We start from the raw sequence: 144,179 nt of genomic DNA on the forward strand, positions 1-144,179 counted from the left end.
CTTATCTGTAACAAAATGCTGCACTATAATAGGCTCTGTTCGGTCACAGACTTGCTAAGAAACTGGCAGTTCAAGGACCATTCTAAACCACAGCCATCCAGCTTCATTGCTCATTTGCCAACGTTGCCCTGTTCCCAGTGTTGGTCTCTTTCCATATGCTGCTTAGAGAGGCTTTGCCAAGATAATGATGAGCTTTTAATTTAATGATCAGCAAGGCTCCCTGTGCAAGTTCGGAAATTCTTGGCCTCGCTAGTTTAACTTTACTGCCCAGCATTGCGTTGGGTACAGGCAGACCTTCTGACCTCATCCTAGATCAGTCGATACGAGTCTGGAAGGTCTTGCTTTCTAAATATTTTATGGAATTCTTTTAAGGCATAGGATGTGCCATATCGAGAGATAAACCAGAGAATCCCGACATTTGTTGTATGTAATTATGGGACCGCTGTGTTTAAACTGTATTTACGATATGTTGTATTTATCAAGTTCTCGTGTCTAAGGAAAAAATTACTTTTATGTGTTACTGCTTCTGCAGAAAATTTAACCAACAGAACAAGGGCATTGCTATTCTGTTGGAAATGCACCAGAGTAGCACACACGGAGGCTTGGGGGCCAGTGCAACACACTGATTATGATTTCACTGAGCCAGTCTCCTTCCTGGAGGGGTTTTCTTATGCTCATCGCATCTCTGCAATCATCTTGGCTTTGCACCAGTTTCTTAACTCTCTAAAAGATGAGGGACTCTTTTATACTGAGTGTCTGAAGACAAAACAACAAAACAAAACAACAGAAACAACTGTAAAGTTGCAGCAGACCTCCTCAGTGTGTTTGATTCATGAAAGGAACTCCATAATGCCTGCACTCAGCATGGGAAGCCACCCTGACAGAGTGATAACGAGGTCTGTCATTTAATGCACTGGACGCTGATGCATATCGCCGTACTCCCACCCAGAAACCCAGGCTGTTTTCCTCTTCTTTCTAGAGAAGGGTACTATGAGGCCATTGGAGCAGTAGAAAACAAGACGACTTAAAGGAGCCACTTAGGCATCGTTGCCCCCATGACCCCTTCCAGAGAAAACTGAAAGGGGGGACCATACAGACTCCCCAAAATCCTTAGCTTCCCCAACACTAAATTTAAAGGAATTAGATAAAAGGGTTTACATCAAAGAAGGTTAAGTGTGGAAGGGGATTTGTGTATGAAGATGATGGATACTGCTGTTTGGTCCCTAGGCCATGGACACACCCAGACTTTCACTCCTTGCTGACTAGTGGGCCTGCCCGAGCATCAGCAGAACCATTTTCTGGTCCAATAGTTGTATCTTCTCCCCTTACTTTCTGCTCTTCCTGTTTTTACTTAAATATACATTCAAGGAGAAGCATTCCTATTTTAAACGACTGCCCTGTTTAAACCATCCATCACCCCATCTAAAAGGGGTAAAGGCATCCTAGCAACTACTTGTCCCTGTAGGCAGCTTTATATTTCCTCTACAATCCATCAGACTTCTGTGACATTATTATCTTCCCTGTCCTTAGAATGTGTGCTTTTCACGGTTCTGGAGATGGATCCCAGGGAACCAAGCATTTAAGGCACAAGCTTTACACCGAGTCACACCGCCACCCTAATAGATTCTTTTAGGAAAATAGAGACATTTATTTGTTGTTTTTTCTTCCCTGACTTTCTCCTTCTCTGTGCCCATAACCACACCCTCTTATATCTCCAGCATCTAGAACTGGATCTAACAACCAAGGAGCATTCAACAATAATCCCTGGAAAAATAAATGTGTAAGTCTTACCTAAGAACACAACTAGGTAAAATGTAGTTACCTACAGCCAATTCTTCCACTTCTCCTCCTCCTCCTCCTCCTCCTCCTCCTTCTTCTTCTTCTTTTCTCCTCCTCCTTCCTCTCTCCCTACCTCCTTCCCTCCCTCCCTCTTTTCTTCCTCTTCTCTCTTTATCCTGTTCCCTTTTCTATGTTTAATGTCTCACTGGAGTAACTATGTATGCAATGTATTGCACATATTTAAGTTGTACATTTGCCTATCTTCTCATGGGTGATACATGTGATATTTTACCCCAATGAAGATATTGTCTTTTTGATATTTCTCTGTCCATTTTCAATTATTGACCTTCCACAGGTACCGATTTTTCACTAGAAGAATCATATGGTATGTTTTTATTTTACTCCAGACTTCCTTTCACTAGGCATAATAATTTGAGATTTTATTAAGTGTAATTGTTTGTTGGTGGCCTAGCTCTTTGGTGAGTTACAGCCCAGTGTGAAGATATTGTCACGTATTCTTTACTCATCAGCCAACAGGCATTTGTTTTGATTTTAGCTTTTGCCTCTTATAAAGATGTGATAAAAAGAAAATAACATAAAAACCTACCTGTGTACAAAAAGCTCCAGTGTCCCTTCAGCAAAAACTAGGCAACTGAATGACTAGATTATGTGACAAATCTAAGCTCAAAACACTCTCAAGAAATTGTCAGTTTTCCAATGTGATGTATCACTTTTCTGTCCTATCAGGAGCTCATGAATCAGTTCAGCTGCTCCAAACCTTCAGCACTGAGCAGCCTTTCTGATTTCCACTATTCTAATGGACATAGGTGGTTAGCTTCCAGTGATTTTAATTTGCAATTTTCTAGCAACTAATGTATTAAGCATCTTTTTGTGTGCATTTGTCTTTAATATGTCTTATTTCATAAAGTAACTGTTGGATAATTTTTGCTCATTTCTACCATGTTGTTGTCCTATATTTTAATAAGTATATAGTCTGGACCACCACGGGATTCACTTTTATGCTTTTGTCAAAAATAATTTACATATGAACCTATTTTGAGTTTCTCTTCTCCATCTATTGATGATGTGTTTCTTTCCTTTAATTAACTGTTAATATCATGAGTTTTGCTTGTTAACTTGAAAGTCAGTGACCTTTATTTTCCTTTATATTAGTAATGTTTTGCTTTTTCCAGCTTGAAGTCTAATCAACAAATTTAAAGTGTGTATATATACATATACATATATATATCAAAGTATATACCATAACATTTTGACATACATAAACAATTATAATTATCACTACCAAGTAAATAAAAATATGCATCACTCCATGTTCATGTATATTTTGAGGATTTAGGAATGTCTTTCAGTAGATTTGCCGTTTCTCAGATATCTGGAATCTAATTGTTTTGGAAATTAGAGTTCTCTGTACCAACTGTACTAGATATAAAGAAAAGTCTGACCTTTTCCTTTCTCACATGTCAGCCTCTTCTATTTCTTTTCCTGTTATCTCTCCTTCTAGCCAGTGCTACAGTATTGAAGATTAGTAGCTCCAGCAGGCATCTTTGCCTGTCTGCCCTGTTGCTCGATGTTAGTCTTTCCTTATTAAACAGATGAGCTGAAAGGTTGGCATGGATGCCCTTTATCACAATGTCAAAGTCCTTTTGATTCTGTTTTTTTAAGAATTTTTATCAAAAACGAGTGAATTTATTCAAGTACTTTTATTCATTTTCAAAATCAATCACATTTTCTACATTTTTGTTGTATTGGTGCATTCTACTAGCAGGTTTTCTAAAGATAAACTAATCTCACATGTTTAGAATACATTATAGCTTCCCAGGATGCTGCTGCTACTTTTAAAACTCACCTTAGCTTTTAACTTAGTTCCTTATAATGGAAGGCAGACAAAGAAGAAAACACACACAAATTTATTTCAAGTTTACATACTATAGATATCTTCAGAAGGATCAAGACACGAAGAAGTGGATACAGTTCTGAGTTTTGGGGTAGATTTGATGATAAAGTAGATAGGAAGTAACCTGTTTGCTCATATCTTTTTGGTATCCTATGTCTTCATACAGGTCATTTCTTTCTTCTTCCTATAAGGACAGCACTCCCCAAATGAGGGTGGCATTGATAAATATCAGAAAAACCCTTGCTGGGTTTTGTTACTTGCTTCAGAGTATAAAGGCGGGACATAAGAGTGATGTCCTGTTTCTGCTATTTTCTCCCAGTATCCTCTTCATCCACCCACTCCCACCCCACCTGATCCCTCCTGTTCCCATCTTCACCTGCCCCCCTTGGCAGTCTACTCATGAGATATATTGTACTTCCCCTGCCCAGGGAGCTCTAAACACGGCTAGAAAAAGAGAAGAAAAAAAAAGAAAGAAAAGTCAGTAAAATTATTCCTAATGATGCTAATGCTGCTCAGCTACATCTGTAACCAGAGCCTAGCATAATCATCACCAGAGATGCTTCACCTCACAACTGAAAGGAGCAGGTGCAGAGACCCACAGCCACGGAACTTGGGAAATCGTGCAGAAGAGGGTGAGGAAGGATTGTAGGAGTCAGAGAAGGGCACCAGGATAACACAGTCCAAAGAATCAACTAAGTAGGGATCCCAGAGGCTCACAGAGACTGAACTGACAATCAGGGGCCCTGTATGGCTCTGACTTGTGTCCTCTGCAACAATGTAATGGTTGTGTAGTGCTTCGGGCCTCAAGATAACGCAGTGGGAGTTCAGCATATCCTTCAGGGGTCAACTCATCAGAGATGCGTATCTCATGGGGGACACCTCGTTTAGCAAGGCGATGGAAAATGTCAGCAGAGATGCACACCTCACAAACCTTATTTGCAACATGATAAGGAATACTGCCTTCTGAATGTGTTAAGATGTCTCTATGTAGACTTGTATGAAGAGCTCTTTCCCTCCAATTACAGCTTGGAAATCCATCCCACAGTGCTACAGTGTGTTAACCTTGTATTGGGCACAATCTTCCCTATATGTTAGTATTATGGATGACTACCCCCAGAGTATATGACTCTAGCAAGAAAGTAATCACAGTCAATGCCCTTGTTCTCTCAACCAGGTCTTTGTACAAACTTAGAAGTCCACCCTCCTGCAGACTTCCTTGGCAGACACTTGGTCAGTGTTAGAGTCCAGGTAAAGAGACCTCTATTGAGACGTTCACAGATGCCCAAAGATAAGAATTATGGCGTGTCTGTAGCTGTTGAGTCATAGCTCTCAGAGAGATAGAGAACAAGAGCGCCCTGCACTCACTCTACCAGCAGATAGGGAAGTACTGTCCAAAGCTAACCTCTCATTAACCTTAAAGCAACTGCTTAACTCCTTGTACTTACTTTTACCTTGGTCTGTTGAAGCAAGAAGTTTATTGCTTGTATTTTACCGTCAGAGATAGCATAGAATGTAATTCTTAGAGCAAAAAGTTTCCTTTCAGTCAGCTAACATCTGGAGAAAGTGCTAACACCAAATACCACATGCTTCCTTTGTTTATTTACCATTGTTGCCTAGTCACCCTAAACTCCCTCTGCTAGCTGGAGAAGAGCTGCACACTGAGGGAAAAGATGATTCTTGCCTTGCACCTGGTTTTCCCTGATTATAATCTCTAACTCGTTTACCTAGTAAGGTTTAAGATAACAGCGAAAGCACACACATTCCCTTCATAGATTTCCCAAATAATTTAGTCTTTTGTTCCCTTAATTAACCTCCTTTCCCTTTAAGAAGTTCCCGGAGGCTTCAACTACCCCCACCATGAGCCATACAGTACGGCTGACAGTAAATGCTTTGTGTAAAACTTTTATGTGTTTCTTGACCTTGAAAGATTCCAGCCTTGCACCTGGTAAGGGCTGGAGAATTGCCGTTTGTAAGTGTATACAGTTGGAAACTTTTGCAGTACCACAGAATAAAGAGCACTTATAATGAAGGGCATTGGCCTGTCTGTGTAAAGTATTATAGAAATCTTTTACTTCCAATTCGCCCCTAAAAAGAAGTCCACCTTTGGGACCCTGGGTAGGGGCTGGAGCCAGTCTCATAGCCCCTACAGTATAACTTGGGCTTCTTGAGGGACTCCTAACAGTGGGAGTAGGGGCTGTCTCTCACTCTTTATCCTGTTCTTGGGACCCTTTTCCTCTGACTGAGTTGCTTCATCTAGCTTTTAACATGAGCAGATGTGCTTACTCTTATTATAAATTTGATATGCCACGCTTGATTTACATATCTGGGAGACTTGTTTCTGAGGGGAAATGAGTGGATCTGGGGGAGAAAAGGGATTGGAAGAGGGAGTAGAAGGAGAGGAAGGAAGGGAAACTTCAATATATTGCATGAAAGAAGAATTAAAAGAAAAGCTTCTGCGGCATTTCCAGAACTGCAGTACCTGGAAGGGTTTATAAATCCACCGCTTTACCTCACCTTCCACGCCTTTAAATACTTAGCGGATAATACTTATATTTCATATGGTACACGGACAGACGGGAAGCATCTTTCCTGGGAGGACAACCAAAGGCCTAAGGGAAAGTCTTCTTTCAAGTGACTGTACTGGCTGATACTATGTCAGCTTGACACAAGCTAGAGTCATCAAAGCGGGGGGAGCCTCAACGGAGAACATGCCTCCATGAGATCCGGCTGTAAGGCATTTTCTTAATTAGTGATGAATGCAGGAGGGCCCAGCATATTGTGGGTGGTGTGAGAAAAAAGCGGGCTGAGGAAGCCATGAGGAGCAAGGCAGTAAGCAGCACCCTTCCGTGCCCTCTGCATCAGCTCCTGCCCCCACATTCCTGCCCTGTTTGAGTTCCTGTCCTGACTTCCTTCAGCAATGTGAAAGTGTAATCTGAATAAACCCTTTCCTCCCCAAGTTGTTTTGGTCACGGTGTTTTATCATAGAAGTGTTAACCCTAGCTAAGACAATGACCCAGTCTCTCTCTTCACTCAACTGAAGTATTGTCTGCTCTCCTGGACGTCAGTATTTCCACAGTTAAGAGTTTAACTCACAGCACTCAGCAGACTCACCTTACATGAAGGCATTCATCAGAACTTGAGCACACTATAACATTACAGCTCATGAATTATGATTATGGCTGTAGACAGCAACCATCATCCATAGGACTGTACTATTTATTTACATTACTATGGAGATATGTGGTGACCACACTGTGTTCTACCCTTCTGCCTAATAATTTCAGATAACATTGATACCAAGAAGAAAATAAGCAACTAAGCAAAATGCACCACTTGCATTTTTATCCTTGGAGTTCTCCTCTAGGAATAGAACTTCTGAAGAACAATGACCTTCTAAGGTAGTACAAGACAACCAGGCCACCGTGATTCTGAAATTCAGGGGCCACCATTGGCTGTCAGATGAGTCCAGAAGAATCCACTCCATTCTCTTCTCATAAATCAGTAGAGATAAATTCTTGCAATAATGATGGGTCAGGAGATGAGATTATGTTATAGTAAGATATTTTTACCTAAAGACCAAATTAAAACATATCATCTATTCATATACATTTACACACTTCCTTTCACGTAGACATGTAAAAAACCACTATCAAAGCTCAAATCCCTTTAACAAAATATCTAAGGATACAAATTCAGATTTTATTTTAATTTGTTAAGTGTAAAGCAGAATTCTTCTTCCATCATAGGAAAGCACCTGATTTCATGTCCTTTTAAGTTAAATTTTTAGGTGAAGGTTTCTTCTCTCCAGTAGACATCTGTTGAATTGCCTGGAATATCACCTTCCTATAATCTTATTGATATGTATAATAAGTTATATTTACATAAACACTGGCATGGTGTCATTTTAACTTCAGAGCTGAAGCTGCATTTGAAGGAATAAATAAGATCTGCAGAGTCCTTCTCTAGCGGAGCTCCATCCAGCCTGTTCACTTCCGTAGCCTGACCAACATCAGATAGGGAGAGGCACCTTCAGGCTTCAGTTCACTGCAGAAAAGACAACATACATTACCAGAGTGGAACAAGGCATAATCTAGTAAGACAATGATTACCCCTACCTCAACTGCCACCATACTGTGAAATCTGAACACACACACACACACACACACACAGAGAGAGAGAGAGAGAGAGAGAGAGAGAGAGAGAATCATTAATGTAACTATTGTAATGGATTCCCCATGGGAGAGAGTGAAACCACATTGGGAAGCCATTTATCATTGGCAATTTCAGCTAGGTTGGATGGGGCAAGAATGAGGAGTAAGAGGAAGCAGAGTTAGTTAGCCTTTCCACACAGTGGAACTATGCAATAGAGTAAATCGAGAAGGAGAGATCTCACATATCTGTTCCTGAAGTATGTTGCAGTTCTGTGGAGCCTGAACCTTCTCCCTTACAGTGTGAGTCTAGTATTTAAAACTATACATGTATGTGCTTATGTATATATGCACACAGCTACATATGTATTCATGTGTTTTGTTTTGCAATATGGACCCTTAACTCGAGTGGATCACCTCTTGTATTCAGCACAAGGGACATCTCTTATGCTTTAATGTCTCAGGGGTTAAAAATCTTACATGTATGTAGTGAGATATAGAATTTAAGTAAGTCTTGGAAGAAATACAATTAATTTGTCCAGGCAAGTTTTAAATGTTATCTCCCTCAAATTAGAATTCCATTTTATATTGGAAAATCCAGGTTTAACTTACCAAACCATACTGCAATTCCATTCTTTAGCAGCTAGCCAACTCTATTTTGAAGATGAAGATCAGACCTTATGCCCTTAACACTGTAATTTCTGTTCTTAAAAGACACAGAATGTCCAGTGTCAACATTTCAAATAGGAGATTTCTCTTCATTGACTTTTTCTAAGCCATAGAAAGAAAACAAACTCTTTAAAAGTATCATCTTAAAATCAGGTAGTAGTGGTGCTCACCTATAATCCCAGCATGTGGAAGACAGAGGCAGAAAGATCTCTGGGAGTTCGAGGCCAGTTTGATCTATAGAGTGAGTTTCAGGAGTCAGGACTGCTACAGAGAGAAACCCTGTCTCCATAAATCAGAGAGAGAGAGAGAGAGAGAGAGAGAGAGAGAGAGAGAGAATATAATATTTAACTGTTAATTAATTGTAGCTAAAAGCCACCACCAAAGACCACTCTCTCCAGCAAACCTCTGTATCACACCACCAGACCAGACAGGGTCTAAGTCACTTGACTATGGCATAAAGCTCACTAAGTTCTAGGAAACAGTTATACAAGGCAGGGACCAGAACACTGAGCATCTTCCCTTCTCCAGGAAAGCTGAGTCCCCTTTGAGTGCCTCTAGGGCTTAATTTTTTTCTTTTTAGAAGTTGCAATGCTAGTGACCAACAAGCTTGAGGATTTAGCACCTGGAGATCCAAGGGGACTTGATTCAAAGCGGCTTCATCTCTACTCTCTAATTATGTACATCATTAGCAAACTACATCTTTGTCGCTAGGAGTCTTAAAGAGAGAGACGAATCTGTCTGAATTCCTAGACTAATGCTAATCATAGCGAGCCTGATTTTCCACCTCAGGCCCTGTGCCCAAGAGTCTAAGAAAATGAGACTCTTCCCTGCAGGGACCAGACAGTGAAATTCAAAAGCGGCCAGAACAGGAAGTTTTTAATCACTTTTTAAACGATTTGTGTAATTACAGGCTATGCTTTCTCTTAAGTGAGCATTCCCTAAAGTTTATGGAAATGAGGTTCTAGCCCAGATTCAAATTCTGAATCAGTCAACAACAATAAACATCACATACAAAGAAATGAGTCTGGCTTTCAGTATCATTTTGATTGCTTCCTTGGGTCATCATCACTGCTTGAAACCATCCATTTGTAGCTGGTAGTTGCTGAAGTTAGATGTTCTTAGCAGTGCAGAAAATAAAATGAAATAGGAGGACCCAGTGGTTTCCCGGGACTATTTACAATCTATTTGATTGAGAGCTGACAAGAAAATTTTAGTAAGTACTAAGAACTAGTGATTAAAACATCCACTAAGGACAGAGCAGCTGAGGAAGAAGGAGAATGGAGGAAAATGATGTGTAATATTTGTAAAGAAAAGTGCTGAAATTAAGGTTGGCCTTGGTTTAAGGCTGAGAAGAGGCGGGGAAAGATGCACAATGCATGCACTTAGTAAGTGTTAATATATCCAACCTCAAGTAGGCAGTAGTGGATAAAACAATCAATTCAGAGCAATAGATAATGTGGTGGTTAATCCTCAACATGAACCTGATGCGTTTAGGGGAACTTAGGAGATGGACTTCTGAAGATGTCTTTCACGGCATTTCCAGACCTGACATAGCGGGGAAGATGGGGCAAAAGGGAGAATGATCTTACCTTGTAGAGACAGCCTTAGAAACTGGTGCCTTAGGAGTCTCCATCCAATTTGCCACCTTGGTTTTAAGTTCCTTATTCTAAAATTGGAAGGCAAAAGGTACAGAGCTCAGACAGCAAATCCACATCTAGCCTACATTGTCAATCCTTCCACTCGACTCCCCACTGGCCTAATACCTACAGAATATTTTTTTGTGGTTATTTTATCAGAACCAAGGAAAACAATGTTAAATACTGCTTAAAAAATCACATAATGTGCCAAGGGACTAAACCCTGAGATTCATCCTTTGAACTGGTTGAGTTTACAGAGATTCCGTCTCATAGGCAAATGAAAATAATCTTAGTGGTACACATGATACTGATGACATAATTATCCTTTTGAAGTAACCACTTGATTACAAATCCTGTAAAAACAGGTATTATTACATAATTATATAATTCTGAGAGATACAACCCGTGACAGCAAGTAAAAGGAGATGGTGCTACCACTTATATTTTACAGTACAGTCAGCCACCACCTATGTGTCGCCATTTAGCTACTTAGCTTCTTTATATCTAATTTTGTCATCTACATAACAGATTCCTGAAGCACGATTAATCAAAATTCAGGGAGAGAAATTGGGGTTCAATCCAAAGATTCAAAAGCAAAGCAGCCAACTAATGGCTCTTCCCTCGACCTCAGTTCAAAATGGCGATCCTGCTTCCAGGAATCTCAGAAAGAGACTGTGACTGAGAGTTGTCCCCTCCCATCTTATACTTAACAAACCTCTCTAATTCTGGGATTAAAGGCATGCACCACCTGGTTTCTATGGCAACTAATGTAACTCTGGAATTAAAGGTGTGTGTTACCACTGCTTGGCTGTAAGGCTGACCAGTGTGGCTGTTTTACTTTCCTGATCCCCAAGCAAGCTTTATTTATTAAAATACAATTAATGTGACACTGCAGATTCTATAAGAGCATTTTCTTCCCATATTTGAGATGAGGTAAAGGTATATAAATTACTCATTCAGTCTCCATCACAGGTGTTGACTTATAGACAGCTAGTTATTATACTAGTCTACTTAGTATTTTTATCATGAAAAGTTGAAGTTCTGCTATATGACCCATCTTTCAGGGTGCATTTTTCTATCTATTTTTTACATGCTAAGAGAATAACTGCAGAGAATTACTCCCAGTGAGACTGACAGGTGATGGTATAATCATTTCACATATCTGGAAAATGAAACTTTAAAAAGTGAAAGATCATCACCCATGTTGAGTTGCCAGTTGGCTGAAATGACAGGTCAGAGGTCATTAAACCTGTGGGGACCCAAAAATGTGAGCCCATTTTCACCTTGTCTGATGGTCAGAGAGTTGGAGGTTGTTCTAAGTGACTGACAAGCATCCCAACTCGGGATGTGATTGTTTGATTCTCTTAACATTAAAATAGCTCATACAAGAAGGTTCATGCCATCCTGACAGGTGGCCAGGATATACAAATGTACTTCTGCCCCTTCTTTTGAAACTGTGAGGTAACCTGGGGAGTGGCTGCCTTCAGAAAATGTGGTCTAGAGCGGCTACATTGCTTAGACAACAGCATGTTAATGATCTGATGTCTCAAAGTGTTAGAGCAATTGACTGTTTCAGTTGTCCTTTGTATCATGTTAATAAAGTCTTTTGTTACATTCTCTCTCTGTTTAATTGGTTATAAAAGCTATGGAAAAATAAACACAGGCAGCTTCAGTATTCACTGGAATGCCCTCATGGTACTTTATGTGGTTTCTGTTCTTATTAATTTTCATGTGTCTTTGTATTCTTTACTCATATTTTTAAATTCTCACAACCCTATCCTGGTAACAGGTAATTTTGTTGAGGCCGGTCCATGACATAAACCCAAGGTTTTCTAAATCATGCACATCTACAGAAATGAGCTCTATACAGGGAAATATTGCCTTCCAAGATGCCATATGCCATTAATCAACAAACCTATTGTGATGTATGGATTACCACTTTTCCAGCTATTGGTCACTAGTATAATACAGACCCTACTCCCCCAAAAAACATTGCAGATATTGCCATTGCTCCTGGTTATGCTCAGAACTTGGTGGTAAGATCCTATTTCTGAAGACACCACACACTTGAGTAATAGAACTCTAACTAATCTAACTGATTAGGGAAATCTAACTAATACTGATGTGGACGCTTCATCCCTACTAGCTAGTTTTCATGTGCTGGAAGGTGCTCTGTACTCTACTGAGGAAGAAAACAAATCAAGAGATTTTCCTTGTTATGAACCCTGGAAGCTACAACAACTGTCTTGATAAAATATGCTCATCAGTACACTAATGGCATGAATGTTACCAAAACAACCAACCACCATCTGATTGGATTTAAAGTCCACTTAACAAGACAAAACTCATACCTAGTATTGTTGACTAAGCCAAGAATCCATGAATCAGTAAGTCCCAAATGAAAATGCGTTTTTATTAGTTAACTAAATGAACGTAGCTTAAACTTCTCCATATTTGTCATTATATTCATAAATAAGCACATCTCTCAATCATCATCAAATAATCTTGTTTTTGCAATAGATGGTGATTAACAGAGACTCATTACTGGTCACAGAGTAGAAAATAAGAGACTGTGGAGTGCTCAACCTTAAATGACAAATCTACCTCACACCTTTTTCCTCTGTGGCTCAGGAAACATCATAAAAAGAGTTGTAGAAAAACTGTAAGATCCAGAAGTAGTGGAGGACTGATATGTGACATGATTTTCTAGACACAACAGGGACACTGTACATATGAACTCACAGTTACCATGACTGTATGCACAAGACCTACATAAGAACAACCCAACCAAATTCCCAACATAGATATGAGAGTGGCTCATGAAGTCCCACTTCCAGATGAGGAGCTATTGATCACTGGTTCCTGCTGGGAGAGAGATACTAACAGTTTTCTTTAGGGATGTGACTCCTATATCTTGCTCATGCTTCTATTGATGATCCTATAGCCATCCTGACAGCATTCAGTGGGTTAAAAAAAATGAAGTTGATAAAAAATAGTGGTAGGAGGTATTGGAAGAGTTAGAAGGGAGAGAGGGAGAGTGTCTTTAATCAGAATACATCACATGCATGTATGAAATATTCAAATGATTTTAAAGCATCTGGGACTTACACATAGATAGGTGAAGTGACGATAGAAGAGGCTGTTCTTTTCAAGTCATATGATTACGTTTAAAGAAATATTCTTAGGACATATTGATTCAGAAATGCTACGACTTTGGAAAAAGCCAACACCAAAATATAAAATTTTGAAAAACAGACATTAGATTTTGATAGAAATCTATCAGGAAAAATTTTTTTGAATATCTAGCATATAAGACTTTTGTCTTATATGTATTGTATATACATTATTTTTCTTCCTTTGGCTTAGTCAACTCTAGAAAACATGTGTACTGTGTTTTAAAAAATTCTGTATAATATATAAAACAAATTATAGAAAATTAATAAACATATTATTTATCAACAGAGTGAAACTAAATAAACTCAAACTGGCAAAGTACCAGCTTTGGGTAAACCTTTGGTAATATATGCAGCCCTCATATCCAACTCCGGTCTGTGGGCAGGCTGTTTGACTCCACAGCTCATTTTCTTTTCCCTGCAAGGTATTATTTTTCTGCATGACCACAAGAATTAGCCCAGACTCTTGATTTTGCAAGTAAATAACCAATGATTACAAGAGGTAGAGACATTTAAGGGTGTCTGAAAGGAGTCCAGGTAAAGTAAAAATGTAACTAGGAAAAAAATCAGCAATCAACTGCGTTAGCCATTAAGCCTCATACCCCACCCACTCCAGCAATCTAGTATCTGTAACATGTACACACTAAGTCAGTACCAGGGGGATATGAAGAAACCAAAGAAAGCTTTTGTTGATGGAAGATTCTGTTCTACCCGGTCTCTCAGCCATTCAGTCCCAAAGAAACATACAGAGGTCTACATTAATCATAAACTGGTTGGCCTATTAGCTTAGGCTTCTTATTAACTAATTCTTACATCTTAAATTAGTCCATTATTCTTGTTTATGTTAGCCACATGGCTTGGTACCTTTTATTAGCAAGGCATTCTCATCTTGTTTCCTCTGTGTTTGGCTTCCTCTATGACGACTGCAGACTGACTCTTTCCTCTTCCCAGAATTCTCCTGTTCTAGCATTGAAAATTTCTCTTTCTTTTTTTAAATTAATTTTATTGAGCTATACATTTTTCTCTGATCCCCTCCTTTTCTCTCCCTTCCCCTTCAACCCTCTCCCATAATCCCCATGCTCCCAATTTACTCAGGAGATCTTATATTTTTCTACTTTCTATGTTGATTAGATTTATGTATGTCTCTCTTAGGATCCTCATTGTTGTCTAGGTTCTCTGGATTGTGATTTGCAGGCTGGTTTTCTTTGCTTTATGCTTAAAAACCACTTATGGGTGAGTATATATGATAATTGTCTTTCTGGGCCTGGGTTACATCACTCAGTATGATGTTTTCAGCCCCTTTGGATATCAGTATGGTGATTTCTCAGAAATCAAGACACAGAAATACCACCTTTGGGTATATACCCAAAGGATGCTCAATCATAACACAAGAACATGTACTCAACTATGTTCATAGCAGCATTATTTGTCATAGCCAGAACCTGGAAACAAATGTCCCTCAACCAAAGAATGGATTCAGAATATGTGGTACATTTATACAATGGAGTACTACACAGCAGAAAAAAATAATGACATCTTGAAAATTTCTCTTTCAATATGTAGGATGCATATTATCATTGAAGTGATAGTAGAAATAAAATAAGATAAGAACCATTTAATAGATGTCATAAAACAATAAGCAACTGATGATTATAGAAAAGATGTAAACTAAATCAGAGTGACCAGAATAGTTTAGGGCATTTTCATACACATAAAGATTGAACCTGAATCTTAAAGACAAGGTGAAACAGGCAAAGTAAAAAAGGGAAAATCCCATGACTGTGGTTCCTACCAAATAAGCCTGGGGTCATCAACGTCACCTGGGAACTTGTGGACTTAATAAAGCCTCCATCTCCCGACACCTGAGATCAGAACCCATGTGCCTGGTGATGACTATGATAAAACTCGGCAGGTCCTTTTAAGGGTCTATCAACTCTGAGAAGTAGTGGGCTGAGAAAATGCATCACTGTCTCCAGCATGTATTAGACCTGTGAGAACTTTAAGATGGACGATAGAACTGACATCACTATACAGTATTCCATTGTAATCTCAAGAGTTAAGAATATACATCTCATCCAGAAGATATACTTCCGTTAAGACAAACTGATAATAAACATCGTGTTTCTCTTAGGAGACAAATCCAATGCATGCACACAATGAGTGTAGGCTCATATCTTAGGCCAAGTATGTGACTGAGGAAAGTCTCCACGATCAGTACTCAGTCCATGATGATGTAGTTGAAAACTCAGTGTCACATTGACAACTTTGATTGGAGTAAGAATATACTGTGATTGGACAATTATGCAGAAGCTGATGAGACGACACTGTCTACAGAGTTTATAAAGTTGGTAGGTTTGGAAGTGTTATTGTCTTAGAAAGGGACCAAACTTTTTGTGACAGAATCAGCCAGTGCTGTTCAGTTTCATAGTCAGTGGCAGGCTTATCATTAAAGTGCTAGCTGGTCCACTCTTGGTATGTCTTGTCCAGATTAGGAGCTGTGCCGAGAAGAAAGTACTGGGAATAAGCTTGGAGCTATCTCACCATAGCTCCTCACTCACTAATCTCCTCAAACATCTCCTGCTCAGAGAAGCCTTCTCTGCCCTGTTCCTCCTGCACTTACTTATACTGTCCTAGCATTTCTTGAAGCACTTAGCACTCCTGAAGATCATTTGTTTTTTTGCTAGGTTCTCAACTGCAATGTAAACTAGTTGAAGCTCAGGAAAGCCTGACCCAACAGTGGTGCTCTCCTGCACAGAAATACACAAAATGTTTTGTTGAATGAATGAATTAAGTGAATGTAGATGAACTGGCCGTGTATGTGTCTGGCATGGCCTAAATCTTGAATTCCACCCCAAGCAGATTATAAACCTTAGACAGGCCTACAGTCTCAACACTCAGGAAGAACTGGTGGCAGGAATATAAGAAATTCAAGGTTGTTCTTGGCTGTGTAGTAAATTCAAGGCCAGTTCATTAATAAGTCTTGGGTTTTTAAAGTTCCAAGGGAAGGAGTATACTACTGGCAAGAAAAACATCTATCTACTCAATAAAATAAATTGGAGACCACAGGGACACTCACTAGATGGTTCCAAGCCTTGTTTATAAATGAAAAACCAAAACAAACAAAAAAACCAAACTGCCTGGGGTCAGCTATACTCAGAGAATCCAGAGAAACACTGAAGGGTATTATCATATCATTCTGAAGAGTCTGTAGCCAGCTCACATGCTTCCAGGAGGGCAGCACAGGTCTGATTATGTCCCCACTAACTGGAGTGTCAACAATCCCTGACTGAACCTGGAATATAAAGGCAGAAGGACATGGAGAGAGACACACTTTCCTGGTTCTACTACTGGACCTCAAAGACAACTAAATCACTGCACAGCATCTAGGAAAGATTATAAACTCATTGGATAACAAAATTCTTCCTTGGAGGGATTCCACCTTTTGAGGCTTTCCTGTGCTTCCTGTGAGGTGGATGGAATCTACCATGAAGAGCCAGGAAGAGGTTTACAGGAGAGAGAATGAGTGAGTTGCAAGAAAAACGTGTCTCATCATAGGAAATTAAAATATGCTGCTTCTTTTTTTTTGACTTTTCAAGTCTTTACAAAAACATTTAATTTTAAAATGCTCATCCATGATGAACTATTAAGTTAAAACTAGCAAAAGTAGAATGTAATACAACTGCAAAATTACTTTGCTAAAGTTTCTAAAAAGTCAATTCTTTATATAACTGCCGAGTGGGAAGCTCTTCATTTTACAGTCATGGAGAATCTTCTGCTGTGAAGGAAAACCAACTCACACCACTTTTCCAACCAACGCCCAAGAAAAGCCTCTCATTTTACACTGAGTTTGAAAAACATTCAAAGGCATGATAGGTTCAGAGACTTTGAGATGTAGTTAATCTCGGAGGCAAGGCTGGGAAGCCAGAGTGGATATAAATGAAGAAAAATATAAGGAAGAGGACATCACAGACCAGAAAAAAGTGTGAGAACCAGGAGTCAAGAAGCCTCACTGTCTGACTCGAGAAAATTTACACAAGGGCAGCCCTGATCACACCTCTTGAACTAGAGTTCAAGATCATCACCTGTTTTGCCAGTACAGTGAGTATCCAGGGTGAAATGTGACTGAACTTTTAACCTTTATTTAATATCTAAAACTAATAATGAAAATTTAACACATGTGTTCAATAATAAGTTAGTTACAATGTAATTGTTATTGAAAGTAAGCTATACTTTCTCAAGCATAGCAGATGCATATATGCCGATAAAGAGACTGAAGACACACATTCATAGATACCAGGGTACATGTACAGACATTCAGACACAGTCAAATGCAATGACATAGAAACACATTCAAAGTCACACAAGCACATAACCATTCTCAAGTGTATGCACATGTGATAATGTATCATTTACATGCAGGCGCACACTTATGTATACATACCCAGGCAGTACTAACACTGAAACATACAGTACAGATTCTCTTCTTACCTGAGTTTCAAGTATGTTGACTTTTTCTTTCAAATTTTCAATTTTTTCGTCTTGTTCCTTTAAAGTACTTTTTAATCCCTCCATCTAAGAAACAGGAAGCATAATTGGGAAATCTTGTCAGGCCACGGGGAATTCGGTTACACAAATCAAGAATGACGCAGCTTTATATGACTAGATGATGTTCATAGAATCAAAAAGATGCGATCCTGCAGCATGGGCAGAGCCAACAGGCCACTTAAGACCACAAGCCAAACTGCCACTCAGGGGGGTCACTACCAATAGTGCCCCCTCCATTTTCAACTATGGGAGAAACCTACCTACAGAAAACCCAACGGGAGCCTAGGTGGGGAAAGGCTGCAGTGAATAACATTTGCCTCATCCTGCAGAAGAACTCGCTGCGGAGCAGAGTGAGGCTATTTCCTGCTTTAAAACACCCCCTAGAACTGCTTATTAGGGTACAAAGATGTAGCAGTCACATCTGGTTGTAGCTGGAACCCCAGCTACCCGGAATGCTGAGGCAGGAGGATTCCAAATTCAAGGCCAGCCTGGGCTGTATAGCAATTCCCAAACTACCTTGGTCAATTAATCAATTCATTTTACACTATCTCAAATTCAGCGTCAAATAGGGCTGTTGCTACAGCTCAGGGTTAGAGCATTTAGCTAGCATATGCCAGGCGTAGTCAATCTCTAATCCTGAAAATAAATAGCCCACACAATCCAGACCTGATTACTTAAGAAAGGTTTAAACATCCTAATGTACAACGTCTCCCACTTAACAGTGAGCAACATCTGACTTAAAACCTTTATGCTTGTACAAAAATTCCTAAAATATCTAAACGAGCAGCTAAGCATAGTTTCTCAGACTCTCTTCTGGAACCTGACAGGTGTTGACATTATAGGCAAGAGAAGCTGCGGAGCCAGGTTGCCTGAGAAACTGAAAGGCTATGTCGGGGGAAGGCGAGTCTCGGGACTCAGCTTGCCAAACTGCCCAGGTGTGGTCTTGGCTTGTGGTAAACCTGCCATCTACCTGCGAAAGGCCCTTGTTACCCTGACCTCCTGGATGATGTTGCGCAGGTTCTGATGCTGGGAGTGAATCACGAACTGCAGGTGACAGATCTGCTCCTGGAGGGTGGAAATCTCTGCTTGAAGATCCTGGCAGCTGAGGATGCACAGAGAGGAGGAAGGAGTGAAGGAATTTTTGCTATACCGGCCTCCCCTCCTGCTGTTGAGCCTTGAGCAGTTAAGGTCCCAGGGATCCAGGTACACACAAGAAACCTGAGGAAGGATAGCCCTGTGCTCCGCTTGTATACGAAATTGAATGAGATGTGCATTAGGGTCAAAAGCTGCTTCTGGGTAGGGAAATGACTCCGAGGCTGGAAGCCTAAGGACCTGAGTTTGGATTCCCTGAGTTCACCTAGAGCTGGGTATGGCAGCCAACATGTACAACCCCAGTCTTTCCACAGCAGCGTGGGAGGCGGAGACTCACAAACAGCTGGAAGATCAAGAGGACAGCTTGCTTGGCATGCAGAGAGGGGGACAAGAGGCCCTGTTTCTGGAACACAGTCCTTTAAAGAACCCAGTTCCCAGCAGAAACAGAGACTTTGGTCTTTGCCTTAGGGAGAGGCAGCAAGAAACAACAGCAATTAAATGTATAGTCTATCTGTTTTTCCATTCCATGTTCATGGGCAGAAGTATTGGGAAGGAAGGAAGTGAATGTCTGCTCTTAGCGGGAATGTTTGTGCTCCTGAGATTGGAACAGACCAGACTGTGAACTCTCAGTCTCCAGACATTGCCTGTCTCATCATTTCTAAAGTTCATGTGTGTCCCACTAGCATACATCACCGTCAGATTTTAGTTTTTTCTGGGCTTCCACCTGAGCAACTCCTTTACCAGGGCAAAGGAGGCTCGGGTGGAGATTTCATGACACCCGGAGAAGGACTCACACACCAAAGGAATAAGTGGGGAAATCAGACCCCCACCAAGGACTGTGGATGCTGGAGATCTTCAAACAGTTCAAACAGAATGAGAGGAGCCCAAACCCAGGGAGTCGGCAATCCGTGAATTTCAAGGAGACTGGGACCAGGCAAGCAGGGCAGCTGAGACATTGTAGGGGGATGCACAGCTCCCTGGGAGGAAGAGTTGGTGAAGAGATCTGGGGATGGGAGGATGAGGAGTCTCAGTACAGGACAGCCACAGAAAGCACAGTTCTGGATATGAGGAGCAAAAGAAATTAGTGTTAAAATTTAAAAAAATCCTCCAATGAAAAAGGAAAAAGAAGAAAAAAAAAGGAGTAACAATGGCCTAGCTAATGGTTAGACTTGGGTTCCCTCTGAGCAGAAGGGAGCCAGAAGTCTGGGCGCTTTGTTGAGACAAAGGGCTTTACTACGTATGTGTGTGGTTAGATTTTATAAACTTGACCCAAGGTAGGATCATATGTGCAAAAATAAGGAAACTGATGAAGCGCCTCCCTCAGATTGGCCTGTAGGCAAGCCTGTGGGTCTTTTCTTGATAAACAATTGATATGGGAGGAGGCTAGGACTGTGCCATCAGTAACAGGTCGTCCTAAGTTAGAGGAGAAAGCAGGCTGGGCAAGTCATGAAGAGCAAGCCAGTAAGCAGCATGCCTCCATGGCTTTTCCTCTTTGTCACACAGGGGAGTAAGAAAACTCGTCTCAGAGGCCATCAGAAGTTTTCAGAAATGAAAGAACAGGTATCAATGCCCTCCATGGCAACATGCAAGGCTCTGCTTTGTATGGGAATACTGAAACCAAACCACTGTGGCATCTTCTGAGACAAACCACTACACACTTCAGAGTGCAGAGGTTGTCCTTGAGGATCTTCTAGAAGGATTCCATTCGTGCAAAGGTGGTTACTCTGTAAGCTGCAAAATATCTTATCCAAGATGACAGCAGCAACAATGTCTTACTTTTAAGAAAGTAACTCTGCTCTTTTCTGTATTTTCCTTATATCTATCTAACCTCAGACTAAGAAAAACATCTCATATTTGTGGTGCATTTACCAGGCTTTTAGTGCTTCAACTTAAGAGTTCCACTTATATTGATTTCCTTCTGGCTGTCACCCAGTAATGTGAACGATGGTTCCTCATACAGCTCAGCAAAGGTAAGAAGGAAGACAGGGGTTTGAGATGTCTTCTGCCTGGAAATGCGGTAAGACTGGATGTTCAGTTCCTTTCTAGAAACATAGAGCACGCGCTTTACCCCAAGAAATTCCCAAAGCTTCCTCAAAGCTACTTTTGAGAATTCCGTATGCACTGCTCATACACAGCAGATTAAAATGAAAGATTAGGTTGCTTAGAAATCAGACAAGACACCTCTTATTGTCTTAAACAAACAAACAGAAAGGAAACCCTCAAACTCAGACTACCTGGACTCTGAAAGGAAGGAACACTGTGTAAGGCCATAGTTCAGTTACATAAGAAAGATCTTTACATCTAAGAGCAAAGAGGGGAGAGAAGGAAGGAGAAAAGGGAGGAAAAGAGAAAGGCCAAAAATAAACTTGACTAGAGACAATCTGTAAGTGTTGCCATGGCCTATCTGCTCTCTGTCTGTATGTCCTTCTTTACCAAGACAGACAGTGACACACAGCTACCATACGTCTGCTCCCTTGGGTTCTATGCTTATTCACAGGGAGGAAGAAAGGAAAAATAACAGATTAATATGACAGATTATTCAAATATGTGAGTGCAACTTGAAGTTCAGCCTGTCTCTGGCCATTGCCATAAGTGCCCAAGAATGCATAGTTACCAGCTGGCCAGAAAGCACAAAGTATAACAACAGACAGTACAAGATAGATAGCGTAAGAAAGGAATGAGAAATAGGGCGAAGTCAGAAGATAAAGGAGTAAGGATGTCTGTGACTATATGATAGTACAAAGGACAATGAAAATTTGTCTCCTGGATGCTCATAATAGTGCCTAATAACCTAGAGACCGAAGTCCTTGATGGTTGAAGTCTGAAGCTGAAATAGGGTTATGTGTAATCTTGAACTCAGAACACACCAGGACTAGAGTGAGTTTAGAATCAAAAGGAAAGGGAGAATCTAGGGAAATGTGATATGGGTCAGGACCTGACATTCCAGCAGCACAGCTGCTGCAGCGACCAGAAGCTGTCCTGCCTCCTGAGTAGAGACTAAGACATAACAGGTAGCAAATGACGAATGTAGCCAAGCCACCCCAGCAAACTAAGGCTGCTTTCCATACTATTCTTTTTGTTTTCTATGGAGTTTGAAGAGTGGCAGGCTCTAAGAGTTTCATCTGATGACTAGCCAGACTGATGTAGGTGGTGGATGGGACACTTTCTCAGAGATGAAAGCATAGAGGATAAAGATGTGCCAGCAACTTTGAGTGAGTAGAGAAGTGGCAGACTCAGGCTTCAGAAGCATGAACTCTCCAAGTGGGTCTCCCGGACCTTCCTGTACTCCGGCCCCTGATCCCTCATAGATAGGAAATGGGACGCACGTCTATTAATCCTAGAAATTTGACATCCTTTCTTCCTGCATCTGCCCTACTCTCTCTATTTCCTCTAGAAGTATAAGTCCCACCTGCCTACAGTCCAGCACAGCCACGAACAGGAAAGCTACCAGACACTGTTATTTTTTTTAGGAGGTAGATTTTCAAACCTTTTCGAATGTGCGTCATTAGACTTGAGCTGCAGCAGCTTGCTTTCCAAACACGATTTTCTCTCTAGGAGTGTTTTCTTTTCCTAGGAGAAAACAAGATACAGCTTTTGTTTGTGTGTATGTGTGTGTGTGCTTGCAAACTGTTCACAATAGCTGTGTCTCGTGATGCTGGAAATATAGTCTGCGCCTCAGAGCTCCTCTCATCTGAGCAATTACAAGGTGTCACCGAGAAGCCTGGCCAGGCAATGCTCTTTGTGTTTTAAAAGCAAATCAGAGCCATGTCGTGAGTACTGTTCCAGATGGGCATGGTGGTGAATGTGGTTAATCCTCACACTTTGGAGGTAGAGGCAGGAGGATCCAGTGTTCAGGACCGGCTGCGGTGCAGCATTGCAAGTTCAAGATCAACCCGGGCTGCACGAAATCATGTTTCAAAATAAATGTCTTCATGATTCCCTCCTTTAGCCTGAATGACAAAGCCTGCTCTTTCTCCAGCCCACGGCCAAAATGGAGCCCTTGCAGCACCACCTCGACCACCCACCTTGCCTGTGCCATCTGGAGGAAGAAGCCTTTATGGCCTCGCCCAACGGGAATTCCCTTACTGTAGCACCTGCCTCTTGAGCACCTTAGGAGAGCGGTTGGTACCCAAGGAAACCCTGCACACACGGTGATGTGTCCACCGGCTCTAACAGCATCTGCCACTGTGTAGGAACCAGGTAAATAGACGCTTAATGAGGGATCAAGGCCACAAATGCTGAAGCTGCTTCCTAATGAGGAACCAGGAGAAACTCTAAGACTGTGAAGGAATATCTTTTAAATTAGGGTGATTTAATTATTAAACCCAACTGCTCATCTCATGGGAAACATGACAACTTCAGGAAAGGCCGGGCTTGGGTAAGCAAAGTTTGTGCTGCCAGTTAGAGCCAAGTTGGGGGAACCAGGAAAGGCTGAAATGAGGAAGAAATGGCACTGACAACATGGGCAGTCCTAACTGGAAATGTCTCAAAACATGCACAACACTGTTCAAGATTACTGCCTGCCACAACATGTGAATGGACAGACACCTCCCAAGGCAGTGCCACACAGCCGAAACCAGGAAGCTCCTGCCATACACTGATCTGGTTTTGAAACTTTGTCCAGGGTTTTTTAACCTCTCTGGACTTCATCAGTGTAAAGAAACATTAACCAAAATTTGAAATAAATGTAAACTGTAGCATGAAGATTTAGTGGGACACTATTCACTAACGGGATCCAACAATTACTTAACAGTTCCAGACAATTTGCTTGTTTTACTTTTTTATTGGTTAGAACCCAATTCTCTGAAGTCTCATGTTAAATTTTAGATTTTTGTTTCATTTTGTTTTATTTTTGAGACCAGGACTCTTATAGTATATGGACTAACTCTGAAATCACACTGTAGCCAAAAACTGGCTTTAAACTCATGATCCCCTTGCCTTGGTCTCCCTGGTGTTGAATGACAGGTGGAATCTTCCATATCAGATTTAAGCTAGATTGCTATCAGATAGAAAAGATAATCCTAAAAGTTATAGTTTAATTGTCTTAAGGGATATTAATTAGATACACCTAGAGTGGGAACACAGCCCTGTATTTTGTCCAACAATGTGCCACCCACCCAATACTTATAAATACTTTATCAAATTAATTTTACTATCATACTGGTTCCCAAATTAGCGATAAATTATGTTTAAAATGTATTCTTTATCTGTTTGTATGAGCCATATTTTTAACTTTATGAATATCCGTAAAATGAAGTTAAGATGGAATAAACGGTGCAGACCATATGTGTGGGATGAGAATCCTTCTTGCTCCCCTGGCGGAGAGCTGGACTTCAATACACAGGAATTTAAAGGTACCGATTACTTTATATCCCGTGTGAGTTGCTACTTTTAATTATGCTGACTTATTTCGATTATTTTCTTCGAGCAATTTTGCCCCACAGAAATGATTCCACATTAACCTTTTCTGTGTTAGCCTTAAGCATCTCCAAATAATTCCTGGGAGACAGCAGAAGCACCTTGAAGCTGATGTTGGTGTCTTCTTGCTCAAGGAAACACTGCCACAGACCACACACTATGAATATGTGGGGTGCAGAGAACATGTAAAGGTTCTCTTGGTTAACGGATGCTTACAGCCTGGGTCAGAGACAGGGCAGCTAAGAAGAATGTGTTCTACCCTAGCCAGGGTTCCTGCATATGCCACGGCTCCTTCATGAACTCCTCCTGGGCAATGCACGAAACTGCACTTGCCTAGCACATGCTTCTTTTCCATACACCACCTCACTGTGGGCATCTGCTCCGTCTCTGAGGGTTTAGGATCTCCCTTCACTGTTGATCAAAGTGGACTGACATGTTATGACATGTGAAGTGTTACCACATGAATGTCTTAATAACCCAGAATATAGTCTTTCGAAAAATAATTGCATTTTTATTTACTTATTGTCTGTGTGTCTGTATCACAGAGTGCATGCGGATGCCAGAGGACAGACTCAGGTCGGCATGCCTGGCGGTGGGCTCCTTTACCTACTCAGCCATTTGACTGGCCCCAGAACATAATTCTTTATCCAACATTAGAAAACAGGTGGACGTAATAGGAAGGCTTCTAAACAGAAACGGGAGATTCTGGAATGGTTTCTTGTTTGCTCCGGCCTCATTGATTAAACCACGGTGAGGAAATAGCGGGTCTCCCAAGTGCCTTTGAGCCCTTAGATTCTAGTGGGGCCAAATCAATGACACGCGCAAACAAATGTGAACCAACAGAATCGCACTGCTGGCAAAAGGAACATATGCCGTGCTAAAATGCTCTTACAGGGCGTTTCTGCTAGTTTCTTGCTGTGTGTTCGGAATTCATTCTCACCGCATTCCTGATTAAAGTGGGACAGATGGCGGAGGTTTTAAGTAATGTCTTCATTACCAGACCTCGCAGCACTAATGGCTATTTCCTGGAGCAAGGCCTTGCTCAAGTGAGTCGCAAATGAACCCTTCTCGGGGAGCAGCCAATGCCGGGGCAGTATTTATCAGCCTTTCTGAGGAGGTGGACTTTTCATCTTGACTTCCATCTTGAACTTGCATCTGCCCCCATTAATACAGAAGGCTCGGCGCACTCTCCTTAATCCCGATGTGCATTCCCCACCCAAGAAACGTCCATACAGCCCGCTCTCTCGTTATCTGCGGAGCCCAAGAAGGCATTGCCAAGCTTCGCTGATTATTTGATTTACTTCCACACTTGTTTGGAAAAGATGAAATAATATTGAGCTAAGTGTGTTTTAAAACAACAGCCTTGTACGTTGCTCCTCTATTCTATCCCCACTCACCTCCTCTAACCAGAGAGACTCCAACAGACCCTACTTTAGCTATTCCTCAACAGATTTGATATTATAAATTTTAGGAGGTTATCTCGTGGCTTTGCTTAGCATGACATCCTATCTATCTACTGTAGCACAGACCTCTACAAGAGACTCGCAGCTACGGGCCAATGTCAGTACTCCTGGACCCACTGCCCTACCTTATATGGGCTTTCAGCTTCTCCACTGGACCCTTAGGAGAATTAAAAGCAGGAGAACTGGAAAGTTCTTTACGCTCAGCATAATCCAGCTATATACCTTGTAATCATCATAAACGATGATTATTTTCAGTTCGCTCACAAATATCAGCCTATCTCCTGTGCCTGGCTGCGTGCATCACAGCGCAGATGCTCAGTATCTTGAAATAACAGTAGAATAAACACACCCAGGAGTCTGACAAGAGCCCGTGTCTAGTACCGTAACTCTCGGAATTGCTCACAAAGGGAGCTTTCTTCCGCTGTTCTTTTCTTAGGTTTCAGGCACCCACGGGTGACCACTAACCTCACTCTGGGTTTTAGAGATGTTGATCACAATTCTATTCTCCCATTTCAAGTTGGTTAATCAGTTGTTTGGCTCCATAATTCTAGGTGCTTTAGAGAACTCGATACAAATATACACTGAGCTTTCTTAGTTCCTCAAACAATTTACAGCAGTATAAAATATTCTGACACCATCAGACCCTCAACAAATACTACAGCTTTTCCATAAATCATAAACTGGAATGCTGGGGTAAGCAAACTGCCAAGGGTGATTTGGGGATTCTGGGAACAACAACAATAGCCCGAGGCATAATAAAGATGAAGGTGAATGCTATTATTCTTAGGTCCTGTTATGTTTGTGTTCATGGCTCTGATCTCCTCACACAACCTTCACGTGGACTATAGATCTAAGAGTCACAGTGTTATCAAATTGTACAACATTGGGAAACCTGCATAGTACTGAAAGGTTATACCCAGTAAATGAAAGTTCCCTACTGACAAAGGCCTTGGAAAACTCAAACAAGTAGATATTGATTAGATAAGGGGCCAATCCAGTAATGCAATGAGAGAGAAGGATGAAGAAGACATAATTTACTAGAAGCCTAAGATTATACTCTTATCCACTCTCAGTTTAGTTTTTCAGATGCCCATTTGTATGGCAAGTAAACGATTATATTTCTTATTTTATCTGAATTCAGAATAGGAAAGCACATACTTAAATTTATGTCATTTATGTTGGTATTTGGAGTGCTAACCACTGGAAGCTATTCCGTGAGACTTTCACAGTTTTGCTTACCACTGTTTTTCCCTAAATAGACCTTTTGGGAGTTCTAATGTCCAGAGGTTTTTTATCCCATATTTTGTAGCCATTTTTTCTTATAAACGCCAAGCAGCCATGGGATGCTAAAAATAAAAATGTAAGAAAATAAAAATAAAAAAGAATATTCTACTGACTTGAATGTATCAAGATTTATTAAACTCTAATTTATTGATTTGTTATGATTCTAATAAATGTTAGATTACAGGGATCCACTCTGTTATTGCTCCTAACAAGACTGCTCTGTGACCTAACCCATTATTTCATTCATAGACCACCGAATACGCACATTGACTACAAGGAGAAATCAGGCCAGCCGATTGCTACTGAGCAGGTCACATGAAATGTCTAAGGGGAAAAGCAGAATTGTGTAGCACTGTGCACACACCCACGCACCTAGGAAGATTTCCAACCACGTCATTCTACACCCCCTGATACGACACTGTCGGGAGGAAACGTCTTTGCTTTTCCGGGGACTTACGTTTTCCATCCTCTGTACGCGGTTCTCCAGTCCTATGATTTGAACGTGTTTTTCTTCAAGTTTTTCTGAAAGTTGACTCAGATTTTCAGTACGTTGCTTTAACATCTGCTCTTTTTCGAGATTGTTGATCTGTGGTCAGAAAAACGAAGAGCTGTTTGCGAGACTTTTGCTTTACTTTTTATCTCTTACAAAATATAACAACATCTCATTTATCCAGTTAAAAGTGTGTTCTTTCTTACCAGAAAAATGTTCTAAAAGCAGGGTAATTACCCCACTGTATCCCAAGGTTGCTTGTTAAATTGTAGCTGGGGGTAAAGGTCAGTCACAGGGGAGAAGTGTCCTCCTTAGGGAGGGGACTTAGGCAATTTCCACCTGTAGTACACATGCATGTACGTGTGCGTATATAAAACAGAGCTCAAAAACGGCTCAGTAAAAAAATGAGTATGTATCTGCCCTTGAGAATACCAGGCATGCCTTCTCGACAGGTCACTCAGGTTAGGGCTGAGCCCCTGATGGAAGGACTCATATACCTGTTCCTGTAGGTAGCACTAAGCACACAGTGCATCACCAGGACACTTATGGCTGGGTGGGGCTGACTTCTCCAGCTCATGAACCGCAGCCGGGGCTAGTACCTGAAGTAAATGTTTACTCTCCTCATGCCTCTTCTTCATGTCTTCAGAATGTGTTTGGTAGTTGTCAAATAATCTCTGGGCCACGTTCCTCAGAGCTGCGGCTCCTGCTTCTCGGGAAGCTTCCAGCTAGGAAAAATAAAAGTCACCCTGCATGTTTTGACATCACAAAATAAAAAGAGTTAAAAGGAGAATGGTTTTACGGTCAGCTAAAAGCAGTCCCTGATTACAATTTGCAGCCATACAGATCATCTGTGGGGGAGAAGTGTTGAGGAAGAGAGAAGTGTCACATCTAGAAGTCTCTGGGAGGGATTGACCATGGCTGTGCATCTGCCATGGTGAGGCCAGACCTGAGTACTGGGCACACCAGAGCCCTGTGTAGCTAGGAGGCACACAGTCAGCACACAGAGGTGCAATGCTTTTATCGTCGACGTTTATTACGTACTAACAAATGTTGCACTGTGAAATTGTGGAACAAGGTTGGAGTAGTCAAAACAATGCAGTACAAACGCTGATCTTTCAAGGATACACCTAAGGAAACGATCAAAGGGTGGCTACTGAGATTTACATCCCACGGTAATCATTGTGAGGCTATAAGTAAAACAAACCCTGAAGGGGAAAGACAAAGCACTCAATAATAGATTAATTAAACAATTAAGGAGATATTTCATAACACAGGTTGATTTGGTTGTTTGGATTTGGGGGCATGTGACCATGTACCCATGTGTACACATGTGTGGGTGCACAGTTCATAGATACATAGGGAGATCAGAGGTTAACCTTGGAGATCCTTCCTCAGGTAGGTGTCAATCTTGCCTTTTTCTTTTTCTTAAAATGGAGTTTCACGGTAGGCCCTGAAACTCTCAGATTAGGCTAGGATATGTGGTCAGCAATCCAAGGGATCCTCCTGCCTCCACCCCCTGAGCAGTGGGATTGTAAACACTACCTCCATGTATAGCTTCCTGGGTTGGTGCTCAGCTCTGACTCAGGCACTCTTGTTTGTAGAGCAAGCTCTTAGCTGATTAAGGTATCTCCCTAGCTCAAATATTTCTTAAAGATGCAAAATCATCTTGAAATGCATAATGGTAAAAAACATCTAGCCTGAGATCTGTTCCCTTAATAAGTGGCGTATTACACATTCTAGCACTGTTAGTTATAGATATGATATCACACAGGAAATTTCCAGAGATTCCTACTTTTCCACAGCTGAAATTTTACACCCATGGACCTTCAAAAGATTTCTTTAATACTAAAAGTAGTCTCCAAAACAAAACAGTGGGATTTAATTCTCACAATATTCCAACATGTTAGCCATGTGTTTGAATGCTGTAGGCTCATGGGTGTGAGTTGGTGTCTCGTAACCAATATAGACCTATGAATGCTAACTGCTTATGAGCGCCAACCAGTTGTACCTTGATCTTTAACACCTCGTTTTCTCTGTTCATTTCTAGAAGCTGCTGGTCTTTTCTTCTCATGTTTTCCATGAGCAAATCCAAAGAGGTGGGATCTGTTGAGGACTCTGAGCCATTCTGAAGGCTTCCAGATTGCTGAAAAAAAGAAACATAGAACTCAGAAGGAGCTGAGATCTACATCTGGCCCCATAGGCGACAGAAGGAGACTGTGTGCCACACTGGGCATAGCCTGAGCATAAGAGACTTCAAAGCCTGTCCCCACAGTGACACACTTCCTCCAGGGAGGCCACCCCATCCTCGACGAACATTAGCAAGAATGATTATCATTCACTACATAAATCAAAGAGGATTCAGACAAGCAAAAATAACACTTTGAATCTTAAATTTTGATGGTTAATTCTAGACAATTGAACCAGCTTCTATATCTATTCCAATTTAAAGAATCTTGAAAGAACACCCTCTATGCCTTTTTATTTTCAACAGCTTTAAATATATTATTAAAAGTATTATATATACCAAACAATAACTATGACATTGGATTAATTAAAATCATACCTATAAATACATTTTGGTTAAACAGTATTGGACCTGCTAACATTCAATGTTAACGGTGTTTTCTTGCCTTAACTTCATATTAAATTTCTTTTTTTAATTTAAAAAGAAAACAAACAATCTTTCTTTCATTTTACATACCAATCCCAGTTCCCACTCCCTCCCCTCCTCCCCTTCTCTCCACCTACCCGCCTCATCCACTCCTCAGAGAGGGTAAGGCACATTGCTTCGAGGAAAGTCCAAGGCCCTCCCTACTATATCTAGGCTGAGCAAGGTATCCATCGAAAGAGAATGGGTTCCTAAAAAGTCAGTACATGCAGGAGGAATAAATCCTGGTGCCACTGCCAATGGCTGGCCCTGCAGTGTGTTGAATTTCTAATCAGAGATGCCAGACTATGATGTGGGAGTTCCCTCTGTGTGCAGTGATTTCCATTAACGAATAAAGAAACTACCTTGGCCTGTTGATAGGGCAGAACTTAGGTAGGCAGACAAGATGGAAATGAATGCTAGGAGGAAGAAGGGTGGAGGGAGAGACGCCATGGATCCTCCTCCAGAGTAAGATATGTGGAAATTTTACCCGGTAAGCCACAGCCTCGTGGTGATACACAGATTAACAGAAATGGGTTAAATAAAGATGTAAGAATTTGGAATAAGCAGCTAGAGCTAATGGGCCAAGCAGTGATTTAATTAATACAGTTTCAGTGTGGTTATTTTGGGTGTAAGCTAGCCAGGCGTCCTGAAAGAACAAGAGGGCCCTCTCCACCTACAAGACTAGAATTCCACCGCAGTGTAATCCTGTGCAAAGCCAGGCTCCCTGAAAATACACCTGGAACATAAATCTACAGAGACTCATGGGCACATGAAGGTGATGAGGAAACTAGAGAACACCCCAGCCCAGCAGTTTCACAGATGTGGAAACTGAGGCGCGGGGTCCATGCTTATGCAAGTTAAGTACAAGAGCTCATGACACAGTTTCTTAACTATCATCTGCACTGTCCGCTCGCCCACCTTATCTCATGGCAGAGACAGACACTATCATGTAACTCCACGTCCCCTGTGGTTTTGATAGCAGCGTCTACTTGCTAAGCACCTATTATGTACCATGTCATTAAAGTTACATACACTTCTATGCCTGGGTTCTGCAGAGAGAAGTGAGCATTATGCTCCCTTATAGAAGTGAGGAAATGTAAAATTAGAGTTTCACAAATTCCAGAGTTCTAGTTTGATTTTTTTACTGTTGGGGGATAAGTCACACTGGTCAAAAGCAACTTGGGAGAAGGAAGAATTTATTTTTATAAACTTCCAGGTCCATCATTGAGGGAAGTCATTGAAGGGTCCAGTGTGGGAGCTTGAAACCGTAGGGAACAGCACATGCTGGCTCATTCACACACCCAAGCAGAGCTAGCTTGCTCCTACAATCCAGCGGCACCTGCCCAGCAATTGGTTCCGGTTACCCTGGCCTGGGACTTGCTACATCAATTAACAACCAAGGCAATCCCATATTAGCTAAATCTGACCAGGGCAATCCTCTGGTTGACGTTTCTGTCTCAAGTTGGTAGCTAAAGTTAACTAGGACACCAAAGTTACATCTACATAGATGACCTTGGGACCAGATTTAGAGTCTAAGATGACTCAATAACCAAATTTATAATTTATCCACTATGATAAATGATCTATAGTCCTGAAATAAAAAACTATGAGCTGGCAGTAATGGCACACACCTTTAATCCCACACTTGTGAAGCAGAGGCAGGAGGATCTCAGTGAGTTTGAGGCCAGTCTGGTCTACAGAGAAAGTTCCAAGACAGACAGTGCTACACAGTCAAACCCTGCCTCAAAAAAAAAACCAAACAAATAAACAACAAAATAAACAAAATGAAAAAATTAAGAAAACAAAATCAAAAAATTAAGCACATAGCATATGCACAGTTACATCCTCAGCCTGTCCTCCCTCTTTTATTCCCCCCTCTCTCTCTTCCTCCCTCCCCTCCCTCCCCTCCGTTCTCTCTCTCTCTTTCTTTCTTCCTTCCTTCCTTCCTTCCTTCCTTCCTTCCTTTCTTTCTTTCTTTCTTTCTTTCCTTCTTTCTTTCCTTTAGGTCCAGACCACAGATAAAGGTGTGCATATCTTCCCTGACCATATATGGATATAAATGATTGACAGCTCGACCCTGATAAATGGTAGATGATTGGCTGTGGTTGATGTTTGCGAATGATTCCATCAATGCTCTCATAGGCATCGGCTGATGGAAAGAAGCCTGCAGATTCTGAGTCGGGAGGTCTGGGTGGAGGCCTAGTCAGCGCAAATCTCGTAAGTTTATGGAGACGCTGCTGCCAGGCCAGCAGTCCACACTTTACACATTAGTAAGCCCCTATATCATGGAAACACCATTCTCTATCTATTAATCCAGAGTTACTCCTAGCAAGACCAGCCAAAAAGTCCACTTCAATGTTTCTATAGCCATTGGCCATTTTTTAGTTTCCATGGCCCAGGGACAACACTGGACAGTTACTCTTTCCACCTACCCTCAGGGAGTCCATCCTCTATGGCTTTTCCTCCTAATTCTCCACTATCTACTTCAACCTCTGTGATGGTTTTTCTTCCAAAGGCCCAAGTTTGCGAAGTCCCTGACTACACCCTTAGGTCATCTGTCATATCTATGGACACTAACTTGTTTTCTAATCCTCTCCACCTTCAAACATTATTTATTCTGGAGATAAAGTCTTACTGTATCAATCAGGCAGGCCTTGCACTCTTGTCCTCCTGCTCAAGGGCCAAACTCTGCTCTAGTTTCAATACTTTGCCATAACTCCACAATTCTGTATATTGTGGCCTGTCTCACATAATAGAATGCATCCAATCCAGTTCTGTGCTCTCAAATCTAGGGTCATGTGCACCCACCAATAGGGTTCTACAAGACAATTTGACTTGGCAAAATGATTTTTTAATTTTATTATTTAATTTTCTGTCACACCTCAATATCACCCCCTTTTTGCTCAGCTTTGGAGCAATTAATTAAGAGAATCTTTAGCACTAGCCATGTTATATTAGAAGCTGAGGGTGGCATAGGGGGACTGTACTTATGTAGCACATACCACCTTCTCATGTGATGTGTGACCACGGTTTATAGTCAGTAATGCTAATGAGATAAATGCTCTTGGCTCTGATGGTATTTAATTTGGTACAGTATGAGTTAATAGAGGTTTGTCCAAACTTAACTACACAAAGATGCTACTGAAATTAGAGCGTGGTGCCTAAGTTTATTGATGAACAAAGCCATCCCTCAATTCAAACAGTCAGTTGCTGTGTCCCATGAAGGAGACTTGTAAGCTTACACCTTCATCCCTGAAAAGTGTTGCTACCATGTATTCCCCTTGGTCCAGTGTCTTCCCATACACTTTATAATTATGTCCTTTTCGCAGTATTCCAGCAGGTCTGGCCATTCTGTTCTGATTCTTCTAATGGCCTCCCTCGTTAACATGTCGTACATATAAGCATTAATATCTTAGAGGTTAGACATGGGTGAAAGATTTATCACTCAACTTCAGAGAGGAATAGTGGGAAGAAAAGTCGATGGGTAAAAATCTATATGGCTTTATGCTAATTTTCTGAAAGAATGTAAGGAATGAGTCTTGGTGCATTTATTACCTCTGCATCTTGTTTGCTATTCGCATGGCCTTGTCCTGCTTCATCTTTAAACATGTGATTTCGAATCTTTTCCAGGGTAGTTCGAATCTGGATTAAAAAAAATAGTTAAGTTTTTTATAAGCCATTTAATTCCAAGTGCGTTTTAATTTCTCTGTACCAGGGCATCTAATTTACATATATATCCTGATGTCAGATTTAGCCTCCAACCTAAACTATGTTTAGGTTACTATTATTTAGATCAATGAAAAGAGGTGTTTGGGATTTATATCTCCTTTTCAGTTAAACCTAAAATATGACAAACTAATATTATATGTACTACAAAATAATTTAGCAATTAGTACTTAAAAACTGTGTATTTTGTTCACTTTTATCTATAATTTAGTACTAATTTAGTGTTTTGTAATTACTATAAGACAATTACTACTTAGGAATCACTACAAAATAATTACTACATAGTAATTACTACAAAATGATTACTATAATAGTAATTACCACAAAATAATTGCTATTAAATAATTACTACCAAAAATCCCTAAGACATGATCGTACAAATTTATGCATAAAATCTGAGTGCCAGTCTTGCTGACCTGTGGAATTACTAGACAGTCCAAGGTAATTTAATTAGCTGTTCTGAACAAATTACAAACTACCAATGTCAGAATTTTCCCATCTGTTATAACAAGCAGCTTATGTGACTATCCCTTGTCACTCCTTTTCATGGTGGATTTTCTGAAGTCATATTTTTAATGCAGTCACTTGCAGAGGGGTCACCAGCACTAGCTAGTGGAGCTGTGTACAGGAGCAAGGTGAGGGAAGAGAGAGAGCATCAGCAGGAAGCATAAACTTCTACTTGGGAGGCAGCATCCTCATTCAGGAAACCACCAGGGAAGGCTATAAAACAGCAGGAAATCCAGCAGAGACCGGTGGGGTGGGAATTAAATGCTGATGGCTGTTCTGAACCATCCTGGCCATTATTCAGTTCTACTGAGTGGAGAAAATCGGCTTACTTCCCGTGGAGGCATGGGTTTATATTCTAGAGAAAAATGGCTAGCCCTGTTGAATCCAAGCAGTCGAGTATCCGACGTCAAGTGAGGTCGCCCCTTTCCACATGTTACATGACTGAGGACACAAAACCCACTGGTCCATACTGGTGACCATCATAAATAACCACATTCCGCAGGTGACGGCTCGGGCCCGCATACCTTTCTCACATACTCTGTTTCTTCAAGAATGTGAGCTGACGAAGATGCACACAAGACAGAGTCGTCCTCTGTCTTACGCCTTGGGGGAACTTCTGTGGTCACTGTTACAGTTGTCATTGTGGATTCTGGCTTTAGGAAAACATAAGTCAGCTCAGCAACACGACATAAAGGAGTTTCGCCATAATCAAAGTCTTGATATCAAATGTTTAGTATCATCATAGACTGCAAAAATCTCATGAGTGGGGCCCTGTTTCATTCACTTTATGATATAGCATAATATAAGTGCTTATGAAATGTCTGTGGAACCAGAAATACAGTTAAAATCAAACTGTGTGCGCATATCCTGAAGAACCTTGATTAAAGCTGTTTATCAAAAGACCCTCAGAGAAAAAAATCCAAACAGTATTGGTAAATAGATTGCTGTTATGTAATGTTCTTTTGATGTATGACTCAATTTAAAAATATGGTACAGAATGAATATACAATATCACATTTTCTTTTCTTTTTTTTTTAAGGTGACTAATGTGAATGAAGACAAATATTGACTCATAACTTTGATAAAGTAGGTTACAGACCAGCCTGGGTTCCAGAGTGAGATCCTGACTTCACACACATGAACACACACATACATATACACACAAACACACACGAACATACACAGACAAAAAGACCCACATGAACATACACACACACACAAGAATATGAATACAATCACAAACAAGGAAGGAGGAGAAGACACAGTGACTGGGTTTTAATAGAGTAACAGTCACATTCCTGGTGGACAGGCTGTGCTGTCTGGATACCATGTCCTCCTGAGGAAAAGCTGAATCCTCTTGGGTACTTCAGGTTAAAGATACACAATCCATAAAACTAAGTATGACATGTGATCAAATACTATTTGAATGAAGGATGGTAGTCGTCCTAAATGACTGTAATGACCTGAATAATATCAAAAGTCCTAAATCCTTGAGCTTATAGCAGGTAAGAACTCACTACTGCCATGGCCTTTGTGGTCTCCCCCATCCCTCCCAGCCCCCGCAGGCTGATGAGCCAACAACTAGATGGAAATGGGACAAAGGCAGAAGAAAGAAAAAGACATAGCAAGCACATGTCACATCAAAAATACATTGACTCCATTTTTCAGCAGCTAAATAGTTAATGATGGGAAGCTTTTATGGTATGTCAGCTAATAAAATCAAAGGAATCAAGAGGCGTAGAAAACCACATTTCTAAATGCTATCAAGGAAATGGTTCTAAAAGAATTCTCAAGCACAGCTAAGGACCCTGGGTAAAAAAATCTAATGAGGAACATTAAGGCTTGAGGGGCTTCAATCCTGGCATCCTTGTAACTAAGTCTGCTACAGATTAGGTCTTGGGGCTGGGAGGTGGCTCAGTGTTGAGAACACTTGCTACTCTGAAGAGGATCTAGATAATTTACTCACAACAGCAGCTTACAATACCTACAACTTCAGTTCCAGGAGATCTGACACCCTCTTCTGGTCTTTCCAGGCATCTGCATACATGTGCTCTCCAGGCACACAGGCACATACACACACATAAAATAAAATTTTTTAAAAAATTAAATTTTTTTAAAGAGTCTTAAAAGATAAATAACCAAATACAATGGATGAATCTTGTTTGAATCCTGCCTTAAACACACTAGGCATATGCAGTTTTTGTTTTGTTTTTAGATTGACTGGAAAAAGCCAATAGTGGAGAATTCTTATCACACTCAGAGAAGTAGCTCATTTGGTAAAGTGCTTACCTTACAAACAGAGGAACTGAAATCAACCCCACTGAATCCAAGGGAAAAAGCCAGGCATGGTGGCACTCACTTGGAACTCCGACATTCCAAAGCTAAGAAATAAGCAAAGCCCTCAAACTCATTGGCAGCCAAACCAGCCTATTTGATCAGTGTTGGCCCAAAGGGGGAAAAAAATCTGTCTCAATAAATAAATAAAAATGTAGGAAATACCTGAGAACTAACAACAGAGCCTGTCTTCTGTCCTCCACATACATGTATACACATGCACACAACCATGCACCTGCACAAATATGAACAGGCCCACACATGTGTACACACACACATACACAAAGAACCCTTTATGCTTCTAAACTTAAGGGAATTAAGACATCCTTTTAGAAAATCATGTCTGTTAGTGACCCTTGCTGGGATTTTGTGGGTAAAATGATGACATCAGGACCTACTGTGGAGGAATAAACATTAAAGATGGAGAAGATGGAGTTTAGAGAAAGATCACATTCATGTCTTATTCAAAAGTTTGGCAAACTATAGATGACTTGAATCGACAATGTTCTTCACGGTTAGCGTGTTCAAACACTTGGCACTCAGCTGTTGGTAGCGATTTGGAAGTTTACAGAACCTTTCCATGTCTTCTGGCTGGAGGAGGCGGGTCACTGAAAGGCTCCAGCCTTTCAGGACTCCAGTCAGGCCTTGCTCCTGCTCTGGTGCTCCACCTTCTGGTCTGGCCTCTAAGAGAGAAACTCTGCCTCAGAGGCTCACTACAGAGCCACCCTTCCAAAAGTCTGGGACAAGGTAAATCCACCCTCCTTAACTTGGGTCTCAGGCACTTTGTCACAGACCTGAGAAAACTAACTAATAAAAAGCAAGCTACAATTAAAATCTGTGTGTAGAATCTGAGTATAGAATTATTAAAACTTCTCTACTGATTAGGAAGTTAAGACTCCCATAGTGATGCCAATTTACCCAAGATCACAATAAAACTAAGAGAGAGACAAAACTCAAACCCTAGTTTTTTTCCTCCCAAGTATAAGGGCATTTCCATCCCGTTTTTCCCAAGAAAGAAACATCAAAATGCTTAAATCTAGCAAGGACCCATGCTGCTAAAAGGCAGAGAAGATTTTTATATTGGCCCGCACCACCTTGAAGTAAGATTGTCTCCAGGGAAGCCACAAAGCCCTGAGTTTATCCTTTAATCTCCAATGAAATTGACAGGGCATGCCAAGAATTTTCCATTTTATTGTAAATCCTCTCCAAAGGCAGCAACGGTTCTCTTTTGTTTCAGCAGAACTTAGTTTGGCAGCAACACCCCACAAGTCTGCTGTGTGGAACGACACGGACACGGAGGTTCTTCCCTCTCCTGGGCCTCTGAAGTCGCTTCTAGGATTAGGGACTTGGTCCACAACAACATTTGAATGCTCCAAGCAAAACAAAACCCCTTAGAGACAATAAGCAATGTGTTCAGAAACTTGAAGAAGGTCAGCAATCTGTACTTTGGCCTTCCGTCTGGTGCCCCTCTGCTTGCACAGCTGGTAAGTTAAGATTATTCTTATATTTTTAATGATCCCAAATAATTCAAAAGTATATCACTTCATAAAATGTGAAATGTATGTGAAGTTGGAATTGGTGATCACTAAATTAAAAAAAAATATGTGGCTTGAATCTGAAACACACCCAAGTTCATGTTCTGTGCACCTGCTCCTCGGGCTGGTGGGCCTGATTGGGGGAGACTATGAAAGCTTTGGACACTGAGGTATACCTGGCAGAAGTGGGTGGATAGAAGCAAATCTTTTTTTTTTTTTTTTTTGGTTTTTCGAGGCAGAGTTTCACTGTAGTTTTTTTAGAGCCTGTCCTGGAACTAGCTCTTGTAGACCATGCTTACCTTGAACTCACAGAGATCCACCTGCCTCTGCCTCCTGAGTGCTGGGACTAAAGGTGTGCACCACCACCACCCAGCTAGAAGCGAATCTTTAAAGGTTATTAACCACCCCTTTTCCTACTCCCTCTCTCTCTGCTTCTTGGTCTGCCATGTTGTCACCAGCCTCCACTCGCCACTCCTGCTGCTCTATGTTCCCACCAGGATGTACTGAATTCTTTCGGAAACCAGTCAAAATGGACTTTTCTGCCCTTACATTGTCTATGGTCACAGTGATACTAAAGTAACTAACAGCTTCCACATATGAAGTTTTGCTGTAATGCAGCTGGGGCTGTTGGCCCTCACAGAGTCTCTGATACTTTGGCCCTACAACAGCACAGGTGGGCATTACCACAGAAGCAGTACACAGCAAGCAAAACTAAAATATTTACTATCTGTTCATTTCCAGAAACAAAAAAGAAGTCTGTTGATGCTGGCATCATGGGAGGGCAGGGAATAGGGGTTGTGGCAGTAGGCAATTGGATGCAAGCAAAGCCACCACCAGCTTGGGCTGAGCTCTTTTTGCCACTGAAGCTCGGGTCTCCACAACCTTATGAGTTACTTTCATTTTCCGTTTTCATATGGGCTGCACTGTGTGCTTGGGATGCATTGTGTGCTTGGGATGCATTGTGTGCTTGGGATGCACTGTGTGCATGGGATGCATTGTGTGCTTGGGATGCACTGTGTGCTTGGGATGCACTGTGTGCTTGGGATGCACTGTGTGCTTGGGATGCATTGTGTGCTTGGGATGCACTGTGTGCTTGGGAGGCATTGTGTGTATGCATTACATCACTAAACTAGAGTCACCAGGAAAAAAAAAGCCCCTGCTTTCTTCATCTTTCCTAATCTCACAATCGCATTGGGCCCATGTCAGAGACCCCAAAATCTATTTTCTTCTCTGCTTTCATTCCTGATAACAATGACATCTTCTCCTTAATCCCGGATAAGTGGTCCTCAGTGATGTTGCCCCCAAAACACCAACCTCCTTACTTATTACTTGTAAAAGTTACATAAAAATTTAGTCTGAATTTATATATAGGTTAAAAAAAAGGGGGGCAATCCCCAGTGCAAATGGGTTGTAGTTAAAGACTGGGTGAAGGAGGCACTCAATGAACCGATGGGCTGTAAACATCAATGTTACTGCATTCATGCTTTATATTCCTAATAACCTCAGGAGATGAGCCACCCATGATGGTGAAAGACCAGAATAAATCCAGACCCTCTAGCAGGAAGAGTAGAGCCAAAAATCTAGATTAGCCGGTTCAGTGACTCTGTTCCAGAAAATAGCTGACCATAAAGATAGATTATAATCTTGAGAATAGTTTTGAGAAACGAGGAGTTACCCCCTTATGATTATCACCGGTATTTTTGGAATTTTCCAATGATGCCCTCCCTACCCCCTTTGGGTTGTGGTTTCTTCCCCTAAATACCCCTTCTCCCTGCTACTCGGGGGTCAAACTCCTCTACCCCTGCATGGGATGTGAGTCTCGGCCCCAGTGCACTGGTTCTTGTCAATAAATCTCATGTGATTGCAGCAAGGACGGTCTCTCATGAGTTTTTGGGGGGTTGTCTTATCTCGAGACTTGAATGAGAATCTCCCCACTCTGGGGTCTTTCAACAGGGGGGACTCAGGCCCCTATGGTTTAAAGCTTTACATCCAATAGTAGCTATATGAAATTAAGTTACATTTCTCCTTGATTCAGAAAACTTTTGTGCCTACAGTCCCTGAGTGAAATAAAGAAATTCAAGATGAGGGGGGGTGGCGGTGCACGGCAAAGTCCAACCTGCCATATGGCATTATCATCCTGCGGAAAATCCATGTTAGCATTTTATTTCAGCCAGAAGTAGATTAGACAGATAAAATTTTCAAAATAAAACACAATCAGTTAATTAAAGTGAGGAAAGGCTTTATTTGTTTTATGCTAGGATGGATTGAAGACAGCTTCCATGTGGCACCATGCCAAGAGGAGGTATTTCCTATATCAGGCCTTGCAAACAAGGCAGTGGGGTGCTGGGCAGATAGTGCTCCCGCCATGCCTCTCAGCCAGAGCAGCATTGCTTTGTCTTACCATACAGTGTCTTCCCTAGAGCTTCCAGGGAATAAAAAGGGCTCTGTGACTAAAGGGTTCAGAGGGAGCTCTCCTAGCTTCCTGGTCCATGGATACATCACCACACCACCCAGGAAATACTCGGCATGAGTGCTCCCCCATGACTCAGGGTCTCAGTTTCTTTTATGGTAAAATTCGAGTAATATTAACTATTAATAATAAAAAAATCGAAGGGATAGTTTGGGAATTAATATTTGTCAGTCACTTAGCACATATAATACATAATAAATGATTTACACATGTTTGTCAAATGAGTAAATAAAATATGAGGCACTTATCCATAATTAATGTTGAAGAGCAGTCTGAGTGATTTTGTTCCCATGGGGGAAAAATTAGGCGATATTGGAAATGTCTGCATTGTGAGCTGGGCTATGCATTTTGAAACTAGCAAATTACAGCAGCCATTCCTTATTCCTAAAGAATTGATAGTTTGTCACCATATCCAAATGATGATGCTATTAATAACTTACAGTCTACACAGCAAAGCGGACATAGTGGGGTGCATTGTTTTCTGTGAGATAAACCAACATACTACTGGACCAGGATGATGTAATTAAACACACTTCACAGTTTAAGACTGGAGAAGAGCTGAGAGGGTATGAAATAAGTTCATACAAGGCTTTGCTACAGATCTAACTGTGACCACTCTCCAAATTTCCAGGCTGAAGTTCTAGGCTCTGGTGTCTCAGAACACATTTTTTGAAATAGGGTAATTGTGTGTATAGGGACATTAAGTAGAAATGACCTGACGCAGGGGCAGCACCGACCTTCCTTCCAGTTGCAGATACCTTTATGTGTAAGGTGGGTTTAGAGATGAACTCATTAGAACAAGGCCATGCGAAGATGAAGGCACACATGGAAAGATGCTTCTACCAGCCAAGAAGCACCAAGGATTTGCCTCAAGCCTCTAGCAGCCTGAAGGGACACCAGCAACCGACTCTTTTTCATGTTCTCAAACAGATCTAACCTGCAAATGCCTTGATCTCAGACTTCCAAACAACAAAACTCCAAGATGGCAACTTTCTGTTTAAGCCTCTCAGCTGGTGGCTCTAGGCTAGAGCTGCTATAGGAATCTAATACAGGGCTATTTGTAGTCAAGAAACATTAATAAAGGCATTTCTTTTCTTTACCTGATCGTTCATCCTTTCTTGTAGTAGAGATTTCCTGAACTTTGCCGTGTAGGAGCTGTGTCTACAGGGTCAGCCTCTGAAGACTGCTGCTTAGAACTTTGAGTTCAGCAAGAGACGCGGAGTGGGGTATATAAATATGTGGGAGGGCAGTGTACAGAATAAAGGAGACTTGGGGAGCAGGATGAAAGGAGGTGCTGTTTCGAATAAACACAAAGGAAGTCATCCTAGATAGGTACCACTGGAGAAAAGTCTGGAAACAGAGGAAAACTCATGGCTACCTGGAGAAGAGAGTTCCAGCAAGGAGGGAGAAACGGCAAGGCAGATTTGCCTAAGCTGGTTCTGAGGGTATCAAGGCAGACAGCACAAAGCAACTGGCACTGGATACCCAGAGCTTGACTTACCCCCAGATTGATGGAATCATCGTTTTCATTTTGCCCAAGTCTTGAAAGAAAAATCCCCCCCACAAACCCAAGGAGAAAGAAGCAGGAAGTAGTGGTGACCATTGGTCCCCCAAGGCATCCTGCCTGCTCTTCCCTAGTTCTAATCTTGTAGAATGAGCCTCATAGGGGGCCTCCCACCTTCCAAACTTAGTTTTTCAACTTCCTCACCAATTCCCTTGCAGCCGAGTCTTAGGCAAGATCGTCCAGTCAGTTAGGGTGTTCTGTAAGCAGGAGCCCCGACTGGTTTTGCCACATTTTTCTGAGTTTTCAGGTTTCACAGTTTTGGCTCGGTACTAACAATATTGTTTGGTTTTGATCACTAGGATATACGTGTGCTTTGATACTAGCTAAACTGTAAAAGTAAGTTAGAAGAAAAGTCCTACAGGATGAACAGATTGTCGGAGGAGGGGGCCACATTTCTCCAAGTCTTGAAGAGAATGTTTATGCCTGGAATACTAAGTAGCCCACCTGCTCTGTGACATTACACAGAGCAATGGTGACATCCAGTGTCTGACTATAAGCCTTCATTGACAGGGTTTACCTGACAATGAAGCACCAAAGGCATGCATGTAACACAGAACCCACGTTCTGCTTCCAAGCATTTCACTATGATATTCTTAGGAAGGGTTAATTCTGCCCAACCATGTGTTTATTCTTCAGTACACATGCACAAGTTTGTAGTATATGTAAGTCCTAGAGGAATTTCCTAGATTAGAATATAGGTATTTCTTTATTGTTACTGTAAGCACAGCATACTATATAATATATATGTATCATAGGAATTGCTAGCTATTATACTTGCAGGCCTCTCCTCTCTGCCCCTAGTATTCTACATCTACTTTTGTTCTATCTATAATCTCTCATCATCTCTCCCTTAATTTGTCCCTTTCCCATAGAAAAGGTACCTTTTCTAGTTTCCTGGCCTCCATTTGGGCTCCAGGTTAAATACCCACAACAAAACATTTGAAATTAGAATCCACATGTGAGGCAAAACATAAAACAATTGTCTTTCTGAACCCAAGTGACCTCATTCAAAATAAATGTTTTCAGTTTCCTCCATCCATTTGCAAATTTCACTTTTCTTTGTGGCCGAGTGATATTGTATTTATGTATAAACCACTTTTCATCCATCCCTCTGTTGGTGAACATCTAGGTGGTTCCATTTCTAGCTACTGTGAACACCACAGCAATGAACACGGAAGGCAAATGTCTCTGCAGCAGGTCACAAAGTCTGCCGGGTATACGCCTAGGGGTAGTATTGCTAGGTTACATGGCAGTTCTATTTCTTGGTTTCTGAGACACCTCCGGACTGATTTCCAAAGTGACTGCCACTAGTTTATGGTCCCACCAACGACGCATGAGTTCACCTTCCCTCCATCCTCCACATCCACAGCAGTATTTGCTGACAATTGTCCTCCTGATGAAAGTCCTGACTGGACAGAAGAAGAATTCTAGAGACCTTTAACTATTCATTCCCTGACAGCTGAGGATATTGAGAACTCTTAGTGTTTCCTTGCCATTTGCATCTCTTCTAATAAATTTTTGTTCAGTTCCATGGATTACTTTTTCCATCTTTCCTTCCTTCCTTCCATCTTTCCTTCCTCCCTTCTTTCCTTCTTCCTTCCCTCCCTTTCTCTCTCTCTTCTTTCCTTGAACCCTCCTCTCTCTCTCTCTCTCCCTCCCTCCCCCTCTCGCCCCCCCTCTCTTTCTCTGTCTCTTTCTTTCCTTTACACGCCTACAGTAGTTTCCTCCCTCCTCTCAGTTCCTCCCCCAATCCCCTTCTGCCCCCCTCCCATCCACTCCTCTTCCATTTCTATAAAGAACAGGGCAGGCCTCCCATGGATATCAACAAAGCATAGCATATCAAGTCACAGCAAGACTAAGCACCTCCCTTATATTAAGACACAGTCCATTTTTAATTTAGTTTAAATTTAAATTAATTTTTAATTTAATAACATTCTTCATGTTTAGTACAGGGAAAAAGCAGGGAAGGGGAGGGTTAACCTGAAGGACGATGGTGTGAAAAGCCACGTGGAAGCTACTCTTTCTCAACCCAATCTAAAACTACTAGTTGATGGGGTAGTAGAACACATGCAGAAAGAAGAGGGGGAATACCAAAATAATACAAAGGTTTAGCAAGAATGAAAGCTGGGGAATGAATGAAAGGAGGGAGTAGAAAATGAGTTATCCAAAAGTAAGGATGTATGAAAGCCCTGAGGTTAGAAAACTAATTTTAAAACACAACTTAAAAAAAACAACAACAACAAGATTTTGAATAAAATTAGTATTGGTATAGGTCAGGGAGGCCCAAGGGTCTCTAAAATAACACAGGCTATTGACAATTGTCATTACCTTTCACAAGCCATCATAATTGCATGTTAAGGCCCTATCGCTAAACACACTGCCTACTTCTAAATTGATTAAGAAATCAATCTTAAACCAACCAGGAAACTTCCTCCTCTTGACTAGTCTTCCTAGAGAGCTAGAATGTGCTATGTTGACTACAGGAAGAGAAAAGTTAGCACTGATCTTATTTGGGGCTGGATCCTGCATGCTGACATTCCAACCTACCAGGCAAGGAGCTCACTGGTGTTATTTAGCCTGACAGTTATGGGGTAAAGAACTGCTTTCTGAGGCCTGCTCCACAGGATGGAATTTCATGCCTTGTGCTGTAATCCTGGTCAAATGCCCACAGCTGGAGGGGGTCTTAGACCGGGGTAGAAATTGCTGTTGTTATTTTGCTAGGTGAACTTGTCAAATTGCCCTCTTAATACCGTGTCTATACCCATAGACCTGGGCTGCTACCAACCTGAGGCAGAGATGTTTCTTTCTGAGGGGGGCAGTGGCCCATGGACACATACCTGGGCAAAGCTCTGGGGATAAGGTAGGGCCTCATAGGCTGTCTTTAGACCTTGTAGGTGTGTCCTTGAAGGGGAGCTTGGAACTCCCAGCTCCTTCCTCTTCCTCTTTTGCTAGCAGGTTGTGAGCTTTGATCTGCTGTATGCTTCTACTCTGAGGTAGTGCCCAACCTAGCAGTGGCAGAGCTGACTGATTTGAGACAGAAACCTTCAAAACTGAAAACTAAAGCTTTGTGTGCTGGATACAGATCCATGGCTTCTTAGGTACAGGGGTGCAGGAAAGGCTGACTGTGAAAGGGATATGGAAGACAGGGGTCAAGTGACGACAAACTGGTCCACATTGGGACGTGATGGTGTTTCTATGACTCTCTGAAGCTTACAATGCCCTACACTGAAAGGGTAGTTGTGAGACTCATTTTACTTCCGACACTAAAACTTTTCAGTACTAGGGGGAAAAAAGGACAACTAAGATTTTAAAATCCAAAGATCTTTACTGGGTTTATGGGAACTGGAAGCAACAGTTGACTGGATTTATTTTCCTTCAATAGAATCATTGGTCACACTGGTCTGGGAGGGAGTTTATTGGGAATGATGCTTGTCTTGACCTGAATTCAGTCTCCCAGAACCCATGTAAAACAGAAGCTGGGCAGGGTGGTACATACTTGTGGTGCCAGAACTAGGAAAGCAGAAACAGAAAGATCTCTGGGGTTTGCTGGTCAGCTTAGCCTGTAGTTTCAGGACAATGAAAAACCCTGTCTCCAAAAGTAAGGTAGATGGCACCCGGAATGACATCTGAGATTGTCTTCTGGTTTCTACATGCATATAGACACACATGCATAGGCCCCTACATACACACTTACACCTGTAACACACACACACACACACACACACAAAGAAACACAGATACACACATACATATACTCACATATAATCACTCTCATATATACTTACATACACTCACACACATTCACACATACACACTCAAATATATACATGTACACACTCAGTACTCACATACACACACACTCAAAGATACACACATTCACACATACATCCATTACTGATGACAAGAAAGTGTAAGTAGCAAAATAAATGAATAAATAAAACACTATCAGAGTCCCAGAGTGGGCCACTGTGCAGCTCACAGTAGACTAGACTATAGGGAGGGTGGAGAGCTGATACTCTGTGCACCATGGGAGACACTGTCCGGTGTGATGACAGAGACAAGGAGAGCCTTCAAGAGTATCAAGACAGTAATCACTGATGTCCCCTGGATATGTGCCGGGCACACTAAGGAAGGAAGCAGTTAGGTGATTTTCACTCTCCCTCCTCACCTCCAAATTCAATCCCCCAGCCTCATCCCCAGCTCTGTAGCCTTCTACCTGCTGAGGCCTCCCTTTCTTGACACTCAGCACCAGAGGATCACACCGATCTTCTCATATGGCCCTTCTCACCACCCTTTGTCAATTCCCACTGGCGTTCTCTGGAAACCCTCTGGTCACCTGAGCCAGGGCATTAGCTCATCAGGGCCCTGATCATATCCACTCATCCCCAGCTCTGTAACAGACAAGCTGTGTGGCCTCTTCTCCTTCTCTGGCCCCATCCTCAGGGATCTACACAGATCCCAGTGTCACACTCTGTTGTCCTCCCTCCAGAGAACCCACTCAGCCCCCTTCTAGCCATCCTCATTCCTAAATGCCAGCTCCCAATACCCAGAAACACAGACCCCCAGTGGATCACACTTGGCAGGATCTCAGAAGTATTCCTACCATGCAACCCACAGGTTCATGTTCTCCTCAGAACAAGAGAAGACATCAGAGAGCAAGGAACAAAATAACCAGGCAGCAAAGACAAGACCAAGTATCAGCACCTAGAATTACAATTATCCCAAACCCAGATGTTCAGGCACCAGCCTAAAAACACAAGTAGCAGCCAGGACAATATGTCTCCACTGGAGTTCAGCAACCCTACTACAAGAGGCCCAGAAATGCTCAGAGAACTCTCTGGAAGAGGATGTGGAAACAATGTAAGAGCCCGAGGGGATGGAGGTCGCTGAGAAAACAAGACCTTCTAAACACAGCGGAATAGCACACCCATGACTCACAGGCGCTATGACAGCGTGCACGGGGCCTGCACTCATCTGTCTCCAATGGGCTCCTAGAAATAAGAGAGGAGGACACTGGCTTCCATCCATAACCGAAAAGCTATTTCTATATAGTCAGTTGCAAATGAAAAGTTACTTTTCTCCAGAAGATTCTCATGGGCGAACAAACCACTCTTAATTAAGTCCCATACCTAGCAGGAAAACTAACTCAGTGGCATCTTTACAGGTTCTTTGTCTCATAATGAATTGTCAGGTCTTTTTCTTTTTACTCTTTTTTGATCTTACAGGCCTTTTGTATATATATTATGACTTCCACTGTGTGTATGAATGTGTGTCTCTGCGTTTATATGTGTGCCTTGTGCTTTCCCGTAGGCTTTTTCTTCTGTTCGTTTGACCTATTTATTTTGCTTGTTTTTTATTTTATCTTCTTTCCTTTTATTATTATTTCTTAGATGCCTGTTTGTTTTCCAAAGAAAAACAAAAGGGTGTGGATCCGGATGGGAGCAGAGGAGAGGAGGAAACAGGAGAAGTAAGGGGAGGGGAAAACTATCATCAGAATATATTGTTTAAAAAATACCTATTTTCAGTGTAAGGGGAGAACAAGAAAGCTAATCATGAGAACTGAGCACTAACATAAAAGAGCAGGAAGAAATATGAGAACTATGCAAGAAGCAGATGAGTATTTACAGTAAGATTTAAATTGGACCCATGAAGCTTCAACTCCTCCTGCAGCATCAACCCTTACATCCTAACCCTTCCGGATGGTTTTCTTGAGGCCCTTTACAGATTATTGAAGCAATGACTATGAAATCTGTTCAGAGCCTGAAGCAGCCAAGATCTTTCTTTTTGCTACCATTTGTGCTCCTTTCTGTACAATGAAGATGCCTGGCTTTCCCCAAACACCATTCTACCTTGACTCAAGTGATAATAGGAAGATACCAAAGAGAGGCAGAGAGATGCCTGGTGTTGGCACTATGGACTTCCTCCTGCCCATCTTAACAATGCAGGTGAACTGGAGGAAAATAATGGGAAGATGCTCCTGTTGAGCCTGTTGAGTTCTTCCTCTTGGTGGCTGCACACAGCGTGAAGGACACTTCCAACCTAATTCCTGAAGTGCATGTAGGGAAAGGATGAAGGTGGAATCCTGGATAAGGAATAAGCGAGGCTGCCACTGCAAAGCTTTTCAAAAAGCACCTGTTCTGTGACCTTTCAAATCTTTGCCAAGGTGGGAAAGGCAAAAGGTATGACTGAGATCAAACAGTAAGGGTTTCTCAGAGGACCTTCCGGAGGCTCCTCTGAACATTCCAAACAGAAAGAAATCCTGAGCTGTAAATGAGAATACATCCAATACAGAAAAATAATCTTATTTGATTCAGGATATCTTGCTCTCAAATGAAGGTTGTTTTAAAAAAAAAAAATTCTTGCATTCTAAGTTGCCAAAAAGGGAGACCTCGAACTATCTTACTGTCCATGTTTTCTGCGGTGCGATCTTTGAGTAGTGACAGAAAGGCACTCACTGAGATATTGTCTTCTCTCTGGTCCTCAGAACCCATCGGCTCCAGCAGAGTTTCAGCTCAAATACAGAAAAGACTTTTAGCCTTAGCCAGCACGCATCACCCTCCTCCGAAGGCATCCAGTTCCAGCACACAGCAAGGTAAATGGGGGCCTAGAAAGCAGTCAGCTTCCTGCGTCCTAACTAAGTCACCCCCTTGTTTTTGCAACATTGAAACATTCTTACTGAATTTCCAACACAATTTCACACAGAAAATCCCATTGTTTACCAGGAATGGGATGATAAAGTTGTAATGCTCATATTAAAGATTGTAGTAGGGATGTAGTTCAATTGGTACTAAACTTTCCTGTTATGCACTAAGTCCCAAGTTTGATTCTCGGCTCTGCAGGAAATCAGATATGTTTTAGAGTATTTTAATTGCACCTCCAATAAAGCTGCTTTCAAGGAAACTGAATAAGGATAAGAATAACTTGAACATAGCTGATTTGCCCTCTATGTGGAATTGCAATAATTATTTCTATGGTCTTCTAATTTAATGGAGGAAAAAGTTATGTGAATAGGGTTTTCTTAAATTTTAACCATTTTTCTTTATTTTTTTCCTCTGGAATTACCACTACCTAGAGAAACACATTTAGTCTTTGGTTATTTTTCAGGAAATAACGTTTGAAATTTTATGCTCAATAGCTCAATGTTAATAATATTAAACCTAGAATTCATAATTTCTAAGTTTTCCCCAAATCTATAGGAAGTAGAATAGCATCGGCCCAAGCAGCATGGAGTTATTCTCCAAGTTGTAGATTTAGTTCTCAGTGAGGAAAACGTCTTTTGGAATGAAGTTTCTCTTAGCCATGTCAAAATTGGCAGGTGGTTGTTCGTATGTTTTCTGGCATATGATCGTACATTGCTCTGGAGGGATCCAGCGCTACATAACCAGACAGAACTGTGTCTTCTTGTGCCTTCAACATGCAACACCATGGCAGGGAGGAACATCATACTGACCTAAAGAATGTATGATCCAGTCCACAATTGCTTAAAGTGTTTTCTAAAGCTGAATGTGTATAAACGACCCTACTAATGTTTGCCTTCCAAACCCACACAGAGGACAGATTTTGCACTTAGCAAAACGCCAGTTTATTTGAACAGGTTATTAAATTAATCAACCACAAAATACTCTTTGGCGAGTACAACCCGAATGAATCCACAAGTTGTTTGCAGCACATTTTTGTGGTTATGAAATGCTTCAGTCATCTAAATTGGATGCACCTGTCTCAGTTCAAAAGCCATAAACCTACAACTTTAAGCACTTTTTAATTCTCTTGAAAATCCTTTCTCTATCAGCAATTTTCCGAAGTAAATGTTTTTATAGCTTCGGCCAAATCCAGCTTACGTTTTAAAGCATTTTGGCCAAAACATGGGTTGCACCCCAGGCTCTCTGCTGGAACACATTTGAAACAGCCAAGCTCAAAGATGATATTATGTGGATTTATTAGGGTTTCAGCAACTATTAGAAAGTCAACGAAGAGTGCCTATGTTTATTTTAAAGAACAAATTAAGAATATTAAGAAATCTGCCTGGGCCCTAGGCCATCCCCCTCCTTTTCATTATTTCTGGAGGTGAGGAGTCATAAGGTTCTCATCCCTGCTGGAGACACAAATTCCTGGGCTCCCTCCCTTCCCCTCCCCATCCCCCTGCATGGAGAGACTGAGGGAAAAGGGCAGCCCAGCAACAACAGAACAACAGCACCAATTGTGCGCACCTGACACTTCAGCCCAGCTCAAGTTTCTGGAAAACCAGTCTTCAGTAGTACTGAATATTTAATGACATGGGGTAACGCCCGGAGGCTAGATCACCTTTTGCCCTTCCTAAACTTTCTGTTTGCCATTCCTAAGCTTCTAATTCAGCTAACCTTTATACAGCACGAAGGGAAGGGAGCAGGGAGGCTCGATCTTTCCAGTAAAATAACTGTGACGTGATGGTAGAACATCGCTACATCCTGGACTGGAGGCGTACTCTCCGATCAGAAGTTTATGTTCATTCTTTTCCTTCCCAAAGCGGCTGAAAATTCACAACGATCCACTTTAGCACCCAAACTGTTCCTGTAGGTAATTTTGTTCGCTGGCAACGCTGTCTCGGGGCCCGTCTGAAATCTAGGCTGAACATTAGTAGAAACAGTTCGGTAGTGGGCTGTCCCCTTGAAGCAGCTGCAGCTTCTTCGCGAGTCAGAACAAGTGACACCTTCCTCACCTTTCCTGCTAAAAATCGCGGAAGCAGAAACTGCAGCTCCAATGAGCTTGCAGCGTTTTCCTGGGTTTCTCCAGGGTCACTGAAACAGGCAGACAGGCCTCTTGGGAGTTCTGATTAAGGACTGAATAACAACAGCCTAAATAAATAGGTGTGTGTGCCCTGGGGTGGATTCCTTTGTAGGAGAAAGGCAACTTTCTCTCTTCCTTGAAACTTCTGTAAGGGGAAAATCCAAGCCCAGAATAGAAAGGTTCGAAGAAACACCCTCTTCACCTCTCTAAGACCGTTTCTCTCTTTTTCAGGAAATGTCCCAGGGCGCAAAGCTCCGCGGGTGACCCGCTCCAAGGTCACCTGGGTCCCCCCAACCTGGCGCGTCTCTGGTGCAGCCGCAACTGTTTGGGGCTCGCCTGCCTACCTTGGAGGGCGCTCAGCGCAAGGCCCCGCCTGCTGCCGAAACTCAGGGAGGGAGATCCGGGGGTGTGCCCAGGGTCAGTACCCAGCTGGTGCAGTTGGCGATTGTGGGCAGCTAGAGCTCAGTTAGGAAGGGCGTCCAGGGCAGAGTCCGGGACTGGGCGGGCCCCTGGGAGGAGCCTCTGCTCTCTGATCCCTTGGAGGCGGGCAAGTAAAAGACAAATCACCACCCTAAGGGGCCTGTCCCAGGAGAGAGGTTCTAGAGGAGGGGCCCTCGTTGGTGACGTTCTACAAGCACCTAAGTCCATAAACTTACCGTGTGTGTGTGTGTGTGTGTGTGTGTGTGTGTGTGTGTGTGTGTGTGTGTGTGTGTGTGGTGTGTGTGTGAGTGTGTGGTGTGTGTGTGTGTTTTAATAAAACTTTATTTGGTGGTGATTTGAAACTGAACAATTGCAAAACTAGGAAAAATTCCCTTGACCCCTTAGCCAGTGCCAAGGTCCATATTTCCATAGAGGTGGGCTTACCAAAACTCAATATCCATTGCTATTAACAAAACCCAACTTTTTGCAGATGTCACTAGTTTTTGAGCAAATATCATTCACCCCCGCCCCAAGATCCTGTTCAAACGGCTATGTGGCAGTAGTGTAGGTCACTTTGACTCTACTGGTCTGTGACAGTTTCTTAGTCCTTCCTTGTCTCAGTCAGCTTTAGAGATCTGAGGCATACTTGTAAGGTTTTGTAAGTAAGACACCTGCTTGTCAGGTACCTTTCACGCGTGGTTATGTGTATACCAGGAAGATAACCACAGGGACGCATTCCCCCTCTTGTCCCATTCGCTAGTGGTCTGCAGGACAGCAAGATGGCATTAGCAAGGTTGACCTTGATTCTTTGATTAAAGTCAAACCAGGCTAGGTGTCTCCACGGGTGGTTGCGGTTTTTCTCTTATTGCACCTTCTTCTTTGCATTGAAATCATGCAGTTCAGTTTACTCCAAGTGAGAGGAAGACTGAACTCTACTTCCCGGGTTATCCAGACATTATCATTTAAAGTTTTTTTTCTTATCTCTCATGTATCTGTACAATCACTTACAGCAGTATGGACCTGTATATTTATTTATGGGGAACCATTTCAGCTATTTTCTGTGTCCTTGAAAGTTCATAAATGTTTAGGTCTTTGAGGGAGAACAAAAACAAAGACACAAGCCACTTCTTCCTTCATTCCTCTCACATTTACCAGGACACCAAACACTGCTGCCCAACGCTTCAATAGCAAACGGCTTTTCAGAATTTTTCCTTTGAACCCAATGATCCCAACACATCTGCTGGAAGGAAATGGTATTTCCCAACAAATTGATTTGTGTGGAGGATGGCCCAATTGGAGAAGTGAAAGTTGATAGCCCCCAAATTTTATTCATTTTTATAAAGTCAAAGAAACAGTTGTAAAATCAATGAAGAGCAGTGAGAAGGCTCAGGAAAGAGAAGCACCTGTGTGCAATTCTTCCCGCTTAGACTCAGTCCCCAGATCCCACAAGATGGCGGGGAGAAGCCACTCTCAGCAGCTGTTTTCTGACCTGCTCAGACATGATCAGTGCACATATATTTACACGCATGCATGCATACACACTGGATTAACTAATTCATTAATTTAAAAATAAACGAATGACATTCTCTTTGCCAAGAAAGAGCAAAGAGATTAAAGTCAAAATGATCTTCTTAAGGTGATGACTCTCGGTTAATTTTCTGTTCACTAATCCACGTGACTCTGTTGAACTCGTCCATGTGTGCCTGCAGAAAAATCCATGACCCAAAGATAGTCACGGATGTTTACTCCTGGCTTAAACACAGAAGTTCGGATGCTACCAACCGTTTGTTCTTTTGCTTTGGTTTACTCCTGTTTGGTTTTGCCAACCTCTTCCTTAAACATCACACTTCCGCCCCTGAGCTTGAGTCTCACTCTGCTCTTGGCACCACCTTACTGACCAGGATTCCTCCGCCTCTCTTTCTAGCCAGAACTTCCTCAGAACAGTACCTCTATTTCTTCTCGGACCCAGTGGTGTTCCAGGTAATCATGAGGAGCTAAACCACAGGTGACTGACTTCCTACTTGACAACTGTGTTTTGACTTTATAGTTAAGGGTTATCAGATTTGCTCATAGAGTCAATGCTTAGATCTCAAATGACCATGGTCATTTAAAAAGGAGATCTTTTTTAAACAGTTAGGTCCTGGGCCCTGTGGGTTTGGTATCCTTATTGGAAGAAACAGGAGAGAAGAAGTCTGTAATTTGAGCACACAGCAAGGAGGACACAGAGGAGGAAGAGGGTCTCATACATCACATCTGTGTGTGCTTTGATTTTGACCATCCTGGTCTTTAAAATGTAAGAAATGAAATTGAGTATTCAGCCGGCTAAATATAAACCTATGGCATTTTATTATCACGGTCAGAACTGATTAAGACAATGTCCTTGAAGAAATCTGCAAAACCAGATAGAAAAGCTAGAGTTGGTGTACTTTCCTAAATCCACAGTTTTCTGGGTGTACAGTTTAGGAGCTAACAACAGGTCGAGTCAACCTAGGATAAAGGATACTAGCTGCAGGAAAAACAGGGGTGGGATACGAGGAAGAAGGTCCTGGGAGCGTTAGCTTTCACTCACCTTTTAATGTTATCTTTGTGAAGGAAGCATGGAAAGAATCATTATAGGAACTGAAACCTTCGTCACTGTCACAAGCTCATGGGCAAAACATCTAGCAAGTACTTAGGAACAATAAGCATGTCTCTCTGTGTATACAAGTCTGTCTGAACAGGTAAGTCTTTTATATATGACCTCTTTTACATCACAGATGTAGAAACCATGACATAACCAGATGATATTTGAAATATCTACCTACTGGTTAAGCAATAAAAAAATGTTAACCACAGTACACTGTTGGTATGTCTGTCAACCAGCTGAATGTGAGCCCTAGATATCAGTATTGGCTGCCTTTTAGCAAAACTAGATGGGTAAGGCTAGGGATACATGTCAATGGTAATCTGGCTGCTTAGTATGCACAAGGTCTACATTTGGTTTTCAGCACAAAACAAGCAAACCATCACCACAACAATGCCATACACACACAAATCTAATATGCTCCCAGAAATGCCATTTCAAAACACTCTGGTTTATATAGCTGTTTGAACTTAAAGTTCTGGTTTCTATGAACTTTCTTACGTTGATGAGTTTGGCTTTCACCTATCCTGACCACAACTAGAGTGCTAAGCATCACTCCCTCTGCATTGTGAACCTTCCCCATGTTAAAGTTTCTACAAGGCTGACTGGCCGATTACAACCTGTGTGTTCCTGGAGAGATGGACCATCAAAATCACAGAATCAAATTATCTGTACTTGTCTTTGCCCCTCTTAATAGCTGTCCCTTGCTCAGCCCTGTGATCCAACATCTATCCTTGTATGAGTAGGCAAATCTCTTTAAAACATGCCAACAGCTCTCTAGCTTTCGCCAACCCACAAGTTAAGAGTGTCACCTGGTAACGTCTGAGGTCTGTAGCAGAGACTTTCCTGCTTTGCTGTAACCTGCCTGCCTGAGTTCGTTGCAGTGGATTTTAAATATTTTATTGTTCAAAAAATGAATGATGTCTGTGTGTACACATTTGTGTGTAGACACATGAGTGCAGTGCCCTCAGAGGCAGAAGGGAGCATTAGATCGCCTGCCGCTGCAGATACAGCTGGTAAGTCTTCTGGGGAAAATGCTGGACTACAGCTCTTGGTCTTCCAAAAGAGTGGAATGTGCTTTTAACTGATGAACCTTCTCTCCAGTCCCACCAGTGTATTGTAAAACTTGCTCGATTCCCGTAAAACCGTGATAAAGTCATTGCCACATTGAAACATTGGATCTCGAGGAGCCTAGATTTGTGTTCCTGAGCAATGGTCACATATGTGGCTGTCGAATAAAGTCACTTATTATTGCCTTTGAGGTGAGAGTTGTATTTTGGAACTGACAGCTGAAATATCAACTTTAAATATTTTTTCCAGAGATTGTCTGAAGGAGGGATGTGAAGCTGAGAATAAGGCTACAGGAAGGCGTGTACCTAGAGCGTCTAGCTCAGGCCACTGTCTTTATTCTCTTTTGTCTACATTCTCTCCCTTTATCTTTTCCACCCCAGAGGATTTCAATCGCACCTCAACAGTGTGTGTACTCTTTACTTCTGCTGGAATAGAATGGATCCTTACAGATTCTGGAATTCAACTTTCTTTTTCATTTTTCTTTTTGTTTTGTTTGTATGTGTATTCACATGTGTGGATACATATGTGTTGGAATGCACATACATTCATGTGCATGTTCATGAAAGGACACAAAGTTGATAGTGTGTGCCTTCCTTGAACTCTCTCTACTTTGAGGCAGAGTCTCTCAGCTGAACCCAGGGTACCTACATCTACTGCTTAACTTGCCCTAGGGATCCTGTCTTTGACCAGGAGTGCTGGAATGACAGGTGGCCACCACACTAGCCAGGCTTTTATTTGGCTTCTGGAACTTGAAACTCTGGTCCTCGGGCTTTTGTGTCAATTGCCTTCTGCACTGAACCAACTCCCCGGCTCTGACCTGAAGCTTCCTTATCTGTCTTTCAACTGCACTTAAACCTTAGCTTTGGGACTGGAATCTGACCCAGTTGGCAGTGTGCTTGCACACTGGCTTCATCTGTGCGGTTGGGTCTCCAGCATAAACTGCATGTAATGGCATGACCTGTACTCCCAGCACTCTGGAACTGGAGGCAGGAGGATCTCAAGTTCAAAGTCATCCTTGTCTACATGGGGAGCTGCAGCAGAGTCTGAGCTACATGAGAGCCTGTCAAAAAGTTAGAAGGAGGAAGAGGAGGAGGAGAAGAAGAAGGAGGAGGAGGGGGGGGAAGAGGACGAGGGGGGGAGGAGGATGAGGAGGAGGAGGAGGAGGAGGAAGAGGAAAATCCAGCATTATGGATTCATCTCTTCATGGCTTTTAGGTTATTTTCTAGTGGGCTATAAGGGGCTTACAGTCTGGTTGCCTTTCTGGGGCTACCCTGTTTTAGAAGTTAATTGTAGTTTGATTTCTATACCTCTGTTTCTGGGTTGGTTATTGTTCTCCTTTTTAAATATTTATTTTAATTTAAAAAGCCATTTATTTTTAGTATTTTTGTTCTTTTTTAGAATTTATTTTATTTTTGCATTGTGTGTATGCTTGTGTGTGCAGCAGTGGGGGAGAAGGGAGTCTGTGCATGTGAGGATCAGGGCTCTTGGAGTGCAGAGGAGAGTGGGTCCGCTGAATTTGGAGCTATGGGTTGTTGTGAACCTCCATCCCTGGGTGCTGGGGATTGAACTCAGGTCCTCGGCAAATATAGGAAATATAGGATACAACTTGGAGTCTGCTGAAGGAACCATGTAATGGGTAAGACTCCTAGAAAGTGACCCAGTGGTGGGGAGTCTTCAGATTTGAACAAAAGTGTGGAGATCTTGCTATGGAGGCTATACAGCATTGTATAACTTGACAACACCCTTTCTCATCCCTTCTTCTCTAGGGCATGCTTCCTTCATCCCTCTCTTATCACGTGGCCACTAGTCACCTAGTACTCTGTAAATCTCTTGAGGCTGTGAGGGCGAATTGTGCGAGGCAATGTTCAGGTGAGCTGGGTGACTGCAGGCAGGGATACAGCCCCTCTGGCTTCAATTCTGTAAAACGAGCCCCAAATTTCCTGTTTGCTTCTCGCTACTGCTTTGGCTGCTTGCTGATGGGCTGATCCTGTTCTTCTCAGTTCTGATCCTAAGAAAGACTTTGATGAAACCCGAGTTTTCCACTTTAGATCTAGCAAGCTTTTTGCCCCAGATCTCCTTTTTAAAGGAAACGTGCTATTGAGATTTGCGCTAACCCACAAAAACAGCAACAAAAACCAGCCATCACCTCAAAGATGCCAATAGTGTATTCTGAAACCAAATATGAGCAGGTGTATCCTGGAGAGACAGAGTCAAGTTATTCCAATAGCAAGTTACTCCAGTAGCTATTCACTGCCAATAAGGTGATGGAACAAAGAGAGGCACCAATCAAATTATTTTTAAAATATATTTCTGAAAACATTCAGGTAAGTGGGTTACAGCGAATCAGGGACATCAGACATTATCCGATGACACTTTTATCTTTAGATTTTGGGAAAGCTGTGGATCTATCTGTGCAACCCAAAAGGCTTTACAAAGTAATCACAAGACCATTAGGTCACATTCAGTAGTGATGCTGAGATAATTCAAGATAACTTGTGTATGAACCTGTAACATACCAACTCATGTCAACCACCAATGTGCTAATCCATCAATCAGCTGGGTAATAGTTTACATAGATGTAGCTTTTGTTCTTGAGAATGTCAGTTCACGTCAGAAATTGACTGCCCTTGAAGTGAGTGTATGGTACCTCCCCTCTTTGAGACTCAGTAACTATGCAGTGGTAGCCTCTGTTAGAGAAAAGTCAACAGGGATGATGGTTCTTAAAATAGAAACTCCTGGTGGAAAGCACCGTGACTCACACCTTCAGCAAAAAGCAAATAACCAAGGAATAAGGTGGCGGAGCTTGCCCTTGGGTTGGGCAGTAATCTGCGGCACAACCCTCACGCATTTCCTCCTCTTCCTTCACCCAAGGAGGATTCTATGATGGCTTTTTTTTTTGGTTACCTCCATAAAAAGGGAGAGCTATAACCCGAACCAAAAGACTCCTTTGCGTGATCGTGGCTAAATTTTATTTACTTGTGACTCTTAAAAAATATTATCAATAATAATAATAATAGAAAGAAAGAAAGAACGAATGGAAGAAAGAAAGAAAGAAAGAAAGAAAGAAAGAAAGGAAGAAAGAAAGAAAGAAAGAAAGAAAGGGGAAAAAGTGAAAACTGCCAAATAAGGGAACTATCACAAATGTATATTTGTAATTGAAAGAGCTGTTTTCCATAACTTAGTTCAAATATTTCAAATATCTGTTCTTGCCCAAATATGTCAACCAACAGAAGTTAAAGGAGAGGGGCTTAATCTAATAGCGGCTAGGGCTTGTGAGCAGTAGGCTTTGGACACAGTTTGGAAGTGAAGAACTACCCCAGGACTGTCCTTGCTCCATGCCTTCTTCAGAGATGCTCCAGAAATTGTTTAAGGGGTTTCTGTACCTGAAAGGGCCAGTGTCTCAGTCCTACTGTCCTCAACAAAAAAAAAAAAAAAAAAGAAAGAAAGAAAGAAAGAAAGAAAGAAAAAGAAAAGAAAAGAAAAAGAAAAAGAAAAAAAACTGTGCTATCCACTTGCCCCAGTCACTATTTCTTGAAAATGTATGATTTCTGCTTGAAGCTAGTTGACATTTAAATTGTTCCCCACCAGTAGTTCATGCTTTAGCAAATCGGCTTTACACCAGCTAATGGAGAAAGATGCCTGTGCTTCTAGAAAAAGGCAGTTAAAGTTTGGAACAAGTTTCACACATTATGACGTTATCTTAGTTAGTATTCCATTGCTGTGAAGGGACATCAGGATCTAGGGAACTCAGGAAGGAAGGCATTTAATTGGAGGCTTGCTTAGAGTTTGAGAGGCTGAGTCCATTAACATCACGGTGGGTAGAGTGGCTGCTGGCAGGTAGACAGGTGCTGGAGAAGTAGCAGAGAACTCTGCCTCCTGATCAGCAGGCAGAGACACTGGACCTGGTGTGGGCTTTTGACATCTCAAAGTCCACTCCAAGTGACACAGTTCCTCCAAGGCCACACCTCCTAATTCTACTAGACATTCAAATATTCACGCCTACGTGGGCCCTTATTCAAACAACCACAGATGTTAATGCAGACTTCTGTTTCAGAGTCTAATGTTAGAATGAATAGCCATTTTTGTTCTTGGCAAACTCCTGGGCTATGATGATTTTGTGGTCATTGCTCTATCCGAAATTTTAATTGCTCATCCTATAACAGAATGTGCTAGGCACAATGATTCTCTACCAACTCTGTCTCTGAACAACATCCTGGTCAGGAACACCAAAGAGATCTGTGTCTAAATTAGAACCCTGGGATCTAACACTTCACAGTTGGCCAAAGCAGAGACTAAAAATGGATTTTATCAGCTGTGTTCTGTTGCCAGGAGCGGGTCATGATCAGGCTATAGAGAATGCAACCAGAATACTACAAGAAGCGAAATGCCAGGCCAATGGCTTTCAGGCTCCACAATGTGATGTTATGAAACTGAGTCCACAGAAAAAGAGAACTACTTCCCAATCAAGTTTGATTTCCTCCAGTGAAACAAAATAGATATAATTACTAAAAAATCAACAATATAAGTAATAAATAATATAGAGTCTTCCTAAAGAAGAAAATATGTGATCATTTCAAAACTGTGAGGAAAGTATTTATTAAAATGATTATTTACTCTAGACCTGTAGGGTCCATCCTTGCTCCCTGCCTCCATCCCCTGGGGACTCTACAGATCCTCCCAGGAAGTAACTTTCTTCCTTCATGCCATCCCCTTGTGTTAGCCACCAGTACCTGGAGGCATTCTCTACCTGTGAAGCTGCTGGTCACGCTGACCTAGGAATCAGGTAGCTCATCTTTATTTTCCTTCCTTCCCTCCATTGTCAATTTCCAGACTTATCTCTAGTCCTGCAACAGACCACTTGAAGGAACCTATTCTCCCTCACTACTTTCACTCCTTCCTTGGGGACAAACACAACTTTCCTTCTTCCTGCGGACCCTCTCAGACCCTCCCCCAATACACACTCTCTGCCTCCATTCTAGACTACCTTCTATTCCTTCCTGTCAGTCCCCAACACCAAGAAGCACATTCTCCCCTAAACCCCCAGTGACCACGTGTGGCAGGGACTCAGAAGCACTCTACCAGGCAACCAACAAGCACCACACTCTTCTAAGATCCAGAGACGGCAACAGAAAACAAGTAATGGAACACCAACCCAAAAAAGACAAGACCAGTTAGCAACACCTAGAACTACAATCATCCTAAATCCAGATACTTAGGGACCAGGGCAAAAACACAATACCATCCAGTGCAATGGTATTGTGTATCTCCACCAGAACCCAGATAACGTACTACGGATTAAAACTAAATATCACCAATGGCAGAAGCAATAGAAAGCATACAAACTCATGGAAACTAAAGAACTCACTATGAAATGAAAAATAAGTCAAGATAGAAATTAAGAAAATTAAAAACATCTTAGAACTGAACGGAAATGAAACCACAACCTGCTCAGATCTGTGGGACAGAATGAAGACAGTTCTAAGAGACAGGCAAGGTGACATCTGCAAGTGCCTACATTAAAAAAAAAAAAAAAACATTGGACAGACTCATATTTTTACCTTAATAGAACATCTGAAGGTTCTAAGAAAAAAAAGAAGAAATAATGCCCACAAGAAGTAGACAGAAAGATGTTCCAGCTATATGAACATTGCTGGAACAATTACCAACAAAATAATTGGAAATATTTTACTGAATTATTTACTAAATTATTCACTAATTATTTACTGAATCCAAGAAAACATTAAGAAGATCATCCACCATGATCAAGTAATCTTGATCCCAGGGACGCAGGGATGCTCGAACATACTTAAATCAACAAATGTAATTCACCATACAAACAGTATAAAAAACAAAACCTACATGATCATCATGTTAGATGCTTGAAAAGGCCTTTGATATAATTCATGATAAAGGTCCTGGAAAGATTAAGGACACAAGGAACATAATACAATAAAGGTAATTTGCAGCAAACTCATATCCAACATCAACCAAAATGAAGAGAAATTCAAAGCATTTCCACTAAAATCAGGAACAAGACAAGGTTGTCACCTCTCTATATATGTATTTAACATAGTACTTAAAGTCTTAGCTAGAGCAAGAAGGCAACTGAAGAAATTAAAGGGGAACAAAAAGGGGAGGGGAAGTCAAAATCCTTTATTTGTACATTGTATGATTGTATATGTAAATGACCCTAAAAACTCCACCAGGAAAATTTAACAGCTGATAAATATATTTGATAATGTAGCAGTATACAAAATCAACTGACAAAAATCAGTAGCCTTCCTATATACAAATAACAGACTAAGAACAAATTAGGGAAACAGTCCATTTGCAAAAGCCTCAAAAAATATCTTGGATTAACACTAACTGAGCCAGTGAAATACTTGTATAATAAAAACTTTAGGAGATTAAAGAAAGAAATTGAAGGGGGCTGGAGAGATGGCTCAGTGGTTAAGAGCATTGCCTGCTCTTCCAAAGGTCCTGAGTTCAATTCCCAGAAGCCACATGGTGGCTCACAACCATCTGTAATGGGGTCTGGTGCCCTCTTCTGGTCTGCAGACATACACACAGACAGAATATTGTATACATAATAAATAAATATTTTTTTAAAAAAGAAAGAAATTGAAGAAGATACCAGAAGATGGAAAGATCTTCTATGTTCATGCATAAGTAGGATTAATATACAGAAAATGAACATCCTACCAAAAGCAATCTACAGAACTAACATAATCCCTAAGGAAAGTCCAACACAATTTTTTCACAGAACTTGAAAGGAAAATATTCAGCCTCATACAGAAACACAAGAAATCCAGCACAGCTAAAACATTTCTGAATAAAAACAGAACTCTAAGATTTGTCACCATCCCCAATTTCAAACTGTACTACAGAGCTATCATAATAAAAACAGTATGATACTGGCACATAAACAGACGTGTTGATCAATAGATTAGAACTGAGGCATATAAAGAAGCCCACACATCTACAGACACTTGATTTTTTTTTATAAAGAATCCAGAAATGCACACTTCAGAGAAAATAAAAAGAGCATCTTCGACAAATAGGACTGGTCAAACTGAATGGCTGCATGTAGAAGATTCTAAACAGATCCATACTTAACACTGTCCACAAAACTTAGCTGCAAATAGATCAAGGGCCTCAAAATAAGGCCAGACACATTGAATCTGTTAGAAGAGAAAGTGGAAAGTAATCTTGAGTTCATTGGAGCATGAAAATATTTTCTGAACAGAAAAATATTAGCACAGACACTAAGATTAACAATTAATTAATGTGACCTCATGAAACCAAGAAGCTTCAGGATGGCAAAGGACACTGTCATTAAAACAAAATGGCAGCCTCCTACAGAATAGGAAAAAACATTTATTTACTAACGCATCTGATCAATACATACAGAACTCAAAAAACTAGACATCAAGAAAACAAGCAAAATTTGAAATAGAATACAGATCTAAACAGCGATTTCTTAATAGATGAGACAAAAATGACTGAAAAACACTTAAAGAAATGTTGAACACCCTTAACCATCAGGAAAACACAAATCAAACCCACTTTGATATGTCATCTTATACTAGTCAGAATGGCCAAGATCAATAAAAACAAGTGACAGCTTAGGCTGGCGAGGATGCGGAGTAAGGGAAACACTCACCCATTGCTAGTAGTAGTCCAAACTTGTACAGTCAGTGTGGAGGTTCCTCAGGAAGCAGGGAATCAATCTGCTTCAAGATCCAGCTAAGATGCTCTTAGGTATACAGCCAAAGGACTGTACACAGTGCTACAGAGATACTTGCTAACCCAATAGTCAGAAACTGAAAACAATTTCTTTTTCTTGAAACTTTTTCTTGAAACATTTCTTTCAACGGACGAATGGATAAGTAAGATGTGGTACATTTATACAATGGAATATTATGCAGCTATTTAAAAAGTTATAAGATTCTCAGGTAAATGGATGGAGCTAGAAAAAAATCATCTTGACAGAGATAACTCAGACACAAAAAGATAAGTATGGTATGCATTCTTTTATATTTAGAGATTAGCTGTTAAGTCTTTGATAAGCAGGTTCAATTCGTAGAGCCACAGAGGTTAGGTACAGAGCAAAGGACTAGAGAAAAGGGAAGGATCTCCCTAGGAAGAGAAATAGAATAGATAGTTATGAATTGGTGCGGAGGGGCTAGAATAGGAGGATTAAACTGGGAGGGGGAAGGACAAGTGGAGTAAGGGAAGCAATACAGGAAAGATGGGTACAATTAAGGGTCTAATGAAATCAAATATGGTATAAACTTCCTAAAATATATGTATATACGAAAGGAATCTAAATAGGATCCTCAAATAATCGGGGAGACACAGACCAAATTAGATATCTCTCACCACCAAATAAAACCTCTGTTGCCAGGAATAGGTTATATCTAATCAAATTGTTGGTAAAAGGGATCCCATAAAAACTTCCAAACAACCAAAACTATCGCCAAAGTGATTTGTCGCTCTTTACAAACTGACTGTAAGACCCTGATGCTAAAGAGAGCACCTACATAATTCATTGACTATAAAAATGTCCAACTGCTGCTTACCTGGAGTCTTCACTCCTACTAAGCAGTGTTCATGTTACTGGAAGGTACTCTACAAGTTACCAGAAGAAAAGGTAAGCATTAGCTGTCTTAGTTAGGGTTTCTATTGCTGCAGTGAAACACTATGAACAAAAAGCGAGTTGAACAAGAACTGCTTTATTTGGCTTATACTTCAGCATTGCTGTTTATCAGTGAAGGAAGTCAGGACAGGAACTCAAACAGGGCGGGATTCCAGAGGTAGAAGCTAATGCAGAAGTCGTGGAGGGGAGCTGCTTACTGGCTGACTTCCCTTGGCTTGCTCAACCCACCTACTTATAAAATGCAGGACCAGCAGTCCAAGGGTGGCCCAGCCACCATGGGCTAGGCCCACCCCATTGATTACTAGTTGAGAAAATGCCTTACAACTGGGTCTCATCAAATGGAGGCATTTCCTCCACAGAGGCTCCTTCATATGAAGGCTCTGGTTTATGTCAAGTTGACACAAAACCAGCCAGTACCACTCACTTCTTGTCCACTCGACACAAAAAGACACCACTATTAAGCCACAGCCTTTCCGGTTTTACTCATTCCCAAGATCTCAAGAATTTTAAAAGGCCCACAGTCTTTACCAGTTCAAGCACATTAACACTTCAGTATCTTTAAAATAACTAATCTCTTTGAAAAGTTCAAGTCTTCCAGCTGTGGGCTCCTTTAAAAATTAAAATTAAAGACCTTCTTAAAGAGGAAAGAACCAGGGCACTGTCACGATCTGAATCAAACAAAACCAAACTCTCTCAGGATAAAGAACTCAATGCCCAAAGATCTGGGATTTACTCATGACCTTCTGGACTCCTCTGAAAGACTTGGGTCGCTTCTTCAGCTCTGCCCTCTGGAAGACACAAAGTTTATCTTCTAGGCTCCAGTTGGCTCCACTCCACAGTTGCTAATGTTCTTGGTGGTCATCTCATGGTACTGGAATCTCCAAACTGCTAGGGTCTCTGCTGCAACTGGGCTGCACTTTCATCTACAGCCTCTCCTAGGCTCTCTTCATGGTGCCAAGCCTCAACTCGTTTGCATGAACCCCTCAAGCCTTGGTCCTTCACCTTCAGCTGCCACTGAGGCTGCCACCAATGGTCTTTCCTGCCGCTCACAGTGCCAAGCCTTAGCTGCTCTCCATGACCCCTTCATGCCTTCAAAACTAGTGCCACCTGGGTGAGACTTACACACTACCAAGTCCGGCTGCCAGCACAAGGTACAATCTTGGCTGCCTCTGGAACAGAACTTCTCTGTGCTCTCAGGAAATGTCCCAGAAGGTTTCACTTCAGTGATGCTGGCCTCCTATTCACTGCTAATTTCTCAACTCCAGCTGACTAGCAAGCATCAAGTATCCCAGCAAAGTGAAGTTTTGCATTAGTAGTTCTGGTATCCTCTTAATCACAGCTGGTTCTTCAGCCCCTGCTAACCAGAACCACAGGATCTTGATTCAAAGCAACAAACTACCCGATAGTCTTTAAACTTCCCTCTGAACTTTCACAAGTCAGGCCTCCATCTTCTGCACTGCTCTCAATATTCTTATTTTCCAAGTTCCCACAGAACATCCCACTGAGGTCTCCACACTCCAGGACTCTTCTAGGCCAGAGTTCCAAAGTCCTTCCACAATCCTCCCCCAAACATTGTCAGGTCTGTCACAGCAAAACCCTGCCGCACGAATTCTGATTGGTCTCAATAATAAAAACTTGGAGCCAACTCCTAGGAGGCGAAAGCTGAAGGACCAGAGAAGCAGAGGGTCTGCCGCTGGAGTTCTTACCTCCACCAATACTCAGACCAAAGGGGCAACCCTGTCCCTCTGAATCCTCAGACTGCATGCCCTGACTCCTGTCTCCTTCTGCCTTATATTTCTCTCTCCATCAGTCCATACCCCTTCCTGTCTCCACCTCCCTAGTACTGGGATTAATGGTGTGAGCCACCACCTCCTGACTGTTTCTCTTTGAGACTGGATCAATCTAGTGTAGCCCAGGGTAGTCTTGAACTCACAGAGATCTGATGTGGGGTTCCTCTCTGTATGCTGTGAATACCATTGGTTAATAAAGTAACTGCCTTGGCCTGTTGATAGGGTAGAGCAGAACTAGGTGGGGAAAACTGTTGGGGACTGCAGACCACCAGACCCTGAATTTCTTGTAAACTTCTTGTTTTCCTCTGCTCTGAGCAGCCTGCAGCTGCTCTGAGCAAGAGACCCTGATGGCATGGGAGCGGGTTCTGATGAGTCTGCAGCTGAAAGATCCCGAGAGCTGGGGCGGGGCCAGAGCACGATAAAAGATGCCCCTGAGCACACAAAAAGAGGGCATTCTTGTTTCAAGGATGACCCAAATCCCCGTGTTGCTATCTGTGTGTATATGTGTTTAAATCTCCAGCCCTTTGCTCGGCTCACGAATGCGAACTGTACCGCAGCGTGTAGCACGGAGAGTATAGTGCAGGCACTGCACTATAGTGTAAGGCACTACTGAAAACTAAACTGAATGTTTTTTAATTTTGTTTTCATGGGTTTTCTGTGTCTCTATGTCTGTAGTGTTTCTGGTGGGTTTTCTTTGACCCTTTCTTTTCATTTCTTTCTTTTGTCTGATTCTAGTTTGCTTTTACTTTCATTTTATCTTATTTGATTATGATTTCTGATTCCTGTTTTTTAATGAGACAGAAACAGACAGAGACAGAGACAGAGAGACGGTGAAGAGCTGGAAGCAGTTGGGGGAGGGGAGCCATAGTCAGAACATATTGTATAAAAATCATTTAAAATAATCAGGAAAGATACAGAGCAAAATACAGTGAAACACAATTCATAAAAAAATTCCTGTTCTAAAGGACTGCGGTTACATAACTGGTATTTCCTCATAGTGAGAAGGCATGATACAAACTAAAGTCAAGAAGAAACAAGGATAGAATTTTAAAATGTGTAACATGTGGCTAATTCTGATATATTAGTACAAACCATCAGTGTTAAAAATTGAAATGATCATTTACTTCAGAAACCAGTAGACAGATTACAGAACACGGCAGCACAACCATGAACATCTCAACACTTCACAGGTAGAAGAAGGGGCGAGAACTCAGGCCAGCCTTGGCTACAGGACCAGTTCAAGCCAGCTTGTGGTACATGAGAGCATGGTCCAAATTAAATAAATAGGGTTAAAACTTTTAAGTGAGTTAATATTTTAGCAAACAAAGAATCAAAGGAATTTCTGAATTTGATGAAGAACATAGGAGGTTGCACAGGGCACACCCCTGTTTCTGGTGAAACACTGACGGCCTCTATCAGGACGTCTCCATCAGGAGGTAAGAAAGGACACCAGTGGCTCTAGGGGCTGGAGACCTGACTCAGACGTTAGGAGTGACATGCTGCACTTCCAGAGGACTAGTCTTCAATGTCATCACCTGCATTGTGTGGGTCACAATCACTTGGAACTCCAGTTTCAAAGGATCTAATGCCATCTTCTTCTGCTGTCACCGTACTGCTGTGCACACAGCCATGTACTGGCACACACACACACACACACACACACACACACACACATTTAAATAAGTAAAGGTAAATCCTAAAATAGAAGAATGACTCCCTCGAATCTGTTAAGTTAAATAATGGATATTCTTTTCAGTGGACTAAGAAAGGAATAAAATATATAAATGTTCAAAAGGAAGAAATTCTGATTTCTTACTTATAGTTCACATAATCACTTGTGTGGAAGGTTCCCAGACAAACTGCAGAATTAAAAAGTGAATTTATCTGCATTGTCGTGTACCTGGATGATACAAAAATTTAAATTTCTACACAAAAACAATAAACTATAAAAATAGATTTTGAAAAAGAAACTTGTAATAGCATTAGTCAGCATTAAATACTTGTAATATATTAAATAACAATAGAAATAACTATTCACAGGCAAGTATTAAAGTGGAGTGTGCCAAACTGAAGAAGGCTTAGAGAAAATGGAGAGATGTGCTATGTTCATAGTAGCTATACAAACACACATTTCCAGCCACCTGTTCAGTATCACCATTTGGTGTAATAGAATTTTCTGTATTACATATTACATACTTAATTCATGCTCTTTACATATACCTGCCTCTCGGCCAATCTTCTCTACTAGCAGATGCAACTTCATAATTCCTGTTGTTTGGACCACAAATATTGGTGACATCATATTTGAATTATTTCTATTAAGTGTTCTATATACTTCTTTAAACAATGTTTATTTAGCCAGACATAGTGGTGCATGCCTTTAATCCCAGCACTGGGGAAGGGGAGGTAGAGACTGGTGGATTTCTGTGAGTTTGAGGACATCTTTGTCTAAAAAGTGAGTTCTAGGATAGCCAGAGCTATCTAGTGAAACATTGCCTCAAAAAAAAATTATATGTGTGTTTTGCCTGCATCTATGTATGTGCACCACTTGTGTGCAGTGCTGGAGGAGGCCAGAAGAGGTCATCGGATCTCTCGGGACTGCCATTACAGAAGGTGGTGAGCTGCATATGTGATGGGAACTGAGCCAGGGCCTTCAGCAAGAGTAGTGAGTGCTCTTGACTGCTTAGCCTATGTGCTCCCCAGCCCCCTAGTTATATTCTTATGTGTGGTCTATGAGAAAGTACTACAAGTTGTAACAAGAAAACACACCCAGTCCTCCAGTGCAACTATGGGATAAATCTCTATAATTTACTGTAAACCAGTGGCCCTACAGCTCTTGCCTCCTGCCCCTCTCTGTGTTCACTCATGTTTTCTAAGCCATAATGTGGCATATGATATATACTAGTAATTAATAAATTTGTAAGACTAAAATAACAGAGAAAGAACAGTTTACAGAGGAAATTGATTTTAAAAAATTATATCTAAAGTGCCAAACAGATGTCCAGCTGTACGGATATAGCTATTAGGAGTTCCACAAGAGTCTAAAGTTCAAAACTGGATATTTATGAATTATTTGGTGCACGGAAAAATATGAAATAGGGGTTGAGTATAGGCAGGAAAACAATTGAAGAGTAAATGGCAAAAGAGATTAAAAAGATAGCCTCAAACTAAACTTCGGAAGCTTTGGAATTCGTTTTTCTTTTTCAATATTGAGGTGCAGTGAGTACACAAAGATTTGATCAGAAGCCTAATAAGTCAACCCATTAGTGCGAACTGTGGGTTCCTATTTAAGGTTTGTGTTTAGTGTGTTCTTTTGATAACGCCCTTTGAAATAAGTCATAAAAGCTAATAAAGGAAAGCACGTAAGATGGCTCAAACAGGTGAATCCATTTAAAATTGGGAAAGAAATTCAGTTGGCGTTCTGCTCTTGGAACAGATGGTGACCAAAAGTCACACTTATCTTTACCAGGAAATTACTGTTCTCTTTCTGGGCAGATGACATGGTATCAAATGACCACAGAAGTCTGGCGTAGCATTCCATCTGGTTCTGGTAACAGAAACATTCACGTGGGCTCTGCTGCCCACCACTGACCACTGACCCTGAAATGCTCCTCCACTCCCACCCTCCTCCCTTGTGAGCCGGAGTCTCCGAGCCGCTCCGGCTTTAGCCTCTCTCGCACCTGATTCTGCCTTCTGCACTACAGGTGTAGCGACCCGAGATAAAATACATACTTACCTAAAAGCTAAGTATCTTTTAAATTACTACAGAGAAAGGCACTTAGAACGCTTAAATAAAATACTGCTTGTCTGCGGGAAAGATAGACTAGCGTGAGTTGTCAGTGAAGGAAGATGTGTAACCAGTTTCTGAAGAGACGTCTTTCTCAACGCTGGGTCTGACCCTTTCAGGGGGTGCCCTTGCCCTTCTAGACTCCTTTAAGATTTGCTCTTCAGCAGAAAATTAAAGAGGGGAGAATGAGACATGCCTTTGTCTTTACTGACTTTGGTCCTACAGTGTGTGGTCTCATCATCCCCGCCTCTCCCTGGGTCTCTGTGCTGCGCAGTTGTCTGTACCATGCACGCAGATCTGTCCCTGGCTAGCCAGACATCCTTACTTGCTTCGTGGAGGTCAAGCCTTACGGACTCCACATGGTTGCCATGTTACTCACTCGTCATCTTCAGCTTTATTTTCCCAACCCCAGCGAGACTCCTAGACTATTGATTGCCAACTCTGAACTCTATTTGGTTCCTCAAAGTAATCTTTTTGGTCAAGCTGAAGAAAACCCTGTACTGCTGGGGTTGGCTGTGCTGCTGTGTTTGCTTGTGCACAATAGAAATTACCATGTCACATGGCAAAAATGTTACCTTCCACCGGTCCCTAAGATCACTCTAATTTCTGCAGGCAACAGAGCAGAAGGTACCCCGGACACAGTCGGGATGCATCCCCTACCAAAAGCAGGGAAGTGGGTATCTTTAGAGTTTTTAGATACATTTTCAGCTTTAAAAGTATTTCTTGACATCCTAACCCAGGCAATAATAAAAATATGTTTTTAAAAATTGAAGCAAGAATAAATGAACATATTCACTTAACACCTGATACTCAGCCAAAAATAACTTGAGTTACAATACTATAAATCTCCAATTCTCTTGGTAGGTGGAGGCAGATAACATTTACCAAGAACTGAGAATTAAAAGTAATTTAAACTGGGCACAGTGGCTCAAGTCTTTAGTCCCACCTCTCAGATCTCTGAGTTCAAGGCCAGCCTTGTCTACAGATCAAGTTCTAGGATAGCCAGGGCTACACAAACAAACCCTGTCTCAATGGGGAAAAAAAGTAAGATAACTATCTGAGTGAAATTAATGATGAGTAGGGACTTTCAACTATTTAAATATTGATTTTTCACTCCAAAGAAATACTGTTCCTCGCCTTACAAAATTAATTAAGCTCTGTGTTAATTAATCACTATGCCTCTATAATGAGAGGCTGCCAATCACCTTGTCAGATTGTTTACACCTAAAATCTTAGCCTAAAATTTGTCTGGTTAATGATCTAAGTTAAATTTAACCCATGTCTCAGGACATCATCCCGATCACAGCAGGGCTTGTGGCTTTCGAATCCCACACAGGCTTCCTAGCTTCCCCATTGGGAGCATGGGGACCATGGGAGAGGGTTGAAGGGGAGGGGAGAGGAAGGGAGGGGAGCAGAGAAAAATGTATAGCTCAATAAAATCAATTTTAAACAAGATTTTTTATTGCCAAATATAAAATAACAGTGTAACAGGATACTTTTAGACCTAAGAGATGTCAAAATGGAAGAAAATGTGTGACAGACACATGACAAAATGCTTATATGTTTCAAAACCTGCCCAGAACAAAGGTTTAAGGGATTTTCATATTGCCAAGCTCCTTCCTTGTATTGGGTGGACCTGAGGGTATCTTTAAGCAGTTTGCTATTTGGGGCAGTGAGGTTTTCCTTTCCATGTTTCCCTGTGGAGTAACAGCTAAGGAGATGAAGGGAAAGCCATGAGTTGGGGGAAAGGAACTCACGGAATGCAGCTCACCTGGGGACCAGCCCATGGCTGCCTCCAAAGAAGAGCAGAAGTGTCTCCTGGCCAGTCTGTAGTCGGGACCAGACAGTGGCTTCAAGCATCCTTTCCAGTGAGGCAGTTAATAGCTTACCTGTGGCTGTGGAGTACACAGAATAGGTGAGTCTTAATTGAAATATACAATTTTAAAGCATAAAAGAATATAAGTGGTCTCAGTAATATTTTATATGGCAATCTAAGTAAGGTGAAATTGATGTCTTAAATAGATTAGCAAAAATAAAATAACTAAAATTATTTCATTTTCTTGAACTATTTTAAGGGGACTTCTGAAATTTGTAAAAGTGCACCTGAGTGGTATCTTCTCTCTGAGACAGCTGTGGTTTGGAAGCAGCATCTTCCACAAAGAAGAGCCCGGCTCCAGAGGCCCCCAGAAAGACCATAAACAGAGGCCCTGTGGGCACGTGAAGCTGGCCGTGGACAAAGAGAAGCCTGCTTTGTTCCTTGCTCATCCTGAGCTTGTTCTCATCCCTACAGTGAAGCCCCTCACGGTCAGCATCACTGACAAAGACAGTCATGGTATTTATTTAGACGTTATCTTCTAATCACTTAACCTGGTGGGGCAAACCTAACGACAGAGCAGTTGGTCTCAGATATGGTTCCCGGATCCACAGTGGCCGCTGGAGACCGTGTCAGACTGCAAACGCATGTGCCTGACTCCGGAGTCACTCACCAGAATCCCTGAGGCAGCTGTAGTGTTGCAAACCCCCCCCCCCACATTGCTTCTGATGGGTATGAGGTTTGACAGCCTCTCCCTGTGAGTCAATAAGGGGCCCCAGCGCTCCTCCAGGCTCAGGCAGCGTTAACCACTATTAAAATCTGTTAGCTTCATTTTTAGTGTTAATTATGCTCTGTAAGCTTACGTCATGAGCATCCCTGGTCATCCTGTCTTCCCTATAAAAAAGAAAATATAAGGAGATGGGGCTATTTGACTCCCTAGTTATCATCTCCTGCCTTCTTGCCCTGACTGCTCTGTGCAAACTGGCCATCAGCCTAACAGTCAGCCAGCTGCCCTTGTGCCAGAACCAGCTACCCTGAGAAACCTACGAGAGGACTGGGCTGCTCCCTTCAACTCCTGGAGGTGCAGCTTCAGTCAGGGATGTGTAGAACCATTGATGCCAGAGGTTTTTTTTTTTTTTCAACTTTGAGCGTGAAATAACTCTAGACAAACCCTGCACCATTTTCTCCCATGCCAGAGAAGTACTTCCTCTGGTGATCTAGTAGAGGGATTATTATAATCAGTGCTAAGAGGCAAGGCTGTCATTAGTCCAGAGAAGTGGTTGTGATTGGTTCAAATGTCCTCGGTGCCTCCTGTTGGGTCCTTTAACAGTTCTCCTCACATCACTCAGGGAGTTGGCTGGGAGACGCTCACCCAAGCTGCTTCCCCCGAAGCAACAGCTCCCAGAAGACTTTTGCCAAGAGGTTTTTCAGCACTTACTTTCAGCAGTGCAGGGTTAGCTGGTTATACAGGGACAGGGGCAGCAGAGACAGAAAGAATGGTGGCAGCGGAGTGGCAGGGAGGCAGAGAGAGAACAGCCCTGGCGTGGGTAGCTTGCACCAAGGGACTTCAGCAGAGGCAGGTGTACCAAGCAGTTCCACCAGCGGAGGCTAAGTTACAGGAGTCAGGCAGCGAGCTGGCTGACAGCAGGCAGTTGTCACAGGCTGATTCACAGGCAGCTGAGATAAGAACATCAGAAACAGGCAGGGAGTGGGCATTGAAAGCCAAGACTCAAGAGTTATGGAGTATAGTAAAGAGCCAGAGACGGGTCAGAGGTGCTCAGAAGAGTTCCTCAGAAGAACTCTCAAATCTTAAAGGCCAAGGAGATCAGGAGATGGGGCTCCTGAATGTAAACACTGATCAGTGATGAGCATCTAGACCCACACAAGAACTCTTAATACCTGTAGGGCTGGGAGTCCTGATACCCAATCCTTGCGTGCTTGCTGTGACATTGGTGTCATCAGTTGCTGTCCCTTGTTGCTGCCAAACATTGGGTGCAGAGCAACCCCTGAAAACCTGCTTTCTGACTAGGGAGCTGTGATACCCATCCACCAAAGGTGTCCTCAGCGAAATGATTGGTAGCAACTCCACTCGGTTTAAGAGTTATCAGATGAATCTTTAATAAAGTTGTAGCCCGTTTAGTAGAGGGCTTGCCTAGCATGGATGAAGCCCTGATTTGATCTCCATCTCTGTATCAAGCAGGTATCTTAGTCCATGCCTATATAGCCTAGCACTCAGCAGGTCAGGAGAAGGAACAGGGATTCAAGGTCCTCCGTGGCTACATGGCTGAACATCCTGGACTCAGGAAGATACAAAAGAGGTTTGTGCTGCATTGGGGCTCAATGCGCAGGAGCCACCCGGAGTCTTTCCAAGGCACTGCCATGGGAGGGGGGGACTCTACCCGTCTTCACTTGATCCACCCACAGTAGTTCCTTTTCTTCCACAGAGACAGAGTCCTAGACAGAAGATACTTAAAGGACAGAAGACTTCCCTTTGCCCACAGATTGAGAGGATCCAGCCCACTGTGGTAGAGAAGCCATGATCGGTCCAGGGTGCCTGGACGCTTCAAACATCAGTGAGCCAGAAACTAGATTGCTCAGCTCATCTGGAAGTGGGACCCAAGTGGAACCTTTATCCCTCAAGGTCATTCTCCCTACACCCCACTTCCTCCAGTGAAGCCCCTCCTCCTGAGGTGTCACAACCTCCTAACACAGTATCAGCAGCAGCCCAGGGGTCTATGGAACACTTCACGTTCAAATCATAACCTGACTTGAAATTCAAAGTCTGAAAGAGAGCGTTGTATTGGTCTCTATGTGTCAACTGTTAATCATTTGGCCAGGGTTGGAGAGGCCATCTTTATCAACAGTTCCATGAAGAATGTATGCATGCAGTGTGGGCAGTTTAGTTACCAAGGAATCCCCCAAAATAAACTTAAGAATAAGGAAGAAGGAGATAAATATAAATGAAGGAGGAGGAGGAGGAAGAAGGAGGAAATAAGAAAGAAGAAGAAGAGTAAAAATAACCATAAGGATGTCTGAAAAAAAATCATAAGGAGTCATATGACTATTACCACAAAAACCTATAATGCACACAACTTCTTGTATAAATATACATATAGCTTTAATTAACTTATCTGGGTTGATAATGCTCCCTCCAAAAGCCAACGACCATCTAACAAGAAATCCAGTACCAGATGCAAGAAACCCTCTTTTGAGTTGTTAGTCAAGGCTGCCTCAAAGATTTCCAAAACATTCATCCTGCTGCCATTGCCCACCAGAAGTGGAAGGTAAGTCCCTCTCATTGTGTACTTCAGAAACGAGGCCCAGAGGTTCCTAGGTTGGAACTGATACGAATTTCTCCTCCTTGAGAACTAGCTTTTATGGTACCAGAAGGTTCCATGTGAGTTTCCAAAGGAGGGAGACAACCAGCAGTCCTTCCCAGCTATACATCAATGACCAGCATGACATGACAACCCTGTGGGTGTAGTAGTGGCATGTATACCTTGGCAGTAACCAACAGTTCTCTAATTGGACTTAAGACCCACAAGAAAGAAACTATGCCTGGTCCTGGAAGCCTGCCTAACTACTCAGTGCTAGTGAAGTCGTGGATACTAGAGGAAAGCCTACAGCCACGTCTTTACTAAACTAGTATACCCCCCAGCAACAAGCTAAATATTTGTCCCTTGCCTACAAATTGAGTGTAGCTTCTATCCCTTGTCGAGGAAATTTCTCTTTGTAACAGATGGAGACAGCTACAGAAAACCACAACCAATCAAAATGTAGAGTTGTGGAGTCCACCCCCAAGGGATACATCTACAAAACAGTCCTATACGTAAGGCTCAGAGAACATTGTGGGAGAGGGCACAGGAAGGTTGTAAGAGCCAGAGGATCAGGGAGTTGATGTCTCCCCATGGTGTCAGAAGACTTTACACCTGTAAAGTCTCACCAACGTGACTGATGGAAATGTGAGCTGAGCAAGGCCGACTGACATTAATAGACATGCCAAAGTGAATAGGGAAAAGTCCGCAAAAACCTCAGCCTTATACAAATAACTACAGGTAACTAAGTAATACTGAAAGCTGGAGAAACAGTCTTCCCCAAGGAAGAGCACATCAATTGGTTACCTATGCCAAACAGTCAGTTCTAAAAATAGATAAATAGAAGCAGCATTTTATAAATGAGAAGGTTATATTTAGGAATATATATATATATATATATATATATATGTGTGTATACATATATGCATATAATAGCATCTAATGAAAAAAGAAACCATGAATTTGAAAACAAACAAGGAAGCTTATGTGGGAGGATTTAGAGGAAGGAAATGGAACAGTAAAATGTTGTAATTATATTATAATCTAAAAGATAAAAATTAAAAAATATCTAGCAACTAAAAAGAGAGAGAGAGAAAGAGAGAGAGAGAGAGCTGAGAGGTAGTGGCTCATGCCTTTTGTCCCAGCACTTGGGAAGCAGAGGCGGCTCTCTGTGAGTTCAAGGCCAGCCTGGTCTACAAGAGCTAGTTCCAGAACAGTCTCCAAAGTTACAGAGAAACACTGCCGAGAGAGAGAGAGAGAGAGAGAGAGAGAGAGAGAGAGAGAGAGAGAGAGAGAGAAAGGGAGAGAGAGGGAGGGGGATAGAGAGAGAGAGAGAGAGATCACAAATCTCTTAACCGCAGACCAAATTGCACATGCTCAGCTGGGAGAGGTCAGCCTCTGTTCAGAGCCACCTTGCTACTAAGAGCACACTCAATACCCCATCCCATCCTGCATCATTCAATCCCATTTTGGCTCCTCAATCACGCCCTCTGTCCTCTTATATGGTATAGTCTCAGCTCCTTCAACAAAGCTGGCTTTTTCCCTTTAATTCCATTGATTCGATGACTTGGATGTGGTCCATTCAGTTTTCCCCCGGGACCTTTTCATGCATCTCTGTTCTCATCTTCTCTCTTGCCATTCCTCTATTTCAAATACACTCACCCAAAATGTACCCTCCTACCAGGCACAATTTGAGCAGCCTATAGAACTTTACTAGAGCAGAATTAATCCAGCAGTCACATGTAGAAAGACAGCAGGCATGGGCCACCCAAGAAACTTGTCTGAGCTCAGACCCCACAGGGAACTGAGATTAAGCATGTACACCAGGGAAGGGTTCTTGTCATTAAGAAGGCAAAGGAAACAGAGAACGCTAAAACACTCCTGGATTTAAGGGATAAGAAGGGCAAAGAGATGGAGCAGAGATTGTTCTGATCAGTTTTTAAAAGTTTACTTTGGTGAAAAACAAGTGCAAAGATGTCCCCAAAAATCAGCCAACCTTGTAGAATAGAAAAGCAATGTGTAATAGTTAATAGTTAATAGCAAAAAGTTAACTATTTTACCTTGACTTCAGACACAAGAATAGCCCCTCCAGTATTCTAACGCTGGAGGAATCAAGTCCCTGAAAAAAGTAACTGAGCCCCCATGGGTCTCTTTCATCTCAAACACCCTGATTCTAAGGAAGCCTCCCCAAAGTTCATAACCTGGAGAAAAGTAAAGCTTGGAAAACATCTTTGATGTAGTCTGTGTAGAAACCTTTGAGGTTTTTATGCATTTTGCCTAATGCATCATTTTCTTTAGCTATTCCTATTTTGAAGCCACAAGATTTTTAAATATATATGTATCAGGAATGATTATAACAACTTAATGTATAATAATTCACATGTCTACACCATGTATAATAGTAAAGTTGGCGTGATTGCTATTTTTATATCCTTCCCCTTCTAACATTTCTTTATTTTTAGAACCTACAAACTTCTTCTAGTTCTTTATAAAATATCTAAGGTATTAACTGAAGCGTCTGTTCCGAACTGAGTCCTGACTGTCTTGGCACTTGTTGTCCGACTTTAATTCTTCCTTGTCCAACCCTTTAAAGTCTCTAACAATCCCCATCCCGTCCCCTCCTGTGAGATCCATGGTTTCATCTTGGAGACATGAGGGAAACACATGGTCTACAGTGCAGCCAAAATATTCTCGCTGCTAGTCTTTGAGTGTGTTCAAGGGACTCAACTTTTCACAAAATCCATGAATAAATATTCAGTACTCTGCCTGGGCATTACTTTGTTAGCTTACACGATATAAAGGAAATTGCAAAATTAAAATGTGGAGTTGAACCGGCGTAAGTGAGCAGGGAGGAAAGAAAGTCTAATTGTACAGGCGCACAACTCACCAGCGTGAGCCAAGAAACTTGGTCATCTGGGGAGCTCCCTTCCCAGTTGTCCCCACCCAGATGCAGTGCCCCATTCTCACAGGTACTTTCTGTGGATTGGACGCTGGAAGTTGCGTCCCATGAATCAGCTCTATGGCAACCAGATGGGGTTTCCTCTGTGGAACCTACGCTTGTCTGAAGAGAGAGGGTTGCAGCAGGTTGGAAGCATGACATGTTTATTGGTTATTGGAAAGGCCTTTGTGTGGTTGTGGCAAGTCATTCGGAGCTTTGATTTCTCAGGTTTGTTTTACAGCTACAAGTCATTTCTTGAGTGAACTTGACTTCCAGAGTATACTTTCATCTTTTATTTCAAATTTCCATTAGTCTGTTTTCCACCATTCCTGCCAGAATGCCAACAGTTTACTTACTGTGTTCTTGTTCAACTGTGAGCAATAGTGAGTTCAGAGGCTGTATCCCATCTCTATCAGAAAACCCATAAACATTTGTTTAATGAACAAAGACATACTTTGTCCTTACTGAGGCCTTGGTTTCCAGCTGTCAGCAACTACAAAGAGTCCTAAAAGCCCAACATGGGAACAGCAGATAAGTTATTTTTAAACAAAAACTCATAATTGGAGTATTCCCCTCACCAAATAATTGCTATAGCCAGCCAGTCATTTTTGTCTGTGGTAACAGAATTCTCCAGTGTCAGATGAGGTGAAACCCAAACCGGCAATCTCTCATGATCCTTCTTACAAAGTCAGAGCAGACAGTAAATATGACCACATGTTGCCACCTAGTGGCCATTCCGTGGAATGGCAGGCAATGCAACTTAGTGGTTAGGATCACAAAACAACAGGGTTGATGGGACCTTAGTTGCCATCTTACACATCTTTCTTATTTCATGGCATCGCATCTGGCCCTACACCCATCAAAATTGAAATTCTAAAACAAAAGGATCAAAATAAGGGGGCAGAATTCCTAGTGTTTACTGAGCATTTTCTTTGTGCACAGCGTTGGGCTGCCTGCTTTCCCTGATAATCCCACATGATTTCCAAAAGAACTCCCTGGACTCTTATTAGCATCCACCCTTCTCGGAGGTGAAGATCCCTAGACCTGGGAGAATTAAGTCGCCCGCAGTGAGCCCTCTCCCCACCAAGCTGGGAGGTGAGGTTTAAATGCAGGCTCCTCGCCACCGGAGCTTGGATACTCGGTTTTCACTTTGTCACATGTAAAACACTGGCGATGGATGGACCCCATTTCAGTGACAGTGTCGGGCTTCTGTGACTCCTACATTCTTTATTGACTATTTTCAGCACGGCACGTGGTTCTAGGCTTTCAAAAAAACAAACAAACAAACAAAAAGCCAACAAGAGGTAACCCCTCCAGTGCATTCCTTTTGCTGGGAAGACCAAGGTAAACACCCTAGTGATGGGCTCCGAGAACTCCTCCTCCCTTCCATGCCCGTCTGTCAATCATAACTCATCAGCAGAATGCCAGCTCAATAGGTCCTGCTGGAAGGCTGCAGTCCCGCTATCCACAAGGACTTAGAAGTTTTTAGAAGCTGAATATTTCTCTAATTCACACCTTGTCGCAGGATCTCTGAGAAGGGTCAGCCCCTTCAGACAAGGTAGAAAAAAGAAGGGTGGACTGTAAGACAGAATCCTGTTTACAAAACTGTGGATGGATTTAGCCATGAGGGGAATGCGGATTAAAACATATTAAGATTCTCCCTTGCCCCAGCCAAATTGGCTATCATCAAAAATCAAAACGACAACGAGTGTTGGTGAGACTGTGGGGGAAAGAAAGTATCTATTTACTGTTAGTGAGGGTGCAAACTTGTGCAATCACTATCCAATCATTCTAAAGATTCCTCAGGCTATTGAAAAAGCTGAACATAGAACTGCTGATGACCCAGCCATACCACTGTAAAGGCCGTGTTGTTCTACAAAGACAGCTGCTACCCACATTCATTGTTGCTCCCGTCACAACAGCTAAGAAATAGAACCCGTCTTGGCGCCCATCAACCAGTGAATGGATCGTGGAAATGTGGCAGATGCACGCAGCAGGATTTTCTTCAATTGTAAAAGATAAAGGAAATTTGCAAGAAAATGGATGGAACTAAAAAATATTATATTATTTTGCTGAGTGAAGTAATGCAGGCCCAGAAAGTCAAACTATGCATGTTCTCTTGAATGCGAACTGTAACTTTAAATTTTTATATCTGTTTACCTGGGAAGGTGTGGAGAGACCTGGAAGCAATAAAAGAGGAGGGGTCATGGTGGGAAGGAGTAGATGCCTTAAGCAGGCAAGGGATGGTAGAGCACATGAATATGGAAATTAATGGATGTGATAAAGGAGAAGATGGGAGGAAGGTGAGAATTAACTAAAACATCAGTGAATAAAGACATCACAGGGAAAGAATGACTTATAGGCTAATTGAAAGACAATTTTGAAAAACAGATTTTGAATTCAGGTACCATGCACCGGTGGGTAATGCTATTTCCAGCAGTCATGGGTTATTAAATGAAAATCCAAGTGTCAGATATAGAACACCACCTTGGGAAATGTTGGTCAAGAAATTCCCAGAGGCCTAACAAACATTTAGGCTGCCGCCACTTTCCCTGGTAGCTCACCAGAACTGGACATTAAGATCCTGGGGCTGCTGACATCATGAAGCCCCGATGCAACCGATTGCTCTGGCTAAGCCTTTGGAGTCTTTGCAGTGGTTATAAAGGCAACCGTGAGAGAAGAGCCAGCGGTGGTATTGCCAGCTCTGAATACGACAGTTCCAACTTGCCAGGCAAGGTGCTCACGGGGCCATAGTGGAATGACTGCAATGAGAGCAACCAATGATGCAATGATTGGATGTGAGGTTCAGCCCATTAATCCATAGGAGGAAGCTTATGCTTGTGACTGTGGACTTGCTCAAAGGCCCACAACTGGGGAGGTCATAGGTACTTGGGAAGAACCTACTACTTTCGTTTTGCTGAATGGATGTGTGGTCAAGAGGTCTCCTGAATATTGATGGAATACGGGTAGACCAGTAGGCCAGTAGAGCAGTGTTACCCTAAGCTTTGATCAAAGAAGCATCTCGTTATAATAGATAACAGTTAGTACAGGGACTGATGGGTTAAGATGATGAGAATGAATGACTATTATGTGCTCAGCCTTAAATGAACACGCACATCACCCTCTCCATGGCTCAGGAAACACCACTGAAGCAGGGGTAGGAAGGATGTAAGAGGTTCATGATGTCCCCATCAGATAATGGGGAAGAGGGCTATGAAATACTGTCTTGGCTTGGCACAGCCACTGTATTTATGAGCTCACAGAAGCTGCAGTTGCTTGTATGGGTCTACAGAAGACTAACCCTTGAATATTAATTTGTAAGTAGGGGAGGATCTCAGGAGGCTACACCTCACCTAGTGAAGCTAATGTCAGTCAAGGAAGCCACTGTCTTCAGTAATGTAGCCATTGACAAGTTACCCCTGCTCCAGCAGATAGCTTCATACCTCTGCCCACGTAAGTGGCCTTTGGGAAACCCAGTGGGCAGCAAAGAAAAAGCAAAAGCAAGACAAAACAAGGAGACATGAAAATGTGGTGGGGGCGGGTGTTAGTGGTGCACGTCTTTAATCCCAGCACTCAGGAGGCAGAGGAAGCCAGATCTCTATGAGTTTGAGACCACCCTGGTTTGCGTAGTGAGTTCCAAGTCAGTCAGGGCTTTATAGAGAGACCCCCATCTCAAAAAAAAAAGAAAAAACAAACAAACAAACAAAACCAAAAAGAAAGAAAAGAAAGTGGGCTTGGTGGAAAGAATGGGGGGTGGGAACAGAGGTGGGAGGATACTGTTCTGTGGAGACAGGATACAGGGGTGCAAGTTCATCAGGATCCAGTGAACAGTTCCGTACCCGTGACCACACAGGCAGGCCTGATTAACAATGGTGGGGCACAATTTAAAGACATGAATGTGAGATAGGAGAGATGAGAGAGAGAGAGAGAGAGAGAGAGAGAGAGAGAGAGAGAGAGAGAGAGAGCGCTAAGACAGAGTGCCTTACAGGTATGAGATTGCTAAAGAACAAATTGAATACAAAATATAATAAAAAATTTACATTTCCTGACCCCCAATCTTCTGACTTCATGTAGTTTAACCATAAATAAAAACAAAGGACCTGAAAAATGAAAATAGAGAGATGAGTGGGACCAGTGTGTATCATCTGCATGTATGAAATTGTCAAAGAATAAATTAATTTTAAAAGAAATTCCCTACATTATTTTATTTAGTTTTAACCATATAAGCAAAGTAAAATCAATAAGCTGGTTCCAAGTAGGCAGCTAATAAAATTAATTTGATTGAAAAAAATATATACTGGGATATAATTTCTCCAAACTAAGAGAGTTCTTCCTCCCCACTCACTGAAACAATTTGCTCAAACCTTTATTTATAGTGCTTATGGCTATACTGTGATTCCAATTTTACTCTATTCTCCTACTCCTTCCCCCATCTACCTCCCAACCACAGCTTCCAGGAAGGCTTCTACCAATTGCAAAGGGAACATTTAAAAAAAATCCACAGTTCTCTGAGATTTTCCAAGCTCCTAGCATTTATTCGATAAATACTTTATGAATGGCTGGACAACAGTTAGGATTATTTAAAACTAAAACCAATGGGATGACAGGAAAATATCTGTATGTTTGATACCTTGTGTAACAAATTAAAACCCAAATATGCAACATGATGGAGGTTTTCATTGATTCCACTTTTGCTCAGCCCTAGAAGCGAAGGGTGATTTAAAAGCTTTTGTGATTTTCATGGTAATTTATGTCACCAAACAAAACGCACATTTCAAAACTAAATAACTGAGTCTGCTAATGAGGAGTCGTGGTGCTATGTATGCAAAATTTCAAGTCAATAAAATAAAGATATAGTTTCTATGACAATTGAGAGCAAATAGATGCTAATAACCACGTAGCCTTGTTTGCACTAAAAAGGATTCTAATCTTGCCATAGAATCAGACATGATTCTCTTCTTCCTAGATGTAGGGTAAATTATTCTCGATATATCTCCGCTGGAATGCATAGCATACATCTTAGCCTTAGCCTCTCTAACTGGACTTCCTGGTCTTTCCTTTGAAGACATTCCTTAGAGCTTTTCCGACTTGGGGGAGAATTGCTCCCCCAAGCAGCCTGAATTGTTTCAGTTCTTGTCTCCAAAGAAGTTGACTCTATACTGACGCCTTTGTTTTATCTTGCTGTGTGTCTCACCCATCAACGAATCGTTTTGGTTCTTCCTTGAGTGTCTATCAGGAATCATTTCTCACAGCTTAGGTGTGGAGCCAACAGGAATCCCCTTAATTTGTGCCATCTCCTCCTTCAGGCAGGTCAGACAGGGAAAAAAATTAAAGGGACACGGAAGAGAAAGGAAGTCCTCACTCTACAATCTGGTTAGGGTCTCTCCCCAGCTGAAAGTCAACAGTCCCCTCATAGTTAACAAAATGTGCTGGGAAGGCTGCCTTGGTGGAGATATTTCAGGTAAGAATGTTAAAACCACTTTAAAGCATGCCTAAGGCCTGAGCGTGTATGACCTTCAAGCATGGCCTGACTCCTTTCCCACATGCAAGCCTGCCATTTTCTGGAAACTCACAAAATAGTTGTAAACAAATCTTGCTTACCGTCAAAATGCACCCCAAGGTCCTATGCAGTGTTTGTGACCTGTGGTTCGGCCTCATCAGTCTGTAGTCCTAGCCAAGGCATCTCAGAATGGAGCCTCTGCACTCATGGAAACAAAGAGAAGAAAACGGAGTGGGTGTCCTTTTGAAATCTTTATACAATTTCAGCAGCTATCAAAATCACATGTGTGTATATTAAGGGACAGGTGTGTGACTGTCGCTTGATGAACCCATATTCACACTAGGGTGAGTCCTGCCCTTTCCCTAAATGACTGTCTGCCTATTCATGCCCATGTTCACACCCATATTGAAAAACACCTTTAAAAATGCCAATTCTGTTTTGATTGGCCTTGTAAGAGGAAGGATGTCACTGGAAGAGCCTCAGGACGTTTCAAGTTGAGTCCCTTTGTTTCCTGCTTGTGGTTGGAGGTATGAGCTCTCAGTCACTGAGCCAGCCTCCTTACCTACCTGTTGCTACGTTTCCCTGCCATGATAGTTTTGGACTCTTATCCCTCCACAACCCTAAGCCCAAACTCTTCCTTCTACAAGCTGCCTCGGTTGGCGTTTTTATCACAGGGATGGAAACGTAACCTTTACAATACTGATTCGCCCTCTAATTCTTTTTAGCCACACAGTCAAGAATTGCAGCTTCTCCCGACTGGAGGTCTCTGAAAGCTTCAGTCTGCTATAGATCGGGTGATGGGGCTGTGTCTCTGGCTCCTGTCCACTCTTCTGTTGGCTTTCACTGATCGACGCTGTACACTCTCCTCACACAACAGACACTGTTAAGATTATGACCAATTTCTTGTCCAGAATTCCCCTGCGGTTATCAAATTCTCTTCAAGTACCGAGTACCCGTCTCCTTCAAGGTTTTAGTTTAGAAGATTTTGTTCCCACTCATTCTGACTTGTCATTTGAGGTCATTTTTAAAAATTCCTTCTCTCAGCAACAAATGTAGTTTCTCCATCTGAGAAATCCTCAAATGTCCCAGTTTCTCAATAATCTCTTAAATTTCATCCGTCCCTAAAATGTTAGCTTCATTTCCAAGTAACGGGGAGAAGAAAAAGAATAAGAGAGGTCAGTCTCGGAAATATAAATTCTAACGTGCTGTTGTGTTAGGGATGACTGTAAGAACTACAGTCGGGCACTAGTATCCTTCCCCATGACTGCTGTGAAGCACTGTGTATCAATTAGCAACCCACCATGCTGTGTAACATACAACCTCACAAGCCTAAAGACTGCAACAGTGAGCTCCTCTTAGCCACCATATGCAACTCAGTGTCACAATGTTAGCAAATGGGCTGGGTTCTGGGGATCTTGGCTGCCTTTACTCACACACTTGGAACGACATGTTTATTCTCTCCTTGACTGATATTTAGTAGCAAGGGTTTTCTAAAGAACAAGATATTTAAGGGTTATGGCGGCTTCAGTGAGAATGGCTCCCATAGGCTCATATGTTTGAATACTTGGTTCCTAGTTTAAATACTTGGTGTGAAACTCTTAGGGAAAGATTAGGTGGCCTTGTTGGAACTTGTGGCAGGTTTTGAGGTTTCAAAAGACTTGCAATGTTTCCAGTATGTTCTCTCTGCCTTGGACTTGTGGAACCGAGGAAGTGGTCTCTCAGCTCTTCTTCAAGGACTCTAACCCTCTGAAACCATAAGCCCAATTAATGACATTTTCTTTAATAAATTGCATTGGTTGTGGTTCTTTACTACAGCAATAGAAAAGTAATAAAAGGGATAAATGAGTAGATAGAGAACTAGGTACTTACTTAAGTTCATTGTATGTCTGGCCCCAAGCTGAAGGTTAGAAAAAGCATACAGGTAAAATGATAACCAGGATGTAAGTTTCTAAGGACTTGAGCAGGGGAGCAAAAAAAATTTACAGACTGAGAAGATTTTTACATGAACAAAAAAGGTGCTAGAGCATTTGGCAATACAATATCAAGAAAAAAAAGTCAAAAATACTTGAGTTCTCTTAGACCATCACCAAACTCCCAATCTCACCCCATCCCAGACTCCTCAGATTTTTACTTAAATTCTTTGCCTTTGAAACCAGCTCCCTTCACAAAGTATGAATTAATCCCAGTTTCATGAAGAATTGGTAAACTCTGAGTTATAATGAGCATACTAAAGTCCTCTGTTGACGCACAGACGTGTTGGTCAAGACACAACGTAGAAGCACAGCTCTCAACAGATTTCCAGTAAAGTGAGGCTAGCCAATCCATGGAACTGTTTACTACAGTAAACAGGATAAGACAGAGAGGATTTAGCTAATTCCAATGGTGTAGACAAGGAACTCAAGGGAGGGAGAATACAATTAAGAAGACACAGTTATTGCCCTGAAAATTATCAACTGCCCCAATGGATCCAGAATAACAGTATGTCATGTTTAAGACCAAGAAAAAAAACCCACAATGCCTCCATGAAGCTTTGATGTGTTTTTCTAGCATCAGACTCCTCTGCTCTCAATTCTTAGGATGCTTGCATACCGTACCACGTAATTGAGCACCTAATTATATTTTTCCTAGTTGTGCTTGCTGTTTTTTTCAGGATGGTTAGTCTCCTACTCCTACCAGATTGTGAACCCACTAAGGCCTGGGAACATATGTGACTGCGTAGATCTGAATGAGACCTTTGAGATCCCTTTATGTCGGCAGCTGCAGAAGACGAAGACTGACAATTTGAGGCTCGTCCTCGTTCATACAGACATGTCGTGTTTGGAAAATTCCTTATAACTCCCTTTGCTTTCATCTCCCTTTGATTGATGGAGAAAAAGCGAGGCATGGATGTCTTTTCCAGGGATGCTGTTACAATATATTTAGCATTTTCTCACCTTAGGTAAAATGTATAACCCTAAAGGTTTGGTCTGGATTTTCAGGGTGATGTTGACTAGCTATCAATTAATTATTATTATCAATTACTTTGTGCTAGTCAAGGCTTGAAAATAAAAAGGATGGGACTCTTTCTGCCTATTAAATCCTTTCCCTTGAATTATATGATGAGGCAAATAAGAATCAATGGGTCTGATTGGCTAAGGTTTGACTGTGAATGAGAAGGGGCAGTTAGGAGCTGACCGAGGTTTGACCCAGGGAAAGAAATGGAAGTATTAGAAGAGACTGAGGCTGGATTGAGAAGTGACGATGCTGTGCTGTAATGTGATTGGACGATGGGAAAAACAAGGTTGAGTTCTGCTGTCAGGTGGTCCATACTAGGTGAGACAGCAGATTTTCGGGTTTTGACTTGCCCTGAGAGACTCCATTTTACAGTCAGTGTTTGACTCCAGTCTGACTGCAAACAGACATGGGCTGCCTCTGTCGCTTGGTGGTCTTCTACACAGACTTCCTGCTAAGCACCATCTGCACAGACCAGTAACTTGTTCCTGAAAGTAAAAAGGTGACAACCTGCAGGTTTATCAAAGTACTTTGAGTCCATATGAGCTCATGAGTGCATTAAAATAATACCAGTGAATGAGGTGCCTTTTCATTTCTCTTTGTTTCTCACAGACGGTCTAACTTGTACTTCTTTAGTCAATGATGCTAAAACATAAAACATCTCCTTTTAAGCATATTTATGATCTCCATATCTTTTTGATGGTTTCATACACACACACACACACACACACACATTAAGATGGACTGTAATTATATTCACATATACCCCCACTGTGCTCTGCTAGCCAGCCCCTTATTTTCCATTTGCACCCCTTCTTCCCTGAGACATCATTAAAGCAAATGGCATTCTCTCTTGCTACAGCCATTATTAGCCAACAGCTCCTCAAAAAGGTCATGGTGTTTCCTCTGTTCATGCTCTAGTGCTGAATGGTCCAGTTTTGTGCAGGCATCTCCTGTTGCTGTGCATACATGGTTGTAAAGGCCATGGCATGTCTAGATGACAGTATTTCCTAGCTTCTTCCCCAACATCTTGTTCATATATTCTTTTGCTAAAATAGACAACGGCAGTTATGTTCCCCAACCATGATGTCATCTGAGTTGTGGGGGTTGATATAGATGTCCCACTTAGGGATGAGTGCTCAAAAGTCATTTATTCTCATCACTTTTGCCAGGTAGAAATCTCTGCATTTGCAGTCACTCTTTGGAAAGCGGAACTTCTCTGCTTTACACTGAGAGCAGCACTAATCTCTAAGTATAACCAAATATTTAGTAGGAAGCTTGACAAAATGGTCCATTTAACAAAACAATAAAGGAATGACCTCCTATTGGGTCCATAATCTCTATAGCCATAGGCTTTTGACTGAGTTTATAGTATTAGGTATCTAATTAGTCCTGTAGAGCAAGACTCAAATCCAATCACAAAGTGATTGGTTACACCAAGCATAGCTGTGCCACTACTGAACCAGTAGACATTTCTTCCCCGACACACTGTTATTGTAGTAGGAATAGTCTACCGTTGATATAACCATTGATGAGTCTTGTCTCAGAGTATTTTCCTGTTTCTGTGATAAAGCACCATGATCAAAAGCAACTTCATGAGGGAAGGCTTTACTTTTAGTCCATCATCAGGGGAAGACAAGGTAGGAACTCAATCATGGCAGGAACCTGGAGAAAGGAGCTCATGTAGAGGCCATGGATGGGTGCTGCCTTCTGGCTTGCTCAGTCTGCTTTACTATAGAATGCTGTACCACCAGTCTAGGGATGGTACCACCTACAGTGTGCTGGGCTCTCCCTCATCAATCACTAATTAAGATAATACTTTACAGATTTGCCCACAACCTGACTTTAAGGAGGCATTGTTAATTGAGGTTCTCTTCTTTCAGATGACTTTAGCTTGGGTTAAGGGGTGTGTGGGTCTTTTCTCCCTTGCCCAGGGCACTGGATGCCTTAGTTCTTACCTTCAGCAGCAGCAATATCCAGTCTCCTTTGGGGAACCTCTGGAACTTCTAAGGCCAACAACTCAATAGAAAAGTACCCCACACCTGGCATTGGGAGCTTTGATTTAAAAGTCTATGGTTATCCCCAGAATCTACACTTCAGTGTACTATCATTGCACTGGTAAAATATACAACTTGCTTCAAGTGACTAATTAATTGCATGACCTCTTTTTTTTTTAAAGCTAAATGTATTTATAAGTTGGAGACAGTCTGGAAATTGTGTTGCTATATAACACTATTGTACTGAAACAGGCATCGTGGGTATATTTCACAATATATGTAAATGTTGGAGGTAGCAGTGCAAAACAGACTTACTTTTTTATGAAGCAATATGGAATTTGTAAAAAAAAAAGTTCTAACTGCTACTGAACTCTCTCAGACGACAAAAGAGGTAGTTGATTTTGGCAAGGCCCTTATGAGGGTAATTGTGCAAGAGAATGTTTTCTTACATAGGAAATTAGAGACAGAGGAAATATTATTAAAAGCAAAAATTTCTAGATTTTTGCATCTGCTAGGACATATTGCAGTGCTTAAACCCCTTGTGGAATAAATGACTAAGTTGAATATCAGTTAAATTCAGAATTTAAGTTGAATTTCAGGGGGGCAGAATCTTGAAGACAAAAGGGAAAAAATATTCAATATGTTTTATACAGTAAGGTTTCCCCTTCTTGAAATTATATTTTTTAAAAGGTTATTCCCCCTCTCAGAAAAGGTAATGGGAGGGGTTTATTGATTATATTAAATGAAAGATCAAAACGTTTGGATTGGAGCTTTTGAAAAATCTGGTTATCCACCCAAATTTACCATATGTATGTGGTTCTAGAAGCTAGATATGACAAGATTTTTTTTTAAAAAAAATGCCTGTCACTAACTCTTATTTCTGAATTCTTAGCAAAATGGAAAATTATTCTCGTAGGAGTATAGATGTGTTTATGAATGCATATATGTATATATGTTCTCTCTCTCTCTCTCTGTATGTGTGTGTGTGTGTGTGTAATATGTGAATGTATATATTTGAAGAGTAAAGGGGAGGCAAGATTAAAAATGTTAATTGGACAACATTCTTGAATGCTTTAATTACAACGATTTCTCATTTGAATTAATTTAACAAATAATCAACTTATTTTCGCTTTGGTCTTTACTCTGCAGTCCTTCGGATTCAAATCTGGAGGTGCAGCTTTATTGACGCCACAGCTTCTCCATCTCCGCATTAATTTATAGGAATAGTGATTATACTCTGTCATGCTGCTAGACAGTTTTTGGACAAGATGTCATCTACATTCATTAACAGCTCATTTATTTGCCATTATAAGTTTTGCATAAGTGAATTTTCCAGATAACCAAAATTAAATCTGTGACATTTTACTTCAACCATGTTGATGGAAAGGGCTCAAATTTCCTCATTTCTTAGAGAAACTGTTTTTAGGAAGAGGCCAAATGAGTCCAGAAAACCTTCGGGAAGAAATCTTGGTATCTTGTGGGTGGGTATTAGACGGTGACATGAAATTTAAATGAAGTACAATGAAATGATACTTTTGAAAGACATTTAAAGAGGAAAATGGCCATAATCCTAAATAGCAAAATAGAATGCAAAGCTAAATTCTTTGTCATCCCAGTATATAGGCTACAGGATCTGTACAGAAAGTACGGACCGTGACACCTTACTAACAAAGCTGATTTCTGAAAAGAAAATTAGAGATTATTTTAATGAGTTGTCCTCAAATTTCAGATTATTTAGGCAAGCATTTTTTTTTTCAGTTAGGTTTCCCCTTGTTGTTTACACAAGATAAATCGATTTCCTATTTGTCCCTTCTTACCCTGTGCCTCTTGCGTTTTAAGCAATGACCAAGGGACTAGAAGAATAATGACGATCACCAGGTGATGGTGGCTCACACTTTTAATCGCAGCACTCAGCAGGCAGAGGCAGGCCGATCTCTGTGAGTTCAGGCCAGCATGGGCTACAGAGCGAGTTCCAAGACAGTTAGAGCTGTTACACAAAAAATTCTGCCTCCAAACAAACAGACAAACAAAAAAGAATAATTATGACCAGAACCTTCATTTATTTTACGTAAGACCATTCCTGAGGGTATGTCCATGAAAGGTCTGTACCTGACTTGTCTCAAGGTAAAAGTCATCTTGTAGTTTTCCTCTGTCTGGTACTTATTGATTTTGTATTCATTTATCACAGAGGCAAAGAGGTCTTCTTGGGGAACATGATACAGACATGTCAGCTGATATCTCTAGTCTGCAAAGTAAAGTAAGAAACATGCTATTTACAATTCTTATCTGAGCAAACCCTTTAGGTCAAAATGGTCTGGTCGTAATGTAGACTGTTTGAAATAACAACTACCAGTGCGTGGGGGAACAAGTAAACAATGGATTCTGGAGTAAGCACTGGAGTTTTCTGCACAGATTCCTTTTAATTAATTCTGTGAACAAGATACTTATGTTCTCTGTACCTTAATTTAGTCACCTGTATGAGATGCTAGAATTAGAATCTACTCTATAAGGCCTTTGAGAGCATTAAAGGTATGAAATCTTTTTTTTTTTTGGTTTTTTTGAGACATTTTTAACAAGTCTCTAAGATATTTACATAGTCAATAAATATTATTATTATTATTTTACTTATGAGTCATAATTAGCATAACTATGAATGTACATATTCATAAAATCTTAATGAGTTAAAAACCTAATGGGACATAGCAAGTGTGTCTTAGCAGGTACAGAACCAGAGTCAGACAACTGGAGTCTGCAAGCTAAATCTGGCCTGCTACCTCTTTAAGGACATAAAAGTCATTGGAATGTAGCCTCACCCACTCATTTGCAAATGGATTCTTTGCATGCCACCCTGCTATCATAGAAGAACTGAGTAGTTACAAAACCATAGCCAGTGAAGACTTAAAGCGCTACCTGTCCCTCTAGAGAGAAGCCTGCAACCCACTTACTCAGACTTTAAGGAGCAGCCGGGAAAACACATAGCAGTTGAAGAAACAGTAAAGAAACCATCTGAGGAATGGCTCCTAGTCACTGCTTAGCCAGAAAAGAAGCAATAGGAACATTAAAAACCAAGCGAGTACCTCTGCCAAGCAACGTTAAGGCACAGTCAACAGTTGGCTTAATTTGAGGACAAGTAGGAAGCCCACCAAAGAAAGAGAGGGAAAAAGAAAAGAAAAATGGAAGTGAGGTTCTTACTGCTGACCATGGAAAACAAGGAAGGCATTTCTGTCCTGTATAGGTCTGGGAGATACGACAAAAATAAACCACTTACTCAAATTGTTGTGGGACATGAAGTGGTGCTCCATCAAAATTGTTAAAAAGCGTGTGTCTGCGTGCCCATCACCAATGTCAGTGCTAATGGGGCTGGAGGGATGGATGGTTCAGTTGCTAAGAGCTCCCACTACCCTTCCGGAGTTTGGTTCCAGGCACCCACTCTGGGTGGCTCACAACTACCTGGAACTTCAGCTCCAAGGGGAATCTACATGATCTCTCTCTCTCTCTCTCTCTCTCTTTCTCTCTCTCTCGCTCTCTCTCTCTCTCTCAATATACACATGAAACACAAAACTAAATTAAATATTTAATATTGAAAAAGAACATTGATGTTAGTGTTAAAAATCTAAGGTTCAGAAAATGGAAGATGAGAATCAGCAAAATTTTGCTCCTTGCCTAGCAGAGTTACTGCAAGTGCTAGGGACACATATGACTGAAGAACATGAAGGCTGTGGGCGTGGCTCTGAACTGGGTTACAGTCTCTACAAAGATGAAGATCGTTGTCTATTCCCATGACAAAAAGTCATATAAAATACCAGGCCAAGCCACATTCCCAAGGACAAACCCTGACTCCATGACTACAAAGCTCAGTCTCCACTCATCTCTTCTTTCTTAGGGTTAGTTACCAAATGAGAATATCAAAGTGAACATCCAAAGCTGAGTTGTCAAAGTGTAAGTATATAAGCCACATTATATAGTTAATGCAAAGCTGATGTGGGATTCCCCTCTGTAGGCTGTGATTACCATTGGTTAATAAAGAAACTGTCTTGGGTCTGCGCAGGGAATAAAGGTAGGCAGGAAAAACTAAACTGAAGGCTGGGAGAAGGAAGGCAGAGTCAGAGAGAAGCCATGGAGCCCCACCGGAGATAGACGGCTGAACTTTATCTGGTAAGCCACAGTCTCATGGTGATACACATATTAATGGAGATGAGTTAAATGATTATGTAAAAGCTAGCCAATAAGAAGCTAGAGCTAATGGACCAAACAGTGTTTTAAATAATATAGTTTCTGTGTGATTATTTCGAGGTTGGGAACCAACAAGCAGCCTCCTCCAACACAACCCTTCTTCTCAAATGAATGATAACCGTGTATTCCCAGATGGAGGAGAGTAAGTGTCAGGCTGTTTGGTTAACCTTGTATTCTAACTAGAACTGTTAAAATCCCCTGAGCCGTAATCACAAGTAAAGAGGTAAAGAGTGAAAGAATTTATGTGCATAAATTCCAAAGCCACTTCTATGCAATCCTAGTTCCCCACGGGATCATCAGCATTCCTCTTCATTTGGACTATGTGCACTGTTTTCTTGTCTGACGTTGGTTAAAAAACAATATGGAGTGGTACATGGAGCCACTTACATGTTGACCTAAGCTACGGAGTCAAAATGGAGCTATTAGTAAGTACTGTCTTTAGAAAAGAAACTTCTTGCCCTGTCCTGTATTCTAACTCGGGAACCAATGGATATCTGCTTAAATATTGACACTGAATTGTGAGATTTCTTCATAGAGGTGGTTTCTATGGTTCCATCATTGTAAGGATGCATTTGGGGGAGGTGGGTAGAAGCTTTATGTTGTTGCACATATGGTTGGACACATCAAAAGTAGCAAGGAATGGGAGGTTGAAATGAACTCAGTTTAGGCTAGAGTATCCCTTCTGTTGGACTTAGAGTAAGATGCATAAGCTTAGAATTCCTAGAGTTCTTGTTGCTCTTTTTAAATTTGGAATGAAAAAAATAACAACAATGCATTCTTAGTGATTATTGATCTTGGCTACTTGGTAGCTCCTAAGAGTGGGCTTTTCGTGTATGCCCCTTCTTACTACTTAAATCCATAAGTAGTTACAGAGGATTAAACAGGCTGAAATGAGGCAAATTCATCGAAATGTTAAGGTTTGCCTTCTATTAGCAGTAACAGTATAGATTTTTGTTGTTATTATTTGCTTTGCAAAGTTTTTTTTTCTAAAAGTCTATGTGTTCTTACAGAGTGGAACAAATATGAAATAAATTACATTACACTGGCTTATTTAATTTCTTCTAACATATTTGAAAAAAAGAAAAGAAAAAGAAAATTAGCTTATTTCCTGATATGACAGATGGATGTCTGGCAACTACATTTTAAAAATGATTTTAATAAATGAGAGTAGGCAAAATAATAACATTTTTCTGGCATTTAAACCTAATATAAATGAATAAAAAGGCACAGTCTTACCTTAATGAAATATTTCAGCCAAAAAGTCATTCATTTTTATTTGTTATGTGGATAAATAAATGTGATTCTCCCCCAACTTCCCTCATTAATTCTACTTCTGGTTTTTTCCCTGCCATTTTACATTTCTCTCTCTTTCTCCCCTTCTCTGACTTTATTGTTCACTTCAAACAACAATCATAACTGTTCAAGTACATAAAATACAAATGCTTGCTTTTGGAAGTAACAGGCTTAGCATGTTGTATATTCATTTATCATCTTTCTTCCTACTACAAATTATGTGAGTGTGAATTGTTCTGTGTAGTTCATAAGACTTAGGTAGATATTATTCTAATTCTACAAATAGCTACTAACTAGGACGTATTTGCAATTAATATGATTTTTTTAGATGTCTATGTCACCACCCAACATTCAAAAGCACATTTCTCCATGTGATACATACTCTGAAATGTGCATTTCAGACTATTATAAGGACTATAAGGACAGAGATTGTATCTAAAAACAATTTGTACATTTGCGTTTGCAATTTTCTTGGTCTATTATAAACAAATGCACTTTTTATAGAGCACATTTAGATGCATTATTTCCATGCTTTAAAAATGTATTCTTTTTAAAAAGAACATTAAAAGAAATGTTAATGTAGTCATCTTGGAATTTTTCACTCGGGCAAGGGGTAAATCGCTGAAGAGTGGAAACGCAAACAAAATATCTTGACTCCGCTGAGAAGATGTGCAATCCTGTACTCCCAGCTCTCAGTGACTCGAGCAGGAGAGTGAGTTCTTACATAGAATGGATGGTACCTAATGAAACAAGAAGGTCTACTAGACACATTGCCACCCATTTTCAAGTCAAAGCAATATGCACACCGTGACTACCTTGGCTCTCATTCTTGTTGTCTTGGGACATGTCGTAGAATATTACTTTAAGGTGTAGTACTTTTGTTTATGCTCTGGAACATTTGTTCAGTGATTCACAGACGTGTTTGATTAAATAAAATTCACCTGCGGCCAGGAGGCTGGGGCAGCGAGTGGCTGACAGGAAGTGGTAGGGAGGAGCCAGGGTAGAAAGGGTTTTTAAGTACGTGCGGATGTAGTATGAACATGGTGTGGTCTTTACAGCCTAGGAATTTCAATGATGAGAGGTTCCCAGTACACGTTAGAGGCTGAGTGCCCTCCTCCACTGCTCAGCTTACCCACAAATTTCCATTTTGTTTTTCTCGGTGTCAATATTTAATCAGCTCACACGGAAGGTTAGCTTTTAAAATACACACACAATCTGCCAGTGGCTGAGAGTTTGTAAAATACTGTTAAATCAATATTTTTGGTGTAAGCCTCCTAGAAAGAGTGGCGTGTGACCCTCCATGTGAGAATCCACGGCTTCACCTTAACTCCTCTAGGCTCCTTTCCTGAGGCGTGTTGAGCAAACCTGGAAACAGGTACAACGTCCTATTTTTGGTGAGGGAAACAGAAAGATCCCCAACTCCCAGGAAGCCCCAGTCTCACACAGTCCCCTCTGTGTACCTGTTCCAGCCTGTGCTCCACACTGGGCGACTGTCTTATCTGGGAGCCATTGCTAATGGGATCTGGTTGTTCCGTGGGTCAAGGGATGTAGCCAGTGTTTCCTCTAAGAGTAGCATCGTGGGTCATTGCTGACAATCACCAGGGTAGGCCTCCTCCCACTCTGACCCGAAGCACCCCTGCCTTAATTCTCTAATTCCTGAGGTGGCTGATGGAGCTTAGGCTTCCTGCCAGTCATTCATCCTGTGCTTTCCTATCCATGGATACCACATTATCCTGACTAGCGTCATATCTTTCATTACCTCTCTCTGGATACCTCTCCAGTTACTGCTTTCCTGTCCTCCACCACACCAGTGGTCCCACTACCATATCTTGGCGACACTCTTAGGCCTCTCCCTGGTCCCTCCTGCCTTCTCTGACCTCACAGATCTAAGAAAGCAATCACAGTTAGTTTTTTCAGACCAAGCCCGTCACAGCTGAGAAGCAGGGAGGCATTTACGGCTTTCATTTTCAAGATTTCAAATTATATGGATTTTTCCCCCCTTCGATTTATTTTGTTCTGTACCTGGAAATGCCATCTGGGATTCTTTAAGTTTTCTCAATCAGCGTCTGGGGTTTGAAAAATACCCCCACCTTGCCTCATTGTTGGCTGATGAGAGAATTGATGCCTTGTTCTTTGTTCCGCTGTGCACCACCTGAGAGGCACGTCTCTACTTACAAATGCAGAAACTGCGGTATTTGTAACGGAGGAGGGGACTGAGCCTTGACACTGAACCAAATGAAACAGCGTGGCCACTGGAGTTGGCGGGATCCTGGGAGTTGTTTTTGCTCCTTAACTACAAACCATACATACAACCATGCGCACACACACACACACACACACACACACACAAACTATATAGCTCCACCATGTATCTGCCAGACTTGTAACCCAGCCACCTCCAGCTTCCCACAAGAAAGGGAGCTGGTGCCTCAGCAGGGGTAAATGAGCCTCCTGCGGGTTTAAAAAGCTGTTCCCTGATCCAAACCGGGGTGCTTGAACAGTTCCGATAATGAAATGAAATGAATTTTCGGCTGTTACAGAAGCGCTGTTCAGCAGAGCCCGACGGGTGTCTCCATTGGTGCTCACACAGTGAGTGAGATTATCACAGATGTCCCGTCTCTCAAGACTTCTCCTTTCAGTTTCAGAGAAACTTCTCGTTTTAGTTTTAGAGTCTCTGCCTCTCTACGTGGGTCCTCTGAAAGGCTATGCACATCTGAGTAGCAGAAAGGTGCCCAACTTGCCTTCTATCTGTCCCTGAGGCAACCCTAGCGAGCGCTTCCTTCAGCTGGGCAGCCTTCCAGAAGAATCTGGAGATTGCGGGAGGTCTGAGGACTGTGCAGGGATGGGGTTGGTGAGCACCAGTCCAGCGGCCTGCCTGCATAGGCAAGCACACACCCACCCATGTCAGAACGTCGAAAGGATTTCCTGCAACATTTATTAACTCACCAGATCACAAATGTGAAGCCTTCTAAGTTTGTGAGATTTGTACACCGGAGAAAATTACATTTCTAAGGGTACGTATGGCAATACGGAAGTGAAATACCAAATTGAGACAACTGCCGCAACAAATGACAGAAAAGGGTTCATTATTTTTAATTGAAATTGCTCTTGTCCTCTGAGAAAATGTAAACCTCCTGTCCCTTCATGACTTAGTAATACACCAAATATAAGGTCTATTTGGCTAGTGTGCATAGGAAGATATCTAAATATATAGTAATCATAGACCAGGGTCTTGCAAATCAAATATCAAATCAATATCAAATTTTTGTTTCAGATTAAATATTTACCACAAATGTAAGTAATGAGTGTTTTTTAACAATTCCAGGAGAAGTATAAATCAGTTGCATTGTTTTAGAAGTCCATTTATATTATATCTAGGATGACACCAAAAATACAAAAAATGTAGGAAAATGCTTACTTTATTAATCATTTTTAGCTCGTAAAAGCAAAAAGGCAGTTGTTTTTAAGTGTATAATGTAATTAATAATTATGTAAGAAAAAAAGTTTGAAGGACTAAGGTCAAAATGTTTATTTTATAAATTAGAGATTTCGACTTTTTCCTTTTTTTTTTGCCTTCATGCATTGGCTCTATTTGATTCATTGAGCACTATTTTCTTCACGCCCAACTTTTATGTAAAATGTTATATCCTGTGTTTCAGATGTATCTTCCTGTCGTTGTTGGCATACTAAGAAATTTTGCTATATGATTGTAAGGCAATTTCACTCCCCCCGCCCAATACATACACTAGAACTTTCTGGCTATGACTAGCTAACTCTGTTCATATGAGTTGTGGAGATGTGAGCCATAGATGGACTGCAGTCTCATTACGCTGCCATTAGATCTGATGTTAGAAACCCTAGCCTTTATTTCTCCCCATGTATGTCTGTGTTCGAAATCATGAGTACATCATGTTATACAAGATGGCATTAATCTTTAGTTTCAGAACATGTGTTGAGTTTTGAAACAAATCTTTTGTTTGTATGCTGTGTCCCTAAGCATTATGATGTCCAGGACACAGACTGACTTTCACTACAGAGTCTCTGTACAGTTGGAGTGGGGATGGTACCCGTGCCCAACTTCATATAACTCTGAAATGTTGTGAAGCATGTACCCCTAAGATTGAGCCATGCACCTGGCCTGAATGAGATGAATTTATGAAGCACATGACTATGTATGTAAAGATGGAGCCCACTATGATTGCAAGGACGTCTGGTATGATTTTTGCTCACCTAGACCCTATGACTCACACATGTGACCACTGCTGGCCCTTGCACCAGTACATAGTAACTCTGTTAGTCTGAGAGGAAGTAGCTTTCCCTCCTTCCTTTCAGATACCCTCCATCCCTCCTTCCCTCCCTCCCTCCTCACTCCCTTCCTCTCTCTCTTTCCCTGTCTCTTTTTCTTTCTTTATTTATCTTTTTTCTTCCTTCCTTCCCTCCCTCCCTTCCTCCCTTCTTCTTTCCTTCCTTCCTTCCTTCCTTCCTTCCTTCCTTCCTTCCTTCCTTCCTTCCATTCTTCCTTCCTCCAAGTCTAGCTTCAAACACTTGGTGTAGCCTAGGCTGGCTGGGAGTCACCATCCTCTAGCCTCAGCCATTTCTATGGAGAGATCAGTCCAAGCTGCTGATGAGGCAGGTTACTGCTTGTATGGAAATTGACACCAATGAAGCCTTATCTCTTTTTGTAATTATACTAAAATAATAATTTCACTTATGTGAGTGACAGTCAGATCTCATTTTGTTATGGACATGAGGTCTCATTTTCCATATGTTTGTTCCTTCGTGTGTGTGTGTTCAACATGTGTATGCTGGATATTTTAGGAACACTTTTGCTCATGCTTACAACAGTCTCAGAGATGATAACAGTTCCATTGTATTAAAAAGAAAAGGAAACTAAGTTTTACCTGAGTTTAAATAACTGCCAAGTATCACAAAGCTGAAAGTGCGCAAGCCCTAGAAACACATGTCTTCACTCAGACTCCACTCTGGACTGGATGGAATTTAGAAGGTGACCTCGCCTCTCGGTGTCTCTTCTCCTCCTCACATTGCCTCTGCCTCCAGAAAACTACTTGAATATCTCATATGGAAACAGCTCATGAGACACCTAGACAGGAGCTGACAGCTATTTTATAGTTTTAGTCCCACGCTGGGGGAGCTACCATTTCAGCCAACATCCTGCCAACCAAAGCATAATCTTTCACATGGATTTCCCAGAGCAGAGATGACTGACTGACAACCCTCCTCCCTTTCCAAGCTTTTTGGATCCCTTACATTTATTTCCATGTATTTCCTTGACCTCTAAAATCAGAGTCACGTGAACTCACTAAGGAATTAGAATGATGCATATATCCCATAGAAAGTCTATGTCAGTGAGTAGTTCATTTCTAAGCTATATCTTAACAAGTGAAAGTTAAAAACTCACTCAGTTTTTGTCATTCCAGACAGGAATTGTTCTTGAGTTTCCTTAAAACAGTCTTAAAGGCAAGTTTTTGTAAAGTGACTTATTTTCTTTTGTTTTTGCTTGTATTTATTTTTCTACTAATTGTCATTGACTTAACCTGTTGTCAAACTGACAGTCTGCCTCAAAAGTCTGAGATTTACTACGGGCAAAGCATGAGGGGTGCACGGTGGGAAGACTTGGGACATGGGGTCAGTGAGAAGCGGCAGGGAAACTGATGGAAGGTCTGTGTGCAGGAAGTCCTGGGAAGATACCGCCAAGTTAAATTTCACAGCAATTGCTCAACAGAAAATTTAATAAGCAACCCAGGTTTGGCTCCTATGGGACGCAGAATTAAACATACTGTGGGAAGTCTGGAAGTTTCCTTGTGCATAGTGAGAGGACTTAGGACAACCTATGTGTAGAGTTTACCACAGAATCCTGAGTCAAAAAAAGATGTGGAACAATTCAGCAAATGGAGACAGAAGCCAAGAATAAGAATCTAATACAATTGTGCCAGCATGATATTTTGAAAAACTTTAGGACAGCAGGGTTCTCCAGTAGACATCAGTCTGGGGGACCAACCAGACTATCACTACAGAAAGCTGTGAGCATCCCACAGACATTATCAAACATAGAGGGGGAGGACTAAACTACCAATCATTTATGCTCAAGAGATCAATCCATCAAACAAAGTTATCTGAACCTAACAATTCTGAGACATCACTTGTATAGCAGACATGAAGTTAAAATTAATCACTACCCCAACACCAGGCACCGTACACTGTAATCCTAACTCTCAGGAGGCTGAAAAAAGCAGCAATAGGTTTTAGGTGTGCTTAGGCTGCAGAGCAAGACTGTCACTTCCAAAACCAAGAGAGAAGGGAGGAGAAGAAAAGGAATAGGAGTGGAAGTAAGGAAGGGGAAGGAAGAAGGGATAGAAGAGAAAAATGAAAATTTAGGAGCTGGAGCGATGACTCCGTCACTGACTTGCTTACTGTGCAAGCCTGAGGCCCTGGTTCGATCTCGAGCATCCACATGCTGCTAGGTGGACACGGCCTTGCTTCTCTGTAACTCCAGCAGTGAGGATGTAGAGGGAGACAGAGCCCTTGAGCTTGCTGGTCAGGCAGCCTCGCCTGGGCAGATTGGTGGGCTCCCCAGCCTCTTGCAGTCTCACTATCCTTTGTGTCCAGCAGTGCCATCTTTGTTAGACTGCCTAGCCTCACACGGCTGTCCTTCTTTGATGGTGAGCTCTGAGTGACATACACCAGTCACCCTTCCCTTCCGATCCACCCGGGTGTCACACAATAGACGTGTGTTAATTATCACCACGCAGCAGAGGCACCTGTGAGTGCTAGGGAGGAAAAAGGAGGCCTACGGCGAGCACCTGCAGGTGATGCTACCTTCTGGAAGTTGAGGCTGGCAAGGCACCCACCCCTGCCCCAGGTGGGCTTCTTCTTTCCACGTCCCATCCTTAGGAAATCAACTAGTTCCCAATATGAAGGGAGTCTGCATCAGGACCCCTGCTTTTCACACCAGTCACGTTTTACAAACCAAGTTGCAAGTGTCTCAGGATAAGAGACTGGGGTTTGCATCTTTTATGCCTCAGGTAAAAGCCATTTGGTAACTTTATAATAGCATCTATCGGTTCACCGATTTGCCAGGAACTCTCCATCAAACCCCGTCTCACGTTCACGTCCCACTTCACCTTCCAGGAAGGCTAGAAATGGGAATGTACTTTTATTTGCACTGTTGCCTTTCTGGTTCCTGTAGCCTGCCCAAGTTGGATTTATTTCTGGGCTGAAATGTCGTTTGTGCAACCTTCCCTCCCAGTAGATTCCTGCAAATTTCCTTCTGCTTAACACCATTCCTTCCAGCTACGTTTCAGCACAGGGCTCTCTTTGTTCAGGAGAATTCTGATACTGTCTCCCCATGCACAGCCCATGGAGGAATGTGCCCGGCACTTGTTCAGAAAGAGGGATACTGTGTGGTTTCCAAACCATCGCAGTATAATTTGAGCATAGAGAAATTCCTACGTTAAGGAGACCCTTACTTTCCTAAGGTCAAAACAGCAGTAAAGCTGAACCAGAAGTCACAGGAGTCTGAAAAGGGATGCACTTGCTCTAAGCAGCCAAAGTGTGGCAGCTCAGTATACCAAAGCAACCTACTGTTCAACATTGATTGACTATTAGCATATTGTAATTCAACCTCATATTGCAAAGATTCTTCATGTAAATGGTTTCAAAAATCTGTAAGCAATTATTGTTAATAACAAGCAATTTGCAGCATCCGGGGAATCACAAAACCTGTTACAAAAGAGTAAACAATATCACTCAGTGCTCACCATCACGAGAGGGACACGCTGTGACGTTAAACCGTCTGACAAAGACAAAGACTCCACTGACAAGCACAGGGGACAGTGAGGCTACAAGAGGCCAGGGGTCAACAGAATTCACACTCAAAGCACCCAAATCCTCTAAACCACAGCAAGCCCATGGTTCCCTCTGCCTTCTACTTTCTCATGTTCCTTTAACCAGCATCCTCTTTGTGATCCATTACTTTTTGAAGAGCTGAGCAAATATAGTCAAAGGCACCACAACGGGTGTCTGGAAATGGTGGATTTGAACACCTGCATGAAAGTAATGAGCAAAAGAAATCAGGAAAAGCAATTATTCCCCAAGTAATGGATTATTTCCATCAGTACCTAAGTGACTAGGTGTTGTTCACATGGGCTCCAAAGAGTCTTCTTTCTTCCCTTTTGCTCTCTCTGTCAATGAATTTCTCTGAAATTAGTCCCCAGTTAGAGAAAATAAACACAGTAAAAGTAAAAAATGAAAAAGAAAAGTCCCTTAAGTTCCGAGTAACAACGGAAAGATGCTTCTATTGCCTTTTGCAGAAGATTTTTCCCAAATCCTGCAAGGCAGATGTATCTGTGGAAAATATATGGTAGCCACAGAGCATGAGACAATCTTCTGGGAACCCCATGGGGGCGTGGTTTAGGGACACAAGATGGACAGTTCCTGGCAGTGATTACAGAAGGTAGTACTCACTTGAGGGACAGAGAAAAGTGTCACTCAGCAGGAAGTCCTTTCCCATTCCGTGCAAAGGGAAACTGCTGTTGGGTTCACTAGCTTTCCTCGTCATTAGAAGCTGTTGGGGAATGTTCAAGCACACTGTGAACCCTGAGATTGCATCTGTATTAATTAAATAAAATTTACCTTCTATCAGGAGGCTGAGTTAACAGTTAACTGACAGAAAGTAATCCTAGATCATCAGAGGGCATCCCGGAGGGAAGGGTACAGAGAGAGAGAGAGAGAGAGAGAGAGAGAGAGAGGAAGTAGCAGGGAGGGGTTTGGAGTAGTGCAACCTTTTCTAGTTCGGCAAGGCACGGGTCTTGCAGAGATGACAGCAGGAGTGAAAGTCAGCCAGTTGTGACACAGCTCTCTGAGTTAGCAGGTTTTCACCCCAGCCTTTGAACCTCGAAGCTCACCTCTAAATAGAATGTTAGAGAGTCAGTTAAAGCTACCTTTAGCCGCAGTGGCAGCCGGTGCCCACAGGAACAGCTTTCCAGCCAGGCTGCTGCCAGAGAAGCAAGCCAGTAACTGCAGAGTTGTAATCAGTTGTTGGCTGGAATAGCAGTAGATTAAGGCACAGCCACCATGCCGAAGTTAGAACACCAGAAGTCATCCCAAGAAGCAGGAGACGAAGCAACTTTTTTATTTTTTTTTTTGCAGCATGCACCCTTGTCTGTTGTTTGCGGAATGTCAAGGCCCCACGAGGTTTAGATTGAAGTCCCCTGCTTGCTCCTGTGCTCATCTCTTCTCTCTGCAATGCTACTTGCATAATCGCATCTGGGCCGATCTTTGATACACACATAGCTTGCAGATGAGATTGAGAAGCCCAACATCCTCTATGAGGCTCTCCTGATCTAGTCAGGTTGACCAATATCATCCAGTCCATCTAACAAGGGAAATGAAAGAGAAGAGGTCCCCATTCCAGGAGTTTGCACCATTTCTACATACCCACCATCTAAACGTATCTGTCCCATGCATGTGACCTTGACAGGGATACCTGATTTGTTTTTATTTAACTCTTCAGGGGACTTTCTTGTGTCTCTAATTATGATGCCAATTCTTCAAAGCCAGAAGCTTTCTTCTTTAGTTACCCAAGGCACCTAAGCACATTCAATACCAGTTGTAACTGCTCTTTAAAAAAGTGTTTAGACAATCCATCAATAAAACACCCCTATTAATCATGTCCTTATAGTCGGAATCAGACTTCTGGTCTTTTGCTCTGGTGCTAAGAAATTTTGAGGAATTTTTGTTTAGTTTGCTTTGGTTTTTTTATGCTTAAGTTTTTTTTTACTTTTATTTATTCTTTGAAAATCTCATACACACACACACACACACACACACACAGACACACACAATGTATCCTGATCATATTTGCCCCCTGGGTCTCCACTCCCAACTCTTCACAGGGTCCTGCATCACATCTCTCTCCCACCTTCAACCAATCCTCTTATAATAATTTTCACCTTCTTAGTCTAATGAGTGCTGCCCATATGGGGATTAATTACAGACTCACCTACTGGGACATGAGGAACCTACCAGCGGCCATACTCCAGGAAAAGTGACTGCTGAGACAGCTATCAACTACCAATAGCATCCAGCTGAAAGTGGAGCCTTAGAAGCCCCTCCCCAATCCACATCAGAATTTTTAAGTGGTTCGATCTTATGAAGGCAATGTGTGTAGGTAGCAACTGCTGTTGTGAGTTCCTATGTACGATAGTAGTGTCACATCTGGAAAAGAGAACGTCACAGCGGTCCTGCCAGTCCTCTGGCTCTTGGCATCCTTCCCACCCTCTCTTCCATGACGTGCTCTAGTCTCAAAGGAAAGGGTTGGCATGGATACCCTATTAATCCCAGCTGAACCTTTACAGTACTCATTCCCAACACTTTGCACAGTAATGCGGGCATCTGGATGTTAACCATTATTTATTGTAATAGGAAGCTTCTCTGGCCAAGATTGAGAGCGGCATAGATATATGGATACAAATATAACTATTTAGACGTCAGTTTGACAGCACAACCCTTAAGAAAGACAAGATGGATAGATTTCTCCCTAGGGTTTATGGCTTACTTTGTTATTAATCATGTTTACAGCATTAGCAGTGAGTTCCCTCCTAGCTTCTAGGAAGAGTTTTGCCACTGTCGTACCAGGGGCCTATCCTGATTAGCACGGTACTGTAATATACAGGGTACAGTACTGGCTAAAGACCATTGATGTCTTTCCTCCACCAGAGTCCTGCACGGCATCTTCCAGCACTATGAAGGTTAGACAGCAAGGAGAGACTCTTGGTAGCTCAAAACTGATTTCTCTGCATCTGTGGTGTTTTCAGCAACAAATCTTGCCATCTAGCTATGGTGGGCAACCAAGAGCACCACAATAGCATATATTTTAGAGAGTGCATCTGGGGCCTCTCTTGGTAGTAACTCATAGGGGTCACAGGGAGGTTATGTATGCAAGCTGGCACTGAGATTTACTTTAAAAGCAGTGTCTTCTGTGAGTAGCATTATTCACCAATGCGGGCTATTTCTGTTCAAACACCTCAACAGAAATTTTCAATTAGCTTAAAAACTGGTAGGGTTTTACGAGGTTTCTTTATACATCCTTTAGTTTTGGCTAAATCGCTCCCCATCTGGCCATCTATGTTCACTGCTCTCTCTTCACATTGGCTAAAAAATGCAATGAACCTGGATCTTAGATAGTCTCAGGTCAACTTGACACAAAACGGGGTCTGGAAGGAGTGAGCCTCAATTGAGAAAATGCCTCTATACGGTCAGGGTATATGCAGGCATGAGTGTAGGGCAATTAACTAATTCTCAATTAGTCATTAATGGGAAAAGACTCAATTCATTGTGGGTGAGGACACCCCTGGGATGGTGGTTCTGGGTTCTATAATAAATCAGAATGAGCAAGCCATGGGGAACAAGCACTCCATCGGGCCTCTATATCTGCTCCTGCTTCTGTGTTCCTACTTGCTTTCCCTCAATGCCTTGGCCTCCCTCAGAGGACTGCGATTCAGGATATGTAAGTGAAATAAACCTTTTCCTCTATGAGCTGATTTTGGCCTTGGTGTTTCACCATGGCAAGAGTAACCTTAAGTAAGACAAAAATATAAATACTCTCCAATGAATAAATGGATAATGAAATACGGTGCACATACACGGTGTATATTACTCAGCTGTTAAGAAAGAATGACATCATGAAATTTGTGGATAATGCATGATAGAAAAAAATTACACTGAGTGAAGTCACCCAGGTCTGCAATGACAAACACGTTCTCTCTCACTTGACGGTACTAGTTTTGAATATTTTGTTTTGTGTATCTAACATGGAGTACACATGGAAGTTAGGAAACTAGAAAGAGTCTATTGGCAGGAGGGGTGCATCTATGGAGGAGGGTCAGTAGAGTACAGTAGAAAATAAAGGAGATGGGGCATACACTAAGGGCAGAAGGGCTCAAGCAGGCAGTGTAGTTGTAGGAATGGTGACATGAGGGGGTCCGATGAAGGCTTCCACAAAATGAAACATACCTGGAGAAGCTATTTGGGAACCTATGATATATAGTCATAGTAGAAAACTTAAATAGAGAAGATTATAGACCATATGTGATATGAAAGAATACTGGGGAGTGAAGGTTTAATCTGTGATGGGGGGCAGTGTGGTGTAAGGGAACATAGACATTCATAGTAGATCAAACTTTAATATTCACAAGATGGAGGTGAGAAACATTTACTGTGTTGCTCTGCTGATTTGGAGTTAGATGGGAACTCACAGCATTTTCCCTAACTTGTCTCTTTCTCTCTCTGAACTTACCTGAACGCTATTAAATAAACATTGTATGGCCACAGTCAGATAATAAGAGAATGTGACATAGTTGGTCGCCATTTGAAGGAGAGAACTAACTCTTGCAGGCATTCTCTGACCTCCACAGATAGACACACAAAATAAAAAATAAATAAAAATGTAAAAGAGAAATGGCAGTCCCTATTGGTATACCTAGAACATGAGTGACATCTCCCTTCAAAGATGTCACACAGGAATTTGATACGTCACCATTGGAAGGAACACACACAAGAGCAGCTTTTACATCACAAGACATCTCAGGGAGGTCTTGAAAAATTCTTTAAGGAACACAGTGTCCATACCGTTTCCCAGATACACTTGAAAATGACACTTGGAATTTCCTTGCAAGATTGGTGTCATGCCCAGACAATTCCAGAACATGGAATGATATGCGCATGTCTTTCTGTAATGCCAGAATTTATTGGGTAGTAAAACATCCACAAGTTTGGTCATTTCATGGCTGTAATTTGCCAGGTAGTCCACTTCATTCGATCTATGGTTGTTGGAAAACACAGATCCTTATCTTTCGATCTTAATGACTAATATTAATTTGGACCATACATTATACACCAATCAGTGCATGTGTATGTACATGTATGTGCATACATGCGTATATATGTATATTTATGCCTATGTGAAGGCGTAGATTGTAAATGGCTACGAAGGTGTTACAGAGTGCACAGAGTTCCAAGAGGCCCTACTGGAACAGAGGTAGACAGCTGATACAGATGCGGAGAGTTGGCACCAGGACAGACATACGTGATTGAACCCGGCTGCAGATATGCTGAAGACAGAAAGAGCTACATAGGGTTGCAAACTCAATGAACTGCAAGGCTGCACTAAACCCCAGAAGCTCAAGATCACACAGGTGCATGATGGCAGAGATGGGCATAGACGCTAGAGGTGAGAGCAAAGCCAGGTATGGATGGAATGTTAGACGCATGAACTACTGACTAATTCAAATGAGCTACATCAGCAGTGAGACTGAGCTGAGCGAAGGCCTATGCATGAGACATTGGGAGTCCTTTGTCTGTCAGTCCCTTGCCACACACTGCAGATGGTCAGATGACAGGTCAGTGGGTCTGTCCCCACCCCAAATGTTAGGTTTTGTCCTCGTTAAGGTTTCCAGCGAGGTTTCTGTTTCTTTTGTCATTCTGGTGTTTGATAAGTTCTTAGGACTGTTTTATTTTTGACGATGGCTTTACAGTGCCCATAGGTTCACTTGCTCCCAATCTACAGTGATTTTTATTCTTAAATAATCTATCAAAGTGTGCCTCATGGTTGGTGCTGCTCAGGTGATGATGTCTTCAGACACACACAAAATGCAGACTCATTTGGTCCCAGCATTGCCATCTGAATGGAGCCAAACCCTGCTTTGTAAAATGGGGTCTCCCAGGCAACACACAGTCTGAAAGCCATGATTTCACACAAAAAGGGGTGTGACTTATAGCAAGGCATAGCCTGACCCCCGCAATGGAGATCCCACAAAACGTGGAACGCAGCTCAGCAGCTTTGCCAACTTGAGCATCTTTAGAAAATATGTGGAAATAGACATTCATCGTGACTATCAGCTCAAAACTGATTTTTAAAACCCTTTTATAAGAGGCTTCGTGATTGTGCTATTTTGTAAAGGCTCTGTAAACGATGCCTCTGCTTTTAGTCTGTGCAATAGCGTATGCACGGCGTTTCTTTCATCTGTTCTTTCTGGCTTTCATATCTGGCCCACACTGAAAGTTCTTTAATACGATGATCAAGGATTGACTATATTAATTCCCTTGGTGCTGGGAAACACATTGAAACACTGAGGTCCAGACTTTGCAGCTTATGGTAGACATAATATATTGCAGAATTCCCGGGAACTGCAAATGTAGAGAAACCCGATGGCCTCCTAAAAAGAGGCCCCTACTTTGGTGTTCAGTGTTGCCTTTAACCACCTTGATCTTCGTCAGGCCAAAGTCACTGCTTTCTCTGGAGAATTAACATCAAAGCTAACCATCTGATGGGGTTATTGCTTTTAACAACTTTCTCAATTAAACCTAAAGAGTTCTTTTTATCCGCCTCAAATTAAAAATTTATGTCCTCACCCAAAGCTACCATATGCCCCCTAGTTTTAGGATCTCCGGGCCACACACCCTAAACTATTGTTCTAAGAACTGCGTATGCTCACACCTGAAATAACTACAAAGGCTCGCTCCTCAAGCCAGGCACCAATCAGACCATGCCTGCTCCAATCCACTACTAATTGATCGCACGTGCTGTGCACATGGGAGAAAGTGCATTGCTGCACAGGGTTTCCTAATCACTTCCAGAAACAGCCTCTCCAGAATTCATGAATCACAGCAAGCATGTGTCAAGGCTGTAATTGGGAGATTATGCCTCTTAATTGTTATTTATTTTAAATATAGACTCCTTGGAAAGGAGCGCTTTCTGAGGTCTTAGCCATGCAAAGCACAGATGTCCATCCGGTAGCGTCGGTGTCCAATCGGAGCCCCGCAGAAATGCAAAATTAGTTTTCAGCCAAACTTGGAAATCGAAATCTCACCTTTAACAAGAAGCCCAAGAGGCTCTTGTCTCATTAAAGCTGGGGATGCCCTGGAACCTGGGAAAACTGAAAGAGGGTCAACTCCCCCTTTCTAGAAGTTTCTACTAGTAGTAGAAAGGCTACTCACTCTTTCTGACAAGTGATGCTTTTTTCTTGTCACCCAGATATAAAAACATATATAATTAATAAATTGGTGTAAATGATACGAGTAAATTGCAGAGCTTCGTTTCCCTAAAATAAGTATCAGACGTTGCAACAAACAGAACATGGAATGATTGCAAAGTTCCTTCTAAAAGTCTTTAGACTAAATCTGCTTATTTATTTTTGATGTGGCTACCAATTATAGAGAACTATATTGGCCCCTTGTCATCCGTGAGAATTCCCCTGAAAGTCAATCGCTCAACGAAGTAAGAGAAGGGACTGGAAAAACACTTCCGTGCAAGCAGCTTCCCTCCTGTGTCCACTGCTTCCCTACCGCTGGGACAAACACCTGGCAGAAGCAACTTCAGGATGTGTTTATTTTGGCTTACGGTTTGGGGTCACGGTCCAACATGCTCACTGTGGCACCAGGAGAGCGCAGCAATTCCGCACACTGCGCCAGCTGTCGCGACTGAGAGATGAATTCTGGTGCTCTGCCCAGTTTTCCTCCTTTTCCCCATCTCATTGGGTCTAGGGTCACAGCCTGTGAGAGTGTGCCACCCACGCTGAGGAAGGATCGTCTTTCTTCCTCTAAACCTCTCTGAAAACACCCTCATCTACAGGTCAGAGACAGCAAGCATGCCACGGAAATGATTCTAAGTGCAGCCAAGATGACTCTTCGTCAAATAGTTTCAAGTGTTTTGAAAAAAAATTAATTCGTCATAATTATTAATTTCTGTGTTAGCAGGGATCAAATCCAGGGCCTTACTGCATCCTAAGCAGTCACTCTACAATGGCACTAATACCCTGCCAACATAATAAATGGTTATTTTAGAGTAGGAACTCTAAATATGGTATCAGACCCTGAGCCGGGTTTACCGGCCTGAAGACTGGCTTCAGCGGAACAGAAAACGTCCTGGTCTCAGTCTCCGACTGTGATGTGCTTTGTTTCACTGCTTGTTGTTGGGAATCGGCAAATAAGCCCCAGCATAGAGGAAAGAACCACCCCGTGATCCGAGAAGGCAAGCCGCTGAAGGGAAAGAGGCATAACTCTAAAGAAAAGCTTTCAAGTTTTAATGAACTGCAGATATTGGCCACGTGTTTCTGTTTGATCCTCTTCAACTCGGTCACGATGGGAGGCCTGTACCTTTCTTCCCGTGGTCGGGCCATCACCAGAAACAGCTTTTTCTTACTTGTCTTTGAAAGCTGTCCTCAGAATGACCTAGTGAACATCACGGGGCTATGGCAACGTGATCTTATTTATCCTCCCTTCGAATTTCAATTTTAAATGCGGTTATCTCATGCGAGATCGTCTGTTATATTTTAACCTTAGTTTCTAAGAATCTTCAGCCATTTCTCTTCACCCGGAAAACTGTTTAAATGTGGTTTGCATCGAATGACTGTTTAAAGGTTGGTGCCCCGGCAGAGTTAAGCCAATAGAAGATTTCCAAAGTAGTTCTAGTCAATAGCAAAAGGATGTCAACAGCAGAGTTCAGTTTGTCTTTTTGAAGATAGTTATAAAATAAGTCTGTATGTGTGACTTCTAGTAGCGTTTGACACACACAAACACAACCTGTCAAATCAGTCAACAATCAAGAGTTTCACCATGACCTAGGTGTACGTTATCTGTGGAGTGATAGAACTAACAAACTCTGTAGCCAGCAAATCGGGTGTTCCCAATGTCTCAACATCCTTCATCCTCCACTTCTGTGCCCGATTCTCTGCAGATCAAGCTAGAAAATGGGTCCATAGGATGCCCCAGGGAGGCCCACTATATGAATAAGTGTGTGTTTGCATGGGGGTCGGGGAGGAAGTATATTTCCAGAAGCACACGTGTAACATGCTGTGACACTTTCCACACATATTTTCTTTTTCTTACACCCCAACTTAGTTGTAATATTATTAAAGGCCATGTCTGCTTTCCTCTGTCAGTATGAACCTTGAAGATTTCATAGTAGAACACCCCGGCTGCCAATCCAGGGGGAACAATTCTAGAACATTATGACTCCATCTCAGGAATGAAGGCATGTTCGCACTTTGAGAGTCTGTTTCTGGGAGCTTGAGCTAGGATGATGATATTGTCTCTCCACAGTGTGGGTGCCATGAGTTAAAAGCTGAGTTGTTATGGCAACTGCAGCCCTCTTACTAGGAAGTCAGGCATAAAGACACCGTTCCAAAGGCTAAAGGTTTGTACTGTGTCACTGGCAAAGTCCTGCGTTTGGAGTCTTGTCAAGGCATATACAAAACAGGTACCAGGGGATATCAAAGATCGCATGTGCCCACCAGCTAAGCCGCTGCAACACCAGCAGAACAATTCTTGGGCATCTCTGGATACCTGTATGTGATGTTTCAAGACACTCCAAGATTGAAAAGAGAGAGTGGTGGCTGTGGATGGTGAGTCTGAAGATGCATTACCCAGATTCAAATTTGATCCCTTCCATTTTGAAGCTATATAAAGCACAATTATTATCCACTCTACTGACAGAATTTATCTAACTAATACATAGACCTCAGAAGACACAGAGATGAAGAAAGTTTCTATCTTTGATCATTTTGTTGACACCATAATATTATTAGGCTCTGTCTCTGTAGCTGGATTTACAAAGGTCCTTTAAGAAAAGAAATATTTTTATTTATCAATTTTATCTATATGTGCCTGCATGAATTTGTATATAATACATGTAGCACCGTGAAGAAGCCAGTAGAGAGTGTTGGGTTCCCTGAAACCAGAGTTACAGACAGGTGTAAGTTTCAATGCAGGCGCTAAGAATTGATTAATCGGTCCTCTGCAGGAACAGCGAGTGCTCTTAACTGCTGATCCATTCCTCCAGCCTCCACCAAGGTTTCGCTGCTTTAATCCACTCTCCTAAGACTCTTAAGAAACTGGTGTCTTGATCACCATACAGATGAAGAGACTGGAGTGCAGGAAGTTAAATTCCTAAACATGACAAAATTAGTGAAGATTCAGCTGTCCTGTGATCTCAAAGCCAGAGTGTGAGTCTACTGAGTTCGTTCAGTAGAGCGTAGCTGAAGGTTGTGCCTAAAAGAATTGCTTAGTACACATGACCATCAGGACTGCAGCAAACAGACATTCTGGGTGAGTTAATGTGAATGTATCCAAGAAAGGTTTGTGTCTACAGTTAGTCAGGTGTGTATCAGTGAAGTTGCTCAAAAGGAGGAAATGCAGGGGAGGGACAGGAATAGCTAACCAGTAGAGGAAAAGATACATGGAATATTAACCGTAATCTTTCCTGTAAGAATTTATAAAAAATTGCTTTTGCCTTTCTCCGCAGATCTCAAGTAATTGCCCTAGCTTTCTTTTAATTAGCTTTTATCTCCTTAAGGAAAGAAATGGGGTAATAATTTTGGGTTCTCGTTTGCAGAGGAGGAAAAAGGCATTAAGCAGACTCATGTTTCAAGATTATGTAGAATATCAACCACAAAGAAGCTGTATAGGTTTTTACCTGAGGCTCCTTCTAGTCCATGGTTTGCTCACAACGTCAGTGTCTGACTTTCCCCCTGGCCTGAGTGTGACATCTGCCGTGCTTTGTGCAGATCTGCTAACAAATCAAGACCTCCCCTTTCACAAATCCAGAGTTCTTCTCAGAGAGGCTACAGAGATATCTTTAATTTCTGAGCATGCTGTAGGAACACATGACCCTACACCAATAAAAACTGGGGTTACAGTGGTAGATTGCTTACGGAGGCTCATTTAGGGCCCATTGGCTTGTCTCTTTATGGAACACTTGTTGGAGACTAACACCCATATCTGTGGAAGCAATATGAAAACATAATACTTTACCTCCATCTAGCCATTTAGCCACTCATCTAGGGATGCAGAAAAATCTAGTTTCCTCCTACTTCCTTGCCTTTGAGTCTTCTCAAGGTATGGGTGATGTGTGGTCTAAGGCCCCTACACAGTTATTTATAAGATTCTGCAACTATATTACCTGTCTTCTTCAGTCTCAGGCATAATCTGAAACATACAGCCATTCCCCCTACATACAAGAGATTAAATTTCCAGGGGTCTCTTACAGCGGAGTCTAGCAACTCATGTATAAGCAATACAACAGCAGCAGATGTTGTGTGTTCGACTGCCCAGAAGCATCCTTCAAAGCTGGAGGCTTAGCCTTTCCTGTTGCTCCCTTTTCCTTTGTCTTAGCTAGACTATGAATGGGTCAGCTGAAGCATCGCAGGAACTTTAGACTACAAAAATCACTGCAGATTAAGTCACAGATGGATGGACACAACAGAGGAAAACCAGATGCTGCCACCTCAGCCTCAGAATTCTTGATGAGACAGAGAAATAAACTTCCATCTTGCTTAAGTAACCATTCTCCTTACTCTGTCTCCAGTGGCTTCACCTAACACAGGAGGGCACATCCTTTTGACTGGGACCATGGACACATGGTCACCTGTGTGACTCCTCAGTCCCAGAGTCTGGAATTTCTCTTGGTTTCTCTTTAGAGTTGCTGATACACAATTACAAGGTTGAGCACTTAATAACAATTTATCAGAGACATCTTCTGGCATTCCTCTTGCTTTGCCATCTTATACTATTTAATGTATTCACTACAGTTTGACTCGTCATATACTTTCATGTGCTAAATTTTATTTTTCTCATCTTATTGGGAGTTCCTTTTCGGGACGAAGCTCACTCATGAGTTACAGACACCAAGCCTCAGTGGCGACCTGGAGAAACACTTAGCGCTTCTAGTGCAAATTTGAAATCTGTTTCTTAGTCTATATTTTGTATACAAAATGTTATCATAATAAATTAGCATGACTTTTATGAGTCTGCCTTGAATCTCCAATGGTATTAAGTGACTCAGTTTCCTCATCTTAAAACGGAAATAATTATAATGCATGGCAATAACACAGATGAGAAATAATAGTGTAAACTGTTACCTTGGGAAATTTGCTCCATAATTAGTTTCATTAACAAATGAAAAGCTAAGATTTAGAGAAAGTATATCCTTCAAGGTCACAGATTTAATGAGTGTGGGTGTAGACTCACTTCCTGGTACCCTATGATCTCACTAGCACTGCTTCCCTGAAGATGCTGCTGCAGCAATAATGATGGATCTGTTCATTCTCCCCAAAACTTCCTTCTAAAGGTTTCCATCGATACCACTCACTCGCCACTGACCATGAGCTCCCTGGTACCCACGAAAATTTAGCAATATGGTTTCCTAAACAAGATTTGCATAATGATAACGCCTTTAGATATGACAATATGGATGGGGAAAATATCACAAGAGCTACAGGCAACCAATAGCTAATAAGAGAAAAAAAAGCCAGTTTTCTCCAGAGACAAGCTCCCTGATAGGTTGTCCATTCCAAATAGCCCTAAACACAAAGTTAAATGAACTCAATGTATGTGTGCGAGTGTGCGCACCCACGCACGTGTTCACCACACACAAAAAACAATGGTTAAAGAACAAGAGGTCATGAGTCTCAGGAATGTCAGTGATATGGGAGGAGCTGGAGAAAGGGTGTATGGAAATAATCTGACCATGGGGCTCATGAAAGAAATTCTCAAAAAAATTGAAAAGTTACATCTTTTTAAAAGCATATAGTTAGTGTTTTAGGAGCCAAACAGTACATGTATTAAAATATAAAGTTAGAGGAAGTTAGAAAGTTACAATCTACCTTTTAAAAATATCTTCAATATTCAAAGATAAACGGTATATTGAATTTAAGAAAATAGTTACTCAAAATATTCATTCAAAGATGACAACATTCTCAAAAATGAACTGCATTAAAACATTAAAATCAATCCTTTTGTTCTCAAGATAAGGTTAGTGCCTTGTAAAGGCCAAATAAACACTGAAGTTCACAGATTATTTTGTTCCAGCCATCCCCCTTAATTCTAGGAAGTATCATTATTATTTATTGTTACCTTGGTCTTCCAGGAATGGAGTCCAGAGCCTCATGCATGATACGCAATTCTACTAGTGAGCTGCAAACCTTGCCACTTAGCTCAACCATAGTCCTGGGGAAGAAGGTTCTATTGTCAATCCCCATTTTTCCTGGTAGGAAAGGGATCAAGTGGCCATCTCAGAGTCCCAGGAACTGCATGCAGCTGACATGTCTGTTTTGAGTTTAGTCCTATGGTCTCCCCCATCATATTATGGTGCAAACTTGCCAAAATCTTAGCAGAGATTTGGGATCAATAACAGAATTCAAATGTTAACAACCTGACATTTTTCAATCTCCCCTGGAAAAGTCAAAAGAATGACTGCAATTAACACACTGCATCATTATATCAAGTAGAAATATAACCATCTTCAGACTGGAAGGTTTTAAAGAACAGGGGAATATATCTGAGATTTGAATCTCTGTGTGCACTGTTATATGTGGGTAGACAGCAAATCTTCATTATACTGAGATGCAAAATGAAACACTGAATTCACATCAAAAAAGACAGTTTTCTTCACTAGCCAAAGAAACAATCCAGAATGGAGAAAGCCCCTCTCTTTCCTAAACGCTGACATGCACATTGGCTTTCATCACATCTCCCTGCAGATTCCTTCCTAGAATTAAATCTTGAGTGTGGAACCTACAGATTTTCAGAGACTTGGTACATGGACACACTGTCCCCCATGATGCAGACCCAGGTGCAGAATAAACTAATATTTTCCTAATGTATTCCCCCTTTTAATAATAAGGGGGGAAGTTATAATCACTTTTTAAATAAGTTTTTCCCCACTTGGATAAACACAGTTCATGAGTGGGGATCTCTCTGGTCCAAAGGATAGTGTTCAAGCCTGTTAATGACTGACCCCCATAGTTTGCTAATCACACCCCCATCTTGCTTTAGTGGATTAATATTGGTACTTGGCTCACTTATAAGGACTATTTATTATCATTTTTTCAAATTAACAGTTTATTGGCATTCAGCATAACTTCTTCTGGGGAAGGATTTTCATACACCACTAATTAAACTAAGTAATTCATCTGTTCCAAAGTTGTAAGAATTGAGATTGTGAAACTAACAATTTTTGCTTCAAAATGGCTATATACCAATGTACAAAGTTTCTATATAATGTGATGAAATAATTATTGTAATTAGCATCTTAATTTGAATTTAGATGCAATTTTTTTCTTTTTAGATATCTAAATTAATTCCCTGGGAAACTGATGAGAATTTTTCAAAGTAGAAATAAATGTCTGTAATAAATCAAGAGATAAGGGAACAGGAAGAGATTATCCTGCAATTAAAGTTTACGAAATTAATTCCACTTAAACTCCTCAGAGTTTAATGTGAAAAAACTAAGAAGTGTGTATCTTCTTAGATTAAAAAACCATACACTGAAAATTTAAAGGCAAAGAAGAAAAAAGAGACACATAATCAATATTTCCCTAAGCACTAATCAGAAAATAAACGTTAATATTCCTCTCACAGTTTGATATTAAAAATATAAATAAAAGACACCAAAGTTGAGTAAATTAAATGGAAGTGTGGACAGGTGATTGGAAGTTGAGCGTATTTGTTTTACCCAAATGAATGTAAATTTCATTAGTTGATAATTAAAAGGAAATTATATAGACATTACAATTACTGCCAATGGCATAAATTATGAAGCTGGATGGCAAAACAATTTAGGAACTCATGTTGCTGTTACTATTGTCAAACTGGTTACCAGAGAAACCTACGATAAGTAATCTACTCCGTGACTATGGAAATGAGGCCTTGATGTGTTGCTAGGCTGTTAAAGCTAATGTCATTCTATAAAACAATAATGTTAAACATTATTAGTTTTTTAATTATGTCAGTTAATTGGAATTGTCCCTGTTAATTGCCTATGATTCATCTCCAGATGAAAAATACTCAAGGAAGAGTTTGGGCTTTGTCTGTCCCAGAGTGCCATCTCAAGTAAGGTCTGACTTTCACACAACTGGGTTTGATAAGTGCAGCTAGCCTGGGCAACAATAGGAGGCCTGGTCAAATTCACCTGCAACCAAAGGCACTGTGTTGGCATGAGTGCTCAGGATGCCCTCAGCCGAGATCCAGCTCTTTATGAGTCTGAACTCAAAACTTTCATCCTGACCTTCAGATATTGGTTTTCAACCAGATTTTCACCAAAATCCCAGGGTAAATACAGAGCATAAATTATTTGACCTTTGACTTCTCTGTGTCTTCTCAGACATGCTCTCTTTGGTTCAAGGATTGCACATTGTACCAAATGTGCAATTGGCACATGCTAGGCAAGGACTCTGCCATTGGCCTATGTCCGGAGTCCTCTTTTTACTTTTTGTTTTTTAATGTTGAGATAGCAGGAGTTCATTAAAGTGTCCAGGCTGTCTTTAAACTGGCTCAGTGTCGGTGTCTCAGGCTGGCTTTGAATTTGTTCTCCTCTTGCCTCAAGAGTAGTTGGAGTTTCAGTCTTGCATCACCAGGCCTAGCTACTTTCTGCTCTTACATTTCAATATATGCATGTGTATATGTAGACTTATGTGTATTTATGTGTGTGTGTGTATATATATATATAAAAGAGAGTATTAATTTTATTATCCAATATTTAGTAACCACCTCAACAAATAACACCAAAATACCCAGCTATAGGAAAGCATAAGCAGGAGACTTCACCCTGGAAAGCTTAGACCTTAAAACCATGAAAGTAGAGGCGAATCATCTGAACATACCGAGACCAGCAACACTTCCAAACCATTCCCCGACTTCCTCCAAAGTAAGGATGTCAACCAACTGACCCAAACCTGTTCAGATGCACCACAGAGAACACGAGGAGAACACTTATTTCTAAGCTTCTATCTATGACTTTATTCCTGGTGCCCAGTTGAATGCATTAATCGACAATCGCTGCAAAAGAAAATGAAGCTCAGACTTCTTAACATGGATTTTGTCCATTGGTGTTAGATATTAGTAATTCAAATGAAGAGGAAGATATGAATAAAGATTGTGGTTTAAAAATAACAGTGGGAGTGGGAAAGATGGATATGCTGTTGGTGTTAGCTGCTCTTTCAGGGTACCCAAATTAATATCTATGTTGGATCATCCACATTTGCCTGTAACTCCAATTCAGGAGATCCAACAACCCCTTCTGGCCTGTGTACCCACACAGCCATACGTATGTGTATATATACACACATAGATACAGACCTATACACATAAATAAGATAACATGATTTTAAAAAGAGGATAATTTTTCAATGTAAAGAACAAAGAGAAACAAGAATATGAGACAGGAAAACTGGCATCTATATGTGAGCCGGCAGCCTAGTCTCAGGCAGGAACTCAATCTATCTGATGCCCTCTCTCCACAAGTTCCTGTCCTAATTCTCTTTGAAAATGCATTTATTTATTTGAGAGGTATGCTCAAATATTTGGGTCAGTCAGAAAAGAACCCTGGAGAGTCTTTTCTCTCGCTCCACTATCTTGTGGGTCCTGGGACTCGAACTCGGATTATCGGGCTTAGCAGCAAACGCCTTTGCCAGTTGAGCCTCATCATCTTAGGCCTGAGAATATGTAGTCGTGCTTTCCATAAACTATGAAGCTGACAACACACAGTCTCTGTGAATTCTCACATATACACAGGAGAGAAGCAATGGGTACTGTCAGTAGGCGAGTGGCTATAGCTGGAGGGTGTCAAGCATCCAAATCTGAGTAGTTTTTCCAGCACATCTAATTTGACTCTTGGACCCATTTCTGCCCGAGAAGTCTGGATGGTGCTTCTCTCTCCATTCATTTTTGTTTACTGTATATATTTTTTCTAGCCAACCTGAAAATGATCTGTATCTTATTCATTCCTGAGTGTTCTTGGTACAAAACACTTTTCAAGGTTCTGTTGGACTGATCTACTGGCATTGAAACAAAGAGTTACCTGCTGCCATATGTAAGAATTCTGAGTCAACATCGGTAGTACCTGCTATTACGAATATATTCTGGGGCCATAGATGTAGCTTACTGGTAGAACACATGCCCAGAATATGAACATCAGTACTGAAAAAAGTAGAGTGAGTCCAGAGCAGGAGGAAAAAGGTGAGGACAGGAAAAGGGAAAAGCAGAAACTTATTCTAAGATTCGGCCCACTTGATAGCTACTATATTAGATTCCTTTCTTTGTAGCAACTAGCCTTTGTAGATTTGCCAAAGCCCAAACTTCATTTCCTGACGAGCCTTTGCATATCAATTGACTGACTCAGAGCCTGTCTCTGAATGTAGCAATGGTATTGGCCTATGTATTCTGAACGGAAGTTCGTTCTCCCTTTATACAGTATTTCAAAAGATTTTGTTTCATTTCAAAGTGTGATCCATAGTTTCCTACACGTGGCTCAGATTTCATCTTTGAGTTTTAGACTTCTGCATTTCATGGAATAACCTGACAATATTAGGGAGAAATAACAGTTGAGCTTCTGAAGTTGAGGCAGACTCACCCATTTCCCAGTCCATGGCTTAGGACTGGATGCCACTTCAGAGGGGTCTTGCTCACTGATTTCTCTGTCTTCACACTGCAGGCAGGGACGGCAGGCCACCATGATTCAACGAGAAAATGTGTAAAAATATTAAATGGGTAAATCCATGGAAAGGGCTCTTAGAAAAAGTTTGGCACAAGGTGAGAGTTCAAGCCACCACAGCTGCTATTACTGTGGCTTTAAGGCTCCGGTCTTCCAAATTAAGGATTTTAATTAGATTCTTACAGCCTACCTTTTCATTGCTGGCAATCTCTCATTTCTAATGGCTGAGGATTTTCATCATTCATAAACATAGTTCCTCTGTCCTGGGAAATCCCTTCTGCTTCATCTCCCTCCTGCGTTTGTCCCTGATCATTCGTTGACGCGGTCACACATGAGTCAGTCAGCAAATATGTCCTGTTGAGGTCAGGCTCAGGCCTGAGAGGAAGAGCTACAGTGGGAGAAAAGTAGCTTGAATATGACCCTTTCGGTGCAGCGTCCCAAGTGATGGCGTCAGAGAGAAATGCGACAATTACAAGCACAAATGGTACGTTAAATGTGCCCTGTATGACAGTGAGCACTTCTAATGACACTTGACCATCCCAGTAAACTCAGCAATCTAAGTAAGTAAGAGTCCAAACAGGAACAGGAAGTTCCTAAGCCAAGCTGGGGAGGAAGACACTCCAAACAAGAACCAGCTAATCTTTGACTCTCATCTCAAAATTAACTTCCCCGGATATGTGCCACTCCTCTGGCTCTACAGACTGAACCAGAGTCTTGTCCATTTAAACTTTCCGCAGCATCCTGTACTTTGTTCCCATAGCTCTTTCCAGTAGTGTGTAATCTCATTCACTTGTTTTTCTTTTCTTCCCCCAGATCATAAACACCATGAAAGCATGAGCCGCAGTCATGCTGGAATTCTAGTCCAGTACCAAGTTGCTACTCAAGACAAATCTCTCATTCCATTCACTGAAAGATTGTGTGCTTATGCCCTCCTTAGGGTTAGTTAGTGACTTACTGGTTTGTTTGATTTTTTTTTTTTACCATGATGTGTCAGAGATTACTTGATGATCCAGAATCGTCTAAAAACTCCATCCATCCAAAGAGCTTTCAACCATTTTCAGGCACAAGATTATCCAAATGTTCCAGTATTATAGAACACAGAAGAGCCGTAAAAATTCCATCACTGCATGGATCACAATCTAATACAGTTGCTCTCAGCCTTGCTAATGCTGTGGTTCTTTAACACAGTGCCTCACGTTAACCATAAAATGATTTCATTGCAACTTCATAACTAATTTTTGCAACTGTTATAAATCTTAATGTGCATATCTGATGTGCAGAGTATCTGATATGTGACCTTGTGAATGGGTCGTTCGACCTCCAAAGGGGTTGTGACCTGCAGGTTGAGAAGTGCTGACCTAATGGATAAAACAGGAAAAGGAGATTCATAAACACCATAAAAGTGCAGATTTTTCGGAGCTAAAAAAGTTCATTTAGACCATGGTACTCTCAATCCATAGATGAGCAGAAGGCGAGGACATGCCAGACCTTTCCCCTTACTATTCCCCTCCATGATGCCCTGCAGAGAAGGTTCTGAGGGAATTCATCACATATCTGGGAGTGCAAGATTAGTGAAAGAATTCAGTTAACAGTCCTTTCCTGGGAACCGAACAAACCATTAGCACAACTGTATTGTCTTGAGTCTTAATGGGAGGGCTAGTTTCTACTCCTAAACTGCTCTCATGAATTGGTTACAGTGATTTCTGATGGGCAGCAGGAGGAACCGAGAGAAGTTACTTTAACTCATGGAAAGTTCTGGAAATGTTCATACTGTATGACTTTTACCTAGAATCTAAACTGATAGGTTGCCATGGGTGTGTCCTGGAAGCTCAATAGCTCTGTAGTACAAAGGAAGCTGTAAGACTGATTATTCAAGGGCAAAGAAAGGACTAAACAGGGTCCCCAGGGGAATGAATGAACTGTGTCCACATTTTCCCCGTCTGACTATCTCTCAACTTGATCCACTTGCTATTCAGTAGTCAAGCTGCCAGGCACACTTACTGTTCTCCCAAAGATGGTCTCATAGCTTGAAGTTTCGGGTTTTGTAATTTGCCTGATTGGAGAACTTGGCTGAGCAAAAGCATCATCAGAGATGATTTCTCTTGTTGTGAATTCAAAAGGCTTTGGTACACAGCACAAAGGATCCATTAGAGGCCATTGTCTAGAGTTCAGGAAAACACCTTCTGCAGCATTGTGTACTAATGCATATGGCTTTTTCCTTCTCTTTCTTCTATGGGGAAAGCACGCCTCCCAACATATAGAATGACTTGTTTTTCAGTTTGTGGGCATTTTATGTATGATTAACGATAGTTGCGGGGAAATTGTCAATCTTCAAAGACTCTCAAAGTGCTCTAACAAAATGGCAGGATCGCGTTCCAAAGAGGCTGAGAAAAACTGCCGTTCTTCAGAATTTATCAGAAAACCTAGATAGGATAAAATCACTGGGGAGGGGGAAAGAACAACTAAGTATTTGCTGTGCTTAGTGAAACATTTTCAGAGAGACAAGACAGACTCAAACATGAACTTCCCAGTTTTCTAGCTTGCAGATCTATTGCAAAAACAGAACTCAAGGTATAAGAACACCCGGGAGGACTCCCAGGCTCTGACCTGAGAAGTTATGATGAAGCTGTAGTAATCAAAGCAGATTAGCAACTGGTCTGAAGACAGACAAGCAGTTAAGTGAACAGTATGAGGAGTCCAAAAATAGATACACATAAACATATTACACAGATACCTGATTTTCAATAAAATTGAAGATAACAACTCTGCATTGTTTTTAATATATGGTATCAAATCAAATTGATTACCAGAAGAAAAAAGTAAAAGAAAGAAAAACTCTTTCATTATCCCTAACACATATATAAAAGGCAGTTCCAAGAAGATCATGACTGTGCACGTAAGGTGTTGAGCTATGAAACACAAAAGTATAAGAAGGAGTAGAAAGGAATTATGTGACCTTGGGCTAGGCAATGATAAACTCAATACCAAAAGCACAATGGAAACAATAGACTTCAACCACACCAAAACTTTCCACTTTTACAATTATTGCCAATAATATGGGAAGACAGATGGAAGAGAAGGGTTAGGAACACAATCTACAGAAAGCCTAGTAGCCAAAGCACCTAAGGACTCCCCAAAACTCAAGAGACACAACCAGCCTGTTTGTAAATGGAAAAAAACAGTTGTACCTGACTTTATCAGAGAAACGGGGTGGAAATGATAAGCAAATGGAGAGAGATTTGGAATCACTTGTCATTAAAAAATGCAGGATAATGTTAGAAATGCAGCAACCTATCATTTAATTGTTTAGGTTGTAAGACTGATTGTCCTGTGTTGGGTGAGAATATGGTGTAATTGAAACTCCAGTAGGATGTAAAATTGAAAATTAATTCTGAAAAATAATTAAGGCACTTTTAAAAAAATTAAATACATACTATATGACTCAATATTCTTATATCTAGGCATTAATGCAAGAAAAATGAAATCTTAGGTCCATACAAAGACTTGTACATAACTGTCTATGGTGGTATTTTTGTAATAAATAAAATCCTGCAAGCAATCCAATATTGCCATGGGATAATGCTCTTATATACTGTAAAGATTTGTCACTTGTATTAATTTAATAGAATGTAGATTGGCCAGTAGCAAAGCAGGATGTATAGGCAGGACAACCAGACTAAGAGAATTCTAGGAAAAGGAAAGACAGAGAGTGAGTCTTCAGTCAGACTCAGAGGAAACAAGATGAGAATGACTTATTGAGAAAGGTATCAAACCATGTGACTAAACATAGATAAGAATTATGGATTAATTTAAGTTGTAAGAGGTAGTTAGTAATAAGCCTGAGCAATAGGCCAAACAGTTTTTAGTTAATATAAGCCTCTGTGTGTTTCTTTGGGAATGAACGACCGTGGAACAGGCAAGACAGAAACTTCTGTCTACTTAATATCTTATCTGTAGCTGAATAAATAAGCAAATTGTGAGATATCCTTATAAAGCAGAAGTTCTCAACCTTCCTAATGCTGTGACTTTTTAATACAATTCATCATATCATAGTGACCCCAACCATAAGATTATTTTCATTGTTACTTTTAAAGTAACTGTAATTTTCTACAGTTATAAATCACAATGTAAATATCTGATATATGACCCCTGTGAAAGAGTCATTGAACCCCCCAAGAACTACATCTATAATGAAATAACAAGAAATAACAAACCAGTAACAAGAAATGAACCAAAGCCGTCTGAGCAAATAGGTGTCAAGTTATGATGCCTAATGAAAGCAGACAGACAAAAGGAAAGCTCACTTTGGACTCCACCTACTTGACTTCCTAGTAAATCTAAAGTACTCTGTAGTGATAGCAGGGAGCAAAGTTGCAGTTTCCTAGGAAGAGAAAATGAGAAAAGACAAAAGGACGTCAGGGAACTTGGGAGGGTTAAAGATATCAGGTTCATTATCATGATTATGGTGATCATTTCTGGCATATATAAATATGTCAAAACATCACAATGAGCACTCTAAATATGTACATCTTATTGTGTGTCAATTATACCTTGTCGGGACTGCAAAACCAAAACACTACACGGTATATGATCAAGTTGTGCAAGGATGTTTCAAGGCTGACACTGTGAAGGAATTCTAACATGACACACAGCAAAGCAAATAGAACAGCTTCCCAGAAGTTGTGCAGTTGAAAAGAAATCTTAGTGTAGGTCAGCTCCTCAAATATGACTGTTCATGCAGCCATTATATCCAAGACTCTGTAGTAGGCATAACCATAAGGAATGTGTAGATTAATAAGACAGACATCGACATTATGCTACCCTTTAAGGTAATTTAGAGGAAGAGCTAGTAGAGCTTTTGTATAAAAATGGGAGGACAGAGAAAGTGGGCTAAGCCTACCAAGATGTTCAAGGAGGGACTTCGCCCAGAACATCCTCTATGAATGGGCTAAGCCAAGAAGAGTGAAGAGTTAGTGTCCTAAGGAAAAGGAGGTTCATGAGCAAAGATGAGATGGTGCCACACTGCCCACAGTCAGAAGGGTCAAATCCATCAGCACTAGCTGAAAATGCCAGTGTGGTGGAGAGTGGCTCTCAGCGTTCACGGCCTCAGTTTGCTATTTAGCAAATGTCCACTAAGTGGTTTATAAGGCGCTGGTTGCAGCAGATTAGGTTAGAGGTGAAGTTTTTAACCTCATAACCTTCTAGTGCAGAGAAATCCTTCTAGAGGATTCTCTTTATAGTGCTCACCTGAAGAACTTGCAGGACCTGTATAGTGAAGGACGCTTAAAAGAAATCCCACACTAGCTCAGAATTGAGAAATAGATGGTTATTTATTTAGGGGTAGACTCACAAATCAGAATCCTCTGCTGGAACAGAGCACAGACACCGAATCCCGCAGCTGGAAAAGAATCAGGAAGCATGCTCTACTTCAGCACAAATAGTCTAAGAGGTCACGCCCCAGTGGGGCGGGTAACTATGTGGCTGTAGGAATTCCTACAGCACCTGGAAGAAACAAAATCTACAGAGGAGGGAATTAGTCAGCTCACTGTTACACAAAACAGGACTGGAAACAGGAGACTAACACGTCCAGTGGCAGAACCCATGGTGAGTTCACTGATAGGCACGTCAGCTTTAAAGAAGCTAAGAGTTGGTACAGTACAGTAAGTGGAGGAAGTACAGCTTTACTAAACAGTGGGTCTCCAGACAGAGAAATGCTGGACAAGGACTGTGCTCTAAGAATCAGGACCAGAAGACGGTTTGAAAGCTGAAGAGACAAAATCTCCCCTGCATTTGCGGGTCACAGAGATTGCCTAGGTTAGAGTTTGTCTAACATATTCTGTCCTAGCAAGTTCCCATTTTTATTGACTTCTCTTACACGGACACACTCACTATAAGATACTTCCCTAAACAGGGACCAATGTGACCACATCAACTCAAAACAGCAAATCAGGAACACTGAACTTATAAGTATTTTAGAACTAGCTCTCCTTGACTTATATTAGTGCTTCAAAATGTTAAACAACTAAAATATAATGTAATAAAGTAAAATGTAAAAATACAAGATCCAAAATCATTTTTAATTCAGCAGCTAGAGTTATAAAAGTCTCAGTGTAAATTTAATGGAGTCCCGAAACAAACCTCCATTGTTAAAGAAACAAAAGCAACAAACAGTGAAAAATACTAAAGCATTATCTTCGTGTGACTTTCTCTGAGTAGGGAGGCTAGTATCTTCCTCTGCAAAATTATAGCTCTCGATTTTAGATTACGGATAGCATCACTTGTCTCAAAGTATTCTAAAGGATTAAGAGGTATACACTTTCACCTGCATCTCCCATGAACCTAAAGCCTAAGCTACTTGTGGGGACCAGCTGTCAATTCAGCTGAAGCGCATGAGGGACGGAGAGCTTACAGGGAACCGTAGTCCTCTACCCATCCTAAACCTGGCCAAATATCCTGGCTGTTAAAGAGGACAGAGACGCGGCCAACCAAAATCTCCCATGATTCATTGTGCTTCTTCCCTTGTACAAGCTGCCCGGTACTGAAGGGGACTCTGACTTCTCTCCACCCAGTGAAGCTGAAAACTGCTGTTTCTGCTGAGGGAATTAGAACTCAAACAAAGAATGTAACTATCATACACCTAATTTGGCATGTTAGTATGGAACAGAAAATTCTTTTACTCGTGTAGCGCATGTAGAAACATAGAAAAACCCAAGAAAAGATAATTCCTTGATATAAATAAATAAATACCCGTCAAACGGTGATGGTGATGACCATGGATACTGGTCACCTTCCTCCTTATCCTCTCCTCTTCCTCTGTCACAGTATACCTCCGTATACCCATCTCAGAAAAGTGAAAACATAGTACCAGTACCAGTACATAGTACCCTCTGCTTTCTGACCTCTGAGTGAACGTACTTTCATGGAATGTGATAGGCTCACATTTCAGTAGATGCTAAACCGAAAAAAGCAGAAAAGGAGAAAGACCGAGCGTCTGCTGCAGGTAAAGGGTGTGATGTGTTCAAAGCGGTTCTCGCCTCCAACAGTGAGGTCTGAGGATTGTTTAGGGCACCGGCACACACTCGTCTAGAAAATCACGTTAGGGCTGGACAACATTCCTTCACGTGCTTAAGGCGTAATGAGGCCGGAAGCTAAGCATTCCACTTCAATCCAAAGGTTGTGACTGGAAACTAGAAAAAAAAAAAAAAAAAAAAAAAAAAAAAAACCTTTGGAAGGTTGATTCATATAAAGCTGTGTCCCTGCAGGTACCTGAGTTGCTGCAATGGCTATCAGCTTCCTTCTCACATAGACAATTAGGATTTCCTGGACATAGTGTTCTTCCACTACGGGAGACTTTTATATTGTGTCTGTACAAGAACAGTTTAAGTCTTCCATGGGATGAGTGATATACGACAGACACCCACACTTCCCCCATGACCAGTGATTGAAAGACGGGGTCAACAGTCTTCTCTTCCCCCCTAATATAAATGGAAGCCCCTTCAACCTATGCTGAGGCAGTGGTATACACTGAGCTGTCCCTTTGTGCTCATTCTCATGAACGGCATGTGTATTCAGCCGCAGTATTTTCTAACATCTCACGCTGAATGTTTTGCAAAGCTAATGTGCGAGGTTTAGCTGAGCTGAGGCATGCTCGCTCGCTCCTTACATTTGTCAGAGGTCTTTCGTAAAATGTCCACAATTCATTCCTGAGCTCCGAATTTCATAAGAGGGAACACTTGCATGTGCTAACGGACTGATTTGGAATTGTCTTTGAGGAGCTGGGGGACCGTGACAGCAATCACATCCAGGAATTACATGCAGCCATTCTGTTCGGTGTGTATCGCCTCTAAATGAAGTAATCTTAGGAACGCATTTGTGTCGCCTTCTCTTTGCGCTTAAGTTCAATCATCACGGTAGAAAGAGGGTCTGAATTTTTCACTAATCAAAGCATGGACATGTTTTGTCCCATCAGAGAGGGTCTAAAGCAGCAAGTCCACGGATTAATGTGATATTTTGTTTGGGGTGGCAAAAGGAAACGCACCTCCCCTGTGAGTCTGCTAAATCACAGGAGCTCAGGACCGGAGTCCTTCCAAGTGAAGATATTCTAAGAGTGTAGCATCTTCTGCTGTCAGACATTAAAGAAAAGGGCCTTTTATTGTTCCTCACTTATGGTTCGCGGCTACATCCTGGGCAATTTGGGATGTAAATGAAAGACTAAATAACTAAACGCCAAATTACAATTTCCGTGCTTCGATCTTGATGCGCCACTGCTGGATGGGGCTCTTTAATATTCTACAACGCCTGTGACAACTACTCCAAGTGTTGGATATGCAATTTCAATCTCTTTTTCTCCGAGTCTTTGTACCTTTTAGTCTACGAACAAAGAGGAACAAAGATCCTAATTATACCCATAATCATTATTATCTGAAGAAGTTCCCAGTAATTAAATTTTAAAGAAAATTTATTTAATGAGCTTTCTACAGTCACATCCAAGCAATACACATTCAAGTAGATAGTGATTAGTATGAAATAGCACTAATTTGAATGACTTGATAAAAGCTCCTACTTCGCTACTATGTTTTTAATAATTGTGTAATTACATAGAGAATTATTCCTGTAAATATCGCTTGTTTTATATAGAATTGAGGACATGAAGATGTGTTCTATCTGGAGCAAATTTCCAATATTTTGAAGCTGTACCTTCTTGTATCAGCTAAAAAGTTAATATGTATGTCTTAATTACACAAACACACACACTCGCGCGCGCTGGAATATACACCTTTCATTTGCATGAGTTGAGAATAAGCACTTAGCTTAGTCGAAGCAGAGGTGGAGAGAAAATAAATCTTCACTGAAGGAGAGCATGGTCATTACCAGGGAATGAAAATGAAAAGCATATTTCGGCGAACATCTCCTAATTATCCCATAAGAGAGGCGCGATAATTGGCGTAGACTATATGGATGTTGTCACGTCTATATCATTTCCAGTGATTCATGGAGCTTTAGAAATGGTATCATGTAATATTGTGCATTTGTTCTTTTAATTTCGGGGCAAAATAAAATGCCGATCTTAAATATAACTATAGAAAGATGAAATACAGCTCAAAGCAGACCTCATGTATGTGAATATTTTGTGTTTCACATCTTGTGTCTAAGATACCAAAGGATAGACAAGTCAGAATGAAACAGAGGGCCCACTTGGTGGCCAGGGACCCAAGAGACCGATGGTCAAAAACTAAGAATATGGCACAACCTTAAATAGATCCTTGATATCCCGTAGGCCTCAGTCATTTCATTTGTGAAATAAGAGTATAGAGATGCGGTTTGTAAGGACAATCTCAACTTTCAACTACAGTTTTTCTTGATGCCATTAGCTCTGTGAAAAGTCACCTTAATTTTATCAATAGATGCACTTGTTCTATACGTTCCCCTTTTCTTACCGTGAATAGCAAAAGGGCATCTGTCTTACTCTCAAAATGAGATGGTTGGATTCAAAGCATCAAATACAATGGTAGCTACCAAAACAGTCACTCAACATTGTATTCAATACACCACCACCACAACCAGGCAGTGCAAAGAGACAAGACAGAAATAGAAAGACAGATACGATAGAAAAGACAGATTTAATGTCACGAAAATGAAATGTAAATGGCCCTGTTCCTCTAACAACTATCCAACATTTCTTTTCTTCCTTACACAGTTGTTGCATTGGAGAAGGGGAGTGAGAAAGTGGTGGAGGCCTGTCTTCACTACACTTCATCAGGAAGAAACAGTGGGCTGTGGTTGTGGTCTCTAACCTGCAGAAACATTAGTTCCGTCAGTGATTGGAGGTGGGAAAGCAGAATTGGGTGTCCGACAGCAAGCACATGGGATCTCAATCCATCTGAAGGGCCAGAGGAAACTGTGGCTCTCCTGAAACTAGCATGGCGAATTAGGCATTGCTTGAATTCTTCTTTTGGTCAACATAATCAATTGGCTCCTTGTTGGTTTCAACATGGCGCAATGATGGAGAGATTTATTCTGCTGGGAAGTCCAGGCTGTTCCTAAACTTTGATGCAGGTTTGGGAGAGAGAGAGAGTTTGTCACTCACTATTTATCTGAAGAAATGAATGTGAGGGTTGTAATCCCCACTGAGCCTGGACTCTTCCTAGAGTTGAAGGAGATTCTCGGGCATCCAGGGTTGAGGCAGGCAACAAGGTAATGTCAGTGGCGAAACTATAGAAACTGTACCTCCAAATTCATGGCTACTGCTTTGCCTAATTCAAAAGGAATTCAGGAATTCACTGTAGGCGTGGCCAGCTTGTGCCTCAGAGCAAATTGCAAGTTTTAAACCCAGCTAAGCAACTCCAAGACGACTCTGAATGTCTGGGCAGTGTCTCTAAAGAAGCAAACCAACAAGAGATAAGGAGGCCATTAAATTATCCACCCTTAATTAGAGAGCATCAAAGAAGGGGCGGTCACATGAGCTGTTCAATTTGGTGAGACTTTTTTTTTGCGATGTTTTCTTCAGGTGGCTTTGAAAATAAAATCCTCAAACAATAACAGATACAAAGAAAAATAAACTTCAAACATTATAAGTATTGAGAGTTTTGCCAAGTACCTAAAGCTTCAAGTTCACATTCATGAACTAATTTTGTCTTGATTTATATTTATTTTCCTGAAGTTTAATAACCACCACATTCCGCATGACTGTCTCGAGTCTGTGGATTCACCTTCATTCTTGAAGTGATTTTTTAAAATAATATTTAAGAGGTAAAAAATTTACATATCTCGCAAAGGGTAATTCATTAAAAGATGAAACTGGGAGAGAGCTATTTCTTCAGCCATTATTTGGGCAAGCAGGATTCGGCTCAAATCATCTTTGGCTTTTCCTGAAGATAAAACAAGCCAATTCAAAAGGAAGATGGATCCCAAAGATAAGTTTGACAGTGATTTATCGTGAATCTAAGGAGGCTCCCCTTTCCTGTCTGATTTCATTTTCAATGCCCAAGATGTGTGAGGAAAATGCTTGTGTGGAAAAAATAAAAGCTGAAGAAAATGGATTTTGATTAGTAAGGAAATGGTACTGATTGTTTCCAGTGCATCTCATTCTTCGGCTTCCCTTTCAAATGCCTCTTCTTTCATGTCTTGCTCTCCCCCAGCAGCTAATGTCGCCTAATTTGTTGGCTGTGCTTTCACAGCGAGCATTCACCACCTCTACCTGAGCACCCTCCCCCTCACTTTAATGTTCCACACGCTTTTCATGCTGTTAGATATTTAGATATGCTTTATGTGAGGTCCCAGAGACTGAAAAGACACCTTTTCATCAGAGTACTGACAAGCACATTCAGCGCCATTCAGTTCGAATGTACCCTCACAGAGCAACCTCCTATGTGCTGGGCAGCTAGCTGGTCACCAACAGCAGGAACCCCAGGGTCTCTCTTTAAGGGCTGACTTTCTCTAGTGCCACTTTCTGTAGAGTGTAGACTATCATTGCTTTAGCGAACTTGCTTTTCTTAAGGCCGTCGTAGACTTAGCAATTTGAATAAACAGCATCTTAGACCAGTTGGTGATAAACTATTTCACTGTTGATGGACCACTGGAGGTTGACTGAGGAGTGCACCCAGTGACCAGCACACTACACTATCTCAATCCCCATGTCGAAATCCAACAGCTCAGTCAGCTGGCATTTAATTAGTTAATAAACAGACCGTTTCGTTGAGCACACGCATTAGCATCTAACGTCGGCTGGCAGACGAGCCTTCTTGATTGATTAAAATATACATTTAAATATATTCCCTTAATTTATATCAGTTGCAAAGTGAGGCAGTTATCTTTATAACTGAGAGCATTAGCGTAAATTATTTAGTATCTTCATTCTAATTTGCACCATATTATAATATCTATCTTGATCTCAGAACTAAATAAATCATCGGTCCCAAATTATAAGCATGTCGTGGGGTCCTGAGATGTTTATAGAGCTTTTCCCATCTTTGCTTCATCATTTTTTACAAAAGGAACTGAAACACTAAGAAATATTAATAGGCTCCTTAAGTATTAAGTAGAAATAATATGCTTTTTACAACTCTGTGTCCATTTTCCTAAGAATGAGAAGCATGGGATAAAGTCCGTAAACATTTTAATATTTTTCTCATGAGCTAAAAATGTATACTAGTCTTGGCTGTCTCAAAACGTAAGGAGGCTTGAGGTTACTGTCCCTGGCTGTTTTCTGATTGTCTTTAGTCACTGCGGACCAATCTCCATCATATATCAGGGCATATATGCCAGGGCAGGTTATGTAGCCAGCTTTGTACAGACCCTGGATCCAAGGGCATAAAGAGAACAAGATTTGCCAGTAGTCATGTTACAAGGATGCAGGAGAGCTACAAGAGCCAGGCTGAAAATAACTGAAATAGTTATTCATGCAAGTGGATGTAAAGAAAATATTTTTCAAACCAAATTTTGCTGATAATAAAATAAATGTTAACTATTCAAAATATAGAACAGTAGGAAGAAAAAACATTCAGTTATCATCACTGCTCAAAAATACCAAGGTCTATTTTGATTTGTGGTTTTAGTGGGTGGCAGGCCGTCGTCGCAGCGAAGGTACAACAGAGTTCATGGTGGAGAAAACACATGGCAGAGACTGTTCACACTTGAGGCCGAATAGGGGGTAGCGGAAGAAGGCCAGAACTAGAGGCAAGCATCAGCCTTCAAATAGTGACCACTCGTGCTTCTGCCAGCTGGTCCCCACATCTCAAAGTTCTGAAAATTCTCCTAACAGGACCAGTGTCTGGGGACCCAGTGTGCAAACACACGAGCCTGCATATACTATTTCAAATGCAAACTGTAACATAAAGTTTTATTGGGATTCAGCTGTCTTCATTAGCTTGCACGTGACGACCTTTGCACTATGAGGGCAGGGGTCATCAGTGACAGCAGAAACTGTGGTGTTTAAAATATTAAATATTATATGACCCTGTGCAGAAAAGTTTTACCGATACTCCTTCGTGATCTTGTAAAATTGTGTGTGTTTGCCTGTTTCTCTCTCTGTGTGTAAGAAGCACACACATACAGATTGAGATTTATTTTCAAGTGGTCAACCTAAAATATACTAGTCAACTGGAATAGAATTGAAAAAGTGAAGAATGTAAAAATTGGAGAAAGCCTCTGCTATCAATACACCTAATTTGTGAGAAAGGGCTCATATAATAAATAAAGACTTTTCCAGCCAATAGGATTACAGTGGAAGGAAACTGGGTCATGAGTGCCGATTTATTGCAAACACATACTATCCTCAAAGCAGAGGAACTGTAAATCGTTCCCAGTCACGTGGGAATCTGCTCCAGAAATCTGAAGGCAGCTATTGGCAGTGACTGAGGTCTTTATCCAGTCTCTAAAAATGGTGGTGTCTTCACTAAGCTCAGTGGAGCTTAATTTTCTAATATGGCTGATTTCTCAGATGCAATTGTAGTACGAAGGTGACCACTATTAATTTTTCTTCTGAATTTTTTCAGTAAAATTTATATTTAACTGCCTTTAAATGCTTTCTTTAAGTTACCAGGAAAACACTAGTGTCCGCAACAATCACTGGTACTTATGCATTCAAAATGTTTGGCCAAGTCTAAGGATAATTTTTTGAGGTATATGTAGTTGGAGAAGGTATATCTTAAAAGTTAGTCTCTAGAAATTACTCAATGAACTGAAATATTTGGTTTAGATCATACTGTCAATTGTAGAATTCTCATCATTTTTTAGGGGTCTCTCATGTACAGACTGCGTGGTACATCTGATGCCGGCTGGTACTTCTAAAAATCTCTTAGTTTCATTATGCTGCTAATTTGTAACAATTAAAAGAAAAAATTTAATTTGAAACTTGTCTGAATTACATAAAATTTGAAATTATAAAGATCTAAATTCATAGAATTTTCTCTGATATTTAAATATCAATGTGCAATAGATGATTACAAAACTTAATATTATAAATTCAATATAAAACTATCAAGAGTCTAACATCAAAATAAATAACTCCAAAGACTTCATTATACACTAACATGGGCTTCAAATTAATAATAAGTTCTTTTGAACCTGATTTACTTAGCATTTGATAAGTACATTGAGAGCCAATCAGAAAATATAAATAATCATTTGAATGGGGATAGGGTATATATGAATACTGAGTTAAAACGACAGGAAAATGGCTAGTAAGAGTCAGACAAACAACGAAAGTGACAAAAGTAACCCAGACAAGGGAAAGCCTTTGTGCTAGGATTGAGATAGAGGACCAAACGAATGACTCTACCCAAATAATTCTAAGAAACAGATCTCAATGATGAGATGAGTCTATGGCCCACTAGATTGACCAGAAGCAATTGAAGATCCAGGTAAACGTGACTTTCTAGAAGCTCGGCCTCTAAAGGAGGTCAACACGGGTAGTTACCAGGCTACAGACACTTTGCAAAATACCTGTCAGATGTGGGGTGGGGACAGAATCCTTCACCTTGCCGGTAGCACTCAGCCCTCCTCTGTGAAGGTGTCGGAAGGTGTTACAATGAAATCACTGGCTCTCATGTTAAGCAGCAGAAACTTGGATCAGGAAAACCCTTCTTCTACAGAGTAGGAAGTGGAGAGTTTGGCATGGAAGACCCACCAGAACAAAGGGTACAAACCTCCATCTTTTCTAATGTCCCTCAAATACTTGGCATATTACAACACAGCATGCCAGCTTACCTCCACTAATAAAGCAGCAGGCAAGAAGGACCTACTTTGAACTGAGGAGGTACAAGGATAACTGGCTCACTTGGCTTATGTGAGTGGGTCTTCATCACATAACTCATCATCACTGCTTACGTGAGAATTTCACAATTGTCCATTTCTCCATATGATGCCACATGTATTACAGGCTTTTCCTAACCTCTAATTCAACAAAGGTCTATTGAAGGGTCTTTGTTAAGAGTGTCTTCAAAGTCAGGAATAAAAAACAAATATGTGTAATCCAGTCCAAAAAAGAATGTTCCGTTGATAGAAAAGAAAGAAGAAAGCCAGTCAGATGCTATAAGGTGAGCAGTCCAGCAGAGGTGTGTGAGCACTGTGCCCAAGAACCAGAAAAAAGCTGAATCGGCCCCCATATAAATGGAAGCTTAAAAGGACCAAGACTCTGCCAAGAAGGCAGCTTCTTACTGCACCTAGGACTGGATCCAAGAAGTATGAAACACCCCAGATCATAAAGAGTTACTGATTGAAGATCCAGCAGCTCCCCAAGGCTGGAACCTGCAATTGACTCTCAGTAGAATGAAAAGACACTTTCTGATAAGAAGGAAGGAAGAAAGGAAGGAAGGAAGGAAGGAAGGAAGGAAGGAAGGAAGGAAGGAAGGAAGGAACTAAGGAAGGAAGGAAGGTAGGAAGGGAAGGGAAGGGAAGGGAAGGGAAGGAAGGAGAGAGAGAGAGAGAGAGAGAGAGAGAGAGAGAGAGAGAGAGAGAGAGAGAGAGAGTCAGTCCTATGACTTGGCTCTAAGAATTATCTCTTTTTTCTACATCCTCAACCAGTTTTACAATATGCCATTTTAATGTGTCATCCTGACTATTTGAAGAAAATGAAATTAAATGCTTGAATCAGAATGTGATAGAAGTATCAGACTGAAAACGAGAATAAATATTATTTTTTTTAAAAGATAAGGGACTTCTATTTTCTGTGTCTTTTTAAAAATACAAACATGAGTCAGGAATACGGCCAACACAACAGAGTAAGATGGTCAGAATGTGTGAGACACATACCTACTGAGCTTGCTTTTCTCCAAAAGCAAAGAGGGAAAACTGTTGAGGGATGATCAGATAAATGACTCTATGACAGTGATCGAAATGTATCATTGTGGTTCATGTCCGGCTTCCCTTGGCTTTCAACCACAGTCGAAGGTAATACAACCCACTGGTGTTTGACTAATAAGAGCATGCCCTTCTCTTCTGAACATCTGAGGCGCTTCTTGGAGGTCAATAAAAGAGACATCTCTAAGGATAGATGTTGATTTTCCAGGAAGTTATGTGCTCTGAACACAGAAGAGAAAGTTCTTGATTCCAGAGCCTGGAAGTCATGTCCTAAAGATTCATTTCTACCTCTGGCAAGTGTTGGCTCTAACACATCTGCATGGTTCTAGAGACTCGATGAACTGACTGTAGATGGCTGGAGGTATGGTTTAGCATGTAAAATCGCTTGTTGACCAGAGTTTGTATTCCAACACTTACGTCTGATGATTCATAACTGCCTGGAACTCCAGCTCTGGGCAATCTGATGCTGCCTTTTAATCTCCAAAGGCACCAGAACATATGTGCACATAAACACATGGGAACAAACACACACACACACACACACACACACACACACACACACACACACATACACTATTAAAAAATAATAAAACAAAATATTTTTAATTAAATAAATATTTAAAAATAAACAAATAGCTGAATTTGGAGGTGCATACCTTTTCTTCAAGTGCATGGGGGACAGAGGCAGATGAGCCTCTGTGAGTTCCAGGACAGCCATAGCTACATAGTGAGATCCTAAAATCTCACTTAATTATCTTAAAAAATAAAATAGTTAACTAATTAGTAAACTGACTGTCACAAAGGTCTGTGGGATTCAAGGTTAGTTTGACATGGGGTAGAGTAAGAAGTCATCTAAAAGGCACCAATTGAACACTGACCTTCTGTTTATCAAAAGTACCTCAGAATGTCCCAAAGGTCTACTCTATTTTCTGGTATTTTATCATGTTTCGTCTTTTTGTATAATTTTATAAATGTTGATTAATTTGCTGTTTTAAAATCTTTCACTGGGGTGGGTACTGTATATCCCTTTAAGATGTTAGATTGACCCATCACTTGCTGCTGGGACCTTAGTGAAGAGTCTACTTGAAAGAGGCCTTTTGAGTGCTTATAGGAACTAGTTGCTGTTTAGTTAATGGCTCACCTTGGTTGTTAACTTGACTGAATTGAGAAGCACAAGATTATATATAAACTAAAACTTTAGGTCTGTCTGTGAGGATATTTCAAGAGAAGACTGACTAAAAGGGGGTTCAAGATTGACCCATCTTGCATATGGATAACTCAATTCAATACATTGAGCACCTAGAAGGGATAAATGTGGGAAACTTACCTTCTCTTAGAGTACAGCATCCCCCTTCTGTTTTCTACTGACCTTTCCCTGAACAGCTCCACCCATACCCAGTGTCCATCCCCCACAGTGTACTACCTCATCAAAGGCCCAAACATGGAACCACACAACCAAAGACCGAAGACTCAGAAACCATGAGTCCAAATTGAACTTTTCTGGGTGATGTTCTCAGATAATGTGTCACAACGCAGTCTGGCTGAGACACGCTGCTCTAAACACTTTAAATACCTCATTTCATGTTTCCTTAAAATTAAACCATCTTCTAAAATAGGTAATAGCTCCCAGTGCTTTACAAAACAGGAAATGGAGATGCAGGAAGATAAAGTATTGCCAAGAAAACTCAGCTAGGAAGAACTGAAGCCAGATGTACAGCTGAGGTCTGTCTGATGTGCAACTCTACAATCCAAGAAGACTTTTCAGAACTCCCAACAAATTCCCATTCACCCCCAAAGTATCACATATGTTTTTGCTATCTGCGCTCTTGTTTCTGTAAATCTGGGTGGAATTTCAAGATTTAGAAGCGACAGTCTAGTGGAGCAGACTACTAGGAAGTTTCTTCAAGTGTTCATTGTGTAAAAAGTGCATTGTATTTGGTGGGGACAATGGGAGAAAGTTCAAAATTAACAGGAAAGCAAGCTCTTGATCCCCTCATACTTTTAGACACGTTTTCAATCTCTCTGCACATCCTTTCCTTCTTGTTGCACACAAGTCCCCATTTTCTCTATGGATAGCTTTTAACATCGCTATCTCAAGATATTCTCACTATGAACTCATAATCTTTATTTGTCAGCTCATCAATTTTATATAAATTCTGCCTATAAAAAGAAGAGAAGGATATGGTGGCCTGCCGTGTTGGTGGGAGTTGCATGGTCTCTAAAACATTCATCTTTTTTCTTGTGTTAGTGCCTCAGATGAGGTTTCTGCTCACTCACAACTAATTCTATCTGGCCACTGCAGTCAAACAACCTTCAGTCATAATGGTCACTGTATGCTTATTATTCCTGGAGGGATGATAGAGAAGCCCCAAGCCCTTAACATTCATGAGAGTCAACAATTGAAAAGAAAATAAAAATTCTGGATGTTGTTTGACATTTTTCTACTGACAGCTCGGTATTAAAAGTTGAACCATGAATAGAAGCATTGTAAGAGAAAATGTTATACACCAGAGTATACATTCTTGTAGGAAACACTGCAAAGTATAGAGAACAAGATGACTGAGTTAGGAGATGACAGGATGGTTCGCTGAGCAAAGGTACTTGTTATGCAAGCCTGGCAACCTTAGTTTTAGCCCAAAAACTCATGTAAAAGTTGGGGGAGAAATTCAGTCTCACAAATTGCCTTTTCTGCCTTTCACATTTACTATAGCACATGAAGATCGCCTTCTACACAATAATAATCAAAAATGCTAAGAATGCTGCCATAAAAAAAGCTATTGATCTTTTTCCATTCTGTAGGCTGCTATTTTGTCTTATTGACCATGTTCTTTGCTTTACAGAAGTCTCTCGGTTTCAGGAGCCCAAAGAATGGAAAAATATTTTCATCCCACCCCACATAGAACAGAAGACTGATCTCCAAAACATGCAAAGAACTCAAGAAACTTACATCAAAAGAACAAATAATCCAATAAAGAAATGGGGTACAGACCTAAACAGAGAACTCTCAAGAGACGAATATCAAATGGTTGAAAGACACTGAAAGAAATGTTAAACATTCTTAGTCATCAGAGAAATGCAAATAAAAACAACTCTGAGATTCCATCTTACACCTGTAAGGATGACCAAGATAAAAAACACTGATGACAGTTTTTGCTGGAGAGGATGTGGGGTAAAGGGAACACTCATTCATTGCTGTTGGAGTGCAAACTGGTACAGTCACTTTGGAAAACAATATGGCAATTTCTCAGAAAATTAGAAAACAACCTACCTCAAGAACCAGCAATACCACTTTTGGGTATATACCCAAAGGATACTCAATCATACCACAAGGGCAGGTGCTCCACTATGTTCATAGCAGCATTACTCATATTAGCCAGAACCTGGAAACAACCTAGATGCCCCTCAACTGAAGAATGGATAAAGAAAATGTAGTACATTTACAAAATGGAGTACTACTAAGCTATAAAAAAAATTGACATCTTGAAATTTGCAGGAAAATGGATGGATCTAGAAAAAACCATATTGAGTGAGGTAAGCCAGCCCCAGCAAGACAAATATAATATGTACTCACTCATAAGTGACTTTTAGACATAAAGCAAAGAAAAACCAACCTACAGTCCACAACCCCAGAGAACCTAGACAACAAAGAGGACCCTAAGAGAGACATACATAAGTCTACATAGGAAGGAGAAAAAGACAAGATCTCCTGAGTAAACTGGGAGTGTGGAGATCACAGGAGAGAGAGTATAAGGGGTGAGGGGAGGAAGGAGAGAAATGAAGAAAAATGTATAACTCAATGAAAACAATGAAAAAGAAGCTATTGAAAACCAGATAAAAAATCTCAGTACTTAGCCAATTGTCTTTCTTATATTGTGCCTTTTTTTGTATGCCCTAGTTATGCCTGATTTTTGTTGGAGGAGGAGCCGCTTGTTGGTTCCCAGCCACCCAACTAGCTTAGACCCAAAATAATCACACAGAAACTGTATTAATTAAATCAATGCTTGGCCCATTAGCTCTACCTTCTTATCGACAAACTCTTACATATTAATGTATCCCATTTCTATTAATCTGTATATCGCCACGTGGTTGTGTCTGTCTCTGGTGGCTCTGTGATTTCTCTCTTACTCCACCCTCTTTCCCAGCACACAGCCTAGCTTTCCCCACCTAGTTCTGTTCTTCCCTGCCCTAGGCTCAAAGCAGTTCTTTAATCATTAACCAATAAAGGCAACACATAGACAGAAGGACCTCCCACACCATGGTTTAAAGAGAAAATTGATGTTTTTAAGCTAAGATATCTCTTTAAATAGTATATTACTATCCCAGAGAATGAGATTGTGTATTTGTAGATTGGCAAAGTTAATATAAGTTAAATATAAAATAGACATGCTACTAACAGTGAATGATACCTTAGAGCCAGAGGTACTGAGACAGCTCATGATACTGTATCTAAGTAGAAACCTTTTATTTTCTACCGTTTTGGAAGCTACACACTTAAAGACCAAAGTGCTCCACTGTGGTGTTTAATGCTGGCTACTTCCTGGCTACAGGCAGCCAAATTCTTGCAGTGTCCCCACATGGCAGAGAGCAAAGTGGAAACATATTATGTGTCCCTTCTCATAAGGACATCAGTTTCATTGTTCAGGTTCCATGATAGACTCACTTCCCATAGATCCTACAGTAGAAATGAGGATTTTAGTATATGAGTATTGATGGATGCACTCAACATCCCAGAGCTACAGGAAACTGTACCTGATTTAATGTAACCACCTGCAAAAGTAGATGGCTTTGTTCTTAGTTTACAGAGAAAACAGCGACTGCCCAGGTAGAAAAGTCAGCAGTAATATTGAGCATAGGTTGGGTCTGCCAATAGTTAGTTTTGTGGTCACATAACTTGCTGGGTTTCAGTGTTCACATTCTATAAAATGAATATGGAAATATACACAGCACAGAATTACTGGAAGGATTACATGTAGCCAGCCCCAGAGGATTTCAAGCCTGTAAATTTTAAGGAGACCATTCATTCTTGCCATAAAATACCATGTTCCCCACAAGAGTGCTTGAAAGATCTGCCCCTTCAAGCACACCATTAGCTATGAGTTCAGGTGAATGGCCAATCACACCTAGATGGTCAGCGTGTTCAGGACAGGGATTCGTAGTCAAAATCAAGTTGTATTCCTATAGCATCCTGTGCCCATCATTGGTGCTGAATGGATGTTTGGGTAAGCGAAGAGTCGGTGACATGCAACATGGGGCATCCAAGATCACTGGTACTACTGTTCGTGGACTGGTTGGAACAGAGGGTAAGCTGGGAACAGCATGAGCTCATGATGATCTAGCAGAGGAAGTACAAGACTTTTCAATAATGAAACTACACTTGGACACATTATCCGCGAATCTATGACATTCGCGGCAGAGAAAAACAATGACTCCTGAGAGAGGAAACGCTGGAACAAGAGAGGAAACAAAGAGTTGGAAAGGCCGGTATTTGTACAGAATGCATGGCTGAGAAAGAAGCCCACGTGCTGCATGATGCATGCCTTTCTTTCTGCATGCTAAGTCATCCGAGAGCTTGTAGAAGGAGATTTTTTTGTCCTTAGGAAGCAATTTTCAGTCAAGTTCCAAAATAATGTCAAATAATTATCTTTTTAAATACATGTTTATGTATTGTAATTAACTTTAGAATTGGCATTTCTAATCCCCAGTGCCTACGAAATTCCCTGGTACTAAGTCAGTTATGTAGGGAAGGGCATTCATTCTGGGCCTGTAAATTTTATTTAAAATTGAGCCGTCTTCCCGCTGCTTGTTTAACAGTCCCTGTGTAGTTTGCAGGAAAGCAATGCATCTCCCTAAATGCACCTAACTTATTACCAGCGAGCAAGTTGGATGCAGAGGCCTCGGTATGTAATACCAATAAGAAATTTGTAGATGGGAACACATGCCCAGAGTGCAGAATTTTGTTTCTAGCCAAGACGTATGTGATTTCTGCCTTCTGGAGCCCCTGAGCCCAGCACAACACCCACCCCATGGAGAGCACGACTCAAGCATGCTTGGAGGAATAGCAAACAGACAGACTCCCTAACTGTTTCCATTGTGGGGGTGTTTAAACATAAGTTAATAAAGCTAGGCACAGTGGCATGCACCTGTAAATTTAACTACTTGGGTGGCAAAGCAGGAGGATGGCAAGTTCAAGCTCAGCCTGAGCTACAGAATGAGTTCGGTGTCACCCTGGGCTATACGTGAAGATTCTATCTCAAAAAGGTGCGCGCGCGCGCGCGTGTGTGTGTGTGTGTGTGTGTGTGTGTGTGTGTGTGTATACATGTACTTAAATAAACCAATTAACGGAGGTAGAGAGTAAAAGCTCTTGGATAATTCTGATTTCTTGCACCTGTTGGGGCATACACATATAGCAGAAGAAAGAAGCTGAACACAAAACATGATCTGAGGAATATTCCCTTGTCCTGAATTCTCATATTTTTTTCCTACTCATTTGTCCTATTTTCTAAATTGTTTCCAATAAATAACCATACCTTTGGTGAAATTCCCTTTCCCAAGTGTGTGTGGTATGATGTAAGGGCTTTGTTTCCATCATGGGATCCTGAATTATCCTACATCTGCTTCTTCGGTGTTAGACTCAGGACTCTTGCCACAGAGCCAAACATTAGAGCCAGCTTCCCATTAAAATTTCAGATTAAAATTACTGAGGGATGAGTAGCCCCACTAGGGAGGATGGATACTGTTGGGGAAGCTTCCCACACTGGGCTCAAAGGTATCGGGAAATAAAGAAGATACAATGGGGAGACTGTGGAAAGCAAAAAATAAATATAAAAAACAAACAAACAAACAAACAAAAACAACACACACACAAAAACCCCTGAGCATCTGGAACCATTGTGGCGGCAGCATGGGAAGCCCTGAGTTCTTTAAGGTATTAGTCTGTGCATCCAACAACTGCCCATTGTTTTGACAATGTTGCAACCCAATACAAAGTGATGCGAACTCATATCACATTTTACAGGAAGGATCAGCCATGAAAGCAAATGACAGCCACACATGTCCTAGCTTCCTTTCCTGGACCCTGTAAACCTACTAAACCAACTACAGCAGGCTGCACCACATTACAGGATTCAGAAGCTATACCCAATGGTTGTGGAAAGAAAATTGAGCCACATGCTACAGCTCCCTCCCCCACTTCCCATTAAATCATAATAGTATCTTTGGCCTAATGTCCCCTGTGAGACGGGTTGCGGTGATTTGTGTAGAAATTCTCACTTGACAAGCAGCTGCGAAAGCAAGCTTGCGGGGTTGACAGGCAGAGCAGCGCGCCATCCACCCAATAACTCAGAAACAAAAAGCAAATCAATAGACATAATATTGCAAAACACTGCAGCAGGATAAACACAACTCTCACATCTATTTGATTTTTCTCCCTCATCTGTCAACACAATTGAGAAGTCGCGCTTGCTAATTGTCTTCAATTGGCAGACTCTTCCGACTTTGACTGGAGCCGCGACACTTGGATGTCACAGTCTTCGTGGCTCGTGGTCGCCAGCCTGGCAGCCTTGGATGCGACCTCCATTTTGGGCAGGATGCGTTCATCTGCACGACTTCTCTCTGGATGAGGCCCACTCTCCATTATGCCGTTCTCCTCATCATTAGCACTGACTGAAGAATCTGTGCCATGTTCTCTGTATCCAAAATATTTGAGGGAGGCAAAGAATCCCAGGAAGTCAATGAAAATGCGCTTCTTTTGCCAGCTAGCATTTGCAACTGCCAGACTTCCTTGCATTCAAATTAGATTACCCAGCAGAGAAAGGACAGAGAGACTGCTTTCAAACTAAGCTTTCTTTTGTGACTATAAAGGGCTGTTTCCTCTCCTTTCTTTCTTTCTTTCTTTCTTTCTTTCTTTCTTTCTTTCTTTCTTCCTTCCTTCCTTCCTTCCTTCCTTCCTTCCTTCCTTCCCTCCCTCTTTCTTTCCTTCCTTTTTTTTTCAAGTATGTTTGATTTACTTCATGAAACGCCAGGCACTGTTCACTCCCTTGTTTATCTCCGGCAAAACCATAATGTCACCGTCACAGCTTCTGCACCCCACCCCCAGCCCTACCCCCAGAGGACAGAAACAGTGAACCCCTCCTTCTTCACACACCTACCACAGTCAGACCTGGCAAATACTGACCATACTGACCAAGTGTGCATCAGTGCTGAGAACAGAGGGGCATTGCTAGGAGCTTGGCAGTCTGCAGTTCGAGGAGGATACAGTAGGACCGACTGGCCCGTGCTTGTTCCAACACCCCTGAGACTGTGCAGGGAGGGTGCAAACTCATCCCGTTTCTTTTGCGGTGTTTGTTCAGGCTGTCTTTGCCGATCTCCAAACCTGACACAGAATCCAGGTGTAGAAGGCCAGAGAGGTAAACCAGATGTGTGCGTTTGTGGCGTCCATGGTAAACAGGCCACATCCGTTCCACCCTTCAAAGACTTTCCTGTTAGCTGCCAAGGGCAGCGTGGCTAACTGTCTCGACTTCTGTGCTTGCCTGCCTCCTGCAGATTCTTCCACTCACAGGCCGGGGGTTTCATCGCCTCCGCTGTGCAACCTGAAGTCTTGGAACAAACTGTTCCTGCCAGTGTCTTCCAACTTCCCCAGAGACCTTTGCTGCAGTCCTCGGTCTTTTCTCCTAATGCCGCGCGCGCACGCCACCTCTAGCCCATTACTGATCTCCATGCCTTCAACCCAGTTTGAGATGATAACAATTCACATTTCATTTCCTTCGCTTCCCTTTCCACTCTCACTGCAGTACCACTGTAAAGCAATTCCCCGATATTCGGTCACTCACAAGTATTTCAGTATCAGTTTCTAGGAAGAAATTTAAGTACAATTTCAAGAAGCATCTAATTTCAAAAGGCTGTGGGGCTTGCTGCTTTGCAATCCATACTGTGCTTAGTCCTGACAAGAACAAAGTTAGAAGTTCATTTTCAAACTGTCTCATTTTCTGGATGGGGGAACAAACAAACAAACAAACAAGCAAGCAAACAACAGCAGAAGGGACCCTAACCACCCAGGTCCCGATTTGTTGGTAGAACCGGGTTTGTAGGTAGAATCAATCCACTGAGCAGCGTGTCTGCAAGCCCAGTTTCGACTGGTACCAACAGTACCTCTTCCAGTACATACAAAATGAGGTAGTCAGTCTCTTGGAGACAAACTCTCAGGATACTATGGAATGAAAAATAGAGTAGTGTTTATAGACTCTTTGTTCCTTCAGAAGCAAGAAACAAAACAACAACAACAACAACA

The 144,179-nt window shown here is 41.4% G+C and overlaps 1 protein-coding gene and 1 long non-coding RNA gene across 9 annotated transcripts; one reads left to right on the forward strand and one right to left on the reverse strand.

The window, feature by feature from the left end:
* Nucleotides 1-3,485: 3,485 nt before the first annotated feature.
* Ccdc68 (coiled-coil domain containing 68) lies at nt 3,486-51,660 on the reverse strand. Of its 6 annotated transcripts, XM_085676449.2 has the most exons (12): nt 51,507-51,652; nt 47,338-47,390; nt 35,021-35,145; nt 33,819-33,905; nt 29,622-29,756; nt 28,213-28,338; nt 27,581-27,709; nt 22,446-22,528; nt 18,863-18,968; nt 17,810-17,893; nt 10,101-10,177; nt 3,486-7,738 (listed from the first exon to the last, which is right to left on the reverse strand). In XM_085676449.2, the coding sequence occupies exons 3-12, from the start codon at nt 35,135-35,137 to the stop codon at nt 7,681-7,683; spliced, it is 1,002 nt and encodes a 333-aa protein (XP_085532575.2). In that variant the 5' UTR covers nt 35,138-35,145; nt 47,338-47,390; nt 51,507-51,652; the 3' UTR covers nt 3,486-7,680. The 6 variants fall into 6 exon arrangements, with proteins under 6 accessions (XP_085532575.2, XP_048275447.3, XP_048275446.3 ...); XM_048419490.3 differs by lacking the exon at nt 47,338-47,390 and having other exon boundaries at nt 35,021-35,149; nt 51,507-51,660; XM_048419489.3 differs by lacking the exon at nt 47,338-47,390 and having other exon boundaries at nt 51,507-51,659.
* A 1,793-nt stretch (nt 51,661-53,453) lies between these two features.
* LOC146891880 (uncharacterized) lies at nt 53,454-81,767 on the forward strand. 3 transcript variants are annotated; one of them, XR_014996918.2, is made up of 6 exons: nt 53,454-53,587; nt 54,175-54,302; nt 71,588-71,844; nt 73,526-73,643; nt 73,770-74,609; nt 78,520-81,767. It is a non-coding gene; the product is annotated as an uncharacterized LOC146891880 (long non-coding RNA). The 3 variants fall into 3 exon arrangements; XR_014996917.2 differs by lacking the exon at nt 78,520-81,767 and having other exon boundaries at nt 73,523-73,643; nt 73,770-77,067; XR_014996916.2 differs by lacking the exon at nt 78,520-81,767 and having other exon boundaries at nt 73,770-77,067.
* Nucleotides 81,768-144,179: the final 62,412 nt, after the last annotated feature.

The sequence above is a fragment of the Myodes glareolus genome, chromosome 13 (assembly GCF_982192425.1).
Source record: "Myodes glareolus chromosome 13, mMyoGla1.1, whole genome shotgun sequence".
Lineage (NCBI taxonomy): Eukaryota > Metazoa > Chordata > Mammalia > Rodentia > Cricetidae > Myodes > Myodes glareolus.

Excerpts from the sequence above, each read along its gene's own strand:
- Ccdc68 (XM_048419490.3), bottom strand. The coding sequence starts at position 35,137 with ATGACAACTGTAACAGTGACCACAGAAGTTCCCCCAAGGCGTAAGACA. Across the intron at positions 22,529-27,580 it reads GCGTACAGAGGATGGAAAAC|GAAAAGAAAACACTCCTAGA; the intron begins GTAAGTCCCCGG and ends GTTTTCTCCTAG. Across the intron at positions 7,739-10,100 it reads TCTAAGGCTGTCTCTACAAG|TGAACTGAAGCCTGAAGGTG; the intron begins GTAAGATCATTC and ends TCTTTTCTGCAG.